The sequence below is a fragment of the Equus asinus genome, chromosome 26 (assembly GCF_041296235.1).
Source record: "Equus asinus isolate D_3611 breed Donkey chromosome 26, EquAss-T2T_v2, whole genome shotgun sequence".
Lineage (NCBI taxonomy): Eukaryota > Metazoa > Chordata > Mammalia > Perissodactyla > Equidae > Equus > Equus asinus.
Genome location: NC_091815.1, coordinates 36,691,222 through 36,835,400, shown reverse-complemented (window position 1 = coordinate 36,835,400; position 144,179 = coordinate 36,691,222). Strand labels below are relative to the sequence as shown.

The 144,179-nt window shown below is 39.5% G+C and overlaps 6 protein-coding genes and 2 pseudogenes across 12 annotated transcripts in view; 4 read left to right on the top strand and 4 right to left on the bottom strand.

Annotated features, from left to right (window-relative positions):
- The window catches only part of LOC123281156 (zinc finger protein 677-like), a 9,595-nt gene extending 1,883 nt beyond the window's left edge, over positions 1-7,712 (top strand). Inside the window, exons 2-4 of the mRNA XM_070499488.1 lie at positions 534-594; positions 2,414-2,563; positions 7,052-7,712. Of these exons, the coding sequence (XP_070355589.1) occupies positions 580-594; positions 2,414-2,563; positions 7,052-7,078 (192 nt within the window). The 5' untranslated portion in view covers positions 534-579 and the 3' untranslated portion in view covers positions 7,079-7,712. The remainder of the gene's footprint in view (positions 1-533; positions 595-2,413; positions 2,564-7,051) is intronic.
- LOC106822636 (zinc finger protein 665-like) overlaps positions 1-9,013 on the top strand; it is a 39,191-nt pseudogene extending 30,178 nt beyond the window's left edge.
- Positions 9,014-22,682: 13,669 nt separating this feature from the next.
- On the top strand, positions 22,683-45,995 carry LOC106822659 (zinc finger protein 677-like). 3 transcript variants are annotated; one of them, XM_070499474.1, is made up of 4 exons: positions 22,683-23,025; positions 25,738-25,801; positions 32,223-32,349; positions 39,585-45,995. In XM_070499474.1, the coding sequence occupies exons 2-4, from the start codon at positions 25,787-25,789 to the stop codon at positions 41,495-41,497; spliced, it is 2,055 nt and encodes a 684-aa protein (XP_070355575.1). In that variant the 5' UTR covers positions 22,683-23,025; positions 25,738-25,786; the 3' UTR covers positions 41,498-45,995. The 3 variants fall into 3 exon arrangements, with proteins under 3 accessions (XP_070355575.1, XP_014683424.2, XP_044615518.1); XM_014827938.3 differs by having other exon boundaries at positions 32,223-32,376; XM_044759583.2 differs by lacking the exon at positions 32,223-32,349 and having other exon boundaries at positions 22,976-23,025.
- Positions 45,996-54,430: 8,435 nt separating this feature from the next.
- On the bottom strand, positions 54,431-79,707 carry LOC106822651 (zinc finger protein 665-like). 3 transcript variants are annotated; one of them, XM_044759578.2, is made up of 5 exons: positions 79,638-79,702; positions 77,361-77,519; positions 69,831-70,066; positions 64,746-64,872; positions 54,431-59,564 (listed from the first exon to the last, which is right to left on the bottom strand). In XM_044759578.2, exons 3-5 carry the CDS (start codon positions 69,843-69,845, stop codon positions 57,241-57,243), a joined length of 2,466 nt encoding a protein of 821 aa, XP_044615513.2. In that variant the 5' UTR covers positions 69,846-70,066; positions 77,361-77,519; positions 79,638-79,702; the 3' UTR covers positions 54,431-57,240. The 3 variants fall into 3 exon arrangements, with proteins under 3 accessions (XP_044615513.2, XP_070355542.1, XP_070355543.1); XM_070499441.1 differs by lacking the exon at positions 77,361-77,519 and having other exon boundaries at positions 79,638-79,707; XM_070499442.1 differs by lacking the exon at positions 77,361-77,519 and having other exon boundaries at positions 69,831-69,917; positions 79,638-79,684.
- An 11,163-nt stretch (positions 79,708-90,870) lies between these two features.
- LOC106822668 (zinc finger protein 677-like) lies at positions 90,871-107,239 on the top strand. Of its 3 annotated transcripts, XM_070499451.1 has the most exons (6): positions 90,910-90,924; positions 91,330-91,536; positions 92,886-93,835; positions 94,156-94,246; positions 97,419-97,584; positions 103,900-107,239. In XM_070499451.1, the coding sequence occupies exons 4-6, from the start codon at positions 94,232-94,234 to the stop codon at positions 105,960-105,962; spliced, it is 2,244 nt and encodes a 747-aa protein (XP_070355552.1). In that variant the 5' UTR covers positions 90,910-90,924; positions 91,330-91,536; positions 92,886-93,835; positions 94,156-94,231; the 3' UTR covers positions 105,963-107,239. The 3 variants fall into 3 exon arrangements, with proteins under 3 accessions (XP_070355551.1, XP_070355552.1, XP_070355553.1); XM_070499450.1 differs by lacking the exons at positions 91,330-91,536; positions 92,886-93,835 and having other exon boundaries at positions 90,871-90,924; XM_070499452.1 differs by lacking the exons at positions 90,910-90,924; positions 91,330-91,536; positions 92,886-93,835 and adding an exon at positions 90,933-91,016.
- A 3,410-nt stretch (positions 107,240-110,649) lies between these two features.
- On the bottom strand, positions 110,650-111,633 carry LOC106822637 (vomeronasal type-1 receptor 4-like; annotated as a pseudogene).
- Positions 111,634-123,434: 11,801 nt separating this feature from the next.
- On the bottom strand, positions 123,435-124,421 carry LOC106822649 (vomeronasal type-1 receptor 4-like). Its single transcript, XM_014827930.3, has one exon. The coding sequence runs from the start codon at positions 124,419-124,421 to the stop codon at positions 123,435-123,437; it is 987 nt and encodes a 328-aa protein (XP_014683416.3).
- A 5,293-nt stretch (positions 124,422-129,714) lies between these two features.
- LOC106822650 (vomeronasal type-1 receptor 4-like) lies at positions 129,715-141,975 on the bottom strand. The gene is given in 2 exon segments (XM_014827931.3): positions 129,715-129,800; positions 140,904-141,975. Coding segments are annotated over 2 exon segments (1,158 nt in total).
- Positions 141,976-144,179: the final 2,204 nt, after the last annotated feature.

Here is a 144,179-nt window from a genome sequence, read left to right as displayed (position 1 = left end):
CTTCACTCTCTGCCTCTCTGTGTTTCATGGGTAAATCTTAAGTTTGATTGTGTCATCTCTTGGCAGTAAACCTTCTCATGGTTCTCATCCCCCTCAGGACAAAAATCTGAACTTCTCATTATGGCTACAGAAGGGAGCTCTGGAGCTGGGTGGCCTTTCAGACTTGGTTCAAATTGAGGGAAGAGAGAGGTTTCCGTATCCTGCATCAACCAGGCGTTGGATGCTCGCTGCCTAGGGAGGTACAAGGATTTGGATGAGGCAGCTTCCTTAAGCTTCGTGCCGAGTGGACAAAGGACAGTGCAGCTGCAGCAGAGTCTGTGGGTTTCAGCAGGAGGGGAGGCTTTCTGAAGAAATGGATGAAAACCTCACTTATTGATCTCTCTATGGAGTTTGTTTTGCCTGCATCCCTCCTGTTGCAGTGGGCCTCAGGGCCATCTTTCTCCTGTGTCAAGGTTCTCCCTCTGTGTGTACTTGTGGCAGAGGAAGGGGGTGTGTTGATTCTAAGCATTGAACAACATGTTTTTGTCATACAGAATAATCTAACCTGAGAATCCCAGAGGAAGAGGAAAGAAAGGTGGAATGGCTCCTTCCAAGGTAAAAAGTCATATTCTTAGTTGCTTGTCTGTTTCCTTCTTCAGAAAATGCCACGTTTTAGCCTTGTTAATCTTCTCTTCCTCTGATGAGTCTTTGTAAAATTTTCACTTAGTGTTGTTTAGGTGACAATACTCCCAGAAGGACTGTCAAGGTTCGATGCAAAGCCCATCAAAATTGCAACAGCCTTTTTTGCACAAATAGGAAACCTAATTTTAAATTTTATATTGAATTGGTAATGACCCCAAATGACCAAAATAAGCATGAAAAAGAACTAAAAAGTTGGAAGACTTAGAATTCCTAGTGTCAAACCTTACTACAAACCTAGAGTAATCAAAACTGTGGTTCCAGCATAAGAATATAGATATAAATCAAAGCGATAGACCTGAGAGTCCGCAAGTAAACCCATACATCTATAGTCAATTCCTTTTCTAAAAGGGTGCCAGAAACATTCAGTGGAGAACAATAGACTCTTAAATGGTGCTGAGACAGCTGAGAGAGAATGACATTGAACCTCTGCCTTTTCCAGTATAAAAAAATATTCATTCAAAAGGAACCAGAGTAAATGTAAGACCTAAAGCTATAAAACTGTTAGATAAAAACATGGGGGTAATCTCCCTGACCTTGGATTTTGTAGTAGATTTTTTAGATATGACACCAAAAACAGAGAGAAAGACAAATGAAATAAATTGATCTCCATCAAAATAAAAAACGTGGGTACATTGAAGGATACTGTCGCCTAAGTGAGAACATTCTCTACCACATGGGAGAAAATACTTGAAAATCAAATATTTGGTCAGTGTGTAGTATCCAGAATATATGAAGAACTCTTACAAGTCAACAACCAAAATACAAAGAACTGAATTAAAAAATCATCAAAAGACTTTAGTAGACATATCTCCATAGAAGATATATAATAGCCAAGAATGAAGAGATGGTCAACGAAATTAGTCCTCAGGAAAATGCAAAATCAGTATCGCTATGAGATGTGTCACACCCACTAGGATGAATACACTAAAATGGAAAATAAGGAACATTGGTGAGGATGTGGAGATATTAGAATCCTGGCACATTGGTGGAAAATGGAGTTACTACTGTGTGGCAGATCCTTAAAAAGTCAAACTATGTAACTGAGTAATTCGACTCCTGGCTATATAGTCGAAAGAACTGAAAACAGACACTCAAACACGTGTTCATAGCAGCAATATTAACATTAGCCAAAAGGTGGTGACAACTTAAATGTCCATGAAAGGATGAATGAATGGGTAAAATATGGTATAGTCATATAATGAAATTATCCAGCCATGAAGACAAGAATGTAGTACTCGTACATACTACAACATGGATGAACCAGAAACATTATTCTAGGTAGAAGAAGCCAGACACAAAAGGTCAGACATTTCATATCATTCCACTGATGTGAAAATACCCAAAATAGTTAAATCCGTGGAGACAGAAGGCATATTAGTGATTACCAGGAACTAGAGGAAAGAGGAAATGGGAAGCAATTGCTTAATGGGTAATGGATTTCCTTTGGGTTGATAAAGATGTCTTTGACCCAGATAGAGGTGATGTTTCTACAACATTTAAATGTACTAAATGCCACTGAATTGTACTTAAAATGGCTAACTTTATGTTATGTGAATTTCACCTCAGTTACCAGAAAATTAGAGAAATATAACCTGCTCAAAATTCTCTTACATGGATCTGTGAGAGCACTCACTGCAGCCAAGTCAGTCCTTGCACATCTCTGCTTCTCTCATTTTGTGTCACAATAAGAGCCCTCTCCCTGTCCACGTGGTGAAATGTGCTTTCCTTTCAGGGACAGTTGACGTTCAGGGACGTGGCCATCGAATTCTCTCAGGAGGAGTGGGAATGCCTGGACCCCGCTCAGAGGGCCTTGTACAGGGACGTGATGCTGGAGAACTACAGGAACCTGCTCTCCCTGGGTGAGGAGAGCTTCCCTTCTGAAGTTGGTAACTACTTTTCTGTGTCTATCTTTGAGTTTTCCCTTGTGAGTCTCGTGGGAGCCTGTGACTTGTCTGGCTGGGTTTCAAATCCCTATTCTTCAGGGAGTAATTGAAGCTCTTTTGACTAAGAGTAGAAAGGCTTCATAACGTGGCGTATGGACTTTACAGTTTTCCTTTCTTCAGAAGTTCTGCGCTCATGCTTCATAAGAGGTGGTTTCAGAACACTAGTAGTCAGAAAATCTTGTAGCAAATTTTTAAAAATCTCTGATTCTGTGGTTTTACCCTTGTGCATTTCACCCAGTTGTTCTTGGGAGAGAGCTGGATACCTGCGTACTGAAAATAACCCCTTAGCATTCAAAAGGAGGCAGTCCAGTTGATTGATTTTTGAAATACTTTTCTAGATCCATCTATAATGTCCTCTCAGCTGAACAAAGAGCTGGGAATGTGTTCTGGAAAAGCATAGCATAGCATATCCTGTTCTGTTTTTCCTTGTAAGTTGAAATCACTCTTGAGCAGAATATTGTCTGCATTTTGGAACAAGGGAAACAGCCCTGGACTGAGGAGAGTGAAGGGAAATAGGAAAAAATGCAGACATATGGGAATGTACAGAGATGTGAGCACAAGTAAGAGCTCAGATGGGCACAGTAAACTGCTCTGTTAAATCCAGTTTGGGAAACTCTCCTCAATTGGGAAAGATCTGTGGAAAAATAAAAGCTTATTTCTTATAAGCTCTCAAAAGAAATTTCCGCCCATCAACTGCACATACACACTTAGCCCTCTGTTATTCAAATAGATAAAAGTTTATGCTCACACTGTACCATTATGCAGCAGCTCTCGCAGAGGCGGGAAAAACCTTTCTCCTGCCCTCCAACGCTGTCTTCTCTGACCCCTCTGACCAATTTGGGCCCTTGTTTTGAGGGAGACTGCGATGCTTGTCTCAAAGGAGTCCTCTTTCTTGTGGTTCTCAGTCCATAGAATTCAGAATTGAGGCTTCTGTAGTCCTGACCCCAGGACCTACTCAGTTTCCATTCACATTTTATGTCCTTGTGAGAACTTCTCAGGAGATAGACAAACAAAATAGCTGCTCTTCCATTGTATCTGGGTTTCCATGAAACTCCCTGGGTCTGTGTCAAGTCCTGTCTGCCTGTTCAGGCCTTTCAGCCATCTGTTCTATTTTGGTTTTGCCACATGCGTGTAAAGAGGAATGGAATTTGAGATTGTTTAATAGTGTTACTGAGCAGTAATATAAAGACTAGACACTGAGATCCTCTCTTTGGTCCCTGTTGCTACAGGGGAGTGTATCTTAGTCTTTCAGGAGCTCATCCCACAGCCTGTAGGCACAGCACACAGCCCCTTCTCAAGGACCCCACAAAATCTGACTCTCTTATTTTAGTCCATATCTTGTATTTTCTCCCTCTTCCTGCTCCCCCTTTAACGGAGCATATGAAGACCTTGGTCTTCTTGATTTCTTATGTCCTAAGATTTTGACTCTGAAACTTGCTTTTGAAATGCACATTGCAGGAGTCTGAAGTTTCATCCTTTTTTTCTGTTGTGATAACTCATTTTTAGGTGATGGACAACTTCTCGTGGACTCTCCCATGGAGGGTGTTTACTGGGTAATAGAAAATTCTTGAAGGAGAACACTGATTAATAATGTTTTGGGAGTCATGGATACAGCTCCTATAAACTTTCACGTGCAAGTTTTCATATTCATATAAGTTTTCACCTCATTTGTGTATATACCAAGGAGTGTGATTGCTGCAGTGTGTTGAAAGAACACGTGCAGTTTTGTAGAAAACTGCAAACTGTCTTCCACTGTGACTACCATTTTGCATTCCTACCATTAACAAATGAGAGTTCTTCTTTCTTGACATTCTTGCCGACATTTGGTGGTGTCACTGTTGTTGATTTTGCTTATTCTCATATCTCGTTTTTACACATTTAAATCAATTAAATCTGTTGGGGTTTTTCCTGGGATTTTTGGCTATCTTGCAAACACTTTATTAAGTTGCTTAACTACAGAAATGCCATTCAATTGATTTGCCATAGGTTTTTATTTCTTTTAATATAAAATACATTGATTTTTACAGAGTGTAGTTTTCTAAAGATAACTTTTAGATTTGATTTTAATGTCACTTTTATTTTTTTGCTGCAGTTTATTCTAATAATTATTTTCCCTGTCTAGATTCATCATGCACATCTTCATATACTAACCTAATATTTAAATATCTCATTTTATTTAATAGAAAACGTAGGCAAGTTTTTATACTCCATGTTTCCCTTATTACTACTGCTTCTGAGACTTGCATTTCCCAGAAAATTTAAGTTCTTGGAATTACATATTTCAGTTAACCCATGAAGCCTGTTTTGTTCTCTGTCCCCCTGTTCAACTGAATTCCATAAGAAGTCACCTGGTCCTTGTTGAAACACATGCCATTAGTATCCTCTTGTTCTGGGTATTATTGGATGCTTACGTTGCTCACCACATCTCTGCACATAGCCCTCTGCCAGAGATCACCATGGAACTGCCAAGAATTGTTTCCATACTTAAGTGCTGCTACCAACAGTGGTTCTCCGTACCAGCCATTCTATGTTGCAGGTCATTTAGTAATGCCCCTTAAGGGTGCTCCTTTCTGATGATGTTTGTGAAGTGAGAATTCATTACTTTTGGATACGTGAATATTAATTTCTGTTAATTCATAATGATAAAAGCTATGTATCTACTAATACATACAGTAAGAGCACTTGTCACATGCTCTCTCTTATATGTCTGGGATTGTAATATTATCCCATAATTAAATTATGATTTCAAATAATTAAAATATTGCAGCAAAAGAGACATATTTTATATAACAAACAAGGACACTTGGATTAATAAATTTAATGTGTCGTAATTGATAAATTTCTATTTTTAAAAATATATGTTAGTTCACAGGTTATGTTTTACCAAATATAATCACATCCCTAAAGAGTTAAAACCTGAGCAAAAGCCTCCTGCTAACTTTGTTTCCACTATACCTCTGTGCCCCGTGTCAGAGACCATCATCCAGCACCCATGGTCACCCGCCATTGCTGGACCCTTGAGAGGGTTTTATTGCATCCATGTGAGTTTATACTGAGTGAATTCATCGTTTTTATCTTTTTGGCCATTTCCAAGTTTTTGCTTTTGGGTCTTACTAATAACATTCTTGTACATGTCTTCTGGAATACGTATATGACTTAAGTATATGCCTAGAAATGGAACTTGTGGGACATTCAGTTTGATCATTTTTAGAGCAAATACTGGAATAGATCAAAACCTACATTCTTACCATAACACCACACTGGTCTCCCTTTTAAATCTCTTTTGTTTGCCTTATCCCCATAATATAGTTCCTACAGAATAAGTCAGTATTACACCTCTTGCTAAATGACTTGCTCCCTTTTTCCAAGGTCAGGATTTTAACTGCCATGGCACAGACATAGTCCCATGGATTTTAAAGCACGAGTACTGCTCCCACATTGCCCGTTGCTCTCCTCCCTTCACTCTTACTATTATAATACCACTACTGGCCTTTCCTGAGATCTTTCATTGATCTAAATGAAATATACTAGTACCTCCATGTATATTAATTTTGAGCACCTAGGTACCCCCGTTTCTGTAAGACCCACTCCTCCTCACACTACATATACTGCATTATATTTTCTGTGTTCTCTTTTTGTAATTTTTTAATATATTAATGTTTTCTTTGACTTTAGATAATAAATTTTCAAAGCACATCCTGTATACTGTCCACATTTTTTGACCTTTTAACTGGATAATTAAATGATACTCCATAGTTAGAGAGTTGATCTGTGTAGTGGCTATTGTATAACTAAAGGCATGAAATCATAATTGAGATTTCCAATAGTCTTCCCCAATTCTTAATCTTTATAATAATGTTTGTTTACCTGAAATCAGTATTTCAAAATTCACTGATTCTCAAGGTATTTATCCTTTTTCCTATTGTGTGCTCCCTTTCGAATTTAAATTCTTTCTTTAGTTCTTTAGGAAGAATTCTTTAGAATTTCAGAGCCTGTTATTTTGTATGACTGTGGTTACTCATTACCTTACCTGCTGTATTTATTATGGGTTATGAAAAAGTTTTATTTATTATTATTCTGATACACAGTTTTTATTAGTATCTTTTTCTTGCATCATATCGACATAACTTCTTATAGAGATTAAAATTAGGGAAGACTCCCTGACTATGGAGTATCATTTATTTATCCAGTTATACAGCCAAACAATATGTATAGTATACAATGTGTGCTTTGAAATTTTACTGTCAAAGGTCAGAAAAAAATCTGGAAAAATTATAAAAAGAAGATTTTAAAAATTTCATATCACATATCACAGTGACGTTTGAAGAGTATGCTTCAGAAACTTCATAACTGTGTTCAGTATAAATAGTACTTTTGTACAGTTATGTCATTCTATATAAAATATTTATCTTTCAACTCTTTAATAGGAATCCTTTCTGCTGGCTTTGGAATAAAGGAATTATCAGCAAGGGAGGATGTTACGGAAGGAGAATTATACCATCTAGTGATTTTGGAAAGCAGTGAAAGCCATGGCATCAAGGATTTCAATCTCAGGGAAGTCTGGGAAGATATGCATGGGCATCAGAATGAATTGGGATATGATGCAAGAAATTACAAAGGAGTGCCTTTGACTCATAACAAAAATCTGACTCATAGAATAGATCGGCAACATAATAAATCCTCAATCAATTTTCCACAAAGGCAAAGTGTTTCTGTAAGAAATAATACATACCAATATTTGATGCATGATCAGCCATTTATAAGGAATTTGTTAAAACCGAAAAGTAATGTAAGTGATGTTGGAAACAAGTATTTAAGGAGTTTGGAAAATAGAACTGGGTTAAGTTGGCAGGCACACCTGGCTAAAATGCAGAGATTTCAGACTGAGGAGAAAATTTATGAATGCAGTCAAGTTGAGAAGTCGGTCAACCATGGTTCCTCACTTTCACCACTTCAAAGAATTCCTCCTAGTGTCAAAAACGTTTGTAATAGATATAGGAAAGTTTTAAAATATTCTTTGTTACCTGCACAATATGGGAGAACGAACAGAGAAAAATCTTACAAGTGTAGTGAGTGTGGAAAAGCTTTTAGCAAAAGTTCAAACCTCATGAATCATGAGAGAATTCATTCTGCACAGAGACCTTATAAATGTAATGAGTGTGGCAAAGCTTTTAATCGGTGTTCAAACATTAGTAGACATAAGAGAGTCCATATAGGAGAGAAACCATGCAAATGTGATGTAGGTGGCAAGGCCTTTCGTCAAAAGTCAAACCTTGCAAGTCATCAGAGAAGAGATACTGGAAAGAAACCTTACAAATGTAATGAATGCACCAAAGCCTTTGCTGAACACTCAGTCCTTACTCAACATAAGAGGATGCATACTGGAGAGAAACCATTTGAATGTAATCAGTGTGAGAAATCTTATACCCGATTTGCAAGTCTCAGAAGACATCAGAAAATCCATACTGGAGAGAAACCTTACAAATGTAATGAGTGTGGTAAAGCCTTTATGGAAGGTTCATATCTTACTCGACATCAGAAAATCCATACTGGAGAGAAGCCTTACAAATGTAATGAGTGTGGCAAGTTCTTTAGTCAAAAGTCAAATCTGGGAATTCATCAATTAATTCATACTGGTGAGAAACCTTACAAATGTGATGAATGTGGCAAAGCCTTTGCTGGGCATTCAAGCCTTACATGGCATAAGAGAATCCATACTGGAGGGAAACTGTACAAATGTAATGAGTGTGGCAAAGCATTTTTAGAGAGTTCATATCTTACTCGACATCAGAAAATCCATAGTGGAGAGAAACCTTTCAAATGTAATGAGTGTGGCAAAGCCTTTACAGAGGGTTCATGTCTTACCCGACACAAGAAAATCCATACTGGAGAGAAACCTTACAAATGCAATGAATGTGGCAAGGTCTTTATTCATAAGTCAAGCCTTGCAATTCATCAGAGAATTCATACTGGTGAGAAACCTTACAAATGTAATAAATGTGGAAAATCTTTTACCCGATTTGCAAGCGTTACAGAACATCAGAAAATCCATACTGGAGAGAAACCTTACAGATGTAATGAGTGTGGCAGAGCTTTTGCTCAATTTTCAAGCTTTACTAGGCATCAGAAAATACATACTGAAAAGAAACATAATTCTAATATATGTAGCAATGCTTTTATTCAAAGCTCAAGCTTTGGGGATCATCATAGAATATATCAGAGAAAGAAACCTTACAAATACAATGATTGAGACAAAACTTATGTAAGTGTTCAAGCCTTACTCAAACATCAGCATCTCCATTGTGGAGAGAACCTATATAATGGTAATATATGTGTCAAAGCTGGTAACCAGGGCTCACACCTTATTTGATAACAGAATATACATCTGAGAGAAACCACACAAATGTAGTATATGGCAAGGCTTATCCAACATTTAAGTCTTGTGGAACGTAACAGGATTCTTATTAGAAATCTTCTAAATGTAATGAGTGTGATCAGCTCTATCAAATGTACAACTTTGTGGTCATGAAAATGTCATTAGGAGGGAAACCATACAAATGTGTCAAGGCCTTTAAGCAATGACGTTATGATACACCAAAGAATTCATAACTGGTCAGAAATATTACAAATATAATGAAGGTGATAGATTCTTTAACCACTTCTCTTAATGAACTACACATAAGAAAATTCATCCTAGAGGGAACTAAGTCTTTTAATTTGATGATTAGCCAACCTCAGATGTTAACTTTCACTGAATTAATGATTTAAAATTCATCTGATGATGTGTGTCCCTGGAGCAAGGACATCTGTGGAAAAGTCTATCTTCAGTTTCTAAAATGGTTTTATTCAGTTACTTGAAGTTTCTTGAAAAGACTACATTACTATTGATAACTTACAACCTGAACTTTGAAATCTTTTGATCTCATAATGTCATTACATGCTTTTGTCATCACAATGGCCTCAGGGAAGGGAACTGTAAGATGAAAGGAACTGCTTCAGTAGGTAGGGTTTATTCATATCCATGGAACTTGAAAAACATATACACTAGTTTTAAAGTACACTGGTATAAATTTGAGGGCATAGAGAGGTAGAGAGTAGATGTAAAACTATTATCTAAATTATCATGCTTTCTGTGGTCACAGCCCCTTGTCTAGGTTTCCTGGTATGACTGGGCCTTCGATGATAATTTTAGGAAAGTATTACTCTACCAGATGATCACAGAACAGAATAGGCCAGGATATTGAGAGAATGACATTTTCACTGAGTAGAATGATTGGTTACTAGGGATGGCATGTGTGGTAGAAAAAATGGAGGGGGATTGATGGTCTCCCTTGCTTTTGAAAGGTAACAGGTGTTGTATATCATAGATTAATGAAAATTAGTCTTAGTTTTGGAAACTGAAGAGTTATAGAGGACAATTTCATCAAAAGAACCAGAGTAGAGTGCGCTTGTACAGGATGCAAATTGTGCCAGTGTTATTTCATTATCATACCACTTTATTTAGCATGTATTCTCCTGTCTAAATATGTAAAATATAAGCTTTTTTTATAACCCTGAATGAATCATGTGCCTTCTGTTAACGCAAGCATATCCCACCTCATAGGTGTGCTTCACGATAAACACTAATGATAAATCATTAGGCTCTCTAGTTGAGTGGCATCTCTAACAATTTCTTTTTGTGTTAGATTCAAACAACTTACAACTTTGGAAATATATATTCACAATTTGCATTTGACTTATGCAATCCATAGTGTATCCCAGATTATTTCTGTGGCTATAAAGAAAATACCATAGTACTACAACTTCAGAATCTCCGCCCCAAAACCTGCCTCCCTATTCATGAAGATACACCATATGATTATATTCCTACATGCTTTTTCTGTGCTGAAATTAGGTCCGTATGTTGCACCTTTGCACAATATGAAAATAGAAACACAGCATATGAAAAATAGTAGGAAATAAAAGGAGTTAGAAATAGGGATAAAATAATGCAATCTATTGCTTGTGCTTGGAGCACTCAAGAAAATAATCTGAACAGATAAATGTTCATGAGTTTCTTAAGAATGAAGGTGCACAATGGGAACTTCTTGATAAGTTATAAATTTCACATAGAGGCATATTTTGTAGATATTGTGGCTGTGGTTCCAGACTACTGCAACAAAGCGAATTTTTTTTTCATTTTTTTATTTTTTCCTTTTTCTCCCCAAAGCCCCCCAGTACATAGTTGTATATTCTTCATTGTGGGTCCTTCTAGTCATAGCATGTGGGACGCTGCCTCAGCGTGGCTTGATGAGCAGTGCCATGCCTGCACCCAGGATTCGAACCAACGAAACACTGGGCCGCCTGCAGCAGAGCACGGGAACTTAACCACTCGGCCACGGGGCCAGCCCCTAAAGCGAATATTGTAATAATGCAAATCACAAATTTTTAAGTTTCCCAGTGTATATATAAATTGTATTTACATTATAGTGTAGCCTATTAAGTGTGCAATAGCATTATGTTTACAAAAATAAAGTACATACCTTAATTAAAATATATTTTATTGCTAAAAAGTGCTAACCATCTGAGCCATTAGCAAATCATAATGTTATTGGTGGAGACTCTTGTAAAAATATATATATCTGAAAAGCACAATTAAACAGGGTATGCCTATATATATAAAACAAATACAAAGCAGGCTCTTGAGATACTTACATGCCCATGTTCACAGAAGCATTATTCACAATAGCCAAGCAGTAGAAACAACTCAAATGGCCAATGACTGATGAATGCACACATGAAATGTGGTATATACATACAGTGGAATATTATTCAGCCTTAAAAAAAAGACACGAATCCTGTCATTTGCCACGACATGGAAGAACCTTAATGATACCGTGCTAGGTGGAGCCAGTCAGAAAAAAGACTAATACTATATGATTCCATTTATGTGAAGTATCCAAAATAGTTGAATTCATAGAAATAGAATTGTGTCTGCTAGCTGCTGGGGAGTGTGGAAAATAGAAAACAGGTGAGTTTAAATATTCACAGTAATCAGCTGAGTCTATATGTAAACAATAAGAAAAATATGGCATATTTTAACTTTGCTAAGCTCAAATGATGTAAAATATTATGAAAGTTATTTGAGACAATAAAAAGAGAGACATGAGGTTAGGGCTGCTCCCACTGTATTTGTAGATACATAGTTATTATGAATCAGGCAGTATGCGCTTATTCAAATTTAATAAATTAGACTTTATAATATCAAAAGAACATAAGTAACTTTTCAGAGAAAATTAGTAAATGAACCATAGGGGGAAGCCCTTGTATTAAAGGGCACTATAAGAAGCAGCATACAGATGCAGAAACATTTCCTGACAGTGGCCTGGAGACCCATGGAGGAGGTTGATGTGCAGAGTTGGAGAGCAACATACACAGCAAATAAGAGCCAGAGAACAGGACCAGCACCAGCAAGTGGAACAATGGCCCAGGTGCGCTCTGCATGAAGTTCAGATGGAGAGAAAGCCAGGGAACAAGACTGTTGTCCTGTGTTCACTCAAGAATGTGAGTTCCAGAACTTGAGAAATTATGCAGAAAACACAGGTTTTATAGACAACAGTGGAGAGGAAGTCCATAAAGTGCATAAATGGGCTAAGTTTCCTGTGAAATAACAGTGAGATGTTTTAAGTATTCACTGTACCAACATGGACGTGATGAATCTAGACAGGTAATTATTAGGATATACCAGTTATACCAAGAAATAAAAACTCCCATGAAATGTACACAAAATTCAACAAATTATAGAAGACCAAAAACATACCATGAAAACCCAGTAAATCTTATATAACAAATTATGGCATGTCGCTTTAATGGTATTTCTAAGATTATGACAATATCAAAAATATATATTCTGAAGATATTGAAACTTTCCAATTTAAAAACTATAATTAATTGAGGAAAGTGTAGCTTAATATTAGGTACTAAGTCAGATGAAAACAGCTAGAAGGAATGATTAACGCTATCTCTTCAAAATAGTCTGGATTTCATGTAGAATTTAGGGAAACTGCTGCCGCGCCATACCCTCAACACTGGAGAAGGAAATAATGTAAAATAGATGAAATGATATCCCCCAATTCAACCATCTCACACCTTGCAAATGTAAAACAACACAAGAGCATCATCAAAAATATGGAACTGGTGATTAAATAACAGTAAAGTTCAAGTTCATTTGTAACATAGAATATGCAAAATTAAAGTAGCCATGGCTTTAAGTAAATTATGGTAGACTTCACTGAAGGCATCATTCAGCTTCATAAGCCCCCTCAATAAGATGCTTCACAGTTGTATTTGTTGAGGGAGAATGGACAATGGCACAGGGGATAGAAAATGTGGCATGAATAATGGTTTAGTCAGCAGCCTCAAAGATAATGAGGATGTGAATGTGGACGTGTGTTCTCCCATGAGAAATTCCTATACCAATTTATTGTGGCTCAAAGGGAATGAACCTTAGTATATGATCAACATGGTCACAGTGCCCTTGAGAGATGATTTTTTGATACTCTTCAAAATTGGAAAGAAAATTGGAAACAAAACTGAAGCTCTCATGATACTTCCTATCTTGGGACATGCTAACCACTCTACTGGGTAGTTTCAAGTGGTGCTTCTGTATGCAGTGGGGCAATATTGCGACATGTTAGTCAAAGTGTCCTCAAGAATTTTCTTACCAAGTAAACCCGTTCCATGGGGAGTCCACCAGAAGTTGTCCATCACCTAAAGTTGGATTATTAAAACAAAAAATAGGATGGAATTTCAGACCCTAAGAATGTGCATTTCAAAAGCAAGTTTAACAGGCAAAATCACGGAAACTTAAGAGAATATGAAATCAGGAAGACTCTACGTTCCCAGACTAGATAGAGGTGTGTAACAGAGAAAAATACAAGATATGAGGGGTCAGATGTTGTAGAATCTTAAGATGGGACCATGTGCTTTACCCACAAATTCCAAGCTGAAAGCCTGAAAGATTGATAAATGTTCCCCATGTAGGACTGGGGATCAAAGAGATGATCTCTCTCTGGTGTCTTTACAGTTTTCATAAGTAACTATTATAAAATATATAACCCACCTCCCCATTACACACACTCCTGAAGTGTGTGGCAAAAGCAGAAGAGAAGAAATGGCTGAGGAACCTGAACAGGCAGACAGGGCTTGAGAGCTCCGCGCAGTTTCTGGGTCGCCAGATGGAATGCAAGAGCAGCCAGGGTCACCCCATCTTCTGATTAGGTCTTCCCAGGACAACAAATGGGGATGGAACTGGGATGGGTCCAGGATTAGGTCTACAAAGGCGTCAACTCTGATCTATATGGACCGAGAACTGAGCATCTGATGGAAGGAGAGACCAAAGAGGGAAAGAAACCCTTTGTAACAGTGCACCTCATGCTCCTCAAAGTCAAGGAAGCAGAGTTCACAGGAGCCAGATAACAGTGTTGTAGATCCTGAGAAGGAATTTGCCTTTGTCTCTGTTGGAGCTGCTGTACCACTGCAGGGTGAAGGGATGAATTTTACATGTTGAAGGACAAGAGTGATAAATTGGGGAGAAGAAAAATTGACTTTGTGAGGTCACAAAAACTAAACTTCTGTTTTCCCATAGAACTCTCCCACTTGAGAGTTTCCCAAACACTATTAATGCTGCAGCTTCCTCTCTCCTTTGCTGAGCTATTACCTGTGTTCACACTTTGGTACGTTTCCACCCATTTGGTTTTTTGCTATTTTCACTTCACTCTCCACAGTCCAGGGCTCTTTCCCTTGCTCCAAAATGGAGATAATCTTCCGATCAGAAACAGAAATTCTTGTTTACAAGAAGAAAGGAACATGATGTTCTATGCTTATTCAGAATCCCAGCTCTTTGTTCAGCTGAGGAGACCATTACAGATGGCTCCAGAAAAATATTTTACCAATTCATCCACTGCTTCTCTTTTTTGGAATGCCTAGGGAACAGTATAACAGGCAGATACCGTGCCCTCTTCCAAGAACTACTGAATCAAAAGCATGGGTAGAAAACACGGAATGGGATATTTAAAAGTTTCCATAGGGCTTTAAAATACTTAGGCTCTGGGACAACCCCTGAGGTCTCATGAATTGGTCAGATCACCTGAAGAAAGGACAAGTTTAAACTCCTGATGCCGCATGATGAATCTTTTCATTTCTGAATCAACAGCGCTTTGATCTCAGTCAAGCAATGTAGGGGCTCCCAGGAGGCAAACGAGAAAATGCAAAAATACCCAAGGGCAGATCCTGAGTTCTGGAGGGAAATCATACTCACCCCGAGGGGGCAGGTTCCTGTAGTTCTCCAAAATCACATCCATGTACAATGTCCTCTGAGCAGGGTCCATGTATTCCTGCTCCTGAGAAAATTCAATGGCCACATCCTAGAATGTCAACTGTCCTTGCAAATGATAAAAACATTTTACCAAAAGGCTCACGGGGAGAGTTCTTAGTTTCACACAAAAAAAAAGGAGGAAAGAGGTGTAAGCATCAATTTAGTTGAAGTGTGTGTTCTGATAGATCCATGTATTTTGACAAGTTATGTGTCTCTAATTTTAGTTTCTTATATTTCTTCATAAGATGGTATCCTCCAAATCAATGCGGATATTTTAATTTTTGTCCACAATACATGAAACATACAAATAAAAATTCAACATGTTGTCTATACAAAAGTGTTAGATATGCTCTACACACTGAATGATATTCAATATCTTGAACAGGTTTAGCATGAGTGGTGTCTTCAGAGAAGACAAAGTCCACAGTGTCTTTAAAGAAAAGTCAGAATCTTAACTTGTGATAACAACAGGAATGACTGAAAGTTTTTCAACACTTCCTGTGTGCTAAGCATTACTCTAAATGCTTTATATGTGTTAACTTGTTATCAACATAAAAGCTTATTAGAGAAAGAGCTGTTCCCATCTTAAAAAGGAGAAAACTGTGTCACAGACACTCTAAGGAACTCACTTCAGATCAAATAGGTAAGAAATCACACAGCAATCACCTGACCTCAGGTGGTCAGGCTTTAGAACTGAACCGAAAGAATCAAACAGTTAAGTAACAGAGCATTAGAAGTACACTGACAGAGAGTTCTCTGAGAAATTTTGTAACAAGTTCAAGGTTAACCAAATGGAACTGCATAGAAGGTCATTATATATGCACACACACACAGACACAAGTTGTTACTATTCCTACTACTATTCAAATCATCATTTTGATAGTGTAGAAACAATTTAAGGCTGTGGAATACATTTAAGATATAATTTCAACTGCTAAAAAATATAAAACATACTTATGAAATGATGATGTCTTTTATAAAAACCATGGACTTGCACATCTATATACTCATGCACACAATATAAACACACAAATTAACTGAAATGAGAAGAGTTGTCTCAATGACATTTTTGGAAGTTTTTTTCATTATCATTTTTATTCATGTGTATTTCTGTATCTTTGGGAAAATGAAAATGTATCAATTGTACTTAATTTATTTTGTCAACATTATTCTATATTAGAGTCATAAAAAAGCACAGATATGAAAAAATATGGAATACTTTAACTCCAATATTGATAAAATAACTATATTAAAAAAATATACAGTTTTATCCATTTAAATTTAGATTTGCAGCCATTAACAAAAGTCAAACAGTTTATTCGTTTATTCCACTAATAAACAATGATTGGATACTAGAAAAGTTATTAGTGTTATACAGTAACAGGTTAATATAAAAATTTATCACAGTAGTAGATTCTTGCAAAAATTGGATAATTAAAAAATTATGACAAAAATGTAATTTGAGAAAAAATCTGGTATTATGCAAGAATATTTTACCAATCATCATGACCAGCAGAAAATGAGGAATGCATTTCCTCTGAAATTACAGTGGAGAAATTGGGCTGGCCAGGGCTCTTGCAATTCACCTCTGTACAGGATGCCTGAGTCCAACCAACAGATGAGAGAAAAGGAAGAAAAATACAGAGCAGGACTAAGAGAGAGTCAAAGAGCTGGAACTGTTAAAATTCACAAATCTAAGAACAAGAATAGGCTAAAAGTGAAAGAAGAGAAAAAGATATTCCATGCAAATGAGATCCTAAAGAGAGCAGGAGTGGCTATATTATATCATATAAACACATACTATAAGACAAAAGCTGTCACAAGAGCAAAGGACATAATGACAAGAGGGTCATTCAACACAGAGATATAACAATCATAAATATATGTGCATCAAACCTTAGAGCTCCCAAATATATGAAGCAAACCTTGATAGAAATGAATGGAGTAGACAGCAGCACAGTAATAGTATGAGACTTCATTACCCCAGTTTTAGTTATGGATAGAACCCCCAAGCAGAAGATCAATAAGGAAACAGAGGACTTGAACAACACTATAGACAGATTGGACCTAACAGACATATACAGAACACTCAACCAGTAACAGCAGGAAACACATTCTTAAGCACATGTGGAACATTCTCGAGGATAAACCACATGTCAGGCTATGAAACAAATCTTAATAAATTTAGAAAGGTTAAAATCATAAGAAGAAGTACCTTGTCTAACCACAATGAAATAAAATGTGAAACAAATAGTAGAAGGAAAACTGAAAATTTTACAAAATGTTGGATATCAAACTCATTCTTAAGCAACCAATGGGTCAGAGAAGAAATCAAAGGAAATTTTTAAAATATCTGGATGAAAATGAAAATAAAAATATACCAAAGTTTATGGAATGTAATGAAAGCAGCACTAAGAAGGAAATCTACAGTAGTAAATGCTTACATTAAAAAAGAGGAAAGATCTCAAATCAGGAATCTATTTTTATACCTAAAGAAAGTAGAAAAAGGACAACTAAACATGGGAGTGGAGCTAGCTCTTGAAGACACTGATTTCATTTCCTTTAAGTATGTAGCCAGATGTGAGCTTGCTAGATCATATGCATTTTCTATTTTTAATATTTTGAGGAAACTCTGTGCTGTTTTCTATATGGCTGTACCAATTTATATTCTGAACAGCAGTACACAAGGCTTCTCTTTTCCCCACACCCTTGCCACACTTTTTATCTCTTGTCTGTTTGCTAATAGTCATCCTAAAAGGTGAGACACCTCCTTATGGCTCTCCTCTCCTCTTGGGCCTTGTTGTCACCAGGATCCAGAGAGTGGAAGTGGAAGGAGCACAAAAAAACATGCAAAGCAGGCAATGTGAGGCAGAGGTGGAGCTGAGGGTGTGGCTGGCATGTTAAATGGGAGGAGAGTCAGAGAAGGTGATATCAGAACCAGGGCCTGGAGGAGGAAGGGGGTTTGCCACCTGCATCTGAGGGGCCAGATGGTTCTAGGTAGAGGGACAGACTCTGTCAGCACCCTGAGGCAGTAGTAGCCATGGCCCCAGGAAAAGGAAGGAGACTGTGTGGCCAGAGCAGGGTGAGGAGGAGGAGACAAGCAGGAGAAGAGGGCAGAGGGGCACTGGGGGAAGCTGATCAGGACGGGCCTTGGTCTTCAAATGTTTTTCTTCCATATCTCAAAAGAGTTTTAGAAACCATGTACTACCTCACTCATTTTACGTAAACATGTAATTTTTTCTCTATTTTATATATGAAAACACAAATAATATAATACCTTACATATTTTATATACATGTCCAAATGCTTATCCAAGCCCCAGGAAGTACAGGGTCGCTTTCACTGAGATGTGGGAGACTGCGGGGGGAACGCGATTGGGGGAGATCGAGAAGTCATTTCTGGACATATTAAGTTGGAGAGTCCTGTTAGATGTCCCAGCAGAAATGTCTAGAAACAGGATACTAGGCTTCAAGGGACAGATCTGGTCTTGAGAGGAAATTGGGAGACATGTAGGCAGTGCTGAAAGTCACGAGATGAGATGATGAGGGAAGGCAGTGGGTGTAGACAAAGAAGAGAAGTTGCTCAAGGACTAAGCCTCTGGATGCTCCCACATTCAGACACCAGGAAGTTCAGGAAAATCCATCAGAGGAAACTGAGAAGAGCACAGTGAGGCGAGAAGAAAATTGAAGCAAATAGATTCTTAAAGATTAATGGGATGTCCTTAAAGGCAAGAAAATCAGTCTTTCGAGGAAGAGGGAGCGATCGACTGTGCAACGTGCTGCTAGGAGGACAAGTCAGATGAGAAGACAAAATAGATTATTGGACGGAGAAATGAGGAGGTCATTGGTGACTGGAAAACAAAGTATAAGAGGAATGGTGGATGTGAAACCTTGATTGGACAGGATCCAAGTGAGAATTGGTGGCAAGAATTGAAGAAAAAGATTATAAAATAGTTTTTAGTATATTGCGCTCTGAAAGCATAGAAAAAGGGTATTTCATAGAGGAGGAAATTTAGTTAATTGGAAGGTTTTCTTTTAAAGATGGCAGAATGGAGTGCATAAAAAGATTTTGGGGGGTGTGTATGTATTTGTGTGTGATAGAAAATACCACCATTTGTGTGTAATACAAACACTACCATGTGTGTATGATGATCAAAATAAATCTCAAAAAGCAAAAATATACGACGCAGTGAAGGAAGGATTCCCTACCATCCTGACACCGTGAGTGGGGCTGGCAATCCCGGTCCAATCCCAGGGTCTGCAAGAGTCAGAAGCAGGGACAGACCCCTCCCAGTCAATACTGAGTAGAGAACACAGCCCCTGAGGCAGGGGGTGACCCAGCTGGAGAAGATGTCTTCCATTTGCTCAAGGGGCTCAGTGGAAGAAGAGGGTTTTTAGAAAAAAGATGGAAGAGGATGAATTGGACTTCTCAGGGGCTCTAGAGCACAGGTATGGATGGAAAAATAGGGAAATGCAAGAGGAGTAGGGCCAGGGATTAAGTGAGACCAGCCATTTTGGGTGTATGTTTTTCTCCAACTGTGATCAGCCACATGGAGACCGGCACAGAGGAAGCAGACTTGGATATGATCATGATGTCAGGGAGAAGCAAGGAAGTAGGGGGCCTGTGGGAGAATGACATCAGTCCTTTGATTTGGGGCATGTGACATTGGTCTATAGAACTTTTTAAGCCTCAATCCATCGTTTTGCTCTTATTTTGAGTAAACAACTAGCCCAGGAGGTTTAGGTCAATTACAGTTGTAATTTCCAAAACAAACATGAGAATCATCCTCAACACTTGCCCTAGCCTCTTGGTCTTCCCTGAGGAGTACTCAGCCCAAACGAGGCCAGTCGGCCAGAGTTCCTGAGGGAGGGTTTCCTCAGACCAGTTACATAACTGGGACTCGATTTCTGAAATCTCCTCTGAAAACCCCAAAAATGTACTACAATCCCAGCCCTGATGTCCAAAGGAATAAAACAAAAAGTTGCTAGATCCCCAGCCCTGATTCCAAAAGGAATCTGAAAACCAAAGAAAACCCCTGAGTTTTCAGCAAGACTGAGTGCCAAAAGGAACTGTGCTACCTTCAGAAAACAATGAAGTACTCACCAAGAATGACATCTTGAACTCAAGGACAGAACCTTGAACAAGGAGGACAAAGTCCCTTCCCCGAGAGGACAAAGCCTCCTGCCATCTCGAATAAAAGTCAGAGAGCTCCAAACACAAAGGAAGCGGAGCTTGAAATTCAAGAGGAGACTCAACAAGCCAAAGGTAGGCAGCGAATCACCAAGCAATGAGCTCAAGGGGCTTGGTGAGGGGACCTAGCTAGATTCCAAGGGTTCCAACTCTTGGGGGTTACCTCCTTCGGATCCCACTTTGGACACCATATGTCAACCTTAAAAATAACACAACCAGGGGCTGGCCCCGTGGCCAAGTGGTTAAGTTCATGCGCTCCGCTGCAGGCGGCCCAGTGTTTCATCGGTTCGAATCCTGGGCGCGGACATGGCACTGCTCGTCGGGCCACGCTGGGGCGGCATCCCACATGCCACAACTAGAGGGACCCACAACTAAAATATACAACTATGTACCGGGGGGCTTTGGGGAGAAAAAGGAAAAAAAATAAAATCTAAAAATAAATAAATAAATAAAACAACCAGTTATTTTACCAGGAAAACAAGTTTATTCAGGAATAGCCAAAGAATTCAGAATGTGCAGGCTGTGGTGAACCATGGGGAAATTCAGTAAATAAGAGAGAGTACTGTTATTTTACAGACAAAAAGGAGGAATTGGGAGGGATTGTTTTGAATGAAAGTCCATTGGAGAGAAGCAAGAGTTCAGGGTAGTGATGGTTTCTCATGGGCCCGGTTGCTGTATCACGAGTAGTAGATTTCTGTTTGGGATGCAATTAATTATTGATTAATGACTCTTTATTAATGATTCTTATGTAATTAATGATTCTTTCCTGTTGATTCTTCTGTTGGGGTCTGTAATTGACTGCCTTCCTGTTGATGACTTCTTTCTGTTGGGGTCTGTAATTGACTATCTTTCCTGCAATTGACCTCAAGCGGTACTGCATGGTAGCTTCCCTTCTGGTCTCCTGCTTCCACTTTAAATGAGGTTTCCCTTTATTATCACTATATTAATAAAAAATATATATAAAGGAAGCTATACTCAAATGTTCTCTCAGAGTTTTCACCCCTCACCTCTTATGGGATTTACTTCCCAGCCAATAAAAGAGAGCCAAGGAAGTGGTAGCTAGACCTTGGTTTACTCAGACACCATCTATGGGCTCAGCTTCTCTTGTGGAGCATGGGAGCCTCCAACCAATAAGTTTCCTGTCTGGGCCCAGGAGCAAGCACTTCAGCTGCAAAGGAAAATTACCAAGCACGTGTTATGTGTAAATATGGGAGGAGAATATTTGATAAAAAATTTAGATTAGGGGCTCCCATGTAAGGCAAGATGACTCAAGAAAATTTAGATGGGGCGTTCAGGTAGGACCTCTTGACCCCAAATGGTTCACAGTCCTGGCTCCTTAGCAGAGATTCACTTCAAAGTCTGTCTGCCTGCAGTGACCAGAGCTCAGGGGAAGTCAGCTCAGCCCAGGGAGCCTGGGGAGACAGGGACAAGAGAAAGGTCGCTTCTATTCTCTTGCTCAAGAGAAATTTATCTTCCAAAGTTTCAATCCATTTGAGTTCAGGCATTTAATTACTTAAAAAAAATAAAACCTCGGCAAAATAATATGAGAAAAAAACCTCTTAAAAGTTGGAGAAACGATTAGTTCTGAAGAACACAGAAGAGTGCTGTTTATTGAAACTAACCTTTCAGAAATTTCTGGAGCCTGTACAGGTGTGATCTGGTTGATCAAAATCCAGCCAGCGTCACCTTCAGAATTTCCACAGGGAACAGAAAAGGAGCTATTAACTCGCACACTTCAAGTTAAAAATTATTAAGGGTATAAGTGATGCTATTGCAAATGTGAAAAACTAGTTTTATTATTTGCATTTATGGTTCCCTAAGGGAACAGACATCATTATCTTATGTCTCTGGAAATATTTCAGACTTAATATTTCATTAGCTAAAAGCAGAGCCAAATATCTCCAAAAGAGCCCACCTTTTACAAGCCTCATTATGTGCACGTGACATAAAACATTCAGAAACAGAAAACAAAAAGATTGGTTAAAATATCTAATACAATTTTCAGGTTAAAAATACTCTTCCAGTTAACTGAGAATAAAATTTTAAAACTTGAAATTGCCATTATATTTAGTAATTAACGACTTCAGCAAAACAGGACGCCATCCAGCACGGCTCAAACGTATTTGGATTATTAATTCATCTCCAGAAGTCTGGATTAGTATAACACTTTAAATTTAAAGAGAGAGAAATTAATTTCTATCCATACAAGAAGAAATTTTTGTTCTTTTAAAGCACTGTCTCAGCGCTCTGCCCCCACAGCCCAGGGCCTGGCCCCATACAGTCCCTGGAACCCAGCGCAGGGCTGTGTCTCTGCCTCCCACGTGCAAAGGGAACAGAAAGAGAAATTCCGTTCTGGGGGGTTAGTATAAAATTGCACATTCCGCACAGGCTCAGTTTTGCATTTCATGTCACATTCTAGTTTCTGTCACCTACACAGACAACTCCGAATTTTGCCAAAAGCAGCAGCTGTTACTGTCTGGCGTCTCCGACCTTCCGGACCCCGCCCCCGCCCCGGGTCCCCTCTTCAGAGCCGCACTCATAGGACACGCGTCTCTCTCCGCTCGTCAAAAGGCGCTCACGGAAACCGTTTTCAATTTGGTAAGAGGAAATATCTCCGCTTCCAGGATAAACGGCTTACGACTGTCTAACTTTGGACCTACCCCGGCTGCAAAGGACACCAGATTCAAAGGAACTTAAAGAGCGACCCCTACACCCTCAGGGAAGGACAAGCGCCTCCGGAAACCTGAGCGCGAGGAGAGCAAGACCCCGCGCCCCCAGGCCCCGCCCCGACGCCCGCGCGCATGTGCAGTCTTCTGCAGACCCGGAAGCGGATTGCGCGGAACAATGGGCCCTATGGTGAGTGAGTCCGTTTTTCTGGTTCGTACCTGTGCTTGTCAGTCCTCAGGCCCCCATCCTCCAACCCGGGCTCGGGGGGTAGCCCCGTACGTTTGAATCTCTGAACCCGCTCGTCCCTGTCGCCGTGAGTTCGTCCCTCTCGCCTTTTGCGGCGTCGCCGTAAGACGCCCCGAGTCCTGTGGCTCCGCGAGTCGCGTCCGTTTCCGGTTAAAATCGCTCCGAGGCAGGTGCCGCCCGACCTTTCTGCCTTCGGTCCACGGAGACAGCGACCGGCTGCCGCGTCGTTTTGCTGCTCAAACTCTTTCTCTGACGCCCGACGCCCCCAACCGCGTGGTAAAGGCCTCGCTCAGGAGGTGGATGCGTGCCCTTCGTCCCTTCCAGGGAGAGCAGAGGGGGACAAGGATGGAGAGAAAGAGGCGGAAATATATGGGGTTAGAGGGTCACCAGAAAGTTTAGGGAGAAAGAACAGCAGGTGTTGAAATAGAGGTTCCAACAGAGTGGTCCCAACACTGTAGGAGGAGGAGGAACAGAGAGAGAGGGAAACAAGAGGATGCGGAGAAACAGGGAGAAACACGGAAATGGGCAAAGGAGAGAAGAGAACCAGGACAGAGACAAATACAGAGAACAAAACACACAGTGGTGGAGAAAGTGGGGGACCCAAACCCAGGGAGTATTGAGTTGATTGGATATGGGATATTAGGTTGTCAAGTAGTACTGATTTGTGGCTGTGTAACCTAATTAATTTCAGATTTGTTGAACTGGTTAAATTATGCAGAAGTGAGTGAGAGTTACAAAAGCAGGTATTATGAGATATTTGCATTTTGTACTTATTGCACCAGAAGAGGATTCCATTTGCAGCCCCTGTGCACCCTGAGGGCAGAGACTTAGCTCAGTCAATTCCAGGTCACCCTCTTCCCTGTCAAGAAATGGGGGAGGACTGTCACCTGTGGCTCATGTCATTCTTTTCTAAGTATGAAGTATCCTTAACCTTGTTTTAAGTTTAATCTCAGAATCTAATGGACTATTTTAGTTTCCAAATTATTTTCCCTTTTTTTTTTAAATATTGGCACCTGAGCTAACAACTGTTGCCAATCTTCTTCGTTTTTTTTTAATTCTTCTCCCCAAAGCCCCCCAGTACATAGTTGTAGATTCTAGTTGTGAGTGCCTCTGGTTGTGCTGTGTGGGACACTGCCTCAGTGTGACCTGATGAGCAGTGCCATATCAGTGCCCAGGATCTGAATTGGCGAAACCCTGGGCTGCTGAAGCAGAGCTTGGGAACTTAACCACTCGGCCATGGGGCTGGCCCCTCCCTCTTAATTTTATTGTTCAGAGTCTGAGATTTATATGCTTTCTACTCTGTTGTATGTTGGAACTCTTCTTTGATGTCTGTAAAGAACTTCACAGTATTCACTAGGCATCTGGTAAGGACGTTGATAATCTTTTAACACTCAAAACCTACTCACCCAGTTTAATAGTCAAGAGCTTCTTTCTTCCCTAAAGTGATCTGTTAAATTAGTGACCTCTGAGCTGATGTCTCCAACCAAGTAGATGTTCCCTCAAGTCCCCTGTGTGCTTTCTGTGCAGAGGCTGAAGGTGGGCTGGGTGGATGTAGAACTGTATGCCAGGAGATCCCATCTGTTCCATATGAAGTGATTGCTTAGAGCCCATCTCCAGGTGACCCTTGTTCATGTTTTCCAGGCCTAGTAACTGTTTGTAATTTCATATTTTTTTATATTTTTCTGGAAAAGAGGAATTAAGTGCTAGGGTTTTATTAAACCAATGAAAGAGAAGCTTCTCTTGCTCAAGAATATGAAAGGTAATCTGGAATTAGAACAAACTCTTAGTACCCTATCCAGGTGCCGTCTGCAGGCCACCACTTACACCTAGTTCTGCTCAGTGAACTCAGCCCTCTTCAGGGTACCTTCGTAAACTTACTCCCCCTCTGAGCCTCGGTGCACCCACCTGTAACATGGAGATGATAGAGCAGACCAGGAATTCTGGGTCTGAGCAAATGGTACCCCTGACATGATGTTCAAAAGTGGGCATGTTGTCTGCATTTGATAGTTTTCTGGGGGAGGGTGCCCAGGTAGAGTTAGAATTTGGAATGTGTCCCAATCCTCCAAAAAGAATGAAAACCATTAAGAAAGAGGCAGGAGCAGAGGTATGCCTCTCCTTCAGCTTCTCTTTCTTTCTGTATCATCTATAAATCTTAAGTTTGATGGTATCATCTCGTAGTATTAAAACCTCTTAGGGTTTCCCATCACCCTCATCACAAAAGTCTAAACTCCTCAGAGTAGTTACTTCAGGAAACCCTGGAGGTTGGTGAGCTGTCAGAGTTGGTCCAAAGTGACTGAAGGGAGAGGCTGCTATATCCTGCATCTACCAGGCACTGGATGCTGGCTGTCGAGGGAGGAGCTAAAAAAAGTTGGATGAGGCAGTTTCCTTTGGCTGAGTGCCAAGCGGACTAAGGACAATGCAGCTGCAGCAGAGTGTGTGGGTTTCAGCAGGAGGGGAGGGCTTTCTGAAGAAATGGGTGAAAAACTAACTTATTGGTCTCTGTATGGAGTTTATTTCCTTGCATCCGTTGGTTGCAGTGGGCAGCAGAGTGTCATCTTTCCCCTATATTAAGGTTCTCCCTATGTGTATACTTGTGGCAGAGGAAGTAGGAGTGTGTTGATTCTAAGCATTGAACAACATGTTTTTGTCAAACAGAATAACCTAAGCTGAAAATCCCAGAGGAAGAAGACAGACAGAGGAAGGAATGGCTCTTTGCCAGGTAAAAGTCATAATCTTAGTTGATTTTTCTGTTTTGTCCTTCCTAAAATGCCATGTCTTACACTTGTTGATTTTCTCTGTCTCTGAAGTGTCTTGCCTAAAATGTTGACTCACGTGCAGGCCCTTCCCTCAATCTCCTCTCAGCTCCATGCAGATTCCATCTCATTGTGACCCAGTGACATGGAACGTGGAAAGAGGCTTCTTTTAGGTGATCATCCTGTGAAGGGTGGTATACTCAGCATGGATTAGAGATGGGGAGTGGGCTCTGTGGTGTCAGTGAGGTTGGGCACTAAGGATTCTGTAGGGCTCCATCTGGATGCCCTTTGAGTTCTGTGTAAACCAGGATTAAAGAGACCACTTATGAAAGTGATGTATTAATGTGCATAAATACCTAGGAAACTCTGGAAAAGAAGACTGATGGGGGAAACGTGCTTTGTCTGATGTTATAAATGCATTTGAAGATAAACAGGTGAATCGGTGTGTTCCTGACTCCAAAATATTAATACTTTGGAATAGAATGTGAAGTTCAGAAATAGAAATAAGGAATAGAGAGGGTGTTTTATTACATAATTAATTTTAAAATGTAGCTAATAGTAAGCATTCTTTAAATTATTCACAGCACGTCCATGTCACAAAGACCCTAGTGTTCATTTAGGGACTTCCTGCAGTAGGTTTTTTAGATAAAAATGGTTATAATTTAGCCAAGACATAGGAGCAGAACTTCCTGTCATCAGAGAGACTGGAGCCTAAATCTGATTCCACTAATTGTTTTAAATGTTACGCTTTTTTGCATTAAATATCTTGTGTATGTTTTTGTGGTTCAGCTCAACGCAGTGATACAGTGTAGAAACCAGTCAAATAGCCCCTTCCCTGTCACGTGTTCCACTATGACTTACTGTCTCTGTCAGGAACAGAGTGCTCGTTTTCCTTAGTGCTAGTCTTATAAAAATGCATTTACATATCATAATGTGATTTTAGAAAATATCCTTTGGTAAATATTTTGTGCAGATTTTTATTCCGCAAATTTCAGTATTGAGATACCATATGTTTTGGAGTTGTTTTCATGTTAGTAAACATAAGGATAACGTGCTGTTTTCGATCTTCATTGGAGCATTCTGTTAATGAAGACACGTGTAATTTATGGTTTTTCAGTCTTGTAAAGGATGCCACAGTGGCTGCTTGTGAGCAGGCCAACTTAACTACCGATATCTGAAGATTTCTCCAGTTGGGCAATATGACCATGATTGGCTAGGTTAATGATGGGGTTCCTGAGGAAGCACAGACGTTACACTTACTAAAGAAAGATTTTAAATCAACTGTTTTAATCATGCTCAGAGAACTAAGGGAAAGTAGGAGAACAATGTTTCAACAAAGAGAAAATATCAATAAAGAGAAATTATAGAAGAGCGATGAAATAGAAATTCTGGAGCTGAAAGATACAATGACTGAAACTGAAAGTTCACTGAAAGATGTCAACAACAGATTGATAATCAGAATAAAGAATCAGTGAGCTTAAACATAGGTTAACTGGAATTATCCAGTCTGAGCAGAAGAAAGGGGAAAAAAGAAAAGTCAACAGAGACTTAGAAACATTTGGGACACTATCAAGCATGCTAACGTACACATAATAGGAGTCTGAGAAGGAAAGGAGAAACAGGAAAGGGCACAAAGAATATTTGAAGAAATAAGAGCTGAAGACCTCCCAAATTTATTTTAAAAATATGAATTTACAGGGGCTGGCCCCTTGGCTGAGTGGTTTGGGTTCATGCGCTCCGCTGCAGGCGGCCCAGTGTTTCGTTGGTTCGAATCCTGGGCGCGGACATGGCACTGCTCGTCAAACCACGCTGAGGCAGCGTCCCACATGCCACAACTAGAAGGACCCACAACCAAGAATATACAACTATGTACTGGGGGGCTTTGGGGAGAAAAAGGAAAAAAATAAAAAATCTTTAAAAAAAAATATGAATTTACACACCCAAGAAACAACAACTGATGATAAATGCATGGACACCCTTGGCAAGACACATAATCAACTGTTAAAAGACAGGAAGAGAATGTGGATAGTAGCAAGAGAGAAATAACTTCTCATGTACAGAGCTCCTCAATGAGATTCACAGCCTATTTCTCATCAGAAGCTATGGAGGCAGTGAGATGACATTTAAAGTTGGAAAGATAAAAATCTACCAGGAATTCAATATCAGGAAAACCGAGCTTAAAAATTGAGAGTGAGGGGCTGGCCCGGTGGCCGAGTGGTTAAGTTCACGTGCTTTGCTGCAGGCGGCCCAGTGTTTCGTTGGTTCGAATCCTGGGTGCGGACATGGCACTGCTCATCAAACCATGCTGAGGCAGCGTCCCACATGCCACAACTAGAAGGACCCACAACCAAAAGGACCCACAACCAAGAATATACAACTATGTACCGGGGGGCTTTGGGGAGAAAAAGGAAATAATAAAAAAAAATCTTTAAAAAAAAAAAGTTGAGAGTGAAATTAAGAGACTCCTAGAGAAACAAAAGCTGAAGGAGTTTATGCTGCTGCTTATCCTACATGAAATACTAAATGGAGTTCTTTAGGCTGAAAGGAAAAGACACGAACAGTAACTCAAAACCGTAGGAACAAATAAAGGACACTGGTAAAGGTAACTGCATAGGTAAATATAAAAGCCAGTATTGTATTTTTTGGTTTTCAACTCTTTTTTTCTTATATGGCTTAAAAGGTAAATGTGTAGTGCAATAATTATAAATCTCTTATGAGTGCAAAATGTATAAAGAAGTAATTTTTGACAACAGTATAAGGGAGACATTATAGGAGCTATTCTTGTATTAAAACTAAATATCAACTGAAACTCAAGTATTATTAGTTTCATATGTGCAGGCATCCCTCAGAGATACTGGAGGTTCAGTTCCAGACCATGGTAATAAAGTGAATATTGCAATAAAGGGAATCACACAAAGTTTTTGGTTTCCCAGTGCATATAACAGCTGTTTATGCTAAACTGTAGTCTCTTAAGTGTGCAGTAGCATTATGTCTAAAAAAACAATGTACATACCATAATTTAAAAATCCTTTATTGCTAAAAAATGCTAAATGACGTCTGAGCCTTCAGCGAGTTGTAATTTTTTTTGCTGATGGAGAGTCTGGTAAACAGCACAGTATCTGCAAAGTACAATAAAGTGGGGCACAATAAAATGAGGTGTGCCTCTAAACTGCAATCCCCCAGGTAGCTACCAAGAAAATAACTAAAAACTGTACAGAATAGTAAATATGAAGGGAATCAAAGTGGTAGGCACACCCTGACATACACACACAAAGAAGGAAGTTAGGGAGGAATTAGAAAACAAAGAAGACATTAGACATAGAAAACAATAGCTAAGTGGCGGTGGTAATTCCTCCTTTATCAGTCATTACTTTCGATGCAAATAAACTCTTCATTCAAAGGCAAAGATTGGAAGAATTAATTTTTAAAAAAACATGATTCCGTTGTATCTGTCTACGAAAGGCTCATTTTAGATATAGAAATAGATCGAAAGTAAAAGGATAGAAAAAGATATTCCATGCAGATAGCAAGCAGACCTAGCTGGGTAGCTACACAAATATAAGACTGCATAGACTTGTCATAAAATTGTTAACAGAAATGTTAAAGAAGGTTGTATATCAATAAAAGGGTCAACCCATCAGAAGATAAAACTATGAACCATATACATATAATGAGAAAGCCCCGCATTTTTTGAAGCAAAAATTGAAGATAGGTAGACAGTTCTGCTGTAATATTTAGAGACCTCAGTAGTCCCCTTTCAATAATAGATAGAATAACCAGACAGAAGATCAGTAAGGAAATAAAGGACTGAGCAACACTGTAAATCCACTGGACCTAACAGACGTATACAGAGCATCCATCCCAGAATAAACAGAGAGCATTCAAAAAGGAATGAAAGAGAACGGTCTCACTGTGAAAAAGGATATTTATTAAAATCCAACAGCTAACATCATTCTCATTGGTGACAGACAGCAATCTTTCCCCTGATATGAATAAGGCAAGAGTGTCCACTTTTGCCACTACATTTGAAAATTGTACTGGAAGTTCTAGCCAGAGGAAATAGACAAGAACTAGAAATAAAAAGCATCAGAATTGGAAAATAAATCAAACTATCTCTATTCACAGTATACATAATCTCATATTTAGAAGTACATAAAGAATCTTCAAAAAAAACTTTAGGGATAATAAGCAAGTTCACTGAAGTTGTAGAATACAATATCGACACTCAAAATTCAGTTGAATTTCTGTACAGTGGCAATCAACAAATTGAAACTAAGTAAACAATTCCATTTACAATAGCATCACAAAGAATAGGAATACATGTAACCAAAGCAATGGAAGATTTATACACTGTAAATCAGAAGGTAGTGCTGAACAAAATTTAAGAAAACTTTAATAAATGTCAGGATGTCCAACATTCATGAATTGGAAGATGTGGTATTGTTAAGATGGCAGTACTCCCCTAAGTGATATAAAAGTTCAATGTAATCCCCAGCAAAATCTCAACACCCTTTTTTGCACAAATGGGAAACCTGCTCCTGAAATTCATATTAAATTGATAAGGACCCCAAAAGATCAGAATAAACATGAAAAAGGACACAGCTGGAGGATTTACAGTTCTTGACATCATATCTTACTACAAACCTAGAGTAATCAAATTGTAGTTCTAGCATGAGGATAAAAATATACATCAGGGTGATAGAACTGAGATTCCACAAGTAAACCCATACATCTATAGTCAATTCCTTTTTTACAAAGGTGCCAAAAATACTCAGTGGAAAAAGAATAGTTTCTTAAATGGTGCTGGGAGAACTGCATATCCACATGAAAGAGAATGAAGTTGAACCTCTGCCTTTCACCATGTAAGTAAATCAATTCAAAAGGAATCAAAGACTAAATATAAGAGCTAAAACTGTAAAACTCTTAGATGGAAACATAGGGGTAAATCTTAGTGACCTTGGGTTTGGTGCTGGATTTTTAGATATGACACCAAAAGCAAAGAGAGAAAGACAAAACAGATAAAATAGTCTCCATCAAAATAAAAAAATGTTGGTGCAGGGGCTGGCCTGGTGGCGCAGTGGTTAAGTTCACACACACTGCTTTGGCAACCTAGGGTTAGCCGGTTCACATCCTGGGTATGGACCTAGCAGTGCTCATCAAGCCATGCTGTGGCAGGTGTCTCACATGTAAAGTAGAGGAAGATGGGCACAGTTGTTAGCTCAGGGCTAATCTTCCTCAAAAAAGTAAAAATAAAAAAAAAAATGTTGGTGCATTCAAGGACACCGTCACCTAAATGAGAACATAATCTACCATATGGGAGAAAATATTTGAAAATCACATATCTGGTCAGTGTCTAGTATCCAGAATATGTGAAGAACTCCTACAAGTCAACAACCAAAATTCAAAGAACCCAATTAAAAAATGGTCAAAGAACTTTAATAGACATTTCTCCAAAGAAGATATACAATGACCAACAAGCACAGGAAAAGATATTCACTGAAATAAGTCATCAGGAAAATGCAAAATCGAAACCACAATGAGGTATCATTTACACTCACTAGGATGAATATACTACAGCAGAAAATAGCAAGTGTTGGTAAAGATGTGGAGAAATTAGAATCCTGGTTCATTGCTGGAAAATGGTGTCACTACTGTGGCATACAATGTGCAGATCCTTAAAAAATTAAAGCATGTGACCCAGTAATTCCACTCCCCTGTAATACCCGAAATAATTGAAAACAGGTATTCAAACACATACTTGTACATTAAAGTTCATAGCACTATTAACATTAGCCAAAAGGTGGAAATAACCCAGATGTCCGTCAATGGATGCGTGAATAAATATAATGTGGCATAATCATGAAATGCAGTATTATTTTGCCCTAAAAAAGAATGTAATACCGATACGTACTACACCATGGACGACTCCAAAACATTATTCTAAGTGAAAGTAGCCAGACACAAAAGGTCAGACATTTCGTACCATTCCATTGATATGAAAATATCCAGAATAGGTAAATCCATCGAGACAGAAAGCACATTAGTGATTACCAGAGACTGGCGAGAGGGGAATGGGAAGCAACTGCTTAATGGGTAATGGATTTCCTTTGGGATGATAAAGATGTTTTTGAACTAGATACAGGTGATGTTCGTACAACATTGTGAATGTACTAAATGCCACTGAATTGTACCTTAAAATGGCTGACTTTATGTTATGTGAATTTCACCTCAGTTAAAAATAATAAACATGCTCAAAATTCTCTTACATGGATCCGTGAGAGCACTCGCTGCAGCCAAGTCAGTCCTTGCACATCTCTGCTTCTCTCATTTTGTGTCACAATAAGAGCCCTCTCCCTGTTCACGTGGTGAAACGTGCCTTCCTTTCAGGGACAGTTGACATTCAAGGACGTGGCCGTAGAGTTCTCTCAGGAGGAGTGGGAAAGCCTGGACCCCGCTCAGAGGGCCTTGTACAGGGACGTGATGCTGGAGAACTGCAGGAACCTGCTCTCCCTGGGTGAGGAGAACTTCCCTCCCGAAATTGGTATCTACTATTGTATATCCTTGCGTTTTCCCTTGTGAGTCTCCTCGGAGCCCCTGACTTGCTTGTCTGAGTTTCAGATCCCTGTTCTTAAGAGAGTGATTGAAGCTGTTTTGACTCAGAAAGGAAAGGCTTCATAATGTGGCGTATGGACTCTTAACTAGCCCTTTCTTTGGAACTTCTGCCCATTTCATGCTTGATTAGTGCTGGTGTAAAACAGTAGTAGTCAGAAAATCTTATAGCAAATTTTTAAAAATATCTGATTCTGTGGTTTTACCTTTGTGCTTTTGATTCAGTAGTTCTTGGGAGAGAGCTGGATACCTGTATACTTAAAATAACCCCATAGCATTCAGAAGGAGGCAGTCAGCTGACTGATTTTTGAAATACTTTTCTAGACCCATCTATAACGTCCTCTCAGCTGAAAAAGAGCTGGGAATGTGTTCTGGAAAAGCATAGCATATCCTGTTCTGTTTTTCCTTGTAAGTTGAAATCCCTCTTGAGCAGAATATTGTCTCCATTTTGGAGCAAGGGAAACAGCCCTGGACTAAGGAGAGTGAAGTGAAATAGGAAAAAATGCAGGCATATGGGAATGTACAGAGATGTGAGCACAAGTAAGAGCTCAGATGGGCACAGAGTAAGCTGCTCTGTTAAATATTGTTTGGGAAACTCTCAACTGGGAAAGATCTGTGAGAAAATTACAGTTTATTTCTTGTAAACTCTCAAACGAAATCTCTCCCTTGCCAGCCACACACACGCACTTACCACTCTGTTATTCAAACATGTAAAAGTTTAAAATGACATTCTACCATGATGCTCCATCTCATGCTGAGGCAGGCAAAGGATTTATCATGACATACGCCACTCTGATATCTGGGCCCTCTGACCACATTGATCCCTTGGTTTGAGAGGGACCGAGATGGCTGTCTCTAAGGAGCCCTCTTCCCCCTGATCTCTCTGGGTTCTCAGTCCGTATAGATCAGAGCTGAGGCCTCTGTAGTCCTGACCCCAGGACCTCTTCAGTTTCCATTCGCATTTCGTGTCCTTGGGAGGACTTCTCGGGAGATAGACAAGCAAAATAGCTGCTCTTCCATTGTATCTGGGTTTCCATGAAACTCCCTGGGCCTGTGTCAAGCCCTGTCTGCCTATTCAGGCCCCTCAGCCATCTCTTCCATTCTCTTTTATCCACATGTGTGGGAAGAGGAATGGGATTTGAGATTGTTAAAGGGATTTTAAGATCTGAGATTGGTTGAGTTTGTTACTGGAAAGTAATATAAAGACTAGAAATTGAGATCTTCTCCTGGGTCCCCATTGCTGTGTAGGAGTATATGCTCACCCCATAGCCTGTAGGCATAACCCACAGCTTGTTCTCAAGAAACCCCCAAAATCTGACGCTCTTATTTTACTCCCATATCTTGTATTTTTCTATCTCTTCCTGCTCTCCCTGTCAGGGAACATAGAAAGACCTTGGTCTCCTTGATTTCTCATTCTCCTAAGATTTTGCCTCTGAAACTTGCTTTTGAAATACACCATTCTAAGGGTGTGACGTTTCATCCTCTTTTTCTGCTATGATAACCCACCTTTAGGTGATAAACAACTTGTGGATTCTCCTATGGAGAGTTTTTACTGGGTAACAGAAAATTCTTGGAGAACACTGATTAATATGTTACAGTATTATCCTGCTACGTAAAGAAGTGCGTCTTGAACCCTTTGGGAAGAGTGGTCAGCATCTCCCAGGATACTGACATAGAAAGTATCAGGAGAGCCTAATGATAAGTGCCTCCAGTTGTTCTGGTTTTTCTGGAATTTAACAGTGCCTCTGTAAGGCAGTGTTGATCAGATAATATGATTATCTGCTGTGAATCGGCAATAAAAGGTGTAGGAACTTAACCTAAGGAGAACACTGTCCAAGTACACAACCTAATTTCTGAGACATTGACTGAACTACTCTTTACGCCACGTTGTTTATCCCCTGTTGTGCTCTTGTTTATTCACCTCAACAAATATGTTTTTGACACGCCTTTTCAGGGAGTTTATAACGTGGAATAATGGCTACATTTCTTTGTGTGTGTGTGTGTGTGAGGAAGATTGGCACTGAGCTAATATCTGTTGCCAATCTTCCTCTTGCTTTTTTTTCCTTCTCCCCAAAGCCCTAGCACATAGTTGTATATGCTAGTTGTGCATCATTCTAGTCCTCCTATGTGGGATACAGCCACAGCATGGCTTGATGAGCAGTGTGTAGGTCTGTGCCCAGGATCCGAACTGGTTAACCCTGGGCCACCAAAGCAGAGCATATGAACTGGGTCATGGGGCCGGCCCCAATGCCTACATTTTTTTTTTAAGATTTTATTCTTCCTTTTTCTCCTCAAAGCCCCCCAGGACATAGTTGTGTATCTTTCATAGTTGTAGGTCCTTCCAGTTGTGGCATGCGGGATGCCACCTCAGCATGGCTTGATGAGTGGTGCCATGTCCATGCCCAGGATTCCAACTGGCAACACCCTGGGCCGCTGAAGCAGAGTGCACGAACTCAACCACTTGGCCATGGGGCTGGCCCCTAATGCCTACATTTTTTAAGACTACTGTAATTTGTTTTGTTTAAGCCACTTTCATCTTGCTAATTTCACTGTTATAAAGAACATTATTTATTTATTTATTGGTTTCATATTTTTGATGATATCCATGTGTTCTTTGTTTTATATTTACAATTTGTGGCTGTGGGGTCATGGAATGAATATTGTCTTATATGTTTTGCAGAATTTCTTCCTCGAGTGTTTATGACTCTGTATTTCCCCAAATCCTGTGTAACCTCCAGAATTTTTTGAAAAGATAGTCTTAGTTGTTACTTTTACTTCTGTTTCATATTACTTCATATCTACTGTTTACATACATTTGTTTTTTAGTAGACTATTTTCTCAAGCATTTTCAATGTCACACAAAAATTAAGTGGAAGGTACAGAGATTTCCCATGTATTTCCTACCCTGACACATGCAGACCTTGCCCATTATCAACATCCTCCACCAGTGTGGTTAATTTGTTACCATTGATGAACCTACACTGACACATCATTATCATCCAAAGTCCATCTTTACCTTAGAGTTCACTCTTGGTGTTGTACATTGGCTGGCCCAATGTTTAATGACACATCTACCATAATATCATCATACAGAGAAATTTCACTCACCTAAAAATCCTCTGTTCCACCTCTTCATCTCTCCGCGCCTCCTAACCCCTGCAACCATGGGTTTCTTTATTGTCTCCATATTTTTGCCTTTTCCAAATTGTCATATACTTGGAATCAAATAGTATATAGCCTTTTCAGATTATCTTCTTTCACCTAGTAACGTGCATTTAAGTTTCCTCCATTTCTTTTCATGGCTTGATAGCTCATTTCTTTTTAGTCTTGAGTAATATTTCCATTATCTGCATGTACCATAGTTTATTTATCCATTCACCTCCTGAAGGACATCTTGATTGCTTCCACGGTTTGGCACTTATGGTTAAAGTTGCTGTAAACATTCATGTGCACCTTTTTGTGTGGACATAAGGTTCCATCTCATTTGAATAAATACCAAGGAGCATGATTACTAGATTGTGTTCTAAGAGTATGTTTAATTTTGGAAGAAACTGCTAACTGCCTTCCAATGTGGCTCTACCATTTTGCATTCCCGCCAGCAATGAATGAGAGTTCTTTCTCCACATCCTTGCCAGTGTTTGGTGTGGTCAGTGTTCTGGATTTTGGCCTCTCTGTTAGATGTATAGTTGCATCTCGGTTTTACACTTTTAACTTAAATCTATTCCTTTTGTTAAACTGAGAATTTTTGATATCTTGAAAACAGACTTTTTTTTATTACATTACCATCTTAGTCACAGAAATACCACTCAATTGATTTCCCATGTTTTTTTTTATATGACACTTTGCTTCTTCCATATATTTAGTACTTTTCTAAAAATAACTTTTGAATTTTATCTTAAATTCACTGAATTTTTTGTTTTTGCTACAAATAGTTTATTCTAATAATTATTCTCCGTGTCAAGACTCATCCTGCATTATCTTTGTGTACTAACCTAATACTTAAATATCTCATTTCATTTAATACAAATCTTAGGCAATTTTTTCCACTTTTTGGATTCCTTATTAGTACTGTTTCTGACACTTGTGTTTCCAGGCAATTTCTTAAGTTCTTGGAATTATGTATTTCAGTTAACCCATCAACCCTGTTTTGTTCCCTGTCCTCCTTTTCAACGAATTCCATAAAAAGTCACCTGGTCCTTATTGACACACATCCCATTGCTGTCCTGATAGTTGACCTACTATTGGCTGCTTATGTTGCTGACCACATCTCTGCACATAGACCTCTGCCATGGATTATGACAGCACTGCCAAAAATTTGTTTCTACACTTAAATGCTGCTACTTACACTGCCCTTCATACCAACCATTCTGTGCTCTAGGTCATTTAGTAATGTCCCTTAAGGCTATTATTTTCTGATGATGTTTGTGAAATCAGAAATCATTCACTTTTAACCAATATTAATTTCTATAGATGCTTAATGATAGCTATAAATCTACTAATGCACATAGTAAGCGGCGTTTCAGCTGATATATTTTATATGTCTTGGATTGTAATGTCAAAAGATCCAAGGATATGATTTCAAATAATTAAAAAATTATAGCAAAAGAGACTCTTAATTTTTTATTTTTTTTGAGGAAGATTAGCCCTGAGCTAACTACTGCCAATCGTCCTCTTTTTGCTGAGGAGGACTGGCCCTGAGCTAACATCTGTGCCCATCTTCCTCTACTTTATATGTGGGATGCCTACCACAGCATGGATGCCAAGCCGTGCCATGTCTGCACCTGGGATCCAAACCGGCGTACCCTGTGCTGCCGAGAAGTGGAACGTGCAAACTTAACCGCTGTGCCACTGGCCTGGCCCCAAGATTCTTATTTTTATATAACAAACAAGGACACTGGACTAACAAATTTGCTGTGTTAAAATTGATAAATTTCTAATTTGAAAAGTATACAATACAGTTCATAAGTTATGTTTTACCAAATATAATCGCATCCCCAAAGAGTTCAAACCTTGGGGAAAGCCTTCTGCTAACTTTGTTTCCACCATACAACCTCTGTGCCCCCCAGTCAGAGATCATCAGAACCCACTGTCACACTCTTTTGCTGGACCCTTGAGAGAGTTTTATTGCTTCTATGCTATGTTTGTACAGAGTGAATTCATCCATTCTCCTCTTGATGGCCATTTCCAGCTTTTTGCTTTTGGATCTTACTGAGAACAATCTTGTACATGTCTTCTGAAACATATATGACTCTCTTAAGTATATGCCTAGAAACTTATTTCATGGGATATTTAGTTTGATCATTTTTAGAGCAAATACTGGAATAGAGGTAAACCTACATTCTTCCTATAACACCACACTGTCTCCCTTTTTAATCTCTTCCTTGTTTGCCTCATGCCCATAGGACAGTTCCTACAGAAGGAGTCAGTATTATGCCTCTTGCTAAATGACTTCCTGTCTTTTTTGCAAGGTGAGGATTTTCACTGCCATAGCACAGTCATATTCCCCTAGATTTGCACACACAGGCACTGCTCTCATATTGCTCATGACTCCCTTCCCTTCACTCTTGCTGTTCTAATTCCCAGTCCTGGCCTTTCCCTACATTTTTCATTGATCTGAAAGAACTATAGTGGTACCTCTGTGATACTAATTTTGAGCACCTAGGCGCCCCAGTATCCACGGGGCTGGCTCCTCCCCACACTGCGTACACTGAGAAGGAAAGACCCCCACTCCAACACAGTACAGCTTGTTCAGGACAGCAGCACACTCTAGTCACTGTCTGCGTCAACATGTGTAGTACATGATTCATGCTGTTATCAGGCACTAGGGGGCACAGTCATACTGTAAGTGATGCAACTCGGGTCCTTAGCTCCCTTGAAACGTTTCTTCCTAAGCTCTTGGCGTTTGTTGTGACCTGTTGTAATCTCTATGCCTGGATGGCACTGGTGCTTAAAGCTTATGAACGTTCCATCTTAGTCTGCACACCCAGGCTGAAATCCTGGCTCTTGAATTTGCTTTCTGTGTGAACTAGGGATAGATATATAAACCTCATGGGCCATTTTTTTATGTGAAAAATTATAATGATTTACCTCAAGAATACTTAAATAAGTTAATGCTATTAGGGGGCTTAAAATATTGTATGGCATGTAGTAAGGACTGAAGAGTTACCTTTCATTAATAAAATATGTCAGTTTTCTGTCTTATTTATTATGACATTGACCTTTACCTGCATTATGTCTTGTATGTTTTCTTATTGTAATTTTTTCCATATTAATATTTTCTCTGACCTTAGATAATAAGTTTTGAAAGCACATACTATTTACTATACATGTATTTGACCTTATAACTGGATAATTAAGTGATGTTCCATAGTTACAGAGTTGATCTGTATACTGGCTGTTATCTAACTGCAGGCATGAAATCATAATTGAGATTTCAGACAATCTACCCTGATTCTTAAACTTTCTAATAATATGTGTTTTCCTGAAACCAATATTCCAAAAATCACTGATTCTTTACATATTTTTCATTTTTCCTATTATGTGCTCCTTCTGGAATGTAAATTCTTTCCTTAGCTCTTTAGGAAGAATTCTTTAGAATTACAGAGACTATTATTTTGTATAACAGTGGTTACTTATTAATGTACCTGCTAGAATTATCATGGTTTACTAAAATGTTATTAACATAATACTATCAAAAGTCTTTATATCACAATCATAATTGTGATATGCAAATTTTTTTAGTGTCTTTTTTCTTGCATCCTATCAACACACATTATTAAACACACATTATAAGGACTAAGGATTAGGGAAGACAGTCTGAAATCTCAATTATAATTTCATTCCTGCAGTTATACAATAGCAAGTACGTAGATCAGTTCCCTATCTATAGAGTATCATTTAATTATCCAGTTATATGGCCAAAAATATAGTATATAATATGTGCTTTGAAAATTTAGGATCAAGTTCAGACAAAACATTAATATGGGATGAATTATTAAATAATTTTAAAAATCTGTATATCACAATAGTGTTTGAAGACTGTGCTTCAGAAACTTTATAACTATGTTCATTGTAAGTATTATTTTTTGTATAATTATGTAATTCAATATAAAATCTTTATTTTCCACCTCTGTTTAATAGGAAGCCATTCTGCTGGATTTCTTATAAAAGAATTATCACCAAGTGAGGACGTTAATAAAGGAGAATTAGACCATCTAGTGACATTGGAAAGAAATGAAAGCCATAGCGTTAAGGATTTTGACCTTGAGGAAATCGTGGAAGACATATGTGAGCGTAAGAACGATTGGGGATATGATGTGAGAAATTACAAAGGAGCGCCTTTGACTCATAACAAAAATCTTACTCATAGAGTAGATCGAAAACATAATAAATCCTTGATTAACTTTCCTCAAAAGCAGAGTATTTCTATAAGAAATAATACATACCAATATTTCATGCATGACAAGACGTTTATAAGGAATATGTTAAAACTGAAAAATAACGTAAGTGATGCTGGAAACAAGTATATGAAGTGTTTGGAAAACAGAACTGGATTAAGTTGGCAGGCACACCTGGCTGAACTGCAGAGTTTTCAAACTGAGGAGAAAATTTATGAATGCAGTCAAGTTGAGAAGTCCATCAACAATGGTTCCTCAGTTTCACCATTTCAAAGAATTCCTCCTAGTGTCAGAAGCATTTGTAATAAATATAGGAAGATTTTAAAATATTCTGTGTTACCTGCACAATATGGAAGAACAAACACTAGAGAAAAGTCTTACAAATGTAGTGAGTGTGGGAAGGCTTTTAGTAAAAGCTCAAACCTCACAAATCATGAAAGAATTCATTCTGGACAGAGACCTTACAAATGTAATGAGTGTGGCAAAGCTTTCAATCAGTGCTCAAACTTTAATAGACATCAGAGAGTGCATACAGGAGAGAAACCATATAAATGTAAGGTATGTGGCAAGGTGTGTAGTCAAAATTCAAACCTTGCAAGTCATCAGAGAATGCATACTGGAGAGAAACCTTACAAATGCAGTGAATGTAGCAAAGCTTTTAACCAGTCTTCAAAACTTATTCAACATCAGAGAATTCATACTGGTGAGAAACCTTACAAATGCGATGCATGTAGCAAAGCCTTTGCTGAGCGTTCAAGCCTTACTCAGCATAGGAGAATCCATACTGGAGAGAAACCTTACATATGTATTGAGTGTGGCAAAGCTTTCAAGCAGTGCTCACACCTCACTAGACATCAGAATATACATCCTGGAGAGAAACCACACAAATGTAATGTGTGTGGTAAGGCTTTTTTCCAAAGCTCAAGCCTTATGGAACATCAGAGAATTCATACCGGAGAAAAACGTTACAAATGTAATAAATGTGATAAGGCTTTTATCAAACATTCACACCTTTGGTGTCATGAGAGAACTCATACTGGAGAGAAACCTTACAAATGTAATGAGTGTGGCAAAGCCTTTACAGCACGTTCAAATCTTACTCAACACAAGAAAATCCATACTGGAGAGAAACCTTACAAATGCAGTGAGTGTGGCAAAGCCTTTAATCAGTGCTCAAACCTTACTAGACATCAGAGGGTCCATACAGGAGAGAAACCATATAAATGTGACGTATGTGGCAAGGTTTGTAGTCAAAATTCAAACCTTACAAGTCATCAGAGAATGCATACTGGAGAGAAACTGTACAAATGTAATGAGTGTGGCAAGGCCTTTACAGAGCATTCAAATCTTACTCAACATAAGAAAATCCATACCGGAGAGAAACCTTACAAATGTAATGAATGTGGCAAGGCCTTTACGGAGCGTTCAAATCTTACTCAACATAAGAAAATCCATACCGGAGAGAAACCTTACAAATGCAATGAGTGTGGCAAAGCTTTTATTCAATTTGCAAATCTTACAAGGCATGAGAAAATACATACTAAAAAGAAACATTATAAACCTAATATATGTGGCACTGCTTTTATTCAGAGGTTAAGCTTTGGGGATCATCAGAGAATTCATAGCAGAAGGAAACCTTACAAATATAATGATTGAGACAAAACTTATGCAAGTGTTCAAGCCTTACTCAACGTCAGAGACTCCATCCTGGAGAGAAACCATATAAAAGTAATGGATGTGGGAAAGCCAGTACCCAGGGCTCTCACCTCACTTGATATCAGACTATACATCTTTGAGAGAACCCACACAAATGTAACATATGGTAAGGTGTACCCAAAGTTTAAGCTTTGTGGAACATAATTCTTACTAGAGAGAAACCTTACAAATGTAATGAGTATGATCAGCTTTATCAAAAATGTACGAGTTTGTGGTCATGAAGGAATTCATATAAGATGGAAACCGTACAAAGGTATCAAGGTCTTTAAGCAATGACCCCATGATACACCTAAGAATTCAGACAGAAATATTCGGACGGAAATATTACCAACATAAGGAAAGTGATGAATTGTTTAACCAATTCTCTCAGTGGACTGCACATAAGAAAATTCATGCTAGAGACAACTGAGTCTGTTACTTTTGAAGATTAACCAACCTCAGATGTTAAATTCCACAGACAATTAAAAGTTAAAATTATTTAAAACTCTTGTGTCCATGGAGCAAGGACATCTGTGGAAAGGTCTGATTACCTTTAGTTTATAAAATATTTTCAGTTTTTTGAGGTTTCTTGAAAGGCTACATTATTATTGATGACTTACAACCTTAAGTTTGAAACCTGTTGATGTTATACTTTCATACATGCTTTTCATTTCTCACCATGATGGTCTCAGGGAAGGGATCAGTAAGATGAAAGGAGCTCCTTCATTAGATGGTATTTATTCATATCCATGGAACCTGGAAAAACTAGGACACTAATTTTAAGTACAACATGGTGTAAATTTGAGAGCATGGAGAGTGGCAGAGAATATGTGTAAAACTGTTATCTAAATTATCATGCTTTCTCTGGTCACAGCCCCTTCTCTAGATTTGTTGGTATGACAGTGGGCCTCTGTTGATGATTGTAGGAAAGTGTGGCTCTACCAGATGATCATGAAACAGAGAAGGCCAAGACATTGAAAATGACATTTCCATGTGAATAGAATGACGGTTTACTAAGGATGGCATATATAGTAGAAAGAATGGAGGAGGAATGGTGGTCTCCTCTTTTTAAACTTAATTCTTGTGTATCATAAATGAATGAAAATTAGTCTTATTTTTGGAAACTGAACAGAGTTACAGAGGACGGTTTAATCAAAAGAGCCATAGTATAGTAGAAAGTGCTTTTGAAGGATGCAAATTTGGCCACTGAAAGTGCATTTTGATACCATTTTATTTAGAATGTATCATAGTTCTCATGTCTCAATAAGTAAAAGTGTAAACTTTTTTGGGTAACCTTGAATGAATCGTGTGCCTTCTATTAACCGAGGCATATTACACTTCATTGGAGCACTTCATAATGAACACTAATGATACATCATTTGGCTTTCTGGGTTGAATGGGATCTATAGCAATTACTTTCCTCTGTAGATTAAAAAAACTTTCAATTTTGGAAATATATAGTCCTAATTTGCATTTGAGTTATTCGCTCCATACTGTATCCCAGATTATTTCTGTCACTGTGATGATAAAACTATAGTAGTAATTTCAGACTCTCCCTCCCTAAAACCTGCCTCCCCCTTCATGAATATGTACCATATGATTATATTTCTACATGTTTTTTTTGTTCTGAAATAAGAACCATGGATTACACCTTTACATGAATTAAAATTAAAAATAAAAGCATAGTAAAGATATGAAAAATATTAGGAAATAAAATTCAGAAATAAGGATAAGAATAATGCAATCTTTTTTGTGCTTGGAGTATTTAGGGAAATAATTTGAAAAGATCAGTGTTCATGACTTTCTTCTTAAGAATGAAAATACACAATGGATTTTTTTGTGATAGATAAATTAGAAATTTCATATGTTCACCCTTCAACACGTTTTTTGTTAGTTTGCACTTGGGCTTACTCTACTGGAACAGGACGGAACCCCACTCGAGTTTAGTTTGGATGTCAAGACTGATGACTCCATAAACTAAAGTGTTTGAGAATGTTTTTTTTACATAGTAAGGCTTTCTTAGGAGAGCAGGGTAGACTTCACATGTTCCAAAAATGGCTAGACAGAGCAGGGAATGGTGACCGACTTGTGTTATGGCAGATACCACGGGGCTGGGGTGATGGTACTCATGTGTGGTGTGAACCTACAGCTTGTGCTAAGGGAAGGGGCACTCGGGCTTTATTATCAGCTTGTCCTGCCCAGGTAGGCAGAATAGGAAGAGGGTGTAGTGAGGCTTAGAGAGTAGTCAGATGTCAAAAATGGAATTAGACTCTTTAATATAAAACTGAAATTTTACTCTTGAAACTTCTTACTGGTTGGCAAAAACTAATGTTCCTCATGCTAATGACATTCTACATTGCTTTTCCTGATGCAGACATAGATCCCATTGAACAATAGGAGTCTTGAAAATGTTTCTGAATACTGTTTAGATAAATTGCCTAAGATATTTTTACACTTGCTTCATGAAAATGTGTGGAGGTGTTTATCAGACAATAATATGATTTGGTAATTTTTCAGAAGAGCCATTTTGAAAGGATATAAAAATCTCTATGAAGTTATGGTAATAAGCATTATATTCCTTGATTTCTTGACCATAGTAAAGTTCCATTTTGTTAATCATATTTTTATTATAATTAGTTTTTGAAATGCCTTTTAGCCCAGTTTATATATTATATTGCATTTCTTTTTACTTCTCTGCAAAACCTGGAGGATACATAAATCAAGGGTTTGTTTTCAGATTCGTGTGGCATGAAAATGTACATAGAGCAATGACATGCAAAGTGTGTTTCATAAGCGTAAAGAAAGAGGGTCCTCACGTTTTAAGTTCAGTGAGAGTTGGAATGTCTCATAATGTGGGATCAAGAGATGCCTTGCTAATGTGTAAGTGTATCACCGGGATTTGGGAAACATGTTTTTACCTTAAAATGTGTTTCTCCAGTTCTTCCCCTTCTTGGCATTACCATTGCCATCATCATAGAATAGGAACTGGAACTTGTCTCTCCAGTGCCTTGCAGGCTGTGGTTAGTAGAACTGTCTTCTGAATTTAATATGGAGATATTAGACCATGGTTCTTTTATTGAGATATAAGTTACATACAACAAAATTCACACTTAAGTGTGCAAAACGGAGGGATTTAGTATACAGTCATGCTCCACAGGATGATGTTTTGGTCCATGACGGACCACACATACGATGGTGGTCCCATAAGATTAGTACCATGTAGCCTAGGTGTGCAGTAGACTATACCATCTAGGTTTGTGTAAGTGCAGTGTATGATGTTTACAGGATGGAACTGCCTAGTGGCACATGTCTTAGAATGTATCCCTATCATTAAGTAATGCATGACTGTATTTACAATGTTCCCCAACCACAGTATTTTTATTTTTTATCACTGCCCCCCCAAAATAACCCATACCCTTTAGCAGTTATTCCCTACTCCAGCCCCCCAACCCCCTGCCACAAGCACACAGTAAGCTCCTTTCGCTATGGATGGGGCTATTCTAGACATTTCATATAAATTAAGTTATACAATATGTGGCCTTATTGCTCCCTTCTTTCAGTTAGCATAGTGTTTTCAAGAGTTATTATGTTGGAACATTTATTAGTGCCTCATAACTTTTTATTGCTGAGTAATATTCCACAGCTTGTTTATCTCCTCATCATTTGCTGGAGCTTTGGGTTCTTTCCACATTTTGGCTATTATGGAAAGTGATTCTGTGGAAAATGTTTTTGGGGATATATGCTTTCGCTTCTCTTGGGTATATATGTAAAAGTGAAATTGCTGGGTGTGATATTGTGATTTATGAGAAATATATATTTGGTCATTCAGATGAGTAATGCATGACTTCCACTCACAGCCTATATGGCACAACAGGCCTTTGGTATGCTTTATATCCCACATTTTATAGTAATTCAGATACATGATGAAAATGAGACTGAGGAATCGGCAAACTTTTTATGTAAAGGGGCAGATGGTAAATATTTTGTTGCTGTTGCAACTACTCTGCTTCACCTTTACTGGATCAACAGTACTTAAACATGGGTGTGGCTGTATTCCAATTAAAGATCATAACAAAAAAGATGGTGGGGTGTATGTGGCTCATGTTCTGTAGGTTGCAGAACACTCATCTACACAGGAATTTAGAGCACCAGAAACAGTAACTACATTGGTAAGTTTAAAATGTCTTTAAAATATAATTGTTTAAATAATAGCCTACAGTCATGCATCACTTAACATTGGGAATACATTCTGAGAGATGTGTCGTTAGGCAATTGTATCTTTGTGCAAACATCACGGAGTGTACTTAACAAACCTAGATAGTATAGGCTACTACACACCTGGGCTACATGGTAGAGCCTGCTGCTCTTATGCTGCAAGCCTGTACAGCGTAGTAATATACTGAATACTGTAGGCAATTGTAACACAATGGTAAATATTTGTGTATCTAAACATATCTTCACATAGAAAAGATACAATAAAAATATGATACAAAAGATAAAAAATGGTACACCTGTATAGGGCACTTAACATGAATGGAGCTTGTAGGAGTGAAAGTTGCTCTGGATGAGTCAATGAATGAGTGGTGAGTCAATGTGAAGGCCTAGGACATTACACTGATGTAGATTTTATAAACACTGAACACTTTTATACATTATAAAAAAATTTTTTTGTTCAGTAATTAACCTTAGTTTACTGTAACCTTTTTAATTTATGTTTTTTGATTTTTAAAACTTTTTAACTCTTTAGTAAAAACACTTAAAACACTAATACATCGTATAGCTGTACAAAAATATTTTCTTTCTCTGTATCATTATTCTATATGACTGGCAGTGTAGTAGGTTTGTTTACACTAGCATCACCACAAACACGTGAGCATTGCCTTGTGTTATGAGGACTATGACATCACTAGGCAAGAGGAATTTTTCAGCTCCTTTATAATCTTCGGGGCCGCCATCACATATGTGGTCTGTTGTTGACTGAAATGTCATTATGCTGTCTGTGACTTGAGTATGGGGTTATAGCATATGTAAAAATAAAATCTATGATGATAGCACAAAGAGCCAGAGTGGAGAAATGGAAGCAGACACGTGCAAGGGTCTGATGCTCTATACAGAGTATAAAATCACTTAAAGGTAGGCTGTGATTAGTTGTGTAGGATAACCCCTAAAGCAAACACTGAAAAAATAGTTATAGCTAACACTAATAAACCAAAAAGGGAGATAAACCCGTAGAAAATATCAGGTATTCCAAAGAAGACAGAAAAGAGGGAAAAAGGAAGAATAAAGGAGACAATATAAAACCAGTAGCAAGATAATTTAAATCTAACATAAAGTAATGTCTTTAAAAGGAAATGGTTTAAAGACCTCAATTGAAAAGTTAAAATTGTCAATTGGATTTTTTTAAAGACAGACAACAGTCTCTTTTGTACATGTTCTTTAAAAAATAAGGAGACAAAGTAAAAACATGGGAAAAAAACTATTCAAAATACAGTGGCTATATTAAGGTCAAAGTAGATTAAAGAGCAAATAATATGATCAGGGGTAATGAAATCTATTTCATAATTACAAAAGGGCAAATGCATCAAAATGACATTACAATAAAAAACTATGCACCTAGCAGCAGAACTTAAAAACCCCTGAAAAAGACTGACAGGACTGCAGTGAAAGATAAATCCACACTTAGGGTCAGAAATTTCCATGCCTCCTCTCTCAATAATAGAGCAAGTAGACAGAAAAATCAGTAAGTACTTAGAATACTGTAACAATACTATCAAGGAATGAAATTGACCTGACATTTACAGAACTCTGAGATAATAGAAAATATATATGTGTGTGTCTGCCCCAGCTCCTGGCACAGAGCTCTGAAACCCTTGTAATTTCCTAAGTGCTAAGAGCACTAGGAGCATCTTTTGTTCTATTGAAGCGACTCCAGGTGGGCTCCTGGGTGCCTCCTTGATGGGGCTGGTCACCAGAATGGCTAAGCTGTGATTAGAAGCTTGGAATTTTGAGCCTTAACCTTATCCTCCAGAGAAGAGAGGGGCTAGAAACAGAGTTAATAACTGATCGTGCCTATGTGAGGAAGCCTTCATAAAATCCCAATTGTAGGGGGTTCAACAAGCTTCTAGGCTAGTGAACAAATATGCACACCGGGAGGGTGATGCATCCCAACTCCATGGGGACAGAAACTCCTGGGCTTGGGACCCTCCCAGACCTCACCTTATGTATTTCTTCATCTGGCTGTTCATCTGTATCCTTTATTATGTCCTTTAATAAACTGGTCAATGTAAGTGTTTCCCAGAGTTCTGCAAGCCACTCTAGCAAATTAATCGACCCCAAAGGGGGAGGCTGTTGGAACCTCTAATCTATAGCCAGTTGGTCAGAAGCACAGGCAATAACCTGAACTTGTGACTGGCATCTGAAGTGTGTTCGCAGAGGGAAGTCTTGTGGGGCTGAGCCCTTAAGCTGTGAGATCTGACACTATCTCTAGGTAGATAGTGTCAGAATTGGGTTAAATTTATAGGACACTCAGCTGGTGTTGGAAAGAATTGCTTGGGGTGGGGAAAAATCTCCACACATTTGGTGACCAGAAGTGTCAGAAGTGAAGTGTTCCGTGTGATTGTTGTACGAGTGTGTGAGTAAAGGAGACACACAGGGAAGAAACACAGAGTAGGAAGGAACTGGATTTTTCCCTACAAAAGAGGAGGAAAACTGAGTTTTTCATTTGTAAGAACACTCCACCTAACAAAAGAATTATACACAATCTTTGAAAGTGCACACAGTACTTTATCAAGATAAGCCATATTCTGGCCATGAAACAAGATAAATTTTAAAAGAATTCAAGTCACACAAAATATGTCTATGGCCACACTGGAATTAAGATAGAATCAATAACAGAAAAATTTCTGTCAAACAGAAAAATATTTTCCAAATATTTGGAAAATAATAACCTACTTGTGACTAACTGGACAAAAAAGAAATTAGAAAGGAAATCAGAATGCATTCTGAATTGAATAAAATTACTAAGGAAAAAGAGGAAAATTACATAATGATAAAAGGGTCAATCTACCAAGATGACTTAGGAATCCCAAGTGTATGTGCACCAAAGAACAGAGCTGCAAAATATGTGAAGCAACAACTGAGAGAACGAAAAAGAGAAATACACAAATCCACAATTAGAGTCTGAGACTTCAATACATCTCTCTCAATAATTGAACAACAACATAGAAAATCAACAGGACATGGATGAATTCAACACCACCATCGAATCACAGGATCTAATCAACATTTTTAGAACACCATCCAAAACCAGCAGATTACACATTTTTCTCAAGAAGATATGCCAAGGGGCCAGACCAGTGGCCCAGCAGTTAAGTTTGCATGTTCTGCTTTGGTGGCCCAGGGTTTGCCAGTGCAGATCTACGCACTGTTTGTCAAGCCATGCTGTGGTCGGCATCCCACATATAAAGTAGAGGAAGATGGGCATGGATGTTAGCTCAAGGCCAGTCTTCCTCAGCAAAAAAGAGGAAGATTGGTGGCAGATGTTAACTCAGGGCTAATCTTCCTCAAAAAAAAAAAAATTTTTTTTAATTTAAATAACATATGCCAATATGGATCACATTGTGGGCCATAAAACACCCTTGAATGAATTTAGAAGAATGGAAATCATACACAATATGTTCTCTGCCTACAGTGGAATCCAATTACAAATCACAAACAGAAAGTTAACAGGGAAATCTCCAAACACCTGGAAACTGAACAACATACCTTTAAATAATCCATGAATTAAAGAGGAAGACTCAAGGGAAACACATAGGCTGAAAGAAAATGAAAATACAACATGTCCCAATTTGTGAGGTATAACTAAAGCAGTACTGAGAGGAAAATTTATAGCATTCAATGTTTACACTAGAAAAGGGGGGAAAGTATTCAAGAATAGTCTAAATTGCAGTTAAGAAATCTGAAAAAAACAAAATAAACACAAACCAAGCAGTAGCAGTAGGAAGGAAATAATAAAAGCAAGAAGAAAAAGAATTAAATTGGAAACAAAAATAGAGGAAATAAGAGAAATAACTGATTCATTGAAAAGATCAATAAAATTGACAACCCACTCCCTAAACCATCAAAGAAAATAAGAGAAAACACAAATAACTAATATCAAATGAAACAGGTAAAATTACTAATATCAAATGAAACATAACCTGCAGACATGGAAAGGATAATAAGGGACTATTACAAAACTCTACACATATATACTTGACAACTTAGATGAAATAGGCCCATTCCTCTAAATGTACAACCTACTGCAAATCACCCAGATAATTAGAATAAACTCTGAATTACAAAGTGAATTTGTAATTTTAAAATTCCCCTCCCCACCAAGAAAAGATTCTGCAGAGACAGATGGCGATTGTTGAGAGTTTAGCTAAAGTACTCCATAATATCGCTTCCTTGGCATCCATTTTGTGTGGCCAAGTGGTCTACAGGGGCCTTGAACTGACACTAGTCCCTCTGTTGAGCACATGCTCTAGATAACAGCCCACAGAGTCACAAGTGTATGTAAGTTCCTGATATTACTACCTCAACCACCCTTGTGAAAAGCATTCTCCCCTGCCTCCCAGGGCCTCCCCCTTATGTGCCCTTTAGATAAGACTGCCCCCCACCCCCAACAAAACTTACCAAAGCCTTGGTCTTTTTGGTTTGAATTGACCAATCTGGACAGCCCAGTAACCCCAAACCACCCCATTCTTGGACCCTAATAAAAACATGTGCCCCAGGTCCTGCCCCAAGCACCCTGGATTGACTTCCCTACATGGCCCCTTTAGGTGTGCCCTGTAGCTCCTCCAGGACCTGTGAGTAATAAATGTCAGTCTTTCACGTTCTCTTCCAGTCTTTTACTGAACCCCAGCTCACTATCTGACATCTGGGGGCTCTTCTTAACAAAAGTTGATTTAACAGAGTCATAACAGTGACACTAGACAATTCTATCAAATGTATAAAGAATGAATAGCAATTCTACACAATTTCTTTCAGAAAATAGAAGAGGAGGGGATACCCTGCAACTCAATTTATGAAGCCAGTATTACCATGATACGAAAACTACACAAAGGTTTTAGGAAAGAAAAAAGTAAACAAAAGGAAGATAACTACAACTAAATCCCACATGAAGATGCAAACATTCTTAACAAAATGTTAGCAATAAAAATCAATACACAGAAACATGGTACACCATGACCAAATGGATTTTACCTGGGATAGACAGCTGTTTGAATAGTCAAAAATGAATCAATCTAATCCACAATGTTAACAGGCTGAAGGAAAAAAAACACAGGATTCTCTCAATTCATGGAGAGGAAGCATTTGACAAAATTCAATATCCATTTATGATATAAACTTTCAGAAAACTAAGAATAGAGGGAAACTTCCTCAGCTCAATAAAGACACTTACAAAAACTTACAGCAAACATCATAATTAATGGTGAAAGACTGAATCGTTTTCCCCTGAGATTGGGAACAAGCCAAGGATGTCCACTCTTACCACTGTTATTTGACATTGTGTTAGAAGATATAGCCAGTGAAATAAGGGAAGAAGAGTAATTTTATTCAGAAGACATGGCTGGGGTAGGCTGAACAATGCACCCTCAAAGGATATCCGTGACCTGCTACTTACACAGTGTTACTTTAAATGCCAAAAGAAGTTTGGAAATGTGATCTAGTTATGATCGTGAGATGGGAACTTGTCCTGGGTGATCTGGTAAATGTGATATAATCCCAAAGGTCCTTCTAAATAAGAGGGGTGCAGGTAGAGTTAGAGTCATGTAGGAGTTAATGATACGATGGAAGCAGAGGGACTGAGATAAAGAGTTTTTAAGATGCTACTTTGCCAGCTTGAATGCGGAGGAAGGGGACGGTAAGGCAAAGGATGTATGTGGCCTCTGAAAGCCAGGAGAGGCAAGGAAATGGATACTAACGTGGAGTATCCAGAAGGAGCACAGTGCTGTGATCCATTTTACACTCTATTCTCCAAAACTGTAAAAGAATAATTTTTTGTTTATTTAAGCCACCCAGTTTGGGGTAGTTTGTTGCCACAGCAAAAGAAAAATAATAAAATGATGTAGAAAATCCAAAGGAATCTACTAAAATTTCTAGAAAAAGTAAAAGTTGCAAAGTGTCAAGATATAAGAACAACATACAAACATCTATGGCATTTCTATATACTAGCAATTTACACATGGAAGCTGAAATTTAAAATGCAATACCATGTATGATTGCTCAAAAAAGAAAAAGTAGAAGAAATATGTGTAATTCTAACAAAACATGGATGGGACTTTAAGGCTGAAAACTACAAAATGCTGATGAGAGAAGTCAAAGATGACCTAAGTAAACATATTCATATACCATATTCATTGCTTTGAAGACACGACATAGAAATGATGTCAATTCACCCCAAATTGACATATAGGTTAAATGCATTTCCTATCAAGATTTTTTGTAGACAAATGAGATTATTCTAAAATTGAAATGGAAAGGCAAAGGAACTAGAAGAGCTAAAATATCTGAAAAATAAGGTGTTTGGAATCACTACACATGATCTCAAGATTTCTAATATAGTAACAGCGATCAAGACTGCATGGTATTGGCAGAGTGACAGACAAATAGATCAATGGAACAGAATAGAGAAACCAGAAATAGTTCCACATTTTAAAAGATGGAGTACAATAGTCTAGTTATGTAAGAAACTATGTGTCCTAGTGAAAATGGGTAGAATATTGTGTCTTTTCTCTAATGCTGCACATATGATGTGCTTAATGGGGATAGTAATTGTATCTAGAAAGAAAACACTGATGGTATGTTGACTATGATGAAACTAATTCCCCTCTTGAGTTTAAATGAACTTTTTAGGAAGTGTTAATGTCATCAATGTGGGTTTCAAACCAAGGCAGGGGTGGGGGTGGGGCAGGTATTTCAGCAGTTTCCACCTTTCAAATATATCGTGATTTTTTTTTTTTTTTTTTGGTAAAAAGTATTTGGGGGGGAGGCTGATAGAAATATTCTAAATTTAGATTGTAGGAATGATTTCACAACTTTGTAAATGTACTAAAAAATACTGAATTATATTCTTAAAATGAAACCATTTTATGGCATGTAAATCATATCCCGGTGAATTTGTTTTTTAAATTCATGTTCATTCCTAGGCTCACTGCAAATCTATCTACTATTTCAATTTACTGTGCCTGTTTTCATGGCTCTTAGATGCAGTTTTACATGTATGTCTTTTGAGCCTATTTCAATCATTATTACATTATTTCTAATCGTTTCTCTTGTAGCCCTATATTAATAATTATATGATCTGTAATCAAGAATTTAGTCTCTACACTAAAAAGTTTTATCGCTTACTCATGTTTTGTTTCTAAACCTTAACTAGCCACAATATTGTTGCAATTATTTCAGTAGTTGGTATCATTTTACTCTTGTTCCTGACTAAAAGGAAACATGTCTTCTGTATCCATCATAATGGTGAACCACTCTTGTCTCAATAAATCCAGCCTTATCTTGGATAATCTTTCTTGTAGGATTATGTGGTAATCAGTGTACTGACATTTTATTTAAATATCCATTCACTGCTAATATTGGCCTATGAAATAAAAGTATAGACATAATAGAAAGTTACCATAACCACAATTATATATGAAGATAACCCCTTTAAAACTGACGAGAGACTCATAAAATTAAGTACAGATGTTGAATGGTTGAAGGACAGAAATAATTTGCCTTGTTAGGGTAGCACCATGTTTAAGAGATTTGTCTTTGCAGCAGACAACATGGATTCAAATCCTGATTCAGCCACTTGCTGGGATGTGATTGAATGAGTCTTTAAACCTGTCTTTATCCTAAGCTTCATCTGTGAAATGAGGATATCATCAGTACTTACTTCAGAGAGCTGAAAGTTCAACCAGTTATTACACATATTGCATTAACAGTGGCTCTTACTCAGTGTGATAGAAAAGATCATATCAAAATTAAGATCACCTACTAAACAAAAATATATTATTTTGGGGTGGGAACAGATTCTAAATGGAAGATATTGGGTGTCAGTTCCCATGACAAAAGTAGCACAAACCTCATTTTCCCTGTAAGATCCTCTGGCTCTGAATGTGAACACCAGTCATTGGGAAATGGCAGAATGGCCTCCAGGCATTTGGCAATGGAGGTTATCTCCTTGTCACAAACCATAGTTGGAATCTTGGGGACTTTCTATCCTACTCATTATATTTTCATTTACTTTACTGCATGCTTGTTAACCTCCACACACTTGATTTTCAAGTACCTGACCATAGCCATCTCCCACATTAAGAGATTTCATGCTGTATGTCAATTATATCTCAACAAAACTGGAAAAATTCAAAGTCACCCAGAACTTAAATAAACAGTAAAGTGATAAAAAGATTTTAAAGAGATTTCAGTTCATCTTGTGTCCTTCTAGTTCCTCCATTGGACTAAAGACTTAAAGGAACTCTTCATATTTATAGAACACCTACTTTATACCTGGCATTGCCTTGTATGCATTTTAATGTCACAAGAGTCTCAATACAGGGCCAGCCACAGTGGCCTAGTGGTTAAGTTTGGCGCATTCCACTTTGTCAGCCCAGCTTCAGTTCTGGGGCACAGACCTACACCACTCATCTGTTAGTGGCCAGCTGTGGGACTGACTCACATAAAAAAAAGAAAAAATGAGGGAGATTGGCAATGGATGTTAGCTCAGGGCAAATCTTCTTCAGGGGGAAGAAAAATGTCTCAAAACTCACTGATTTCTGTATCCCTTGGTGTAAAATGGGGAAAATGTGTAAATTAAACATATATTCTGGGTCACAATGTGTGGAAGGAAAAAATGCTAATAAGAAAATTTTATTTAAAAAACAAACGATATTTTAATACATTTGAAAATGAACTATGTTACATATTGGTTAATACCATCATTTGAAATTGACATTTTAATATCCTTTGAAAAAATGCTCTTCTAGTAATATTATCTAGTAAACATTTCCTAATATTGCTTCAGTAGTGTAAAAACATCTTAGGCAATTTATCTAAATAGTATCTTAAAGCACCTTTAACAAGCATATATTACGATGAAACCTATATGGGCAGCAGCAAAAGGAATATAATAAATTATCAGCATGAAAAAAATTGATGTTTCCCAACCAAGAAATCAGGAATTTCAAGAGTAAACATCCAGTGTTTTATTAAAGAGTCTGACTCCATTTTTTGATGTTTGACTACTGACACCTTTTAAACCTCACTATAACCTCTTCCTATTCTCCTTATCTGGGCAAGCTAATAAGAAAGGCTGAGTGCTCCCTCCTTTGCTATGTTGGAAGTTCAAACCATAAGTGGGTACCAATACCCCAGCCCCACCCAGTAACTACCTAACATACCAAGCCAGTCACCATTTTCTGTTCTGTCAAGCCATTTTTTGACAAGCTTGGAAGTCTACCCTGTTCTCCTTAAAAGCTTTATTAAATAACAGACATTCTCATAACACTTTAGTGTATGGCATCAGTCTTGATATCCAAACCAAATTTTGGGTAGGTTTCCATCCTGTTCCAGTGGATGGCCAGAAGTGCAAATTAGCAACAACAAAATGTTTTGGGAGTGAATATATGAAATTTCCAGTTTATCACACAAAAAATGTCCCTATTGTATATTGTTCATTCTTATGAGGAAACTCATGAACATTGATCTTTTTAAATTATTTCATGAGCACTCCAAGCACAAAAAAATTATGTTCTTTTTATCCTTATTTCTGAAATTTTCTTTCATTTCCTAGTATTTGTCATATGCTTACTATATTTTATTTTCACTTCATGTGAAGAAAGGTGGATGTCATGGGTTTTATTTGGGCACAAAAAAGGACACGAAGAAATATAACCATATGGTGTATGTTCATCAATGGGGGGCAGGTTTTAGGGGATCAGAGTCTGAAATTGCATTGCTATGGTATTTTCCTTATAGCCACGTAAATATCCCCGACAGAGTGTTGAGAGAATAACTCAAGTGCAAATTAGAGTATATAATGTCAAAATTGCATGTTGTTTGATTCCATCATGGAAAGAAATTGTTATAGATCCCTTCACCCTTGAGAACCTAATGGTACAAGGTTAGTTTACGTTACAAAGTATTCTACTGAGGTGGAATAAAACTGTGTTGGTAGAAGGAACAATTCATTCAGGATTATGAAAAAAAAAAAGGATTAAATTTTATTAATTAAAACACGAGACCTATGATACTGCCAATAGTTAAATGTGAATCATACACAGGCACATACTATTCTGGTTCTTTTGATTCAACTTCCCTCTCAGATAACTGTTCTCTCTTTAATTTCCAAGACTAAATTTTATTAATCATTGATATACAATAGCTATTGCCATTCAATGGAGAAAGTGACTACAATTTCCCCTGCATTATTTCTACTGCAGAATCAGTCCCTAGTAACCCACCACTCTCCTCCCATGAAAAGTCCAGTCCCTTAATGTCCTGGCCTTCTCTGTTTCATGGTCAGTTGGCAGAGCATTCATTCCTATAACCCACGGTGGCCTGACTAGAGAAGTGTGCCCTGAACATAATAAGCATGATGACATATTGTAGTTTTACATTATTCTCTGCACCTCCCTGATGTTAATTCATACAATATTGAATTTGACAATTCAGTGTCCTTGTTTTTCCATGGGACATGGCTATGAAGGAAGCACACCTAATGAAGCAGGCCCTTTCATCATATTGATTCCTCAAGACCATCATGAAAGGCCTCTAAAGAAGGGATAAGATCAAGGGACTTCAAATTTCACCTTGAAGGTCATAAACAGAAATGTAACCTCTTCAAGAAAACTCAAGTAATTAACTAAAATACTCTATACACTGAAGATAATGGGCCATTTCCACACGTCCTTGTCTCCGTGATATACATCATGTCTTATGTTTTAATGTATTTTGACTTGTAATTATTCTGCAGTATGTAATATCTCAGGTTAATCTCAGAGAACTAGAGACTTATTATTCCCAGTATTCATTCTTGGATGTATGGTCCATTGTGAGAATTGGTCAAAAATTCTACCAATTTATTACATTTCTAAGGATTCTCCCCAATATGAATTCTTTGGTGAGTGCTGAGGAGATATTGTTTCTTAAAGGTATTTCCATGTTCAGTATACTTGAATAGTTTCCGTCCTGCATGAATTCTCTCATTACTTAAAAGGTGTGGACATTTGATGAAAAGCCTTACAACACTCACTACATTTGTAAGGTTGCTCTCCAGTATAAAGCCCTGATGTTCTAGTTTTGATCTTTGGGTAAAAGCTTTAGCACACACATCACAATTGAGTGGTTTCTGTTAAAGATGTATATTCTGATGCCTACTGTCCATTGGGAGGCCTGGACAGAGGCTCAGCCATATACATTTACATGGTTTCTCTTCAGTATGGACTCGTTGCATAATACTTGAACTCAAGGTAAAGATTTTTCCACACTCATTGCATTTGTAAGGTATTGCTCCAAGATGTACCCCAACTTTTGATTCTTTGGGTAAAATCCTTACCACATACCTTACATTTGTATGGTTTCTCTACAGGATATATATTCTTATATCTATTAAAGAGTGAGCACTCATTAAAAACTTTGTCAAATTCATTGCGTTTGTAAGTATGAATGACCTATTTGGTGAACCCTGAGTTTAATGCAATACCTAAAAGCCTTGCCACATTCAGTACATTTGTAAGGTTCTCTCCAGTGTGGATTATCTGATGATTGGTGAGGTGAGAGCTCCGAGTAAAGGCTTTGCCACACTCATGGCATTTGTAAGGTTTCTCTCCAGAATGAATTCTTTGGTGAATCCTAAGGTCAGACCATTGTCTAAAGGCCTTGCCACATTCAATACATTTATATGGCTTCTCTCCAGTATGAATTTTCTCATGAAGCCTAAGGTGTGAACACCTGCTAAAAGCCTTGCCACATTCATTACATTTGTAAGGTCTCTCACCAGTATGGATTACCTCATGTTTACTTAGGCTTGAATACACACTGAAGGATTTACCACATTCATTACATTTGTAAGGTTTCTCTCCAGTATGAATTCTCCGGTGATTTACAAGGTGTGAATTTTGACTGAAGACTCTGCCACATTCATTACATTTGTAAGGTTTCTCTCCAGTATGAATTCTATGATGACTTGCAAGGTGTGAATTTTGACTGAAGACCTTGCCACATACATCACATTTATATGGTTTCTCTCCAGTATGGATCATCTGATGTGTAGTGAGGTGTGAGCCCTGAGTAAAAGCTTTGCCACACTCATTACATTTAAAAGGTTTCTCTCCCACATGAATTCTTTGGTGAATACTGATGTCAGACCATTGCCTAAAGGTCTTGCCACATTCAGTACATTTATATGGCTTCTCTCCAGTATGAATTCTCTCATGATGCCTAAGGTGTGAACGCTTGATAAAAGCCTTGCCACATTCATTGCATTTATAAGGTTTCTCTCCAGTGTGGATTATCTGATGGTAAGTTAGGCTTGAACGCACACTAAAGGTTTTCCCACATTCATTACATTTGTATGGTTTCTCCCCAGTATGAATTCTATGATGACTTGCAAGGTGTGAATTTTGACTGAAGACCTTCCCACATATATCACATTTATATGGTTTCTCTCCAGTATGGATTATCTGATGTTTAGTGAGGTGGGAGCGCTGAGTAAAGGCTTTGCCACACTCACTACACTTGAAAGGTTTCTCTCCAGCATGAATTCTTTGGTGAATCCTAATGTCACACCATTGCCTAAAGGCCTTGCCACATTCAGTACATTTATATGGCTTCTCTCCAGTATGAATTCTCTCATGATGCCTAAGGTGTGAACGCTTGATAAAAGCCTTACCACATTCATTGCATTGGTTAGATTTCTCTCCAGTGTGGATTATCTGATGGTTAGTTAGGCTTGAACGTAAAACAAAAGCTTTGCCACATTCATTACATTTGTACGGTTTCTCTCCAGTGTGACTCTTCTGATGGTCAGCCAGGCTTGAACTTTGGATAAAAGCTTTACCACATTCATTACATTTGTGTGGTTTCTCTCCACTATGAATTCTGTAATGTTTTATAAGTTTGGAACTTTGGAAAAAACTCTTGTTGCATTCATCACATTGGTAAGGTTTCTCTCCAGTATGAATTGCTTGATGGTTCATTAGGCTTGAACGCACTCTAAAGGCTTTGCCACACACATTACACTTGTAAGGTTTCTCTCCAGTATGTATTCTCCGATGATTTGCAAGGTGTGAATTTTGACTAAAGACCTTGCCACACTCATTACATCTGTAAGGTTTCTCTCCTGTATGAATTCTCTGATGACTTGCAAGGTTTGAATTTTGACTAAAGACCTTGCCACATACATCACATTTATACGGTTTCTCTCCTGTATGGATTATCTGATGTCTAGTAAGGTGTGAGCCCTGATTAAAGGTTTTGCCACACTCATTACATTTGTAAAGTTTTTCCCTATAAGCTTTCTGGTTTTGTGTAAGTATTGAAGGATGCATAAAATCATCCCCACAGTTATCAGAAATGTTGGTTTGGACACTAGGAGGAGTTATTTGAAGCGGTGAAACTGAGCGGCTATTGTTGACAGACTTCTTAACTTGATTACATTCATAAATTTTTCCTGCTGTTTGAAATACCTGCAGTTCATCCTGAAGGCTTAATCCAAGCCTATTCTCAAAAAGCTTGTTTCCCGCATCTGTTCTACCATGTTGATCTCTTCTGTTAGTGAGATTTTTTTTATGGGTTACAGGCACTCCTTTGTAATTTCTTTCATCATTTTTCCATTGACACTCAAAGGCATGCATGTTTTCCTGGATTTTCCTGAAGTAAAGATCTTTGATTTCATGGCTTTCATGTCTTCCCAACATCAATGTATGGAATACTTCTCCTGTATTACTGTTCTCCTTTGATTGTAATTTCTTGGTCGCATGTATAGGAGAGACACCTACAAGATATAAAGAAACAGAGATATTGTATTAATTACTGTCCATAAATCTATGTTTCATGTGGAAAACATACCAAAAGTAATACTTATATTGAACAGAGTTATGAAACTTCCCAACCATCATCTTCAAATTTTTAGGAACACCAAAGGAATTGATTCTTTACTAAAGAAAGAGTGATCATACACAATTCAAATTAATTTTATGGAAGCCTAGTTTCAAACATCCTATGACAGAAACACTTATCTTGTGCAACCTTATGTTAGCTCTCAAAAACAGAGAGTATTTTTCCACCATGACCCTAAGGCACATATCGATGGGCAGTAAACATATTGCTATGTCATAAGGTAGGAGAAAGAAATATTATAGTGTGCATACTTATTGTACATAAAAAAAGCTAAAGAATAAACAATTTATTGCAATGATAAATAATCCAAATGAATGATCTAGATAAATGATCTAATGAATGATCTAAATGTCAATTTTGAATTGCAAACAAATACAGCATTGAAAAATTAAGAATTTAACAAAACAATGTTTAAAAATAAAATACTTTTCTAAATATTTTTTATAAAGCTACCCATGAAGAATACGCATTTTACAACATTAATTTCTGTTGCTAATAACTCACTCAGTCTATGGAACTTTGGTATAGAAGCTGAACTAAGACATCATATAATCCAGCAATTCCGCTTCTGGGCATACATACAAAAAAACTGAAGGCAGGATCTCAAAGATATATTTCCATACCCATGTCCACAGAAGCATCATTCATACCAGCCAAGAGGCAGAAGCAACTGAATGTCCACTGATGGATGAATGCACAAACAAAATGTAATATACATGCACAATGGAATTTATTCAGCCTTAAAAAAAGACACAAATCCTGTCATTTGCTACAACATGGATGAACTTTGAAGACATTATACTAAATGAAATTAGCCAGTCACAAAAAAGACAAATGCTGTATGATACTACTTATGTGAGGCATCTAAAATAGTAAAATTCCTAGAAATGGAAAGTAGAATGGAGCATGCCAGAAGCTGGGGAGAGGGAAAAATAGGGAGAAATCAAGTGAGTTTAAATACTCATGGTAATCAATGGAATCTATCTTCAAACAATAAAAAAATATGGTAGAAATTAATTTGCTAAGCTCAAATGATGGAAAATGTTATGAAAGTTATTTGACAGAATACAATTCCATACCTTTGAGTAAAACATGCTAATTCAAAATAAGACTGCTTGATTTCCAAGCCTACTTCTCCTGATAAAGATTACTTAGTCTCTAATTAGCCCAGAACTACATCAGACTCTAAAGATTTTCTGGACTAAACAAGCCCTTTTTCCAAACTAATCTCATCTGGAACTACAAGTCTCCTGGAAGAATAAGATAAACAATGTCTAGAGAAATCTGTGAGTTTCCAATATTTCTCAAAATATTAGAACATTCACTATGCTATGGTTGATCCATATGATCTGTGAGGACAGCAGCCTTATCTTTGGTACAATGCGATAGTAAGTACGTATACTCCAAATAGATACTTCTTGATTGAATCAATTTTCAAAGTAGATTTAGAATTATCTTTTTGTGTGATGAGGGGTCATAGATTTTTAAATTCATAAACAAATGTGACATATTAAAAATGATCCACTTTTGTTTTCATAACCTGCAATAAATTTTATAGGAAATTAAAAATAAAAAAAGAGACATGAGGTGACGGGTGCTCCTACTGTATGTATTAGTAGATATATAGTTGTTATTATGAATCAATGAAACAATGCTCACTTATCCAAAATTAATAAATTAAGACTTCATAAATATGAGAAGAACATAGGTAACCTTTTGAAAATAATACGCGACACACGGTAGGGAAGGACTTGTAATAGAGGGCACCGTAAGTAGCAGCAGGTATGTGCAGAAACATTTTCTGGCAGTGGCATGGAGACCCATGGAGGAGGGATACGCAGAGAGGTGGTGAGCAACCCAGACAGCAAACAAGAGCTAGAGAACAGGACAACACACGTAACTGGGACAACAGGGACCAGGTGCACTCTATATGAAGTTCAGATAGAAAGAAAGCCAGGGAACAAGACTGTTGTCCTGTGTTCACTCAAAAATGCAATTTCCAGAACTTTAGAAATTCTGCAGAAAATACAGGTGTCAGAGACAACAGTGGAGACAAACCCCATAAAGTGCAAGAAATGGCCTAAGTTTCCTGTAAAATGCGATGAGATATTTAAGTATTCATTCAGTGTACCAACATAGACACGATAATTTAGACAGGGAAAGTAATTATTAGAATATAATGGTTATACCAGAAATAAATCTCAGTGAAATTTACACAAAACTCAACAAGTTATGTATAGAAAACTGAAAACGTACTATAGAAGAAGCAATGAATCTTATATAACACATGGCAAGTCAATTTAATGGTATTTTGGGGAAGAGACAACAATAATAAAAATATATATATTCTCAACATACCAAAAATTCTCAATTTAAAAACTGTTTCTTAAATTTAAATTTAAATTAATAAATTTAACTGAGAAAAAGGTAACTTAATATTAGGTGCTAAGTGAAGTGAAAAGAAGTAGAAGGAATGATTACAGCTATCTTTTCAAAACAGTCCGGACTTTGTATAGGATTTAGGGAAACTGCTGCTGAGCCATACCCTCAACACTAGAGGAGGAAATAACGTAAAACATATGAAATGATATCTATTCCCCAATTCAAACCTTCCACATGCTGCAAATGTAAAACAAAGAATACTAAGACATCATCAAAAATATGGAACTGATAAATACATAAAAATCAAGTTCCTTTATAATGCATAGAAATACACAAAATGAAAGTAGCAGTGGCTTAAACAAAATAAATTACAGTAGACTTTACTGAAGGCATCGTGCAACTTCATAAGCTCCGTCAATAAGATGCTTCCAAGTTGTACTTGTTGAAGTAGGATGAACAATGGCACTCACGGGATGGAAAATGTGGCATGAATAATAGTTTAGTCGACAGCCTCAGAGATACGAGGATGTGAACTTGGCCAATGTTTTCCCAGGAGAAATTCCTATACCATTTATTGTAGCTCAAAGGGGATGATCATTAGTGTATGTGATCAAGAGTGTCACAATGCCCTTGAGAAATGCTTTTGTGACACTCCTCAAAAGCAGAAAGACAAGTGGAAACACTTATCACTTAGGCCCTCATGACACATTCTATCTTGGTTCCAGGGACATGCTGACCACTCTGAGCGGCTTCAAGTGGTGCTTCTGTATGCAGCAGGATAATATTGCAACATATTAGTCAGTGTTCTCCTTCAAGAATTTTCTGTTACCAAGTAAACCCATTCCATGAGAGTCCACCAGAAGTTGCCCAGCACCTAAAGTTGGATTAACACAACAAAAAATAGCAAGACAGGGCTGGCCCCATGGCCAAGTGGTTAAGTTCGCACGCTCCACTGCAGGCGGCCCAGTGTTTCATTGGTTCGAATCCTAGGCGGACATGGCACTGCTCATGAAACCACACTGAGGCAGCGTCCCACATGCCACAACTAGAAGGACCCACAACGAAGAATATACAACTATGTACTGGGGGGCTTTGGGGAGAAAAAGGTAAAAAATAAAATCTTTAAAGAAAAAAAACAGCAAGACATTTCAGACCCTAGAAACGTGTATTTCATACAAACTTAAGAGAACATAAAATCAGGAAGAGTCTATATTCCCAGACTAGGTAGAGAGGTGCAAGAGAAAGAAAATACAAGTTATGGGGTCAGATACTGTAGTACAAGTTATGGGGTCAGATATTGTAGCATCTTAAGATGGGAACCTGTGCTCTACCCACAGATGACAAGCTAAGAGCCTGAGAGATTGATAAACGCTACCTGTGTAGGACTGGGGATCAAACAGAGGATCTCTGTTTACTGTCTTTATAGTTTTCCTAAGTAACAATTACAGGAGATCCAATTTACCTCCCTATTACATACACCCCTGAAGTGTGTGGCAAAAGCACAACAGAAGAAATCGCTGAGGGATGTGAATAGGCAGACAGGGCTTGAGAAGCTCCATGTAGTTTCTGGGGCATCAGATGGAATGGTAGAGCAGCCAGGGTTATCCCATCCTCTAATTAGGTCTTCCCAGCATAGCAAATGGGGATGGAACTGGGATAGGTCCAAGGATTAGGCTTACAGAGGCCTCAGCTCTGATCTATATGGACCAAGAACTGAGCATCTGATAGAATCAAGTGCAGAAGGAGGAGACCAAAGGGCAGAGAGACCCCTTTAAAACAGCCCACTCCATGCTTCTCAAAGTCAAGGAACCAAGGAATTCACAGGAGCCAGATCAGTGTTACAGATCATGATGAAGACTTTGCCTTTGTCTCTATTGGATCTGCTACACCACTAGGGGGTGAAACGATAAATTTTACACATTGAAGGACAGAGTGATAAGCTGGGGAGAAGAAAAAGTTTCTTTGGGAGTTCACAAAAACTAAACTTCTGTTTTCCCATAGAACTCTCCCACTTGAGGAGAGTTTCCCAAACACTATTAATGGTGCAGCTTCCTCTCCCCCTTTCTGAGCTCTTAGCTGTATTCACACCTTTGGTACATTCCCACTCATTTGGTTTTTTGCTATTTTCACTTCACTCTCCACAGTCCAGGGCTCTTTCCCTTGCTCCAAATGGAGATAATAATCAGACCATAAACAGAAATTCCTGCTCATAAGAAGAAAGGCACACGATATGCTGCGGCTTCCAGAAGCCCAGCTCCCTGTTCTGCTGAAGAGGACATTACAGATGGGTTTAGAAAATATTTCACAATCTTATCCACTCTTGAATCCATATGAATATAGGGAAGAGTATAATATGCAGATATCTAGCTCTCTTCCAAGAATTACTGAATCAATAGCAAAGGGGTAAAAAAGAGGGAATTGTATATTTTAAGTTTGTCATAGGTTTTATGCCTACTTAAGCTCTGGAACCACCCCCGATGTTTCATAAAGTGGCAGATCACCTGAAGAAAGGGCAAGTTTAAAGTCCAGATGCTGTAGCGTGAAGCTTTTCATTTCTGAGTAAACAGGGCTTTGATCTCAGTCAACTAAGGCAGGGGCTCCCAAGAGGCATACAAAAGACAACGAAAAGATATCCAGGGATAGATCCTAACTTCTGGAGGGAAGTTCTCCTCACCCAGGGAGAGCAGGTTCCTGTAGTTCTCCAGCATCACGTCCCTGTACAAGGCCCTCTGAGTGGGGTCCAGGCATTCCCACTCCTCCTGCGAGAATTCGATGGCCACGTCCCTGAATGTCAACCGTCTCTGAAATGAAAAACACATTTCACCAAAGTGGTCATGAAGAGAGTTCTTATCTTCACACAAAATGAGAAGAGGAGAGAGGTGTGAAGATGAATTCAGTTAAATGTGTTTTGACAGATCCACATAAAGCTATTTTAAGCAAGTTATCTGTCTCTAATTTTAATTTCTCATGCTTTTCTGTAAGATATTATGATATACTCCAAGTCAGTGTGAATTTCTCATTTTTGTTGACAATACATGAAATACACAAATAAAAATTCAATACTGGGTTGTCTATACAGAAGTGTTAGATATTATCATCTACGCACTGAATGACATTCAATATCTAGATCATTTAGAGCATGAGTGGTGTCTTCAGAGACGACAAAGTCCATAGTGGCACTAAAGAAAGGTGAGAATCTAAAAATTGTGATGATAATAACAAGAGAAATGACACTTTCTATATACTAAGCATTACTCTAAATGCTTTACATGTATTAACCGGTTATCAATGTAATAGCTCATTAGAGAAAAACTTGTTTCCATCTTACAGAGGAGAAAATTCTGTCACAGACATTCTAAGAAACTTGCCTCAGGTCAAACAGCTAAAAAATAACACAACGAACACCTGGCCTCAGGAGGTCAGGCTTTAGAATTGAACCTAAAGAATCAAACAGTTAAGTAACAGCTGAACATTAAAAGCACATTCATAGAGGGCTCCCTCCCTGAGAAATCTGAAGTAAGTTCAAGGTTAGAAACAAAAAGCTGCATAAAAGGTTATTATATACATACAGACACACACATTCATGCACATAATACACTACGATTATTACTATTTAAATCATTAATGTGATAGTGTAGGAAAAATTTAACATCACAGAATATATTTAAAATACAATTTCAACTGCTAAAAAATATAAAACTCACTTATGAAATGATGATGTCTTTTCTAATAACTACAGACTTGCACATACGTAAACAAGAAAATTAACTGAAATGAGAAGAGCTGTCTCTGGATGACATATGTTTGGATGACTTATTATCATTTTTATTCATGTGTATTTCAGCATGGTTGGGACAATAAAAATGTATCAATTGTACTTAATTTAGCTTGTCACCATTACAGCAGGCTAGTAAAAAAATTGTACAAACGTGAAAAAAATAGAATACTTTCCTTCAATCTCTAAAAACTACCTATATTCAAAAATATAAATACAATTTTATCCATTTAAATGCAGATATTTAGGCATTAACAAAAGCTAAAGAGTTTACTCCATAATAAAACAATGATTCAAGATTAGAAAAGTTATTAGTGTTATATATTAATTTAACAGAATAAGATAAAAAAAATTATCACAGTAGTAGATACCTGAAAAAGTTCTTGGATAATTAAAAATCATGAAAAAAGGAAAATGGAGAAAAAAACTGTTATTAAACAAGAACATTTCACCAAATGTCATGATTAGTATAAAACATTGGGTGCATTTCAACTGAAATTACAGTGAAGAAAAGGGGGCTGCCCAGGGACTCTGCTATTCACTTCTGTACAGGATGCCTGAGCCCAACCAGTAGAAGAGGGAAAAGGAAGAAAAATACAGAGCAGGAGTGAGAAAGCGTCAAAGAGCTGGAACTGTTAAAATTAAAAAATCTAAGGGCAAGAAAAGGCTAAAGTGAAAGAAGGAGGAAAGATAGTCCATGCAAAAGAGATCCTAAAGAGAGCAGGGGTGGCTATATTATATCAGACTAAACAGATTATATGACATAAACCATCACAAGAGACAAAGAACATTATATGATAAAATGTCCAACTCACCTGGAAGATATAATAATTATAAATCTATACGCATCAAACACTAGAGCTCCCAAACATACAAAGCAAACATTGACAGAAATGAGGGAGAAGTTGACAGCAGCATAGTAATAGTACACAATTTCAACACCCCAGTTTTTGTTATGGATAAAAGAACCAAACAGAAGATCAATAAGAAACAAAGGACTTGAACAACACTATAGACCAACTGATCTAACAGACATATGCAGAACACTCACCCAGCAACAGCAGAAAACACATTCTTCTCAATCACACATGGAACAGTCTCCATGATACACCACATGTCAGGTCACAAAACAAATCTTAACAAATTTAAGAAGATTGGTATCATAAAAAATACATTCTCTAAACATAATGAAATAAAATGAGAAACAAATAGCAGAAGGAAAAGAGAAAAATCCACAAAATGTGGATATTCAGCAACTCATTCTTAAACATCCAATGGGTCAAAGAAGAAATCACAAGGGAATTCAAAAAGTATCTGGATAAAAATGAAAATGAAAATAAAACATAGCAAAACTCATATGCAGTGATAGCAGCACTAAGAGGGAAGTGTATATTGGTAAATGCTTACATTAAAAGAAAGGAAAGATCTCAAATCAGAAACATCATTTCACACCTCAAGGAAGTAGGAAGGGAAGAACTAAACCCAAGTTTTGCAGAAATAAATAAATAAATAAGAAAGATTAGAGCAGAAAGAAGTGAAATAGAAAACAGAAAAACAATATAAAATGAACAAACCAAGATTTAGTCTTTTGAAAAGATTAACAAACTGACAACCCCTTAGCTAGATTAACTAATAAAAAGAGTGAAAACTCAAATAAGGAAAATCAGATATGAAAGAGGGGATACTGCAACTGATGTTACAGAAATTTTATAAACTATAGTAGAGTACTATGATGTTACAGAAATTTTTAAAAACGATTTTAAGAGCTTACTATGCCAACAAATTACATAACATAGAAGATACTGGTAAATTCCTAGAAACACACAACATACTAAGACCTAATCATGAAGAAATAAAATATGTGAACAGAATTATAACTAGAGAGGAGAGTCTAGCAGTAATCAGAAATCTGCAACAAAGAAAAATCCAGGACCAGATGACTTCACTGCACAATTCTACCAAACATTTACAGGATTAATACTAATCCTGCTAAAAATCTTCCAAAACTTGCAAACTCTTTCTATGGAGCTTGCATGATTCTGATACCAAACTCAGAGAAAGAGACAAGAAGGAAAGACGAATATCCCTGAAAAATACTGATGAAAAAATCCTTAACAAAATACTAGCAAATGAAATTCAACAGCATATTAAAATTATTATACATCATGACTAAGTGGAATATATTCCTGTGAGGCAAGGCTGATTCAATATACAAAAATCAATCAATGTAATACACCACATTAATAGAATGGAAGAAAAAAATGATCATCTAAATTGATGCATAAAAGGCATTTGACAAAATTCAACTACCTTTCAAAATACAAACACCCAAAAAACTAGGAATAGTAAACCACCTCAACATAATAAAAGCCACATATGAAAACCACACAGCTAACATCATACTTAGTGGTGAAAGACTGAAAACTTTTCCTCTAAGAAGGAAAGAAAGAAGGCAAGTATGCACACTCTCAGAACTACCATTCAGTAAAGTATTGGAAATCCTAGCCCAAGCAATTAGACAAGAAATAGAAATAAAAGTCATCCAAATTGGAGAAGTAAAATGATCTTTTCTTAAGATGACAAGATCTTATATATAGAAACACAAAAGTGTTACAACAAAAACACAATTTTAGAAAAGTGGCAGGATACAAAATTAGGACACAAAAATCAGTTGCATTTCTATGCACTAACAATGAACAGTCTGAAAAGGAAATTAAGAAAATAATCCTGTTTAACATAGCATCAAAAGGAATGAAATACTTAAGAATGAACTTAGCCAAGGGGGTGAAAGACTTGTACACTGAAAACCACAAAATGCTGCTAAAAGAAATTAAAAAAGACACAAATAACTAATACGACATCCCATCCTCATGGACTGGAAGACTTAACATTGTTAAAATGTCCATACTATCAAAGTGTTCTACAGATTCAATGGAATCCCTAATAAAATCTCAAAGGCAATTTTTGCAGAAATAGAAAAAAAATGCTAAATTTATATGGAATCTGAACGGGACCCCAAATAGCCAAAACACCCGATAAAGAAGAAGAAAGTTGGAGGCCTCCCTTTTTTAGATTTCAAAACATATTACAAAGCAAGAGTGATCAAGATGGTGTGGTACTGGCATAAACACATATATAAACCAACAGAACAGAATAGAACGCTAAGATATAAACCCCTGCACATATGCCAAATGATTTTTGACAAGGCTGCCAAGACGACACAATGGGGAAAGGACAGTCAGCAAATGGTGCTGAGAAAACTGGGTATCTACACACAAAGGAATGAATCTGGAACCTGACCTGCATCCAATGTAAAAACTTCTGCGTGTCAAAGGATACAATCAACAGAGTGAAAAAACACCCCACCCCCCCAGGAACAGATGTGATGAAAATAAAGAGTCTCCAAATGTTAGACATTTAGGTTGATTTTGTATTTTAAAATTGATGATGGAATAAAAGACCTTCTATCATGCATGTCTGTTTCAGAACTTTGCATTCCTAATCATTAAGATTTTGAAGTCAGTGACTCATTCATTTAGCTTCAAATGTATTCTAAAAACAGGCAGAACAGGTTTCCCCTTATTGATCTCCCTTTCCAGAATTTACCAGATATTTGTGCACATTAATACATGACTTCCATGTGCAACTTCTTTCATCCTGGTCTACAGAGAGCTGTCAGTGCATCCAGATGTGACCCTTAAACAAGCCCTGCTGCCCAACTGCACTGACACTGCAGGGCCCACACCCATCTCCAATCCATGGATGTGAAGCCCTGCCCCGGATGATGCCCACTGGAGCCTCTTCCTAAGTTCCATGTCACTGGGTCAAGGTGAGATGAAATCTGAGTGGAGATGAGAGGACTGACGGAAGGCCCTGGGTGACTGTGAAGGAACATGTCAGGCAGGACACTTCAGAGTCAGAGATTAGCAAATCCAAAGGACATTTCAGGAAGGACGGAATAATCAAGCAAGAACATGATTTTACCTGAGAAGGATCCATTTCTGACTCCTTTTTCTTTCCTCTTCCTCCTTTTACAGGCTTCTTCCTCAGGCAACATGAGTCTTTAGAGCTCTTGAAAGTTGAAAATATGCTGTTGAATGGTTAGAATCAACATACCCTCTTCCTGTGCCACAACCACACAAACAGGGAAGACGTCATCATGTGGAAAAACAGGTCCTCTGCTGCCACTGCCACAGGAGGGATTCAGGGACAGTAAACTCCTACACAGAGACCAACAAGTGAGTTTTTCTACCACTTTCTTCAGAACTCACTCCCCTCCTGGTGAATCCCACACATAAGCTGCAGCAGTGGGAACCTCAGCTGGACCAGACACCCCCCTTCAGGTCACAGACCTGGCCCTGATCAAACGCCATGCAGAGCAGAGCCCCCTCACCCTCAGCCCAGATCTCAGCCCTCAGGAAGGGAGGACTCAGAGCCTTGGTGCTCGACACTGGATACAGGTTAGGATGACATGGGGCACTTTAAATATGAGTGAGGCTGGGCCTCACTCCAACTATTTGCAGGAGAATCTCTGGTCAGAAGGCATAAGAGATGTATTTGCAAAATGCCTCAGCAGTCTAATGTGAGGCCAGGATGAGCACCACTCAGAGGAGGCAAGCCCAGCACACGTCCCACTTTCTTTTTCTTTTCCAGCTTTATTGAGGTAAGTGACAAATGACAATTGTGTATATTTCAGGTGTACAATGTAATCATTTGAAATACATATACAATGTGAAATAGCAATTACCATGAAGTTAATATATTCATCACCTCACAATTACCATTTTTTGTATCTGTGTGGTGACAGATTTATCCTCAGCAAATTTTGAGTATATAATACAGTATTATTAACTATAGTCACGGTGCTGTACATCAGATCCCCAAAACTTCATCATTTTACAACTGAAAATTTGTACCCTTTGGCCTACATCTCCCTATTTTTCCCTACTTCCCAGTCCCTATTCCCAACCACTCTACTCTGTTTCTATAAGTTTGACATTTTTAGATTCCACATATAAGTGAGATCATACAGTATTTGTGTTTCCCTATCTGGCTTATTTCATTTAGCCTAAAGTCCTTCAAGTTCATCCATGGCATCACAAAGGGCAAGACTTCCTTCTTTTTCATGGCTGAATAATATTTCACTGTATATATGTACCACATTTTCCTTATGCTTTCATCTGTCAAAGGACATTTAGGTTTTTCCATATCTTGGTTGTAGTGAATAATGCAATAGAGACATGGGAGTGCAGACATCTCTTCAAGATACTAATTTCATCTCCTTTGGATATATAGCCAGAAGCGGGACTGCTGGATCATAAGATAGTTCTATTTTTAACTTTTTGAGGAACCTCTTTACTGTTTTCCATAATGGCTGTACCAATTTACATTCCCAGCAATAGTACACAAGGGTTCCCGTTTCTACACATCTTCATCAACTCTTGTTATTTCTTGGTCATTTTGCTAATAGCTATCCTAATAGGTGTGACATCTCCTACCTTCTGTCACTGTTCTCCCTTTGAAGCTTTGTCTCCAGTAGCCACACAGTGGAAAGAGAAGGAAAAGAAAGAAACATGCAAAGCAGGCAATATGGACCAGAAGTGGGGGTAAGGGTGTGCCTGACATGTTAAATGGGAGGGGGGTCAGAGAAGGCTCCAATGAGGTGATATCAGAACAAGGACTTGGAGGAGAGAGGATGTTTGCCACCTGCATCTGAGGAGCCAGACAGTTCTAGGTAGAGGGACAGACTCTGTCAGCACGCCGAGGCAGTAGCAACCTTGGCCCCAGGAAAAGGAAGGAGACCTGTATGGCAGGAGCAGGGTGAGGAGGAGGAGACAAGCAGGAGAGGAGGGCAGAGGGGTACTGGGGGAAGCTGATGAGGAAGGGCCTTGGTCTTCAAACATTTTTCTTCTGTATCTCAAAAGAATTTTAGAAACCATGTATTACTTCACTCATTTTAAGTAAACATCTAACTTTTTCTTTATCTAATTATTAAAACACATACAAATAATGTAATATCTTACATATTTTATATACATGCTAAAATGGTCATCTAAGCCCAGGAAGTACAGGGTCGCTTTCACTGAGATGTGGGAGACTGCAGGGGGAACATGATTGCGGGAGGTCAAGAAGCCAGTTCTAGACATATTAAGGTGGAGAGGCCTGTTAGATGTCCCAGCCGAAATGTCTAGAAACAGGACACTAGACTTCACAGGAGAGATCTCGTCCTGAGAGGAGAAAAGGGGAGACATGTAGCTGGTGTTGAAAGTCACGTGATGAGATGATGAGGAAAGGCAGTGGGTGTAGACAAAGAGAAGTTGTTCAAGGACTAAGCCTTCACTCCCACATTCAGAGACCAGGGATTTCAGGAAAATCCATCAGAGGAAACTGAGAAGAGAACAGGGAGGCGAGAAGAAAATTGAAGCAAATAGATTTTTAAAGGTTAATGGGATGTCCTCAAAGTCAAAAAAATCTTTCAAGGAAGAGGGAGCGATCAACTGGGCAACAGGCTGCTAGTACGACAAGTCGGATGAGAAGAGGAAATAAATTATTGGATTGAGAAATGAGGGGGTCGTTGGTGACTCTAGGAAAGAAAGTGTCAAGAGGAATGGTGGATGTGAAAGCTTAATTGGATGGGGTTCAAATGAGAATTGGAGGCAAGAATTGAAGACAGAGTATACGCAAATTTTTAGTGTATTGTGCTCTGAAATGAAGCATAAAAAAGGGTATTTGGGGAGAAATGTAGTTAATTGAGAAGGTTTTCTTTTAAAGATGGTAGAGTGCATAGAAAGGTTTTGGGGTGTGTGTATCTGTGTGTGATAGAAAATACCAATGTTTATGTGTAAGACAGACAATACTACCATGTGTGTATGATGATAAAAATAAATCTCAAAAAGTAAAAATATGCAATGCAGTGGAGGAAGGATGCCATGCCGTCCTGACACTGTGAGTGGGGCTGGCAACCAGGGCCCAACTGCAGGGTCAGCAATGGCCAGGAGCAGGGACAGACCATTCCTGGTCAATACTGAGTGGAGAGCCCACATTCTGAGGCAGGGGGATGAGCATGTTGGAGAAGATCTCTGCCCTTTGCTCCAGGGGCTCAATGAAGAAGAAACAAGGTCTTTGAGAAAAAAGATGGAAGAAGATGAGTTGGACTTCTGAGGGGCTCCAGAGGAGAGAGATGGATAGACCAATAGAGAAATGCAAGAGGAGCAGGGCCAGGAATTTGAAGTGACACCAGTCATTTAGGGTGTATGTTTTCTCCTGCTATGATCAGCCACATGGGGAGAGGCGCAGAGGAGGCAGAGTCGGATGTGATGATGATGTCAGGGAACAGCAAGGAAGTAGGGGGCCTGTGGAAGAATGAACATCAGTCCTTTGCTTTGGGGCATTTGAATTGCACGGCTGTAAGTAACTGAAAGGGTTTGTCTCCATCATTTAAAAACAACCTGGATGAGGCAGGGGAGCATATTCCGTTGGTTTATCATTTTATCCCCGGTGAAGACAAAAAAAAGCCTGGAATATAGTATATATTCCATATGCAGTGAATAAATGAATGAACAAGAAGGACACAAAGTTTAACTAGCACACCTTCTCGCAAAGTCTTCACTTTGGGGGACTGATGCGTGCAGGGGTCCTTTGCCCTGGAACGAGTGAGAAGGGAGGTGACCAGAAGCAGCAGCAGAGAGTAGAGCCAAGGGTCCTTCACCCAGACCATTGTCCTTGCCCTCAACAGGTCTGAAGGGAAAGAGTAAGTTCAACTAGAAGCATGGTGAGCTGACCCATGGGGTAGCTGCCTGAGGCTGAGCGCCCCTACTTCGGCAATAAAAGAGCCTAAATTCAGCAGAAAGAGAAGAGGCTTCCTGGCTGCCTAGACCCATTGATGGAGACAAGTTCCTATTGTCTAAGATTTCTCACTTTTCAATGACAATGACTTAAAAATTCATAGCCTCAAATCCTGACTTGACTGGGTGTTGGGATTGTGCAAAGCAGCCGTGAAAGAACAACAGGAAGTGTCTGTCTGAACAAACAGTAGAGGGGAAGCTGGAAGGTGAGGGAGAGGACACAGGAGAGGCACCAACAGACAAACCACTTTTCCTACTCAAGTCACCTACCTGGGGCAGCACCAACACTGCCATTCTAGAGAAGACAATGGACAAAGGGAGAAGTGTTTACATAGGGTGAGAGTGTGTTGGTCAGAAAGACAAGATCCTTTCTCTGAATGTGACCCCATTAGTTCGTCCCATTCTATTCTAATAATTGCTGAGCATGGGCCCACCCAGGGAGGATGATCCAGTTCCTGAGTCTCCTTGCCATTACTAGGGCTCTAAGTCTCCAAACAGTGATCCCCTTCTTGTCCCCAAATTCCCATTCTAGAACATAGTAGCTCTCCTATTAGGGACACATCCTTGTTCCACCTTTAGTTTAAAACATCTTGCCCCTCAGCTCACCAGCTACCTTGCACTGTGAGTGTGTGTATGCACCTGCACATGTGTGTGTTTTGGGACAGGCAGGGAGAGGACAGTAGAGTAACCATGGCAGGCCTAGCAGTAAGAAAGTGGCAGCTGCATCTTCCCAAAGACAAGCTATGGTGCTGTAGGTCCCTGTGGTGCTGATGGCTCTCTGATTCTTGGAACAACCTTTCCCTAAGTCACAGGCCCCTGTAGCCCCTCTCAAGTTGTACCCATAAACCCACCCCCAGCAGCCCCTCCCTAATGAAAACCTTCTGCCATCTGAGGCTTAGGACCCACTGTTTCCCATCTGGACTCAAACAAACCCAGGGGTTCAATACATTCCCCAGACACTCCTTAATGATCCCCCCATACTGCTATGAAATCCCAGAAAACATTCCAAACCCTAATAACTCATGCATTCATGATGGAATAATCCACATGAAGACATCCAAGGACCCATCAGATCCAAGACACTATATTTTCATTCACAATGACCCCAGCCCAACATGGTCACCTCCAAAATCTACTAATAAAAGAGAGATGTCCGCGGTGATGCAAATGTTCCAACGATACCCCAACATCTTCCAAGGAAACACTCCAAATTCTCTTTTGTATTTTCCAAAATGTATCTGAAACTTTCTTCACTTGAAACTCAAAATACTCCAAAATACCAAAGGTAACCTATAAAAGGATCCCTGATTTTCCCTACAGTTACTCTGTGGGTTGCACGATGATTCTTGCTCTCCCCAAAGACCCCAGAGAAGTCACCCTGTGGAGTAGATGCTGTGGGGCACCCCCTGGATCCACCCCTCAGGACCAAGGAACCCATTCTCTTGCAGCCAGAGCTCCGTGTGGGCTCAGCTCAGGCCTTGGTTCTAACTACAATGCAGGATAATATTTCTCTCTGCCTAATTCCACTGCCTTCATTCCTTCTCAGGTGTGATCATGAGTTTCCCAATTAAACCCATGCATGCAAACCTCAGTCTCAGCATCCTTGTCCCAGGGAACCTGAGCTAAGATACTGTGGCACCCCAAACCGATCCATTCAGCCCCACAACTACCCATAAACCCACTTCCAGGTGTTCCAGCCTGGCCTGAGACGTCCCTTTCCAACTGTTCCCCATACCCCTTGATCACACAACTATGCTTGGGACAGGTGCACACACCATTCACTGGGCTCATCTAGAGGCCCACACTTGCTTCCACAACCCTCCTGCTCCTGTCCAGTGTTCCCCATTTTTCTACTTCTTCTCCATGCATGCATGAGCAAATGGGGCTAAAAGGCAAAGGGACAGAGGCACCAGGCATTGCAAGAGGAATGGACACAAGCTGCAAATGGAACGACACTGGGCCTTCAGTGTGGAGATCAAGAAGTTGGCCTTCCTGTAAAACTTGCCAGCAAATGGGGAGATTGTGGAGTCCAGTTTTAAAGGCATTTGTGGACTAGTTGGATTGACTTCAGTGAGGACGCCACAAATAAAGCGAGGCCCCAGATCTCACTGTTTCCTGTTCTCCCCACTCACAGCAAATTTCAAGACAACCTAGCTCTTTAATGGGGGCCTCTTTGACACCCCCTTAGGCTCCTGACCTTCTCCCCATCCTTACCAAAGTGAAATCATTATCCCTTATTCAGAGCAGATGAATTGCTGGAAGGTAAAGCTCCTGCCCAAGACGGCAACTGGTGCCTGGATGTGCAGAGCCTGGAAGACCTGGGAGGTACAGGGGAGCAGGACACAGCAGGCTAAATATGGAGACATCTCAGCCGACTGTGTGAGGACACCAGTTCTGGAGAGCTTTTCAGGCTTCAGTACATCTTTTTGCTCTTATTTTGAGCAAATACGTAGCCACAGGAGGTTTATATCAATTAGAGATGCAATTTCCAGAACAAATAAGGGAATCATCCTCATCACCTGCCCTAGCCTCGAGGTCTTCCTGAGGCGGACTCAGCCCAAACCACAGCCCCTGTTGTGTAAACACAACCCAAAAGTAAAGTGCCACAGCCGTCCTGGGAAGGAGACAGAGACTGTGGGCCCTCCAATGGAGGGAAAACAGGAAAGACTCAAAATAATCTATAGAGAAGGACAGTTTAGATGTAGGTGATTGATATGGAGGCAGGAAAACTTGAGTAAGGTGACAGAGATTGACTGGTCAACGGAGCTTTAGATGGTGGGTGGGAGGGGGTGGGGAAACACCTCTGAGCCTAGACCTGAAGGGGGAGAAAGGGTCAGAGCCAAGACGATTCAGGGACAGAGGGTAAGAGCAGGAACGAAGATCTGAGACAGAAAAGGTGTGGTGTTAGGGAACAGAGAAATGGCAAACGTGACTGGGGCAGAGTGAGCCATGAGAAGACGGTAAGCTCCCAGGATGAGGCTGGAGACCCTAGCAGGCGTCCTGGTGATACAGGGCTGTGTAGCCACAGTGAGGAGCCAGCAGACGCCAAGGAGTGACAATCTCCCTTCAAGTTTACCCTTAATGCTGAGAAAGACAGGTCACAATGGTCTCCCTAATTCTGAGCCTATGTCCCGGACTTCATGCTGGTGTTTTGGTTTTTCATTTTTGGAGGAGTAGGACCTATTTACAATTCTAATTACAACTGGGCACTCTCTCCAAGAAGAACGGCCACACACTCAATTTGCCCAATCATTTCAGAGATGAGTGTTGCTCAGACTCAGAGCTTCTGGTCTAGTCTCTCATCTTCATGTTACACATGGGTTCACTGAGGTCCAGAGAGGGAGACGTTTCCAAGGTCTGAGTTGAGTGAACAGAAGTAGCTGTACCTGAATTCTGAAATGGTGGCTGGATGGACCAGTGGGCAGGTTGTCCTTATCATCTTTCCATTTAAAATACCAGGGCCATCTTTCACATGCCTGAGCTAAGGAAACTTCTCTTTCAAGGTCTGATCACACTGATACCAAGCTCTTAATTCCTCTGTTCCAGAAAATCACACTAAAATATTTTTAAAATACAGAATTGCAAAAACATAACTATTAGTGCGGAAAACGCTGAAAAAGGGTCAGGTGTAGAAATAAGCTCTGAGCAATTCTTTTAATTTTAATTTCACCTTTATTGAGGGTTTTGTTTTTTTGAGCAACTTTCTTCATCACAAATAGATACGCTCTTTTGGAAAAAGGTTCCAACTCAATCCAGCCATCCTTCAACATTTGCAGAGAGCAGACAAGAGGCACTTGAGGGGAACATCTACTTGGTAGCTCACAGCTCACTATGATCACATAAAGGGAAGAAAACTGAATATTAGACTGGTTAAACTAGGTTTTGACCGTTAAGATAAAAGATCATTGACATCATTACCAAGTCCTCATTGAAATAGTCTAAAATTATTCACTAGTTACCAAAGAACATTTCCAATATAGAAGATAAAGAGGAGAAATTTAAACCAGGAAAAATTTAAAAGGGAAACAATTTTTAATTTTTTTAAAGCTAAATAATTCTAGTGTCAAAGTAAAAAATATTGAGAATCTATCATATTTAGAAAAGAATGATGAGTTGATTACAGGAGGCCACCAAAGCTTATTTCAGAAGTTATTTGTAGGAAAGCAGAAATGGAACGAACTAAGATTTATCTCAAGCTACAAAAAGACTAATGAATTAAATGTATATGTCACCAAATAGTGACAGAGTCTTTTCTTGTTCCACTCCCCTCCACCAAACACACACACCCTCCCCCATCCCAGGCAAACGGTAGAGGGTGACCCGCAGCTGACTCAGTTAAGTCACTGCCCTCTGGCTGAATAGGGATTGCAAAGGGAAGTTATCTTCTGATACTAATAACTATAAAATACGCAAGCCTTACAGAGAGGAATTGTGCAACTCTCATCCTCATTTACATAATTTAGGCAAAATTTTAAATACTTAGATTATAAAGTCATGAACCAATATATCACAAGTTAATCAATCATATCTAATCAACTCATCTGGATATGGGTCCCATCTCTTCACTACGATGTGTTTTCCTCTCTCATTCTGTATATCTATTTCCTCATTTCTTTCTCTTCACTCTCTTTCTGTCTTTTTTTATTCTCTACTCTCCTGCTCTTTCTGCTCTTCTCTGTATTCCTTCTCTCACATCTGGTCCGCCCCACTCTGCAACCTGTTTCCCCTCTTCTTGCTCTTTCTCCCAAACTTTTCTGATTGTTTTAAATCTCCATGTATTTCTGCCTGTTTCTTCCCCCATCCCTGCTCCCTCTCTGCTCTCCCAGTTCTTTCCCTGTTACTCTCCTTTGGTCTTCACTCTCTGGCACCCCCAGGTGGCTATACTTTCTGCTCTGCTATTCTGCTCTCCTTGTCACCTCTGGTCCTTTCTGTCCTAGCACCAGGTGGCTCTGTCAGCCATAGCTCCAACTCTTTTATCATCTCTTCCTGGCCCTCTGTCTGAAGTACCTCACCCCTGTTGTCCCCGCGCCTACCGCTCATCAAGGGTCCCTCTCCTATCTTCCTCACCTTCATCACCCTGGTGATCCGCTTTTCTCTAACTTCTCTATTTTATCCACCTGCTACTTTCTCCGTTTACTCTCTTTCACTCTTTACTGTCCTTTTGCAAGGCCCTCACCCATCCTCTAGCTGACATCTCTTCTCACTCATTCTTTTCTCCTTCTCAGTTCTATTTCTGTCTCAGCCCCTCTCTGTCTCGGTTTCTCCAGATGTCCCTCGCCCAGAAATTCACAGGGATGGCGAAGGAATATGACGCCCGCCTCCCAGAAGAGCACGTTTTCCATTGGAGTGGAATTTAGGACGGAAGAACACTGGGTGTCAAACAGCAGGCCCAGGTCACCTTCCCCAACGCGGGGTCAGGGGAAGGGGTGACTAGGAAGAAGAGGCCTGGGGAGCAGACGGACCGGCTGGAGGAGGAAACGAGGAGGGGACGGGGAGGGTGTCTCAAGAGAAGCGTGGGGTCTCCAGAATCCCAGGACCCGGGACAGGGCGGGGCCTCTCCCGGAGCTGGGCGGCCAGCGCTGCCCCCAGGGGCCGAGAAGGACGAGGCTTGGGGGACGCGAAGGGAATACACGCACCTCGCGAAAGAGCACTGTACAGGGCGCGGGGCGGGGGGACAGGTCAGAACAGGGATTTAAAAGCAGGAAAACGACACGAAAGGCAGTGTCTACGTGGACCGAGGGCAGAAAGGACGGACGAGCCTCAGGGGCTTTAAACCGAAAGAGAAGAGCTCCCCGCCTCCCCCCAGCCTCTCACGGCGACGTCTGAATTTACTTGAGGTGGAGAGGCGGGTGTAGAGATTTTAAGGTCCGCAGCGACCCCGAGACCCCAGGTGTGGAGGAGAGGGGACTGCGAAACCCAGGGTTAAACTGGAAAGACAGAAACTCACGCTCCACAGAGTGACCTTCGCTCCGCTCTCCCGCTTCCGGGTCTGCGGGAAACTGCGCGCGCGCGGAAGAAGCGGGGCGGGCCGGGGGCGGGGCCTGGGCGGGGCGCGACCGTCGGGGGCGGGGCGCGGAGAGAGGCGCGGCCTGCGCCGCGAGCGGGAGTGGGTGAGGCGGGGCCTTGTGGGCGGAGCACGCGGGGCTTCAGGGGCGGGGCCTGTGCGTCCCCCGCCTCGTTCCCAAATCGTCTCTTCCGGGTTTGGAAACGCTGGAGCGTGGTTCGTGGCCTGTGGAGCCGCTTTGCTTCCTGGTTATTTTTAGTTACTAACACTAACAGTTTTAAGGTAAAAGCTTAGAGTTGTGTTGGCCAGTTATGTTGGAAACTAAGACGTTTTCCTCTTAAGTTGAAAACGGTTTTTAAGTCAAAAGCTGTTTTGCCAGCGGTTGCCCGGGAGTCCTACTAGCCAGGCTGAAGCAGTTCAATGGTCTGGGAACTGGGATCTCGGTGGAGGGTCGATGGTTGGATCCAGGAACTTTCCTGCAATTAGAATCAATTTAAGGAGTTTAATTAAAGAAGAACTGGAGTTGTTAGGGTTAGGGTTAGGGTTAGGGTTAGGGTTTGTAAGGATTACAAACTAAAATGTGAAATAGAAAATTTTCCCTGGTAGAATGGGCAATTTCCTACTGACACCCAACAGAATTCTATTTCCCATTCAATAAGGCTGCCAAACTCAACACTGTGCTCAGTTCCAGAAACTTTCATAGGGACAAGACCTGGGGTATGAGGCATGAAGGACTAAGGCATGTGATTGTTTAGGTCACTAACAATTGCATTAAAAAGAGCAATAACTTTAAAAGAATTGTTATAAATTGCAAGTTTTTTATAATTGTTATTCTCTTCCACACTTGAGATGAATTGCCTTCAAATACCTTTGAGATAAACTTGTTTACATCACAATATCCTTAAATCAATGTCTAAATATAACGTAATTTCAGGTTCACCCTACGCTCATTCTGAAAGTAATTAGAAGTTTATTTTTTATTTAAAAGTTGTAATATATTTTAGCTCTTTTATTTGTTATCTATTTTTGAATGTTCTGTCAGGTGTGGATAACAAAGCCTGTGAAATATATAGTCTTTAGAAGACATTGGGATATATTTTCACCTAAAGAATAATCAATTTTGTAATATTTCTAAGGGCATTTAGTAAGGAGGTATTTTCTCTTTAATACGAACCATAAAAGAAAGTAAAACTAGATTATCAAATATCCAGTAACTTCACTGTGTGAAAATAAAGGAAAACCCTATATTAAATGCGTCAGGAAGCCCTGAGAGGGGAGCTTTCAACCATGTATTACTCTTGCAGCCTACATAACCAGCAAGAAGGAAGACAAGTATTTTTACAAGGTCTGTTTGTATAGAAGTTTTGTATAAAATGTTTTCATGTCAACTTCTTATCCGTGATGATAAGCATGTTACTTTTCTTCTGGTAAAGGGGAGGACATTTTTCACATGGGAATTTCATCTCCCCTGCTTTTAGGGAAGGAAGATCCTTTCCTGCCCCCAAGACAATGCACTAGCCACTGCTTGCAGCCAGTAAGAAACCATCACAACCTCTAACTCTGGTTCTTCTCCGATGAACTTTTATTCAAAACAACCCTTCCCAATTTCTTCCTAAACACCTTGTAAAAGTTGACCTTCCCTTTGTCTCTTTGGACTTACCTCTTTGGTTCACCCATAGTTTGCTTGTCCTGAAATGCAATTCCTCTGCTATTCCTGAATAAACTCAACTTTGCTTTTATACGTTGTTAATTATATTAATTAAGGTTGATAATTTCTACCACTGATAATTTTTATTGAAGTATAATTGACATACAACATTATATTAGTTTCATGTGTACAAAAAAGCAATCCTGAGAAAAAAGAACAAAGCTGGAGGCATCACAATCCCTGACTTCAAAATATACTGCAAAGCTATAGTAATCAAAACAGCCTGGTACTGGTACAAAAACAGGCACATAGATCAATGGAACAGAATTGGAAACCCAGAAATAAAACCACACATCCATGGACAGTTAATCTTTGACAAAAAAGCTAAGAACATACAATGGAGAAAGGAAAGTCTCTTCAGTAAATGGTGTTGGGAAAACTGGACAGCCACATGCAAAGGATAAAAATAGACCATTATCTTTCGCCATTCACGAAAATTAACTCAAAATGGATCAAAGACTTGAAGGTAAGACCTGAAACCATAAAACTCCTAGAGGAATATATAGGCAGTACATTCTTTGACATTGGTCTTAGAAGGATCTTTTTGAATACCATGTCTACTCAGACAAGGGAAACAAAAGAAAAAATAAACAAGTGGGACTTCATCAGACTAAAGAGCTTCTGCAAGGCAAAGGAAACCAGGATCAAAACAAAAAGACAACCCACCAACTGGGAGAAAATATTTGCAAATCATATATCTGACAAGGGGTTAATCTCCAAAGTCTATAAAGAGCTCACACAACTGAACAAGAAAAAAAGAAACAACTCAACCAAAACATGGGCAGAGGATATGAACAGACATTTTTACAAAGAAGCTATACAGATGGCCAACAGGGACATGCAAAAATGTTCAACATGACTAATCATCAGGGAAATGCAAATCAAAACTATACTTAGATACCACCTTACACCCATTAGAATCACTATAATCACCAAAATAAAAAATAACAAATGCTGGAGAGGTTGTGGAAAAAAGGGAACGCTTATATACTGCTGGTGGGAATGCAAACTGGTGCAGCCACTATGGAAAACAGTATGGAGATTTCTCAAAAAATTAAAAATAGAAATACTATATGATCCAGCTATCTCGCTACTGGGTATTTATCCAGAAAACCTGAAGTCAACAATTCAAAGATACTTATGCACCCCTATGTTCACTGCAGCACTATTCGTAATACCCAAGATGTGGAAGCAATGCAAATGCCCATAAACTGAAGATTGGATAAAGAAGATGTGGTATATATGTACAATAGAATACTAGTTAGCCAGAAAAAAGATAAAATCGTCCCATTTGCAACAACATGGATGGACCTTGAGGGTATTACGTTAAGCAAAATTAGCCAGACAGAGAAAGACAAACAGTATATGATTTCCCTCATATGTGGAAGATAAATTAACACATGGACAAAGAGAACAGATTAGTAGTTACCAGAGGTTAAGGGGGTTGGGGGTGGGCCTAAGGGGTAAAAGGGCACATTTATATGGTGACTGACAAATAATAATGTACAACTGAAATGTCACAATGTTATAAACTATCATGACCTCAGTAAAAAAAAGTGGTATTCAAATCATTGAGATAAGGTTTTAATAAAGGCTTTTGGATAAATTATATAGCTATTTGGAAGAAGATAAAGTTAGATCTATTCCTCACACCATATATAAGAATAAACTTGGTGATATAAATATTAAAAGAAAAAAAACCTTTAGGTAAATTACCACTATTTTTCCAATAAGGACAGTAGACCCACAGGGTTTATGTATCTAATCCCAATTTACACAGAATGTGAGTGAGAAAAACAGAATTTAACCCCAGACCTGCAAACTCAGACACCACGTTCTTAAGCACAACTTCCCAACTACTTAGTACAAATAACAACTGGTCACAGCAAATACCAGGAGCTTAGAAAGAAATACTTCAAAAGAGATACAAGAGCTGAGTTGTGTTGCTAATAATGTTACTGTATTAGAAAAACTCAGTTGGGTCTTTCTTTCCTGTGTAGGGAAAACCCAGTTCTTCCTCACCGTGTGTCTTCCTTACTGTGTCTCCTACTGTGTATCTCCATATGTAAAAGTAACATAGAACACTTCACTTCTGACACTTCTGATCACCAAATGTGTAGTGGTTTTATTCTGTACATCCACCAAGCAATTCTCCATGACATCAGCTGGGTGTCCTACAATTTAACTCAATTCTAACATCATCTACATGGAGATAGCATCAGATCCCACAGGTTAAGGTCTCAGTCCCAAAAGACTGTTCTCACCCCACTTCAGATGCCAAGCACAAGAAGTAGTACCCCAGGTTACCCACAACTTCTGTCCAACTTGGCTACAAATTGGAGGTTCCCATGATCTCCTCCTTGGGTTCAATTAATTTGCCAGAGCAGCTCACAGAACTGAGAAACACTTACATTTACCGGCTTATTAAAAGATATGATAAAAGATACAAATGAAAAACCAAGTGAAGAGATGCATAGGGTGAGGTCTGGGGGGGGTCCCAAGCAGAAGAGCTTCTGTCCCTGTGGAGTTGGGGTGCTTCACTCTTCCAGTGTGGATGTGTTCGCCAACCTGGAAGCTCTCTGAACTCCCTACTATTGAGACATTATGGAGGCATTTTCATGTAGGAATGATTGACTATTAACTTCATTTCCAGCCCCTCTCCCCTCTCTGGAAGATGGGGGGGGGGTGGAGCTAAAAATTCCAAGCTTCTAATCATACCTTGATCTTTCTGGTGACCAGCTCCCATGCAGGAGCCATTCAGGAATCTACCCAGAGTTGCCTCAATAGGACAAAAGATGCTCCTAGTGCTCTTATCACTTAGGAAATTAGAAGGAGCTCTGTGATGGGAACTGGGACAGAGATTAATATATATATATATATATTTCTTATTATTTCACAGTTACTCAGCCATCCCTCATGGATAACACTATCTGAGTCATCACTCCATACGTACTGATTTAGGCAGTGTCCTGAGAAAGCTGGCCAGTGGACGAGTAGTGGTCTTTCCTTACACAGTGAGAGTAGAGTGGGGATTGAGGGATCCCTGTGAAATTTGAGGTGTTCAGGAGTACAAAATTAATATACTAAAAAGAAACAGTGTATTCAATGTGAATTCAAGTAACGGTATTTCAGTGTGTTTTATTGAAACTGTGCTTACGATTTGCATGCTATCTCAAAAATCCAACCTGGAAACACTAGTTATTTTTACATGTAATAATTATAGTAACCTACATAGGAAACAATAACTTCAGCTGTTCTGTAATTTTTCAGAGTGAAATATATGTCTGACGTCATTCTACTTTTTTCTTATTCTCTTGTTGTTTTTCTTTTTGGTAAGGAAGATTGGCCCTGAGCTAACACCTATTACCAATATCCCCTCTTTTTTGCTTGAGGAAGATTGTCCCTGAACTAACCTCTGTGCCCATCTTCCTCTATTTTGTATGTGGGTTGCCACCACAGCATGGCTTGATGAGCGATGTATGTCTGGGCCCAGGATCCAAACCTGCAAACCCGGGCTGCCAACGTGGAGCACGCTGAACTTAATGACTATGCCACTGAGCAGGCCCCTCAATCTACTTTTTAAAATATGTTCATATGAAATAAATGAGCTTTGTTTACAGCTCTTCTCTGCTCCATTTTTCCTAAAGGCTACCACTACTATTTTGTTCATGAGGGATTTTGTTGCTTGTAAAATTGTAAGAGCAAAATAGATACATTCACAAGAAATGAAAAAGGATCTTTCCTCAATTCCAGGAGTATTTTGACACATGTCTCCTTGTAATATCATGAAGAAACAGATGCCAATTATTAAAAATTCAAAAATATGAAAAACACAGGGAACTAATTGGACCTAAGGAATAGATCTTAAAACCTGTGACACAAAAATAGAGAATATACATTTTCTAGAACAAATGAAAAACTAAAATATTTACCACTGCCAAATCAAGAACAAATATGAACTTAGATAAAGAAAGGTTTTATTTGAAAGGGTTGTTAACAATAGGGAGAATGCTCCAACCACATGATCTGCAAATGTCTCAAAAGTCAGACAGAAAAGAGCTTTTCTTTTATAAAGAGGGGTAAGCAAGGCTAGGAAAAAAAGGTATCGGAGAGTAGATGAGCATGTGGCATGACCTATAATTGATCAGGGAATGTTTCACCCTGAAGTTGCCTGCTGGTGAGAGGGGCTGTTATGATGGAGAGGTTGTTCTGAATTACAGTGTTCCAGAGGAGGCTAAAACTCAGGGACGTTTGGGAAGGAGAGAAGCTTAAGTAAAGTTTGATTAAGTCATATTAATAAGCATTGTTCTGTAAGGGAAGAAAAATTCTCCTCTACCTTCTTCGGGTCTCTGGCTGGGCCTAAGAATTAAACTGACATAAGACAAGTTAACAGGGGAAAAGCATACACGTTTTATTAAATTTTTACATGTACATAGGAGCCTTCACAAGAGAATAAAGGCCTGAGGAAGTAGTCAGAGCAGGAAGCTTTTATACTGTTTAGACAAAAAACAATAAATTTGTGAAGAATTGAGAAGAGAAAGGGGTTTGGGTTAGAGGTAGTAAGATAAGGGTTAGTTTAACAAGGTTTGTTTGTACAGATTTCTCAGCCCCAAATCCCCTGTCTCGGGTGATAAGAATGTCTTCTTTCCTCCTGGTACAAGGAAGGTAACTTTCACATGAGAGATTGATCTCCTGCTTTCAGGAAGACAATAGAGGGTCAGTGTCTTTCTTGCATTGGCTGTTTCTTAAGTGCCTTTAATTCAAAATAATCAATATGCTTAAGTGGCATATTTTGGAGTGACATACTATTCTGGTTTTCTTCAGTTTGTATTCATCAATGTGGACAAACAATTGATGAGACAACATTAATGAGACAAAGGATGGGGTTCTGGAGCATCTGTATCTGTCTTGTTCCTAGGTAAACAAGGGGCCTATCATGAGTCCTATTGAAGTCACTTAGGAAGTGTGGTTCCTCGCAATAGGCTATTTCCTGCAACATGTGGGTGAAGGTGAGGGGTTCTTTAGCCTTTGCTATTTTCCAGAATTAGAGAGTTGGAGTACAGTTCAACACTGTCATTACATATTATGACACCAAGTAAAGTTCAAAAAATAATAAATACACATTATATTTAAACAATGGAACATTAGAAACTTTAATGATAAAAAATTTGCCGAAGAACCTTGGTATGCTCTTTGAATGGTGTTGAAGGGTCCTGTGTCTTCATTGTGGCTCTGTTGTGTCCCTGTCTGAGTTGGAAAAACACATTCCTGTGTTTCTCTTTTACTCACACGCATAATACTTCTGACACTTCTGATTATCAAATGTGTGGTAGTGTTTCTCCCACCAAACAATCCTCTTTGACACCCGCTGGGTGGTCTATGATTCAAGTCAAATTGGACACTATCCACCTGGAGATAGCTTCAGATCCCACAGGTTAAGAGCTCAGTCACACAAGACTCTCCCCTCCTCCACTTCAGATGCTAATCGCAAGTCTGGGTTGTCAGCAGCTATAAATTCATAAGACTCCCTCTGGTTCAATTAATTTGCTAGAGTGGCTCAGAGAACTCAGGAAAACAGTTTAGTAACTAGATTACTAGTTTATTATAAAAGGATATAACTCAGGTACAGCCGTTTGAAAGAATGCCTGGGGCAAGGTATGTGGGAAGGGGTTTGGAGCTTCCATGTCCTCTCTGGGCGCACCACTCTTCCAGCACTTTCATGTGTTCACCAACCCAAAAGCTCTCTGAACCCCATACTTTTGAGATTTTTATGGAGGCCTCATCACATAGGCATGATGGATCACTAACTCCATTTTCAGCCCTACTCCTCTACCAGGAGGATTGGGGATGGGGTGGAGGATGGGAGCAGAAAGTTTCAAGCTTCTAATCATGGCCTGGTCTTTCTGGTGACCATCTCCCATCTAGGAGCCAACCAAGATTCAACTCACTAGAAAAAAAGACAAAAGACACTATCATCCACAAAATTCCAAGGAATTTTGGAGCTTAGTGCCAGGAATCAGGGTAAGACCAAATAGAACAAAAGATGCTCCTAGTGCTCTCATCACTTAGGAGATTACAAGGGTTTTAAGGGCTCTGTGCTAGGGGCCAGGCAGGGACAGAGACCAATAAATATATTTTCTATTATCTCACTTTGTCATACATGAGCCATCATTAACTGCTGGAAGACGTTCTAAGTCACCAAACTCAGAGGTCTCTGTGACTGTTAAATTGAACAAGAACCTAGAAGCTGTATTAATAAATATATTTTCCCCTTTGCCATTTTTTCACTGATCATGGAAAAAAACCTGATAACAGCATCATAAATTTTATGGTCACAATTAGACAATACAAGCACTATAACAAAATCAGGGTCACTGGGAGAGGGCAAGACCTCATCTGAGCACAGGTCTTTGGGATGCATCTTCTCCAGGGAATTTAGGGAGGGAGGATCCTTGGGTACCTAACTTGAATGCCAAGCCACCACACAGCACTTTGTGCCTATGCCCACGCATGTGCACAGGACCTTGGTGTGGCTCTGTCCCTCTTGGGACCAAACTCTGCCCATGGGAGCCCCACTGTGCTACTATAGGTTTCTGCCCAAGTTGCTGCACTTCTGCTCTGAAGTCTTATGTCATATGCACCCCTTTCTCAGGATCCAAACATGCAGCAAATTGGTCCATCTACCTGATTTAGGGCTCTGATCATCCAACCAGAATCCAGTCTGAACCCAAGCCCATAGGAAGAAGCTGCAGAGCTCAGCCCTGCCTGGACATGAATCTGTAGCACAAACCAGTTCCACCACCATCCCACACTGTCCCCCAGGGTACTTGATTTCCTCTGCTCTCCCCCTTTCTGCGTCTTCCTTCCTGCCCAAATCCTCTGGCATGCACACATAGGAAAGTGGGCAGCCCCTCAGGGCATCCTACAATACATGTCCCTAAGGCTGCACAGGGGCTGGGACTGGCTGCCCAGAATTATCCTGTGCTATGTAACATATAACTAGCCCATAAGTCCTGGCTAAAACTACTCCTCCCAAAACTTCCTGAATTTCTACTCCATACTTCTGGCCTTCCACAATTGTGTGCACAGAGCTCAGCTGCCTCCAGAATCTGCACCCAAGAGGTGATCTTCTTTGCTTAGCTGGGGTCGCTAGGGTCTAGCATGGCCTGTTGAGCATGTATTGTCCATCAGTCCAGGAATCATCAGTGCAGGTCCCCTCTAAAATAACCTCTTAGATGCCAAATTTGCCTTTCACACCCCTCCCATCCATCCCATCCCCCTCAGGTCTTCCCTTCTCAGAACTGTTTAGAGCAGAACCTAGTTCAAGATGGCTCCTCCTGCTGCCCACCTGGAACTGGGACTCAGAATTTCCAGACACCCAGATGAACATGAAGGGGAGTGTCAACAGGAATAATCCCTAATCAATCTATAAATCAAAATTGGGGTGAGTTTATTATGAGCCAGGTCTGAGGACTATAGCCCGGGGCCTTCCTTCCCAAAGGAAGGAGGGGCACCAAAGAACTGGAGTGTACAGAGTGGTTATATACTGTCTAGGAACAAAGAGCATGCATCACCTATGACAGGAATATCTCTTTTACTACTGTCATGAGATACTCAGTTGGCACAGCAGGTCAGTGGTCAGCTGGCTAGTGGTCAACAGGTGAGCACAGCAGGCTAGTAATAAATCCTTAGTTTCTAGGAAGAGATGCTTATCCTTAAAGAAATGCTAATATGGGTGGAAGCTACATCTCTATCTTTAAGGGCATCATTCTTGTCTTTGGGACATAGCAAATGTTTAAAGCAGATGTATAATGCATGCTCGACAGGCCACGTCAGGTTCTTTTGGAAAAACAAGATCAGGTCAAATTATTTTTACAACAAATGGCTTCCTCATATACTCCAATATATCCCATTGCTTTTCATTTATGTGTCAGGAGCAAAGGACTTAAAATTTGATAACAGAATTTGCTTCTTTGGTTATAACCTATGAGTAGAGAATTCCTGGAAGCACCATGTCTCCAACTCCTGGGGGCCCATTGGTCACTCTACATGTTAAAAACAAACAAAACACATGAAGACAAATGGACAAACCATCAAAAAATCCCTCAGAACCACTAACCCCACCATTCCTTTCTGCCTTCTCTCTTCCACGTGTACTGAGCTACCATCACATGTAAGACCATTTTAATGATCAGTGATAAGAAAACAGAAGAGACATAGAGAATTTCTACCCCTAGAAAGGCAAAGCCCAGCACCTAATCCTCCTGGGGAGGATGGACACATAATACTGAATTCCCAAGGTATTTACAAGGATTAACTCAATTTATGTGAGGTTCCGAGCACAGTTCCCGAGGCAGAGCGCACACTACTATTCTTGTGAGCATATAGTAGATGTTCAAAAAGTATTGCCTTAATGAATGAATGCATGTTGTTTCTATAAGGACAAATACAAATCAAAAATAAGAGGGGGAAAAAAAGACAATTCTCTGTTGAAAGAAAGGGAAGAGACTTCTCCGCCTCCCTTTTCTTAGAGCATTTCCTTTAGAAAACTTGTAATTCTTTCTCTGCCTCTTTGAAATGTGTGTCTTTTAAAAAGCTAAATAAGGCCCTTTCCAATTTTGTAACCCAGGAATGTTTCTTTAAGGACCTGGGAGGCATCTCTTCGAAATGTAAATCAAGGGAGATAGCACACTAATCTGGTTTCCGGTGGGAGGGTAGGTGCTTAACTCAGCAGGTGCCTTGCGAGATGTGAGACGTTTGTTTTTCCTTTGGATAAAGCCAATTAACTGACACAGATGGTCACCCCAATTACCTGATGAAGTTAGGATGAAGCATGTTTGACAAATGGTGCTGTCACGTCTTCTTACATGAGGACTAGTTATTTTTTTTTATCTTGAGAACATGTATGTAAAAAGTAATGGGTTGTATCTGCTTGGCTTATACGACACTGTGAGAGTTTTCTCTTTGCAATCTCTTAGCAGACTGCCTGTGATCCCCATCACAGTCTGGTTTAATGCTTATTCAATAATGAAACTGTTTTCTTTTTCTGCTAGCTTTGTGGAGAGGATTTCTGGGTTGGGAAATGATTTTATTTTTAACTATATGCTCCACCACTACCCGCTGGCAAAAAGAACTTTGACTTCAACAGTTTTCAGTTAACAAGAAAACATCTTAGCTTCTAATATAAGCAACCCTCACAACTCTAATCTTTTACCTTAAATAGGTTTTGACATTGCCTTAAAATAGCGAGGAAGAGCCTCGGTCCGCGGGACGACAAAGAGATTCATGAACGCTTAAAAGCTGAGAAGCAGGTACAGCTCCGGGAAGGTGCGAGGGCGGGCGTAAGCCCACATCCCTCTGCCTCCAGTCCCCGCCCCTACTTCGGCCCGCGCCCGTCTCGCAGCGTACTTTGTCTCTTCCGGGCCACTGTCCACGCCCCGCACCTCACCGGCCCCGCCCCCTGTAACGCCGCGCACGCGCAGTTTCCTCCAGACCCGGAAGAGGAGCGAGGGGCAAGATTGGGTGAGTCAGTCTCTGTTTTCTGCTTCAACCCTGATCTTTGCGGCGCCCTCAGACTCAAGGAACCGTAACACCCGAGGTTTGGGGGTCGCCGCGTACGTTAAAACCCCTTCATGCCCTCTTTCCGCGCTCGATGAGTCCCGGCAGCACCGCGAGACGTTCCAGGCCCTTGTAGCTCCGCTGCGGGTCCGGAGGTCCCCGTCTGCTTCGGTTTAAAATCGCTGTGAGGCGGGTCCCCGACCCTGGCCTTCCCGCCTTGGGTGCAGTAGACACCGCGTGCTGCGTCGTTTTCCTGCTCAGAACCTTTCGGTGACTCCCGCAGGCTCCCGTCCCCTTCCCCTCTCAGCCGCGCTGTGTGAAGTCCTTACTTCTCAGGTGGATTCTTTTTCTCCCTCCCTTGTTCCCCAGCCTCGCCCCTCTCTGCCCCTCCAAGGCAGAGATGGCAGTGCATACATGGACGCCACATCTCCTTGGCCTTGGGATTCCGCAAACCCCACCGCTTTCCTGACACTTGCTCCATCTCTTTGTCTTCCGGAGTCGGGCTCCTTCCGTCCTTAGTCCTCCACTTTGCTGTCACCGCCTTAGGGGAGATGTCTGATTCTTTCGCTGGGGGAGGTGAGCTGCACCCGTTCGGTGACACTGTGTTTCTCCTGCACAAATCGCATCCCCCTGGCTGTGCTTGCTGTGGTGTGTTTACATTCCTGAAGCTCTTCTGGAAAGCTCTGTTCCCGGGCAAGGGACGTCTTTATTCCATATCTGTGAATGTGCACGGTAGGGGGCGGAGTAGAGACAGTCTGAGGGAGAATGGGAAAAACCGTGAATGAAAAAGCGAGGGTAAAATAGAGGCCAAGCATTACTGAGGGTGTCACATGTGTTTTGTGGGATACAGATGACATTTTGGGGTGTTTCATTAGACGATATTGGAGTCTTGTTGGAAAATGTGGGTCGTTGGAGACAGTAATCTTGTATTTTGACATTATGGCAGTGCCTGACTTTAGGGTAGTCTCCAAGAAGGAACGTATGGGATCCTGGATTGGTGGGTGTTTTCCTGCCAGAACAAAAGATTGATGTTAGGAATGTGGTGTGGGATTCTATGGGAAAGTGTATAGATGATCACAGGGCTCTTTCCTGTAATATTTTGGGGTGTCCACTGGGAGTATAGAACACCATGGGAGCTTGTAGGAGTGTCTTGGTCAAGAAGAGAAACAGTGGGTGATGGGTGGCTGGGGTTTTCATTGGGATGGGCTTGCTGGAGGTGGGTCTCTGAGCACAACTGTGGAGGGGTTATAAGGGCTGGCAGTACTGCAGTCTCAGGACAGTATAGCATCCTTTGGCCACTGCCACTATGTCATCAATTTTTACCTCTAGGCCATTGTTATGTTCAGCATATACAGATGGCGATGTTGTCCCATTTTCAAAAAAAAAAGGAGGAGGCTTTTACTACATTCTCCCATTTTTAAAACAAAAAATCCTCTGTTAGCTACATTTGTCACTCTAATAAGTGCTCTTTCTTGTGCTCCATTTCAGAGCAAAATACACTAAAACCTTGTTTATACTCTCTGCCTCAATTCTTGCTTTCAGCTCTCGTGTTCACATCCACATTCCACTATTACTTTCCTTATCAGAGTCATAGTGAGCTCCCCATTTCTAAATCAGTAGTTTATTCTTAGCATCTCGTCCTCTCACCAGCATGCCGCACTCTCTCTTCTTGAAGCACTTTTTTCTTGGCTTTCGCATCACACTGTTTTTAGAAAATGAATCTATCTACCAGTCACCAGTGTTAATTTTTTTCTCCCTGTTTATGTCTCAGCTTCCTGTGCCTGTTTCTCCTAACCCCCTAGTCTCGGTGAGAGCATTTCTGCACTTAGTCCTTGAACCTCTTCTCTTCTCTGTCCACACCCACTGCTTTTCCATCGCATCTCTTGACTTTAAACACTAATGTCTGTTTTCACCTCTCCACCCAGACTTTTCCTCTGAAGCCAGAGTTCTGTATCCAGCTGTCTCCTCAACATCTCTGCTGGGATACTGACTGGCGTTTTCATCTTCATATGTTCAAAAATGGTCCCCTGAACTCCGCCAGATGTGTTCTTCTGCAGTCCTCCCGCTACATCTCAGCAGAGGGCGACCCTGTACTTCCTGGGATTTAGATGAGTGTCTCAGCATGTTTTCAGAATATATAAGATGTTATTTTATTAGTATTTTAACTTAGGACAAAACAAATAAAAAAATGGTTAAGGGAATACTTGGTTTTCAAAAATCTTGGGGACAGGGAAGAATGTTTGAAGACCACAGCCCTTTCTGATCTTAGCTCTTACTTGGCTCCTCTTCACTCAGTCTACTCCAGCCACACAGGCTGCTTTTCCCTTCCTGGAGCCAGGAACACCACCGCCTCAGGGCATTCACTTTGGTGTCCCTCTGCCTAGAAGTCACTGACCCCTCACTTGCAGGTGACAAAATCCCTTCTTTCCTCAGGTCTTTGTTCTGATATCACCTCTCAGAGGCACCTTCTCTGATTTCTCTCTCCTCTCCCTGCCTCCTTTTAACATCCAGCCACCCCCTCACCCCCACGTCTGGTCCGTATTGCCTACTCTGCTTGTTTCTCTCTGTTCCTTCCCTTTCCTCTGGCTGGATCCACATGACAACAGTGCCCAAGGGGAGAGCAGAGCCACAAGCTGGGAGGTGTGCTGGGCTTGCCTCCTCTGAGGGGTGCTCAACCCTGGCTTTGTGTTGGATTGTTGAGGCGTTTTGCAAGTATATCTCTTGTGCCGAGTCCCCAGAGAATCCACTTCAGATGGTCAAGTGGGATGGGATGTTTTAAGTGTCCCAGGTGATTCTGATCTGCGTGCAGCATCGAGCAGCGAGGCTCTGGGTCCTCCATTTCTGAGGATGGGATCAGCCTGTGGTCCAAGGACAGGTGAGGGGGCTCTGCTGTGATTAGGGTTTGATTAAGACCAGGTCTGCGACCTGAAGGGGAGGGACAGTCCATCTCATGTCCCTGCTGCGGCAGTGTATTGAGGGCTTCACCAGGAGGGGAGCGAGTTCTGAAGAAAGGGGTCAAACCCCTCACTTGTTGGTCTCTGTATAGGAGCTTGTTTTCCCTGAATCCCTCCTGTGGCTATGGGCAGCACAGGGCTGTCTTTGCTACGTGGTGAGGTCTTCCCTGTGTGTGTGGTTGTGGCACAGGAAGGAGGCATGTTGATTCAAAACATTAAACAGCATATTTTTGACACTCAGGGTTGACTTCTCAAGAGCAATCTTGCCCAAGGAAGAAGCCTGGAAGAGGAGGAAGAGGAAAGAAGAGGAGTCAAGAATGGCTCTTTCCCAGGTGAAGTCATATTCTCTGTTGATTAATCTGTCTCTCCTTCCTGAAATGTCCTTCTTTGGACTTGCTAATCTCTGACTCTGAAGTGTCCTGCCTGACATGTTCCTTCCACTCACTCGGGGCCTTCCCTCAGTCCCTCTCGTCTCCACTTAGATTCCATCTCACCGCGACCCAGTGACATGGAACTTGTGAGGAGCCTCCACTGGGCGTTGTCCCGGGCAGGGCTTCACATCTGTGGATTGGGGATGGAGTGTGAGCCACGTGGTGTCTGTGAGGTTGGGCCATGTCTCGGTGAAAGAAGCTGCATGTGGGAAGTCATGTATTAATATCTAGGAATAGTTGGACAATTCTGGAAAAGAAGAGTGATAAGAGGAGACCAGCTGTTCCTGACTTTATAATGCCTTCAGAGCTACACAAATGAATCATGGTGTTTCTGGTTCCAAAATGTTAATGATAGAGAATAAAGTTCAGAAACAGACATGAGTGATAGAGGATGTTTTATTCCATTATTGGTTTTAAAATATAGAATCAACCTAAATATCTAACAATAAGAGGTTTTACAAAAATCATGCTTAGCACGTCCATCCCACAGAAACCGTGGTCTTCCTGCAGGGTCTCTCGTGCAGCAGGTGTTTTAGGTAAAAATGGTTATAATTCAGCCAAGACGTGGAGCACAGAACTTTGTCTTTGTCATCAAAAAGGCTGAATCCAAATTCTTGCTCCATCATTATTATTAACTATTATATGTCTTTCATTTTAAACATTACATGATATATGTATTTTTGTGTGTGTGTGTGTGTGTGTGGTCAAACTCTGAAAAAAGAAGCAACTTAGGCACTAAGATATAATGTATCTCCTTCCCTGTTACTTCTTCACCATCCCTCATGTCTCAGTGAGGGACCACTGTTGTCAGTTCTGTGGCAAGAGTCAGCTAAATCTTGTAAAAATGAATTTACATGTTCTAATGAGGTTTTGGAAAAAATTCTTCAATGAAGTTTGTTAGAGTAACATTTTATTCTGCAAATATGAAAAATTTACATAATGGATGTCTAGAAGCTATTTTCATGTTAGTAAACACAGATATAGCTTGCTCTTTTGTAGATGGTTATTGGAGCATTCTCTTTATTGAAGCCACATGAGACCTTTGCAATTTTTCGCTAGTGTGAAGAATGCCACAGTGGCTGTGTCTGAGCAGGCTGACCTCTCTGCAGATGTCTGAGGATTTCTCTAGGTTGGGAAACTTGACATGTGATTACTGGGTCAAGGATGGTGTGTTTGGTATTTTGATAGAGTCTGTCAGATTCCCTCCCCTAAAGCTGCAAAGGTACCCTCTCCCACCAACAGCACATGAGATTTCCCCGGATATAAGCAAAACTTGGTGCCATTATCTTTTTGTATTTTGAAAATTTAGAGGAAAATGATAATCCTTTGTTTGTGTTTCCATTTTCCAACTACTTGTGAGTAACTTTCATTGTTTTGTGGAAATAAAACATGGATTTTCATACTTTGCTGAGTTTTCCTTTGATTTATTTTAGGAGCTATTCTGTATTTTGTACTTTAATTCTTTATATGTGCCCTGGTGTCTTTCTTAGTTTATCATTGTTTTGCAGTGAAACATACATCTCTTTCCTTCTTGTCTTCTGCTTTCTGATGTTGCTTGAAGGCCTCACCCAGCATAATTTCAAAATACTGTGTTCTCTTTAGTCCTAATCTTTCTTTGTTTAAAATTCTCTCTTTAATTTGGATTTACTGAAATCTTTTTAATTTGGCCTTTTTGTGGATATCTTGTAGCCATTTTATTTCATTGATTTCAAAGTTTCGTGTAATCCACACTCGTGCACACACACGTGTACACGTATACTAACAGGTTCACATATTATTTGCCAGGGCCCTCCATTTTATTTTTCTTTTCAAAATTATTTATCTCTCAACGAAGTGGAGACTTTTTATTTGAAATTCCACATTTCTTTTATATTTGAATTGCGCCGAATTTCTAAATGACTGACGTCTGTATGTCACCACATCTTCCAGTAAGAATTAGGTCTGTCAGTCTTTGATTATGTTTTTGTTATCTCCTTCAATAAAGTCTCCTCATTTCTTCACATAGCTTGGGAAATCTCTTCTAATTAGGTGTCATGATAAAATTCCTAACTGGCATTTGCTTTTCCCTCTTCTGGTTCTGGCTCAGGCATCCTGTGCAGTGGCGAATGGCAGGCGCCTGGCTGGCCCACTTACCTCAGCCTTACCTGTAGTGGAAATTCTTCTAGTGCTTACTGCAGATTATGATGCCTGGTGAAATTGTCTTGCCTGATAACAGTTCTTTTAATTTTTTGCCTGGCGTAGTTTTTTTTTTGAGGAAGGTTAGCCCTGAGCTAACATCTGCTGCCAATCCTCCTCTTTTTCCTGAGGAAGACTGGCCCTAAGCTAACATCCGTGCCCATCTTCCTCTGCTTTGTATATGGGACGCCTGCCACAGCATGGCTTGGCAAGCAGTGCATAGGTCTGCACCCGGGATCCGAACCGGCGAACCGTGGGCCACCGAAGTGGAACCTGCGAACTTAACTGCTTCGCCACCAGACTGGCCCCGGCATGATTTTTAATCATCGAGTATTTCTTCAAAGATCTACTGCGGTGATGAATCTTTGTTCTATTTAATCTGCTACTTTAACATACAACATTAGTGCATTTTTTCATTTTGAATCATTTTTTTATTAGTGGATTAAACTCCATTAGGCTGATAAACTCCATAATGGCTAAATATCTCACTTTAAATGGAAAGGTCTATTTATATTTGTGCATGTATGTGGACTTTGTCATCCCTGAAGGTACCACTCATGCATTAGCTTGTCTAGATATTGAATATCACTCAGTGTGTAGAACATAATATGTACCATGTCCGTGTAAACAACCCTGTGTTGAATATTTTTCATTTATGTGTCTCTTTTATTGTCCGCAAAAATGTGAAATCTACAGTGATTTCGTGGATTTGATATCCTCTGATGGAAAAATATAATAAAGCAAAATTAGGGCTATATAACTTGCTCACAATTATCTTGCTCAAAATGATCTGTTCACTTCAATTGAATCAATCCTTACACCTCTCTCCTGCTCTCATATTGTTTGAAGAGAAGAATGATTCCCATTGTACCTTAGTGAAATGTGTTTTTCCTTTCAGGAACTGCTGACGTTCAAGGACGTGGCCATAGAGTTCTCTCAGGAGGAGTGGGAAAGCCTGGACCCCGCTCAGAGGGCCTTGTACAGGGACGTGATGCTGGAGAACTGCAGGAACCTGCTCTCCCTGGGTGAGGAGAGCTGCCCTCCAGAAGTCAGGATCTGCCCTGGTAAGTCTCTCGGGAGACCCTGCCATGCTCACTTGCGATTGATGCTGGGTTGACTCTGAAATGAAAAGCTTCATGATGTAGCATCTAGACTTGCACCTTCCTTTTTCTTCAGATGATCTGCCCACTCCACATTAGATTAACGGTGGTTCCCAAAGTCAAGTAATCACAAAACCTTATGGCAAACGTTTAAAAATATCTGATTCTGGTTCTGCTTTTACCCCTGTCCTTTTGATTCAGTAGTTCTTGGAGGGGAGCTAGACATCTATATTTTAAAAATATTCCTTAAGCATTCAGAAAGAGATAGTCAGTGAACAAATCTGTGAAATATTTTTCTAGACGTGTCTGTAATGTCCTCTCTCCTCAGCTGAACAAAGGGATGAAATTGTATTCTGGAAAAGCCACAGCATATCATGTTCCTTTCTTATAAGCAGAAATGTCTCTTTTTGGCCTGAGTATTATCTCCATTTTGGAGCATGGGAAAGAGCCCTGGACTGTGCAAAGCCAGGTGAAAATAGTGAAAAAACTAAGTGGGTGGGAATGTATCAAAGGTGTGAACAGAGGAAAGAGTTTAGCTCGACGGAAAGGAAGCCGCACCGTTAATCATGTTTGGGAAACTCTCCACAAGTGGGAGAGTTCTGTGGGAAAACAAAAGTTTATTTCTTGTGGGCTCTCAAAGGAAAGTTTTCTTCCCTTCCATTTATCACTGTTTTCTTCAGATGAGTAAAAGTTCCTCCTCCCACCCACCAGCTCATGCAAAGACCAAGGCAAAATCTTTATCATGACATAGAACCTTCTCTTACCTGCCCCCGAGGATCTCTTTGCTAGCTTGACCTTGAGGTGCACCAGGAGGGCTGGTTATAAGGGGTCCTCTTTCTTCCTTGTTCTCATACACAGTTCTCAGTCCACACAGATCAGAACTGAAGCCTTCACAGTCTGGGCCCCAGGCCTTCTCCAGCTTCTGTTCCCATTTCATGTACTTGGGAGACCTTCTCGCAGGATGGAAAAATGTCAGCATCTGGGGCCCCAGGAAAGTGCACGGGGCTATTTCAAGCCCTCACTGCCTCTTCAGATGCCCCAGCCATTTCTTCAGTTCTGCTTTTGCCTCACATCAAGGAGTGTGTGTAGGGGTCGGCCTGGTGGTACAGTGGTTAAGTGCGCATGTTCCGCTTCAGCGGCCTGGGATCCGCCAGTTGGGATCCTGAGTGTGGACATGGCACTGCTTGGCAAGCCATGCTGTGACAGGCGTCCCACATATAAAGTGGAGGAAGATGGGCATGGATGTTAGCTCAGGGCCAGTCTTCCTCAGCAAAAAGAGAAGGATTGGCAGCAGATGTTAGCTCAGGGCTTATCTTCCTCAAAAAACAAAAGGAGCGTGTGTAACAGGAGAGTGGGGTGGATCTTTTGATCCAGCAGTAAAACTGCTTTTACTCAGCAGGAGTATAAGCAGTGCCATGCTATACCGTATCATAAGTTTTGGTACATTGTGTTTTTGTTTCTTTCCTCTAAAATTATATTCTAGTTTCTCTCGTGAGATCTTCTTTTATCCACTGGTTTTTCTAAGAGTGTTTTTAAAATTTCCATATATTTATGAACTTTTCAGTTTCCCTGCAGTTACTTCTTTCTTCTTTCTTTCTATTATGGTTGGAAAAAATATTTTACATAGTTTCAGCCTTTTTCAGTTTATTGAGACTTGCTTCATGGTTTACTGTATGGTCTATCCTGGGGAATGTTCCATGTGCATCTAGAGAAGAATGTGTATTTTGCTGTCATTGGCTGGCGTGCTCTGTATGTGTCTGTCAGAGCTAGGTGCTTTATAGTCTTGCTCAAGTGTTCGTGTCCTCATTGAAATTCTCTCTGGCTCTCCTCTCGCTTATTGAAAGTGGGGTCTGGAAGTCTCCAAATATTCTCAAACTATTTTTATTTCTCTCTTTAGTTTTGTCGATGTTTGCTTCGTATATTTTAGGGCTTTTTTGTTTAGGTCTATATAAGTTCATATTTGTTGTAATTCTTTGATGAGTTATCTTTTTTTAATTTTTATTTTATTTTGTTTTTTTCCTTTTTCTCCCCAAAGCCCCCCGGTACATAGTTGTATATTCTTCGTTGTGGGTCCTTCTAGTTGTGGCATGTGGGACGCTGCCTCAGTGTGGTTTCATGAGCAGTGCCATGTCCGCATCCAGGATTAGAACCAACGAAACACTGGGCCGCCTGCAGTGAAGCACGCGAACTTAACCACTCGGCCACAGGGCCAGCCCCGAGTTATCTTTGTTTAAATATACAATTTTCTTTGTCTCATAGAAATTTTTGACTTAGATTCCGTTATTAGTAGAGCCACTCCAGGTCTCTTCTGGTTGCCTTTTGCATGGAATCTGTAATAGTTTGCTAGGGATGTAATAACGAAGTACCACAGGCTTAAACAACAGGGTGGCTTAAACGACAGAAATTTGCTTTCTCATAGTTTTGGAAGTTAGAAGGCCAAGATCAGGGTGTCAGCAGGGTTTTCTTCTCAGGCTGCTCTCCTTAGCTTGTAGTTGGCTGTCTTTCCTCCCTGCTTTTTCACATGGTCTTTCCTGTGTGTGTGGGTCTCTGTCTTAATCTCTTCTTATAAAGAGGCCAAGCGTTGGATTAGGGCCCACTCCAATGACCTCATTTAACCCTAATTACCCGTTTAAATACCTTATCTCCAAATACAGTCACATTTTGAGGTACTGGAGGTTAGGACTTCAACATATCAATTTCTTGGGGGAGGACACAATTCAGCCCTTAACAGTTTTTTTTTTTGAGGAAGATCAGACCTGAGCTAACATCCATGTCCGTCTTCCTCCACTTTTATATGTGATACACCTACCACAGCATGGCTTGCCAAGCCGTGCCATGTCCACACTCAGGATCTGAACCGGCGAAGCCTGGGCCACTGAAGTGGAACGTGCACACTTAACCGCTGCGCCACTTAGCCGACCCCTTGGCCCGTAACAGAATCATTTGCCGTCCTTTCACTTTCAGCATATTTGTGTCTCTGTATCTAAAGGGAATCTCCTACATACAGAATATAGTTAGATCCTTTTTTCTTTATCCATGCTGCCAACCTCTCCCTTTTAATTAAGAGTTTAATCCATTTACACTTAATTTAAATAGTGATAAAGAATAACCTCTGCCCTCTAGCTATTTGTTTTCAGTGTGTCTTATATCTTTTTTTTCTCCTCAGTTCTTCCATTACTGCCTTCTTTTGTGTTAGGTGTGTTCTAATGTACCATTTCGATTTACTTCTTGTTTCCTTTACTATATATTTTTTAATTGTTTTGTTAATGGTCGTCCTGGGCATTACAAATAAAATATTAGTTTATAAAAATCTAGTTCAAATAATACCAACTTAATTTAAATAGTATATAAAAACTTTGATGTACTATATATACACACACATACATCTCCTGCCTCTCCTTCCTCTATTGTTTTTGTCACAAATTGCAGTCTGTACATTGTCCATCAATGTAGATTTAGAATTACTGTTTTATGTTGTTGTCTTTTAAATTGATAGGGAAAAAAGGAATTACAGACCAAAAATATGTTAATACTGACCTTGTATTTACCTATGTAGTGTCTTTATTACTTTTCCTTATTTCTTTATGTGGATTTAAGTTACTGTTTCTTCTTTTATTGTAGCCTGAAGCATTCCCTTAAGTGTTTTTTGTAGGACTAGTCTGCTTACAAGGGACTTTCTCAGTTTTTGTTTTTCTGACAATGTCCTAAGTTTTCCTTTATTTAAAGGATAATTTTGACGTACATAGAATTCTTGGTAGATAGTTATTTCTCTTTAACGCTTTGAAAATTTCGTTTCCTTGCCTTCTAGCCTTCATGGTTTCTGATGTGAAATCAATGGTTAATCTTATTGAGGATCTCTTTCACCTGAGAAATTGCCTCTTACTGCTTTCAAGATTGTCGTTGAACAGATTGATTATAACGTGTCTTACTGGGGATCTTTTTCAGTTTATCTCACCTGGGATTTGTTGAACTCCTTGGATATATAGATTTGTGAATTTCATAAACTTCTGGAATGTTTTTGCCTTGTTGCTTCAAATATTTTTCCTGCTCATTTCTTTCTCTTATTTCTTTCTGGAACTCCCATTATCTATGTTGGTACACTTGAAGGTGTCCCGCAGTTCTCTGTTCATTTTTCTTCATTCTTTTTTCTTTATGCGCTGAGATTAGGTAATCTCAATTGATTTATCTTCAAGTTTGCTAATTCTTTCTTCTGCTTGTTCCATTCTGTGTTGAAACCCTTTAGCTTTTTTTTATTTCAGTTTTTGTACTTCTGCAGAATTTCTATTTGGTTTCTTTTTATAATTTCTCTTTATTGATATTCTCTATTTGGGGAAATAGTGTTCTCATTGTTTCCTTTAGTTCTTTGCACTTGGTTTCTTTTAGCTCTTTGAGGATATTTAATATAGTGATATAAATTGTTTTGTCTAGTAAAGTCCAATATCAGGGCTTCCTTGGGGATAGTTTCTGTTAAATTTCACTTTTTCCTGTGTATGGACCATACATCATTGTTGGTTTCATGCCTTGTAATTTTTTTTTAAACTGAATATTTTGAATTTTATTATATGGCAACTTTGGAAGTCACATTGCTCCCCACCCCAGCATTGGTTTGCTGCTATTCCTTATTCTTTGTCATGTGTGGCTACTCAAGTCTCTGTTTAGTTAGCTTAGTGGTTAGGTAGTGGTTCAACATGGAATTTCTCAAACACCTGGAACCACAAAAACCCCCGAACAAATCAAAACAAAAAACCAAAAAAGTCAACTCTCAGTCTTTGGTGACAGACTCTGTGTGTTTGGGAATACCTGTAAAACTCAGGTTGACAATTTACAATGCTGCCTTCACCTTTACCTCCTGCTTTTGCTGAGACTGAAGATTAGCTGGAGGTAAGACCTCAGGGCCTTCTCATATGTTTTCTGAACATTCACCCAGCCCTGGGCATGTCTATGACTTAGATTTCTATGAATATGTGGCAGTTTTTAAAAGCCCTTATTCCCCAAAGCATGTTACTGTCCAGCCTTTTTTTGTTTTGATTTGTTTTGGGGTTTTTTTTGATGATGTTCTTGTTTTTACGTAGGTAAAATGCCCATACTTCCTAAAGCAATCTGTAGATTCAATGTAATCCCAATCAAAGTTCCAACAACATTTTTCACAGAAATAGAACAAAGAATCCTAAAATTTATATGGAACAGCAAAAGATCCCGATAGCCAAAGAAACCCTGAGAAAAAAGAACAAAGCTGGAGGTATCACACTCCTTGATTTCAAAATATACTACAAGACACTAGTAACCAAAACAGCATGGTACTGGCACAAAAACAGACACACAGATCCATGGAACAGAATCGAGAGCCCAGAAATAAACCCACGTGTATATGGACAACCAATTTTCAACAAGGGAGCCAACAACATACAATGGAGAAAGGAAAGTCTCTTCAATAAATGGTCTTGAGAAAACTGGACAGCAACATGCAAAAGAATGAAAGTAGACCATTATCTTACACCATGCACAAAAGACAACTCAAAATGGATTAAAGACTTGAATGTAAGATCTGAAACAATTAAACTTCTAGAAGAAAATGTAGGCAGTACACTCTTTGACATCCGTCTTAGCAACACTTTTTTAAATACAATGCCTGACTGGGCAAGGGAAACAATAGAAAAAAATAAACAAATGGGACTACATCAAACTAAATAGCCTCTGCACAGCAAAGGAAACCATCAACAAAATGAAAAGACAACCTAACAATTGGGAGAAGATATTTGCAAACCACATGTCAGATGAGGGGTTAATATCCAAAATATACAAAGAACTCATAGAGCTCAACCACAAAAAAACTCCCCAGCCTTTCTTCCCAGGCTTTTCAGTGTGTCTGCTGTTTTTAATGGATTATTTATCATAACCTCATATAATGCTGTACTTTACCATTTTTTTGTGCAATAATTATGTAAATATGCATTTGTATAATATCTTTTTCTCTTGAAATGTGAGACACCCGTTTGTCTGTTGCCACTCTGTGTTTTTGTGTGGTAGTGAAATAATACACTTTCTTTCAGAGCTTATTTGTTTACATAGTGTGAGCAATTTGGTTATAACATGTTTGAAAGTAGGCTTCTCTTAAAAATAATTTAAAATACAGGTAATCATTTATTAACGTGTTCTGTTATTAAACATTTGTAGACCTATGTTGAGAAGTTTTTTTCTATTCTATGTAAATATTACTTTTAGTGTAGTATTCATCTGCCAACTCTAGTTAATATGAAGATTTTTTTCCCTATCTTTCAGATATCTCTGCTAGATCTATGATCAAGGAATTGTTACTAAAGGAAGACATTAATATTGGAGAATTATACCAACCAGTGGTCTTGGGAAGACATAAAAGCCATGACATTGAGGATCTTGACTTTGGGGAAGTCTGGAGAAATATGTATGACTTTGAGAGTACGTGTGGATATGAAGAAAGAAATTCTGAAGAAGTGCTTATGACAGATAATGTAAATCTCAGTAGTAAAAAAGAGAAAGAAGGCAACAAATCTTGCATTAATTTACCTTTAAAGCAGAATGTTTCTTTAAGAAAAAGTGCATATCAACATTTCAAACATGCGAAGTCATTTATAAAGAATTTGTTAAAGATAAAAAACATAGTCTCCTCAGGAAACAAGTATATGAAATGTTTTGAAAATAGACTTGGGTTAAGCTTTCAGTCACATCTGGCTGAATTGCAGAGATTTCAAACTAAAGAGAAAATTTATGAATGTAATCAAGTTGAGAAGTCTATCAAAATGTATTCCTTAATTTCACCACTTCAAAGATTTCCTCCTCCTACTATCAAAACCAACATGTGTAATAAATATAGAAAAGTTTTCATGTATCCTTCATTGCTTACACACCATCAGAAAATAAACAGAGAAAAGCCACACAGATGTAATGAATGTGGAAAGACTTTTAGCCATTATTCAGTCCTTACTAGTCATCAGAGAATTCATTCTGAGCAGAGACCTTACAGATGTAATGAGTGTGGTAAAGCCTTTAAGCAGTTCTCAAACCTCACAAGACATCAGAGAATCCATACTGGAGAGAAACCATATAAATGTAATATATGTGACAAGGTCTTTAATCAAAATTCCCATCTTACCAATCACTGGAGAATTCACACTGGAGAGAAACCACACAAATGTAATGAATGTGGTAAGGCTTTTATCAAATGTTCAGACCTCTGGCGTCATGAAAGAATTCATACTGGAGAGAAACCTTATAAATGTAATGAGTGTGGTAAGGGATTTTCCAAACATTCGTATCTTTGGGATCATAAGAGAATTCATACTGGAGAGAAACCATACAAATGTGTTGAATGTGGCAAGGTTTTTAGGCAGTGGTCTACGCTCAGGATTCACCGAAGAATTCATACTGGTGAGAAACCTTATAAGTGTAATGAATGTGGCAAAGCTTTTAAGCAGTGCTCACACCTCACTAAGCATCAAAATATACATCCTGGAGAGAAGCCACACAAATGTAGTTTATGTGGCAAGACTTTCATCCACATTTCAAGCCTTGTGAAACATCAGAAAATTCATACTGGAGAAAAACCATACAAATGTAATGAATGTGGTAAGGCTTTTATCCAAAGACCAAGTCTTGTAGAACATCAGAGGATTCATACTGGTGAGAAACCTCACAAATGTAATGAATGTGGCAAAGCCTTTACTGTGCGTTCAAGTCTAACTAAACATAAGAGACATCATACTGGAGAGAAACCCTACAAATGTAATGAATGTGGTAAAGCCTATACACAATTTGTACACCTTACTAGACATCAGAAAATACATACTGAAAAGAAACATTATGAATCAGCTGTACGTGATAATGCTTTTATTCAAAGCTCAAGCTTGGGGGATTATCAGGGAATTCATGGTAGAGAGAAATCTTACACCTGTAATGAGTGTGGCAAATCCTTTAACTGGTGTTCACGCCTTACTCGACATCAGAGAATCCATACTGGAGAGAAACCATATAAATGTGATGTGTGTGGCAAGGCCTTTAGTCAAAATTCAAACCTTACAATTCATCAGAGAATTCATACTGGAGAGAAACCTTACAAATGTAATGAATGTGGCAAGGCCTTTAAACAGTACTCAAGCCTCACTAGACATCAGAATATACATCCTGGAGAGAAACCACACAAATGTAATGTGTGTGGTAAGGCTTTTATCAAACGGTCACACCTTTGGGGTCATGAGAGAATGCATGCTGGAGAGAAGCCATTCAAGTGTATTGAATGTGGCGAGGCCTTTAGACAATGGTCTGACTTCAGGATTCACAAAAGAATTCATACTGGAGAGAAATCTTAGAAATGTAATGAATGGTGTAAATCATTTAACCATTTTTTACAATAGACTATACTGCAGAGAATTTATGCTAGGGAGGACTAAGTCTGTAGTCCTAGAAGATTAATCATCCTCAGCTATTAAGTTCTTCACTGTAATTAAAAGTCAAAGTCATTTGAAACTCATGAAATGACGAGTATTGTGGAGCAAGGAGATCTTTGAAAGTGTACCATTTCTTCATGTTTAAGATACTTTTATTATTTGAGGTTTCTTGAAGAGGCTACGTTACTGTTGATGTCTTCCGACCTGAAGTTTGAAGTTTGTTGACCTTATGCCGTCATCACATATTTTTCCTGTGTTGCCATGATGGTCTGTTGGAGGAGATCAATGAGATAGATAAACGGGTGTACTTTATTAGATGAGGATCAATAATATCCACGTTTCCTGGGAGAATGAGGACTCTGAATTTTAACTTACAATAATATGTGGTTTTGAATGAGAGCCTAAGCTTTGGCTGAGAATATATGCAAAATGTTGTAAATCACATGTTCAGGACCCTCTTCTACAAATTTGTTGGTACAACAGAGGGCCCCTGGATTATCAGAAGTCATTGCTCTACTAGATAAGCACGAAACAGCAGGCCTTAAGATTGAGAGACTGAGATTTTGATGAGAATAGCATGATAGGTTAGTAGGGACTGCTTCTGTGGTAGAAATAATGGCAAAGAAATGATGGTCATCCTTTCTTTGTAAAGAAAATAGCTGTTGTATGTATCAAAAAATGAGTGAAAAATTAATCTTATTCTTGGAAGCCAAAGAGAGCAATTATCAGAGAGGAGAATGTAATCAAAAAACCAGAATATGGTGTACATGTGTAGGATTCGCCTTTAAGCACTATATCACTGATACCATTTTACATACAGTATATCATAGTTGTAATGTTTAATAAAATTTAATCATTTTTCCAAAACTTGAAATGAATCATATTTTTTCTATCAAATCAAATATATCCCACATCATCGTGTTACTTCATAACAAGCACTAACAATATGTCTTTAGGTTCTCACGGTTGAAAGGCATATGCAACAGTTTCTTTTCGTGGTGGAATCAAACAACATGCAGGCATACTTTGTTTTATTGTGCTTTGCTTTATTGTGTTTAAAAGGTACTGTGTGGTTTCTTTTGCAAATTGAGGGTGTAGTGGAAGATGTGACTGAATTGCTGCAATGTCATGATAAAACTTTAATAGGTGAGGAGTTGCTTCCTATTTATGAGCAAATAAAGTGGTTTTTTGAGATAAAATCTACTCCTGGAGAAGATTCTGTGAAGACTATTGAAATGACAACAAAGGATTTAGAATGTTACATGAATTTAGTTGATAAAGCAGTACAGGGTTTTAGAGTATTGACTCTGATTTTGAAAGGAGTTCTACTGAGGATAATATGCTATCAAACAGCATCACATGCTACAGAGAAAGTGTATGAAAGGAAGAGTCAATGAAAGTGGCAAACTTCATTGTTGTCTTATTTTCAGAAATTGCCACAGCCACTCCAATCAGTCAGCTACCATCAACGTTGAGGCAAGACTTTTCACCAAGCAAAAGATTATGACTCCCTGAAGGCTCAGATGATGGTTAACTTTTTTTTTTTTAGCAATAAAGTATCTTTAAATTAAGGTGTGTACACTTTTTTAGAGGTAATGTTGCACACTTAATAGACTACAGTATAGTGTAAACATAACTTTTATATGCACTAGGACACAAAAAAATTTATGTGACTCACTTTATTCTGATATTTGTTTTATTGCAGTGGTCTGGAGCCAAACCCACAATATCTTTGGGTTATGCCTGTACAATTTTGTCAATATGTACTCATAAGTTAGTTGAGTTACTGTCTCCACACACTGCCCCTTGGATATTTATGTGGCTATGATTGAAATACCATAGAGGTGCAACTTTAGACTGCCCTCAACATCTGAAGTACTATTCATGAGTGTGGACCATATGATTATATTTCCACACACCCTTTTTTGTGCATACTTAAGACCCATGGCTTGCATTGGCCTTGATTTACATGAGGTAAAAAATAAAAATATGTTAAGTATATGAAAAAGTGTTAGAAAATTTAAAAAATTCAGAAATATATAAACAAAGTTTTTTTCTGCATGGAGCTCTCACTGGAGTAATTTGAACAGATCACTGATCATGAGCTTCCCCTTAAGAATGAATAGACTCACTTAAGGGGGAAAGATTGATTTTGTTTTGTTTTGTTTTGTCTCTAGGCTGACTAGGAACTTCACATATTGACTCCCTCAAAAATAGTTAATTTGCACTTGCGTATATCATGCAGACACAGGATGGACCCCTATCCAAAATTTAGTTTAGATTTCAAGATTGATAATGTCAGATGCCAAATGGGGATGAGAATGTTTAATACCTAATGAGACTTTCCAAGGAAAGCAGGGCAGCCTTCTGAATTAGAACAAAAAATGGCTTGGGAGCAAGGAAAGTAGATTTGTTTTGGGTTTATATAGAGTTTATGAGTTGGCCCTGGGGTCAGGATCCCGCAGGTCGTTTGATCTTCCTGTGGGCACCAAACAAAGGAGCAACTGGGCTTATAAGCTTGCACACCTATAGAGTAGAAGAAGAGGGAGGATGCATTAAATATGAGCAGGGTTGTTTTTTTTTTAAATGTAGCAATTACACCTCAATAAGCTGTACCAAAAGTGGGGAGGGGAGTTGAGAGAGGGTTGAGGCTTAAAAGCTGTCCATAGTCAGATATCAAAAAATGGAGTAAGACTTTAACACAACACTGAATATTTTACTGTCAAACCTCTTGATTCCTTAGTTAGGAAAGAGCACAGTTTTCCTCATGTTAATAACTTCTTATATGTCTTTCCTGCTGCCTACATAGAACCCTTTGCCCAATATAGTTGTCAACAGTGCTTCTGAAATACTGTTAGATAAACTGCCTAAGATATTTTTTACAGTAGTTTCATAATAATTAATGGAAGTGTTTATAAAACAATAAATATGATTCAATAATTTTACCAGGAGAGTTTTTCAAAGGCTATAAAACTCTCAATTTGTGATTATAGTGTTATTACATGATTCTTTTCAACTCTATTAGAAATCCTTTTTGCTCCTTTAGAATTTTTTCTTACTATTTTTTCTTCCACAACTAACACATTTTTTATATTTAACTTATATTTTTCCCCCTGTTACTTCCATTAGAAAATTTGAAGATACATAAACTAAAAATTGTTTTAAGGCTGTGTAACATGAAAATGTACCTAGGACAATAACAGGTGCAAAGTAAGTGCTCTATGATATAAAGAGGGAGACTTCCTTTACATCTTTAGTTCAATTAAAGAAGTGGGACAATACAAAATGGTGAACTGGAATCTAAATCTGGTAAGGTGGAGTCAGGAAACCTTTTGGTACCCCACAAATCTAATAGTTGGATTTGGGGAAAACAATATATTCGTTTTACCTTAAAATAATCTCCAGTTCCTCTCATTTCATTCTCATTGCCATAATCATTATCATCTCTGGCCTCCCTTATTGTAATGGATGCTGGACCTTGTATCTCCAAGGCTTTGTAGGACAGGGTCAGCACGTTTTTTCTAAGTCCAACGTAAAGCTAGTAGATGTTTCTGCTTGATTGTTTAAATGAAGTATATGTCACATACCACAAAATTCACTCTCAAAGTGTACGATTCAGTGACAAGAATGTCTTCTCTCACCATTCTTTTTCAACATTCTAGTGGGAGTCCTAGCTAGTGCAATAAGAAAAGGAAATGGAAAATATGCATCTTGGGAAGGAAGAAGTAAAACTATCTTTGACATTGATATGTAGAAACTCAGGAATCAACAGAAAAGTTTTGGAACTTTTAAGTCATTATAGCATGATTGAAGGATACATGGTTAATACAATGGACAGAATGTTTGTGTCTCCCACCCAAAATTTATATGTTGAAGTTATTACCCATGGTGTGATGGTATGTGCAGGTGGGACCTTTGGGAGGTAATTAGTTCATCAGAGTGGAGCCATTGTGAATGAGATTAGAGCCCTTATAAAAGGGGGCTCAGAGACTCTCCTACTCTCTGCCGTATGAGGATACAACAAGAAGACAGCCATCTGCAACCAGAAAGAGGACTCACCAGACAGAAAATCAGCCAGCACCTTGATCTTGGATTTCTCAGCTTCCAGATTAGTAAGACACATCTGTTGTTTATAAATCACCTAATCTCTGATACTTTGTTATAGCAGCCCAAACTGACTAAGAGGTTTAATATATAAAAGTCAATAATTTTCTTATAAATTAGCAATGAAGAAGTGGAATTTGAAATTAAAAGCAAAATAACATTTACATTAGCACCAAAAAGGGTAATATACTTAGACATAAATCTAACATAGTATGTACAAGATCTACATGAGGGGAGCTATATAAGTGATGGGCAAAATCAAAGAAGAACTAAATAAATGGAGAGACATTTCATGTTCATGGATAGGAAGACTCAATATTGTCAAGATGTCAGTTCTTCCCTACTTACCTACAGATTCAATGCAATCCCAATCAAAATACCAACAGGTTATTCTGTGGATATCAATGAACTTTGATATCCTAGTATCCTATATCCTAAAGTTTATATGGAGAGTCAGAAGACCCGTAATAGCAAGAAGACTGAGACTACTTGGCTTCAAGGCTTACTATACATATACAGTGTTTGTTATCCATACAAAGAACCTGGTTATAGTGGAGTCATAACTTATAAGCAGAAAGGGGCTGACAGTTGAAATACACACATATTAGGGAAGCAGCATTCATCAACCACCAATTGGGATTGTAAATAAGAGCATTGCAAATATGAAAGATGGAGAAGAGGGAATAAAAAGACACAAAGGTGCTCACCAGGACAAGAATGCTTTGGGTGGCTCTGGACACAGTGGGGAGGATCTGGGAGAATCATTTGTCCTGTGAATGTGTTGAGCCCGCTGCTTATGCCTGTACAGGACAAAATCCATGGAGCCACTGGCCCAGCCAGTCAGCATAGAAAATGAAACTTCAGAAAATACTATCAATGCTGATGTACTGAGCCTGTGATTTTCTCATGATCTATAGCAGAACAGTATCCCAAATCTCTTTTCTTAGTGAGGTTTTTGGTGCTCCATTTGCCAAACATATACATAGGAAATATTCATTAAATTTAAAAACATGAATTGGCTCCTGAAGAGGAAAATGGAAAAGCCTCTGTGCTTTGGAGCTTTGACTCTAAGATCCTTCCAACGGGAGTTCATGGGGTTGATCATGATTGGCACACACTCAAGAGGCAAGAGCTGCCAAAGGATACACCCCTGCCAACTCTGTGAACATAAAAAGAAGTTTGCATGAAACATCACTAAAAAATATTTAAACCCAAAAGCTGCCATTGTCTGGGAGATCCCTGTAAAGAGAATGATCAAGGAGTTGGACATAGTCAGGTGCTTCAGAATCAAATCTGTGGCCCTCAACCTGCATTCAGTGTCGTAAAAGTATACGTAATGGTAAAGAAGAGAGATGTTGTCCAGAATTCCAACTATAGTCTGTGACCAGAAGATAGTTGCTACCGTGATGTCCCTGGAGGCTATTTTCTCACTCAACATGTTTTCCTTTAAATTACGGAAACAGTCATTTCTCTGAGCCAAAAGGCTCATTGAAGATTTTTTTTTTTTTTTTTGAGGAAGATTAGCCCTGAGCTAACATCTGCTGCCAATCCTCCTCTTCTTGCTGAGGAAGACTGGCCCTGAGCTAACATCCATGCCCATCTTCCTCCACTTTATATGTGGGAGGCCTACCACAGCGTGGCTTGGTGAACAGTGCCATGTCCACACCCGGGATCCAAACCAGGAACCCTGGGGCTGCTGAAGCAGAACGTGCGAACTTAACCGCTGCACCACTGGGCTGGCCCCCATTGAATATTTTTGACACCAAGAGTAACTTGCATTGCGTGCTTCTGTTTGATTGCCAAGACATCATGAGACAAGAAGAGAGAGAGAGATAACCAGTACTTTTCAAGGGAAAGTCGGCACTAAGGATGAAGCCCTGTTAACCTGAGGGAAGTAATGACAAGTGAGACATATCAAAAGAAAGCATAATACAACATTTTCAGAATAAGCTGAAATTTGCTAGCCATGTTGGAAAAAAGAAAAACCTTGATCATTACCCACTTCATAAAACCAGTCAACTCTGAATGTATTGCTGTTCTAAATTTTAAAGATAAATCGTATTTTTTTAGACAAAAAAAAAAATTTCCCTATGGTCCTAGAACAAGGAAATATATCCTAAACAGTGCAGAACATATTAACCATATGGAAATATTAACCATATGAAATGGCTTCAGATTTTATTAAAATTCAGAGATGGTTCTCAATAAAACACACACATACACACACACAAACACACACAGACAAAGACATATGACTTATAAGCAGCACAAAGAATTCTTAAGGACCAGACAGTAGAATAAAAAAATGGGCAAATCATTTCAGCTGAAACATCTGTTGATGAAAATAATCCACAACCAATTAATAGATGAGAGCTATGTAATGAGTTAATTAGAGGACTAGCCTAAGAGTGTTGTTTTTCCCAGAGAAGAAAGCACGCCAGAGAAGCATGGCTTATAGCATGATCATATACCCTGTCAGAACAAAGAACATACATCAAGCACAACAGGAGTACAATTTTTTTCCCCAAAGTCACAAGGAGATGTTTTGCCCTAATTTAGCACATACACAGCAGGTCAACTTGAACTTGGTTCTCTCAGAAGAAAAGCTTATCTTCAAAGAAGTGCTGGTATTAGCCTCAGAGAAAGGGAAATATTACATTCCTATCTTTAAAGAGTGCATTCTTTGGGAAAATGTTTGAAGTAGATGTACACTGCCTGTTTGGTGGGCCATAAGTCAGGCTTCTCTGCGAAAACCAAGTTTTAGACTGAATCACATTTAAACCAGAATGGCTTTCCCATAGACCTCAATATGTAAAAATGCTTTCTTATTATTATTTTCATCATTTTCCCCCTTTTGATTGATAATCTTTTGATAGAAAGCATTGATGATCAATGTATTGTCCCTCAGTGCCAAGGTGGTTGCTGCCTGCCCTGGGTCCATCATGTTCCTTGAAACTTGGCTTTTATTTTATTGATTTACCCAGTTATCCATGTTGGGGGGAAATAGCTGAGTTTAGTGAGCCGCCAGGTATATTATGAAAGAGGAATCATCCCATAGGTCAGTAATTCTGGATTGTCACATAAACATTGTACATGTGCTTCAGAAAAGTTTTGTAATCATCACTTATAACAGTAATATTTAGAGAGCAGATATAGTAATAATGTTAATAAAACATTTAGTTCAAAAGAATAAGTCTTAAGTATAATCCTTACCAGAAAAAGAGGGTCATTCGGAATTATAAGAATGATCAACCATCTCAAGTGGTTAAGTGATCATTACTCTATCTTGCTTATCAGTTTTACAACATTGAGTAAAGAAAACCATAATTAGCTTGAATATTATGATTAATACAAGAATTCCAAGAAGTAACAAAAATTAGAATTGTAATCTGGATCACAGAAGGGACCTAGTACCTGAAGTGAGCCAACTTAACAAATTGAAATTTGGTGAGGGATTGCTTAGGTCATTCACATTTTTTTTTATGTGTTTAAAGAGATATGACGCATTGCAAGATTCATCAGGTATAAAAACACAACATTCAGTTTCAATTATAGCACATGTACCACCTTGAGATGTAGTCAAAATATCTAAGGCCATTCTGTTTTGAAGGACGGCCTTTCTCATTAAGGACATCTCAGAATTCCATAAAGCTATTCCTGTTTGGCTATCATTAAAGGTCTGCTGAGTAAATTTAGTCAGGACTTCTATAGGTGATGACATTTTCTACTCCTATGGAGGGAAAAAATATAGTGCTAGATGGTCATACCAATGGAAGCCCGAATGAGTCCATCTGGCCCTAAGGAAAGAAAGATTGCCAACAGTTGTTAATTTAGAATGAATTCTTCCCTGCCTCCAAGGGAACCCCAGGGTGCAGCAACCTAGCCATTCAGGTGGGAGCAAAGGCCAAAAATCTGTTCTACATAATTACTGAGTTCCATTGGGTACCAGCCAGTAAATACTTGGCCTTTAAGACCAATCTGTTCCAAACCAACCACTTTCTTTAAGAATGACAGTATTTGGACATTATTCTGGATGTATCCATACCATATTTCAGGTACAGTTAGATAAGTTTTATTTCCAGTGGTTTCTCTGTTCCCAACATAAAGGTGTTGATGTCCTTAGAGATCCGTAACTAGGAGTGAGCCAAATGATCTGTCACAGATTTGGGTGAAACCTCCATAGTTCTTGTTGTGGAATCCAATTTCTCTTGTTTAGTGGGCAGATTGTTAGGACAATTGAATGGTTTGAGCAACATAAAAGGAATAAACATGTATTGACTATTGGCCAGGTTTCAGGATCATAATTAGTAATATCACGTGAACTGTGAACACTGGAACTAGATCTCTCTATCATAATAAATTACTTTAGAACTTTGCAATCTGTACCTTGAAAAGGAGAAACCCATCAAGGTAACTCAGCTGTACTAGAAAGAGGAAGTTGGCGACATATCCAACAATTGGACTGATTATAATGTGAAACAAGAGAATGAGGCCATTTTAAGAAGGTATTACCATTAGGTCCATTCAGATGTGGGGTGAATAAACAACCTTAGTTGTTTATAGTGTCAGAAAAACCTGAAATGATATTCTGGTAATTAATGAAAAGATTTTGTACTTAAGCTTTGATCTATTTTAGTCTAGCAGGATAGAAAGTATTAGAGTTATAGGAACAATAATTAAAAGGTACCAAATAGGCAACCTGAAACACAAGAAAGGTGACTAGCATGACATAAAAGTGTTAAAATTGCTAATATACTCAAGAGTATGATTACTATAGCAATCATAAATGGGCATCCAGTGTACAAATTACAAGGGTTAAAAGGAGATGGAAGGTTGGGAATACAAGCCTGGTCCAGGATCTTGGGACAGCTTTCCAAAACTGATGTTGGCTTCTTCTCATTCGGGTTTTGTAGTACTTGTCATAGTCCATCGAAGCTGGGTGTCAGTAACTGGAGTTGAAATCCACTCAGGAGGAAGGGTCTTTTTAAAATGAGAAATGTAAATCCATGAGTTTATGTCTTTTAATTTTTCAGAGCACGGATTGGGTAAAAGTACCTAGGATGGTCCTTTCCAATGAGGCTGCAAACAGGCTTTAATTTGGTGTCTCTTTCAATAAACAAAATCTCCAGGCTGTAGTCCATGATCCTCAAGGTGTCTGTCTCCCAGGAGTTTGCTGTGAAAAGAATCTGTTATGAGTGTTTAATTTCTTTTTAGTGGCTCAATAAGAACTTGACGATATTGCAAGATATCTCTTTTGAGCAAAGTTGGTTCATACATTTCTTCATCTAATTGCATAGGCTGTCCTATTATTATTTCAAAAGGAGACAGCCAAAGTGCACCAAAGGGTATAGATCCAAGATTGAAGAGCACTAGTGGAAGAGCTGTTGACTATGAGAGATTAAATGCTGCTGAAAGTTTTGCCACTTGAATTTTGACTGTGCCCTTAGTTCTTTCCATCGATCTTGAGGATTTGGGATGATAAGTGCAGTAAAAGTGATGCATTTTTGGCGAAATGTCACAAATAGATTTAAGTATTTGTCTGGTGAAATGAGTTCCCCAGTCACCGTGTAACTCTATAGAATTCCCTAAGCTTGAATTATTCTTCCTAGTAACAACTTACCTAGTGTTAATGTGGTTGCTCTCCTGCAAGGGAAAGCCTCAACCTCTGGGAAAAACACACAAATAATTACAAAGAGATATTTATGTCCTTGAGTGGTGACATTTGAACAAAGTCCAATAGCCATACCTCAAAGGGTCCCTTAGGAAGGGGAAAGTGATCTTATGACCCATGAGGTGGTTTTCTGGGATTATATTTAGGCCATACGGTACAATGATCATAGGCTTTATGAGCCACTGTAGGAGAAAGTTTCCAAAAATATCAATTCCCCACAAAATGATCTTTTCAGGTGCCCAATGAGTTACTTGATGTATATGCTTCAGCAGTGGAATTGTGCTTCAGTAGGCACTATGAGTTTTTTAATTGGCCGAAACCACATTTGTGTGGTGGGGTCAAAAGTTCTCCCCGTTTTGTCGCCATATTTGTTTCTCTTCTTCTATAGCAATTTCTAAAGCCTGTATAAGGAAACCTTTCTTTGGCTTAGCAGGGTTAACAGAGAGCAGTGGGCATTCTGGAGGCTGAATAGAATAAATTTTTAAAGCTGCCTGCTTAGCACCTACATTTGAAAGCTGATTTCCTTTAGGTTCCAAATGTCAGATTTGGAACAGCCAGGTATTTTAATAATTGCCAATTGTTTTGGTAGTGGCATAGAATTTAGTAATTCTGAAACCTGCTTTCCATTTTTATGGGTCTCCCTGAAGGTATTAAAACCCCTGGATGTTTCCAGAGCATTCTAAAATCGTATGCCACTTCAAAAGCATAATGGCTGTCAGTATAAATATTTGTCAGTATAAATAAATAAATAGTCTGTAGCAGATTGACAAGCCCTAGTTAAAGCAATTAATTCAGATTGCTGTGCTGACTTTATTTCTGGTAAGTAAGTGCTCTCACTTATGTCCAGGATGTTATTGCATTTCCAGCCCAGTAATGTCTTTGCTAATCCTTTGCAAGTAAGACCTATCTGTAAACCAAATTAGGTCAGCATTATCAATAGAAGTTTCTTGAAGATCATTCCTAGGAGCAAGCAGGTAATCTGTTATTAAAATGCAGCTGTGGTCACTTTCCTTCTGTGGTGTTGGAATCAAAGTACAGGGTTAAGATTACTACATTGGGCTAAGGTAATATTAACTGTAGAAAGCAAAAAAGAGGTTAATTGGCTCATAGAGTAATGCTGAGTGTGCAAGAATTTAGAAGAAATTCAATTGGAGTTGTCCCCAGTTTTCTGGTACTGGACCTGGAGCAATGTGTGTGTGTTCCTAGTAGTCCAGTGTGTGAGAACCCAATTAGGGAAATGTTTTGGTTTGGATTTAATCACCTTCTCAAGAAGGGAAAGTGACTTCCCTGTAGCAAGGGCTGCAAAAGTGGGTCAAGATAGCATCAAAAAACAAAACAACGCAAATATATTGCAGTGCATTCTTGGTGTATGGATGCCCTGCGAGTAGTTAGTGTTTCAAGGCAGAGACAGGGGGTGAGAAGGTAAGCTGGAGCCTTGCGGGGGGGTGATGGGCACAGGGAGACAAAACGGTTTTAGGAGATGAAGTCAGCTGAGGGAGGACTAGGCTTGAGGGCAGCTGGAACACCCAGAGCAAGGGCAAATATGGGGTCATGAATTGGGGACATGGGGAGCTGATAGCACCCAATATTTGAGGGCTGGGATTTTGAGGGAGGGGCCAAGAGGCCAAGAGAATTGAGCTGAGTTCACTGAAATTGGGGCAAATATAATTCAAGGGGGAAGAAGGATGGGGAGGTGATGGAAGGCAGGAGTGATGGGAGGAAGTTCCTGGGTGCAAAGGGGATGGAGTTGACAAAGGGATGGAATGCAAAGTGGCTGCAGGGTAGAGGTGGTGTGTGGATGTGTAGAAGTCAGGTGGAGGTGGGAGGGGACAGGTGCAGGTCCAGGGATTGGACAGTGATGGTGCTGGATCAAGGAATTAATGACCTAAGTGGGGGTGGAATGGAAGTGGGGGGTGGTCATGGTTGGTGGAGGTGGAGAGAGAGGCAGTATCTATTATAAGTGGATGAAGGTGGCAAGAATAGATGATTGAAGGTTATTAATTCATTCTTCCATTCAAAAATGCCTTCATTTACATTGGACTCACAACTTAACCACAGTTTGTTTCTACATTCAGCCCATGCTGCAAAAATCTTGCTCATATAAAATATGCCTGCAAACATTTATATTTTACATACTGTAGGACCACAGGGAGAACTTTGAGTGAAAAACACCACCACTATTTCTCTCTTTTATTGGAATTCCTGGTAGAAGTTGTGACCACCGTGTGTCTGGTAGGAAGGCTGGTTTGCTAGCACTGGACATTCATTGTTGGCATAAGATATGTCACTTTCCAAATGCTTATGTCTTAAAGAACTTTTTAAACCCAATACCGAATTGATGAAAGTCCTTCTATTTCTTGTAGTATTTCCAAAAGGTAACACATGCTTTGTGTAAGAAATAAAATATAACAAAAGAGAACTGAAATACTGTAAGTAATGTTTTCCTTTGTATGAAACAATCCAAAGAGATAACTTCTGGTAATAGTTTGTCTGTATGACAATAATAAAAAGAAAATCTTTTAATGGCAAAAACTGGACTGGTCTCATACTGAAATAGGCTGATCTCCATTCCCTGGTGTTAGTACATCGGTCATATTACATTACGTGGCAAGAGGGACTTTGAAGTTGTAATTAAGGTTACTAATCATCAGATTATGTTGTGGACCAAATGTTTGTGTCCCCCCAAAATTCATACATTGAAATTTTAACCCCTAATGTGATTGTATGATGAGGCAGGGCCTTTGGAGTTAATTGTGTCACGTGGTGGAGCCCCCTGAATGGAATTAGTGCTCTTACGAGGCTACAGGAGAAAACTTGCTTTCTGTCTCTCTCACCACATAAGGATATGAGAAATCAAGGGCCATTAGCAAACCACAATGAGTTAGATGATTTATCTCACCAGATCCCAAATCTGCCTGCACCTTGAGCTTGAAATTTCCCAGCCTCTGGAAAGTCAGGAAATCAATGTTTGTTTTTTAATCCACTCAGTCTGTGATGTTCTTGTTGTAGCAGCCCTGACTGACTAAAACAGGAGATTGTCCTGCATCATCAAGGTGAGTCCAATGTAACCACATGATCCTTAAACAATGGAACTCAAGTAGAACAGAAAGCAAGAAGAGATTCAAAACAGGAGGGGCGTTCAATTTGCTAATGAAGGCTTTCAAGATGGAGGGAAGCACATGGAAGTCCCCAAAGGAAATTTATTCTGCCAACAATGTGAATCAGCCTGGAAACAACGCTCCCCCAGGTTCCAGTGAAGAGACTGGGATGGTCGACACCTTGATTTCAGCTTTCTCACCTACCAACCTGTGAGAAGACAAGCTTCTGGTGTTTACAACTGCTAAATTCACAGAACTTTATTTCAGCAACAGTAGAAATCTAAAAACATAGAAACACATTTAATGAAAAATATTAACACAACTGATTCCATTTTGACCTCTCGTCGTAACAATTTTCCTGTTTTAGGTTTATCCTCCTTTTTATGTAGTTGAGGAGTATAGCTGATATTTTTCATGCAAATGCACATGAAGGGGAAAACAGTTTTTCTCTACTGTGTGCTTCTTTCTTGTGAGTCTACTTTTACACAGAACACAACTTCTGACACTTTCGGTCACCAAATGTGAGGAGATTTTTCCCCACAACAAGCAATTATCTGGTCATCAGTAGGATGTTGTGCAATTTGATTCAATTTTAACACTTCTTGAAAATAGAGTCAAATCCCATGGCTGTAGGGCTTTTCCCAGAAACTACTACAACACCATTTCAGATGCCAATTAGTAGTGGGTCCACATGTTAGCCACAACCTCTGTCTGACTTGACTACAAATGTAAGTTTCCAATGACCTCCTCCTTGCGTTCAATTAATTTGCTAGAATGGCTCATAGGTTTCAGAGAAACACTTAGGTTGCCAGGTTATTAAAGGCTGTAATAAAGGATACAGATGAAGAGACACAGATGGCAAGATCTGGAAGGGTCACGAGAGTAGGACCTTCTGTCCCAATGATGCAATGTGCTTTGCTCCTGGCCACATCTCCCTCTCCCAGGCAACACTTGGGTCTTCACCAAGACAGTTGCCCAGCTGTGCCATTCACATAACCAAACTGCAACACAGAATCTCTCCTAAAGTGTCTGTTCTATTACATGTGCCCTTTCCCCAAACCTGCACCTGTGTCCAAAATTGTGGAACATTCTGGGCCCTCCCAGCCCAGAATCAGCAGCAGCAACCTGTTCTCTCCACCAACCTGGGACCCTGAACCACTCACTGAGAATCCTAATGCTACCCAAGTGCAAATTTCAGCCCTACCTGGAAGCAGGATCATAGTACAACCTGTCCTCCTGCTAACGTGGGAATGCCCTGGTGGAGTCCTGGTTCACCCTCATTGCAATCTCTTAATTTCAGTCCAAACTTTTGCACCTGAACACACACAGGGTATCTGGGGCATCACCTAATGAACCTGAATGCAGGGCCTCGTACAATCTAGATGTCCTCAAGGGCAGCATGAGAGTCTTGGGACTGAACTTTGAATAGAAACAAATAACATAAGGCCTCAGCATAACTTACTCCAATACAGTATCCCGTGCATGACAATGAGACTCCCACTTCATGGGGGTAGCCAGACAGGAAAGTGTGACCACATCTCAGCTGCACCCATAATCTGCACCCAGTGCACAGTCCTCTACCTTTTTGGGGTCTGGAGGCTGTGAAAGAGCATCATCATCTGAGATTTTTTCAGAAGTAACCACCAAATTGTACAATCTGCTGATCTAATCAATCCTCTCATCCAAGATGGCAACCTTAGATATGTAACTACTGCGGAGAAAGCAAGAGACCACCTTATCCACAACCAAACGTACATGCAGTGCAAATGCAGGCAGTCAAGCCCCTTCCCACCAGCCCAGATGCCTGTCCCAGGCCATGTTACTAAATGCCCCTGCTTGTACTTAATAATGCACCGCCCTTCCTAGCATCTGCACTGGCAATGCCAAAGATTGCATCTTCTTTTGGTGTCCTCAGACTTTTGCTATAGCAGCCCTCTCGTGCTCCACAGGGGTTATCGGTCTAGGTTTCATTCCTTCCCCATCATATGAAAAAAGAAGGGAACCAATAGTATTTCCATTGAGATGTAATGGTAGTGTGTAAGGGGGTCAGATGTGCTGTGCTAGCTTTCTCTAGCTTAGTGCTACTGAAAGGGGGATGGGAGTGAGTACTTTGAATCAGGGATCTGGGGAGCGAAGCATCAGCACCACCTGGGATTATATTACAGATGCAGATTCATGGTCCCCACCTCAGAAGGAAGGCTGTTGGATTACTAGGATTCTACAGAATGGGATGACAGAACTATCTGGCTGCAAACATGTGTTGTTCTTCAAATAAAGGGAAGTATGAATTTGAAAGTGATTCAGAGAACAGCACGATGCCACTGCTACAGAGGCCAGGCTTTGGGTACATGGTTTTTGCTCAGGGTGTTGGGGGCATTTCTGATGCTCCATTGGGCCCAAAATGAGGGCTGCCACCCCTGTGGGCCCAGAGGACAAACATCCAGCCAAACAGCATAAAAGATCAGCCTCAAAATGTAATGGAATTTATCTTATAGTTTTAGACTTCCTTGGAAACCATGACTTTGTTCTTCTTTCCAATTTTTCCATTTGGAATAGGAATGACTATCATATACCTCTCAGATAATTGTATTTTAGATGCAGACAACTTCTCTGATTTCACAGGTTCACAGCTGGAGTGGAATTTTGCCTTGGGATGAATCATATCGGGAGTCTTACCCTAGATTTAGATGATTTTTAGGTGAGATTTGAGCCTTACAGTTGATGCTAGAATGAGTTAAGCCTTTTGGGCTTTCAGGATTGGGGAATACGTAGTTTGCATGTAAGAAGGACATGAATTTTGGGGATTGAAAGGGCTGAATGTTATGGGATGAATTGTGCCTACCCACAAATTTATGTGTGTTGAAGCTTTAACCCCAGTATTTCAGAATGTGACTGTCTTTGGAGATACAGCCTTTAAAAAGGTGAATAATTTAAAATTAAGTCAATAGGGTGAGTTTTAACCAACACGACTGGTGTTTTTATTATAAGCTGAAATTTGAACACATACAGAGATACTAGACCTGTGTGGGAAAGACCATGAAGGACGTAGCAGGAAGGCGCCATCTCCAAGCCAAGGAGAGAGACCTCAGAAGAAACCAAACCTGTCCACACTTTGATCTTGGACTTCTAGCCACCGGAAATGAAACAAAATAAATTCTGTTGTTTAACCCACCCAATCTGTGGTGTTTTGTTACAGCAGCTCTGGCAAGGTAATAGAAGAGGTAAGGATCTGCCTGGTCAAAACTTGGACTTTCAAGGGTTACACTCCTTTCTGTGGGGTTCCAGGTCCCTGGTCTCTGAGGATGTCAGCTGTGGGATCCTGATCCTTCAGCTAGCCAAGCCCTTGGAGGGAGGTCATAGAAGAAAGGAGAATCTGGGGCATTTCTCCTATCATATAGTCAGCCCATCCATGGGAATAAAAGGATAATAGAGTCAGCAAAGGGCTTTCTTCTGTAGGGGATATGTTAAGATGTAGTGGGAGGATTGTTGGTTGTTTTTGGAAACAGGAGTATCTGGTCCTGATTTTGGACACAGTGGTAACTTCCCTCACTCTCAGAATCTTGTGGTAAATGGTATGTTTCCTGTGTTCCTCACAGGAATATTGTAAGTCTCTTCAGTGAAAGCACTTGGTAAATATAAAGCACTGCACATGTGTGAGCCTTTATATTATAGTCTTAGACCTTTTGTCCTTGTATCCTTCTTCCTCATGGTTTCAGAATCTACAATTACTTGTCTCTTTGCAAAAAGGGCATTCTTCTCACCCTCCTATAAAATCCCTTTGCTTCTGTTTTTACCATATGTAAACCAGATTCCTATTTGCTGTCTTGGAGAGAGTTTTGTGACTGGGTCTTAATTTATAAAGGTGATTGAATGAGATAGCAGAGAGACAAATGCCACTGAAAGATGATGTTTATTACTTATATTTTCCCAAGAGGAGGGTCACATCTGGCCATGCAGGGACACACTGAAAGCATCATGTATTTGTCAGGATGTAGAAGCAGGAGTGATGGGAAAGTCTCGGCCAGAGCCTTTATTGAGGTTTACTGGGTAAAGGCAGGACAGGACAAACAGCTTCCAATTGGTCTGTCTGAATATTTCCGATGTCCCAAATGACCAGGATGTACAACTCGGAATACAGCATGCCCAGTATTCTTAATGGTGCGGCATGCCTACGTGCATATATTTTGGAAAACGATGGAGTTTTGCCTTCCAACAATATGCAACACTCATTTCCTAACTGTTTTCTCTCTGCCTAATATTCCCACAAGTATACCACTTGTTCAACCACTCTGATTCATTTCATTCAGAGGCTAGGCCCAAATTCATTCAATTTGCCTCAAGCAGAATTGGAGTAAGACTACACTCTTTAGGATACTAGTCATCAAAATGACGCAAAGCTGCTTTATTCACTGTAACTATCCTCGTGTATCTCTCATATTCAACAAGCTGAGGAAACATCAATCTTCATTAAGGTCTTCCTTAGAAGGACATGTGTCTTCTCCTTAGACTCTATTTAACTTTTCAAGTAGGATTAGTGAATAAATAACGGAACATGGTGCCAAAATCTACCATTTCCATTTTTCTGATTACATTAGCAAATTTTGTATTTCTTCTCCGTGCAAAGCTGAGCCTAGATACAGTGGAGTTACGGCTCATGAGCAGAAAGGGGCTGACAGTTGGAAAACACACAGAAATTAGGCGAGCAGTGTTCACCAACCACCAATTGGGATGATCAATGAGAGCAATACAAAGGTGAACAGTGGAGGAGAGGGTTTGAAAAGATACAAAGGTGATCATCAGAATGAAGATGCTTTGCGAGGCTGTAGACTCAGGGGAGGATCTGTGGGAAACATGATTCCTGTGAATGTGTTGGACCCGCTGCTTGTGCCTGTGCAGGGTGAAAACCATGGAACCACTCGTCCAGATTATGACCACAGTAAAGGAAACTTCAGGGAATACTATTAATGCTACATATACTGAGCCACTGATTTTCCCCTGGTCAGTAGCAAAACAGTATCCAAAATCTCTTTTCTTTACAATGTTTTTCCTGCTCCATTTGCTAGACATGTACAACTCTGACACCAGAAAAATTAAATTTACAACCATGTAAATGATCCAGCAAAGGGAGATGGAAAAGCCAATGTACTTTGGGGCTTTGATTTTAAGATCCTTCCAACAGGAGCTCATGGGGCTGATCATGATGGTCTGGAACACACTCAAGAGGCAAGTGGTGCCAATGGATACACTCCTGCCCACTCTCTCAACATACAAAAGAAATCTGCATCCAAAATAATTTAAAAAATGTTTCAGCCCAAAAGCTGCCGCTGTGTGGGGGACTCCTGCAGAGAAAATGATCAAGGAGTTAGATATAGTCAGGTGCTTGAGAATCAGATCTGTGGCCCTCAACCTGCTTTCATTGTGGCCGTGGAGGAGGTAATGGCAAAGCAGACAGAAGTTGCCCAGTGTTCCAATTACAGTCTGTGACAAGGCGATTATTGCTATTGTCATCTTACTGGATTCTATTGTGTCATTCTGCATGTTTTCCTTTAAGTTGTGGGAACAGTCATTCCTCGGAGCCCAAAGATTCATTGAAGATTTTTGACACCAAGAGTAACTTGCCTTGTGTGCTCCTGTTTGAGTGTCAAGCCTTCATAATTCACAAAAAGATGGAGAGGTAACAGATATACTTCATGGAAAAGTCAGCACTAAAGAAGTGGTCTGATCCTGGGGGAAGTAATGAGAAGTGAGAGTATATGGAAGGAAAGCATGAAACCACACTTTGAGAATAAGCTGAACTTTGCTAGCTATATTGGAAAAAAGAAAAATCTTGATCATTAACATCATTACAAAACAAATTAACTCTGAATGCCTTGCTGATCTAAAATTTGATAAAATTTATTAAGAAAATATTATTATATCCTAAACAGCACAGAACATATTAACCATATGGGTGCAATATCATTCTTTTATAATAAAAATAGCAGCTGATTCTCATCAACACACACACACACACACACACACACACACACACACAAACACATACTTTTAAGAAGCACAAAGAACTCCTAAAGACCTCCAGTAGAATAAACAATGGGCATATCATTAAGACAGAAACTTCAGTAAGAGGATAGTCAAAGGATAAAACATGTCTAAAATATATTCAACTTCCTAAGTAATCAGAAAAATACAAACATATCTCTACCTGGTATGATCAAATATCACCTAGAAATCTAGAATGAAACAACACAACACCAAGTTTTGTGAAGGATGAAAATAAAGCAAGAATCTGGTACACTGCGGATGAGTGTTAAAATTGGTCCAAATATTTTGGGAAACTGTATGGTACCTACCTTAGTGGACCAAAAGTAATCGTCTGTTCCCAGCAAATTCCCCTCATATGAATATACTCAACAGAAATTTCTAGTCATATCATGAAAAACGTAATCACAGAATTTATGAATCAGCACTCATTATTACTCAAAATATCCCCAAATGCAAAGCAACCAACTTGTCTATTAAAAGTAAATTGAATCAATTAATTGTTTGATATTCACACAAATGAGCCCCAAGTAGAAATGCTAACGAATGCAAACAATAATATGGAACAATACAGATAAATTCATAATAATCATGTGGAACGGAAAAAGCGTCATCATTAACCATTTCATGCTGTATGATTCCATTTATATAAAGTACAACACAGACAAATGTGATCTAATCTTTCAAATGTTAAGATGGTAGTAAACCTGTTCCCAGGTCCTCTAACTATACCCACCAGAACTACACCCTTGGGAAGAGTGACTTAGATGGGGCACAACAGGGTTTAGGAGGACTGACAACATTCTGTTTCTTTATCTAGGTATTGTGAACAGAGGAATGGTCGTTGGTGAAATTCCACAGAGCTGCGCACTAATGACCAGTAGATGTGTCTTTAATTTTTAAAAAATACATTTCTTCCCCCCAAACTTGGGATTTGTTGGGGGAAAGGTTATTTTCACGAATGTGTGTGGCCTGTTGACTGTGTCCAAACAGGATGAACTTTATGGATCTATGGGTCCAGACTGTGAGGCCAACCATGAAAGGGGATCAGGACAATGCTGCTTAGAGTGAATCTGTGATTTTCTCTTGAAATTCAGCACAGCTTATCCTAAATCTTTGTCCTTTGTGATGACTTATTGCTAAATTTGGCAATCATTTACATAGGGAAAATGATATTTATTTACCATTTATACGCTGCTATTTATATGCTGGATGTTTATCCATCATGTACAGCGTCCAGCAAAGGAAAATGGAAACCTCAATCCTCTCTGGAGCTTTTACTTAAGTTTCACCCACCTGGAGTTCATGGAGTTGATCTCAATGGCAGGAGATGCATAAGAGGCAGGTGGTGCCACTGGACACACCCTTCCAGGTTTGTGAGGATAGAAAACAATTTGCTTTCAAAAATCACCAAAGAAAAGCTTCAACAAAAGGCTGCCATTGTCTTGGAGACACTGTAAAGGAAATGATCAAGAAGTGACTATAGACAGGTGCTTGAGGATCAAATCTATGAACCTCCAACCACATTCATTGTAGTAAAGGAAGAGATAATGGTAAATCAAAGAGAAAACACCCACAATGCTGACAATAGCCTGAGATATGCAGACCGTTCTTGTCAAATCCCTGGAGGCCTATCTGTCAGTTCTCAGTGACTGATACTTGTCTTCAGAGCCAGAAGATCCTGCAGTTTAACCTGTTGTGTGTATTACATGCATCATATGAGCTCAAATCCAATACACTTTCTGAGAAATATATACCTAAGTTCTGTTCAGAAGCTTCTCAGAGTGGAATGTATAACTTTTCAGTCACACTTACAATGTCTGAGTCACTGCTACAATGCCCTACGTGTGGTACTTTGTTTGATTTTCCTAACTGCATTACATAAGCACTGGCATTATTTTCATTGTAACGATAAGAAGTCTTAGATACAGGGTGGTCAAATATGTTTAAATTCACATGCTGCTTAAGGGCTGAATGGAGATATGAACGTGGCTATTCTTGTGGCCACGCAGTAGCCTAACTGCTCTGTCACAATAACAAACCACGTTAGCTGTGTCTTCAAATAATCCATACCTGTGTATAGCTTTCAATTTCATACTTTTCCATTTTATTTCATATGGTTGTTTTTTTTTGTAATTTTAATTATAAAAAGTTTCAAATTTTGTTTAAAAATTTTTTCTCTAGGTCAAAATCAAAAATGAATGAAATGTTAGAGATGATAAAAATTTGGAGATGCAGTAATTACAGGTTAATCGTGAAGGAATGTTTCAGTTGTCCATATTAGATTTAAATAATGCAAGATTTACTCAATATTAGTTTGGGAGCAGAAAGACTCATTTGCTATCATGGCAGGATAAAAACCAAAGTGGCATCTATCAAAAAACTTAGTGAAAAATATCACCTTGTTCCATAAACTATGATGCAGGAAATGCTATTATGTGATACGTCAGTGTAGAATAGACACCATGTTATTAAGAGGCTGGTTCAGATGCTTAGGTATTTCTTAATACCTAGGTTATGGAAAACTATTAGGAATAAGGCAAGATTTTCAAGTGATATGCTGATACCAGAGACGTGCAATAGGGAATTTTAAGACTATGGACTCTTGTGAACTGTGTAAATTACAATCTTAAGGAAATGAGTTGTGACCTTGGGATTGATGTTAAATCTTATTAAAGCAGAGAAAATAAGACAAGATAGATTTGGTCCTGTAAACTGTTGTCTGAAACTCATAATTATAAAGTTACTTTTTCCTCATCATCCTTCTCGCACTTCAAGAGGGAAAGCAATGCTGCCATGGTCATCAGACCTCAGGTGTTTTCACTAGAGACACAGTGACTGTCTCCAGTAGGTTATGGACTCACGTGCTCAGTGTCAGATAAAATATAGTTTTTTGATTCCAGAGAAATTCATGTACATGATTTCTGTAGAGGATTAGAAAAATTGTGACAGTCCTATGCTACTCTGTGTTGCAGGCATGAAGACATTATAAGCACGCCCCTAATAATACTGAAAATTTAATCTATGATTCCTCTAATGCAATGTGAACAGCAGAATGATTTCCTAACTACAGTCCTTAAGCACCTTGAAATGATTCTTCATTATCACTGGGATTATTCGTCCCTAATCATCCTCAAGAGGATTTTATTAATTCCCTTGCAGGACATCAGGGATCGGCGTAGGGCCTTGAATCCTACTCACTCTTTAAAATCTCAGCTCATTGCTAAGGAATTACTCTGCCTCCCTGTCTAGCTTTGCCACTGGATCTCTTTCTAACCCCAGAAGCCCATTTCCAGACAGGAACGCTTACTTAGACTTCCTTCCTTACAGACTGTGCCCTCAGGCTGATGTCAAAATACTCACCCGACTCCTTTCTGCTGGGAGGACAGTTGGTTCAGTGTGATGGTCATGATGGAAAGCACATGTGTGGGAGGGAGGCAGGCAGACCCTGAGATATGGCTGTGTGACTCTGTGACCTCACCTCCTGTGAGAATGGCAATTTTCATTTCACCTGTGGCAGCAGTGGCATTGCAGTCATGAGGAGTGGAGAACACTTCTGAAAAACTTTTTTCCGGTTGCTAATTACCAAAACCAATTACAAGTTTTTGTAATTATCTCCAAAGAGACTGTTGACGCATTTGGAGACACCTTACTCTTTTGTGATCTATGAGTGAAACAGAGTCTCATGTGGAAGGAGCAGTAAAAATTGATGTCTGCCTCATCGGAGACTATCAATGAGGTATGTGTGTCTCAGAGGAGTCCTTGAGAAGTTCTTCCACTAAAAATCATGTTCATTCTTCATCTTTAGACTCTGAATCTGCATCATTATTAAGGTATTCTGCAGATGCCTGGAATCAGACAGAATCCAGGAAGAATTTCTAATGAGATAAGAGCAAAAGAAAGAATATGTCAATAGTTGACATTAGAAATCATTGGCCTTGTTTGTTTAAGTAAATGCAAATTAACTTGGAGATGATAAGATGGAAACTTTTCGAATATTGTACTTCACCAATATTGACCCAGCGGTGGTATGAAGTGCAAAGAAAGAAATATCCCCAGAAGAACCCATAGTGTTTATAAAATGTCCTTCAGAAATAAAAGCATCGGGATCAGATGGTTTAACAGACAGTTTCGACAATTCTTTTAAGTATCAGTTAAGCCAACACCACTTTCTCAATTCAACTGCATTGAATGGTTATTAGAGATCTTTTCATTTATCTTTGGTGCATTTTCATTAAGGAGCATTCATTGGCTATGCAATTAATGAAGTCAGACATTTAAGAGCCAAATTAACTACTTTGGATTTTCTAACAGAGAAATCGACCGTTTGAACAAGGTCCATTATCCATTCCTCCTGGGAGAATTTTCAGTCCAACTGAGAAGTTAGAGGGAACACACTTCGCTGGAAACCACACTCACTTTTCACACCAACTTCAAGTGTGGAGGTTCCAAAAACCACCCTTAGTGTCAATCATTCTCTAAAGGGACTGACAGCACTCTCTGAGGCCAGTTCTACTCTCTGGTATGGTTTATTACAGGGAAAGGATACAAGTTAATATCAGACAAGGAAGAGATGTATGAGGCAAATCCAGGATAGTGCCAAAAGCAGAGCTCCAGTTGTCCCAGTCCAGTGATGATGTGTTACTGTCCTGACATTGTTCTGGACAACTCCCAGAGTATTGCCACTAGGGACATTCACCCAAGTGTTTACGTCCAAAATTTTTACTGGAGCTTGATTACATACATTCTGGGTAGCTGACTTTTATTCTCCAGTTGCAGTGAAGGTTGCACTGATCACTTTTGTCTCCAGCTCCTTCAGAGGCACACCTGATCCTGCAAGACCCAAAGCTGCCAAGCAAACAAAGACAGTCATTTCCAGCATGACTTTCTAAGGGTCTGGAGATCATCTTCCAGTAGTGGAGGGCAAAAACCAGACCACACTTTGAGTAGGTTATTTCTTCTCTATTCACACCTTCTATTTCCAAGTCATGGAATGGAGCCATGTGGTTGACAACACATACTCCAAGCTCATAATACATGCAAAGAGTTTTATACACTCAGACATACCTGCAGGCACAGAATATCCACACTCACATATTGAAAAACACTGCCGTATCCAACTACACAGTCATTCTGTTATTGATGCCCTCAGTCATACACTCAGCTTATGCACACACATGACTCACATTCACATTCTTACACACGCACAATGCACACTTGCACACAAGTGACACAGTCCAACTCACTGTCGTACAATCATTCACACAGTCAACAGGTGAATCAGTATTTCATTATGTGCTCCAACATGGATAAGGGTGCATCTCTCCTAGTGCAGGAATACCAGGAAAGGAGCAGAAATGTCAGCCCTTTATACTCTTTCCAACTTGTCAGTGCCCACGGGAAAATGTTTCAAATGCACAGCATTCAAAAACTGCTAAGAGCTTTGCCTTTGGAGGTGGGGTGTGTTGAGACAGTCGGAGTGTGTGGGGATGACTGAGAATGAGTGTGATAGAGAGGGTGGGATGAGGGGGGCAAAGGGGAAGGAGTCCAGGGTAAGGTGTGGGCACAGAGAGAATGAGGACTTGGGGAAATAGAGTGCAGGAGGAGAGAGGGTTCAGAGGGGGTAAAATGCACATGGGGGTTAAATGGTGTAGTGTTTTTAGAGCACACTGTTGGGTTTAAGGGCACACAGAAATAAGTGTGCAAAGAAGTGAAGGATGTTGCACATGTTTGTCTCCATTGGAATGAGGTGTACAGAGATCATGGGAATAAAGGGGATAATGGGATGTAGGGACAGTGGGCAGATGTGAGTCTAGGGCAGAGGTGGGTAAAAGGCACAAAAGAGTTCATGTATACAAGGGGTAAATTAATATAGTAGGAGGTGGCATATGTGTTTTGTAAGATGTAAAGATTCCTTTGATGGTGGGACACAGCACACTAACACTTTAATACAGGAAATGAAGAACTCTATTAGTTAGAGTTCCAGGCAGATCATGCAGGAGGTATAACTGGGACAGAGTAATACAATAGGAAGCCATAGGTGTAGCATATGTAGGGCAAGTGGGGTGGGGTTAGCTGGAGTTCTTCGGCACTCTGAGAATTGGATAATCTGAATAATTTCATGGGCTCTGGGATACAGGGTTTGTCCACAGTTTTCCGGTACCTAGACCAGTGAAATGTGCGTGTGTTCTTAGTAGTCCATTGTGTGAGAACCCAATTAGGAAAGTGCTTTGGTTTTGAGTTTAATCACCTTCTCAAGAAGGGGAAGTGACCACCCTGTAGCAAGGAGCTAAAAAGTGGGTCAAGATAGCATCAAAAAATGAAAACAATGTACATATATGGCAGTGCATGGTTGGTGCATGGATATCCTGCCAGTAGTTAGTGTGTTGAGGCAGAGGCAGAGGGCATGAAGGTGAGCTGGAGTCTTGCAGGGGGGTGATGGGCACAGGGAGACAAAACAGTTTTAGGAGATGAAGTCAGCTGAGGGAGGACTTAAGGGCAGCTGGAACACCCAGAGCAAAGGCTAATATGGGGTCATGAATTGGGGACATGGGGAGCTGATAGCACCCAATATTTGAGGGCTGGGATTTTTGAGGGAGGGGTCAAAAGGACATGGGAATTGAACTGAGTTCACTGAAATGGGGGCAAGTACAATTCAAGGTGAACGGAGGATGTGGAGGTGATGGAAGGCAGGAGTGATGGGAGAAAGTTCCTGGGAGCAAAGGGGATGGAGTTAACAAAGGGATGGAATGCAGGTGGGTGCAGGATAGAGGTGGTGTGTGGATGTATAGAAGTCAGGTGGCAGTGCGAGGGGACAGGTGCAGGCCCAGGGATTGGAGGGTGATGATGCTGGATCAAAGAATTGTTAAGGACCTAAGTGGGGATGGAATGGAGGTCATGGTCAGTAGAGGTGGAGTGAGAGGCGGTATCTATTATAAGTGGATGAAGGTGGCAAGAGCAGATTGGAGGTCATTAATTCATTCTTCCATTCAATAATGCCCTCATTTACATTGGACTCACAACTTAACCATAGTTTGTTTCTACATTCAGCCACACTGCAAAAATCTTGCTCATATAAAATATCCCTGCAAACATTTATATTTTACATACTGTAGGACCACAGGGAAAACTTTGAGTGAAAAACACACCACCACTATTTCTCTCCTTTGTTGGGATTCCAGGTGGAATGTGTGACCACAGTGATGTTTGGAAGGAGGGCTTGTTTCATAGCACTGGGCATTCATTGTTGGCAAAAGACATGTCCCTTTCCAAATGCTTATGTCTTAAAGAACTTGTTGTTGTTGTTGAGTTCATAATCCTTTACATCAGTGTGAGGTTTCAATTGTACATTATTCCCTGACTGTCACCAGCTAAGTGCTCCCCTTCACCCCCTGTGTCCCGCTGCCACTGCCTTTCCCCTGGTAGCCACTGAACTGTTTTCTTTGTCCAAGTACTTGTTTATATTCCACATACGAATGAAATCATCTGGTGTTTGTCTTTCTCATACTGGCTTATTTTGCTTAGCATAATTCCCTCTAATTCCTTCCATGCTACTGCAAATGGGATGAATTTGTCTTTTTTTTCTGGCTGAGTAGTATTCCGTGTGTGTGTGTGTGTATATCTAGATACACACACACACACACACACACACACACAACGTCTTCTTTATCCAATCATCGTTCGGTGGGCACTTAGGTTGCTTCCATGCCTTGGCTATTGTGAATAGTGCTGCAATGAACAGAGGGGTGCATATGTTAGTTTGAATAGTTGATTTCAAGTTGTTTGGGTCAATACCCAGTAGTGGGATAGCTGGGTCATATGGTAGTTCTATTTTTAGTTTATTGAGGAATCTCCCTACTGTTTTCCATAGTGGCTGCACCAGTTTGCATTCTCACCAGCAGTGTCTGAGGGTTCCCTTCTCTCCATACCCTGTCCAACATTTGTTATTTTTAGTCCTACTGATTATAGGCGTGTTCACAGGCATAAGGTGGTATCTTAGGGTAGTTTTGGTTTGCATTTCCCTGATGATTAGTTATGTTGGGCATCTTTTCATGTGTTTATTGGGCATCTGTATATCTTCTTTGGAAAAATGTCTGTTCATATCCTCTGCCCGTTTTTTGATCGGGTTGTTTGCTTTCTTACTGTTCAGCTGTGTGTGTTCCTTATATATTATGGAGATTAACCCCTTGTCAGATATATGATCTGCAAATATTTTCTCCCACTTGGTGCGTTGTCTCTTTGCTCTGATCCTAGTTTCTTTTGCATTGCAGAAGCTCTTTAGTCTGATGAATTCCCATTTGTTTGATTTTTTCTTTTGTTCCTCTTGTCTGAGAGGACATGGTATTTGAAAAGATCCTTTTTAGTTCAGTGTCAAAGAGTGTACTCCCTGTATTATCTTCCAGGAGTTTTATAGTTTCTGGTCGTATCTTCAAGTCTTTGATCCATTTTGAGTTTATTTTTGTGTATGGTGTGAGATAGTGGTCTACCTTCATTCTTTTGCATGTGGCTGTCTAGTTTTCCCAACACCTCTTATTGAAGAGACTATCTTTTCTCCATTGTATGTTTTTGGCACCTTTGTCAAAGATTAGCTGTCTGTAGATGTATGCTTGTATTTCTGGGCTTTCAGTTCTGTCCCATTGATCTGTGTGCCTGTTTTTGTACCAGTGCCATGCTGTTTTGGTCACTGTGGCTTTGTAGCACATTTTGAATTCAGGGATTGTGATAACTCCAGTGTTCTCTTTTTCTCACGATTGCCTTAGCAATTCAGGGTCTTTCATTGCCTTATATGAATTTTAATATTCTTTGCTCTATTTCCATGAAGAATGTCATTGGGATTCTGATAGGGATTGCATTGAATCTGTAGATTGCTTTGGGTAGTGTGAACATTTTAACTACGTTTATTCTTCCAGTCCATGAGCAAGTAATCTCTTTCCATCTCCTTCAGTCATTAACAATTTCTCTCAGTAATGTCTTATAGTTTTCATTGTATAAGTCCTTCACCACCTTAGTTAAATTTATTCCGAGGTTCTTTATTTTTTAGTAGCGATTGCAAATGGAGTTATATTCTTGAGTTCTCTTTCTTTAAGTTCATTATTGTAGTATAGAAAAGCAACTGATTTTTGTAAGTTGAGTCTGTACCCTGCAACTTTACTGTAGTTGTTAATTATTTCTATTAGCTTTCCAATGGATTTTTTGGGGTTTTCTATATATAAGATCATGTCGTCTGCAAACAGTGAGAGTTGCACTTTTTCACTCCCTATTTGGATTCCTTTTATTCATTTCTCTTGCCTAATTGCTCTGGCCAAAGCCTTCAGTATTATGTTGAATCAGAGTGGTGATAGAGGGCATCCTTGTCTTGTTCCTGTTGTCAGGTAGATGGCGCCCAGTTTTTGCGCACTGAGTATGATGTTGGCTGCAGGTTTGTCATATATGGCCCTTATTGTGTTGAGGTAATTTCCTTCTATCCCCATTTTGTTCAGAGGTTTTATCGTAAATGGCTGTTTGATCTTGTCAAATGCTTTCTCTGCATCTATTGAGATGATCATGTGGTTTTTACTCCTAAATTTGTCAATGTGGTGTATCACGTTGATTGATTAGCAGATGTGGAACCATCCCTGTGTCCCTGGTATGAATCCCACTTGATCATGATGTATGATCCTTTTGATGTATTGCTGAACTGAAGTTGCCAAAATTTTGTTGAGAATTTTTGCATCTATGTTCATCAGCGATTTTGGCCTGTAGTTCTCTTTGTTTGTGCTGTCCTTGTCAGGCTTTGGTATCAGAGTGGTGTTGGCCTCGTAGAATGTGTTAGGAAGAGTTCCATCCTCCCTAATTTTTTGGTATAGCTTGAAAAGGATAGATATTAAATCCTCTCTGAAAGCTTGGTAGAATTACCCAGGAAAGTCGTCTGGTCCTGGGGTTTTATTCTTTGGGATGCTTTTGATTGCTGTTTCAATCTCTTTCCTTGTGATTGGTCTGTTCAGTTTGTCCATTTCTTCTTGACTCAGCTTTGGGAGGTTGTAAGAGTCTCAGAATCTATCCATTTCCTCTTGGTTATCCATTTTGTTGGCATAGAGTTTTTCATAATATTCTCTTATAATCCGTTGTATTTCTGTGGAGTCTGTTGTTATCTCTCCTGTTTCATTTCTGATTTTGTTTATTTGAGCTTTTTCTCTTTTTTTCTTTGTAAGTCTGGCTAGGGGTTTGTCAATTTTATTTATCTTCTCAAAGAACCACCTCTTGAAGATCTTTTTTGACTCAACACTGAATTGATGAAAGTCCTTCTATTTCTTGTAGTACTCCCAAAAAGTAACACTTGCTCTGTGTAAGAAATAAAACATAACAAAACAGAACTGAAATAGTGTAAGTAATGTTTTTCCTTTGTATGAAACAATCCTGAGATAACCCCTGGTAATAGTTTGTCTATATAATAACAATAAAAAAATCTTTTATTCCCCAAAATTGACTGGTCTCATACCGAAATAGGCTGATCTCCATTCCCTGGTGTTACTACCTTGGTCATAATACACTACGTGGCAAAAGTGACTTTGAAGTTGTAATTAAGGTTACTAGTCATCAGATTATGTTGTGGGCCAAATTTTTGTATCCCCCCAAAATGCAGACATTGAAATTCTAACCCCTAATGTGATTGTATTATGAGGCAGGGCCTTTGGAGCTAATTATGTTACATGTAGGAACCCTCATCAATGGGATTAGTGCTTTTCTAAGAGACTACAGGAGAAAACTTGCTTTCTGTCTCTCTCACCACATAAGGATATGAGTAATCAAGGGCCATTAGCAAACCAGGATGAGTTATCTCACCAGACCCCAGATCTACCTGCTCCTTGCCCTTGAAATTTCCCAGCCTCTAGAAAGGTGAGAAGTCAATGTCTGTGAGGTTTCTGTTGTAGCAGCCCTAAGTGACTAAAACAGAAGATTGTCCTGGATCATTAATGTGGGTCCAATGTAACCACATGATCCTTAAAGAGCAAAAGTCAAGTACAACGGAAAGAAAGAAGAGATTCAAAACAGGAGGGGCGTTCAATTTGCTAGTGAAGGCTTTGGAGATGGAGGGAACCACATGGGAGTCCCAAATGAAATGAATTCTGCCCACAACATGAATCAGCCTGGAAACAATTCTCCCCCAGGTTCCAGTTAAGAGACTAGGACAGTCCACACCTTTATTTCAGCTTTCTCATCTACCGACCTGTGAGGCGACAGACTTGTGGTGTTTTCAGCTGCTAAATTCATGGAACACTATTTCAGCAACAGTACAATTCTAAAGACATAGAAACACATTTAGTGCAAAATATTCATGCAATGAGTTACTCCGAAACGAATTCCATTTTGATCTCTGGCAGTAACAATTTTCCTAGGGTTCAAGTTTAACCTCCTTTGTATGTTGTTGCACAGTGTATCTGATATTTTAACATGCAATTCAACAACAATGAAATAAACATCAGCATATAGGAAGAAGTCAGTTTTTCCTTCTGTGTTCCTTCAGTTTTTGTCTGCTGTGTGTTTCTTCCTGTGAGTCTTCTTTACTTTTACACAGAACACTTAACTTCTGACACTTTTGGTCACCAAGCATGAGGAGATTTTCCCCACAGCAAGCAATTATCCAGTCATTAGTAGGATGTTGTGCAATTTGATTCAATTTAACACTTCCTAAAAATAGTGTCAAATCCCACGGGTTTAGGGCTTTTCCCAGAAACTGCTCAAAGCCCACTCCAGGTGCTAATTAGGCATAGTGGGTCCACATGTTGGCCACAACGTCTGTTTGACTCGACTACAAATCTAAGGTTCCAATGACCTTCTCCTTGTGTTCAATTAATTTGCTAAAGTGGCTCACAGATTTCAGAGAAACACTTTGGCTTGTCAGTTTATTAAAGGCGGTGATAAAGGATACTGATGTACAGACAGATGCAGAGACACAAAGGGCCAAGCCTGGGAGGGTCTCCAGAGTAGGAGCTTCTGTCCCTTTTGAGTAGGGGTGCATCGCCTTACTGGTGTGGATGTGTTTGCCAACCTGGATACTCTCTGAGCAGCATACTATTGGGATTTTTATGAAGGCTTCATCATGTAGTCATTATCAGTCATTAACTCTGTTTTTAGCTTTTCTCCCTTTTCAGGAAAATGAGGAGGCTGGCCTGAAAATTCCAAGCTTCTAATCATGGTTTAGTCTTTCTGGTGACCAGTCTTCATCTTGATGCCATTCAGGGGCCCACCAAGAGTCACTTTATCAGAACAAAAGATAATCATAGCACCCTGGAAATTACATGTGTTTCAGGAACCCTGTGCTTGGGTCAAAAACCAAATATAGAACAAAAGATGCTCTTCGTGTTCTTATCACACAGAAAGTTACAAGGTTTCCAAAGGCCATTTGTCAGGAACTGGGAGCAAAGACCAATATATATTTCTTATTATCTCTTAATCACAAGAACGGTCTATTAATATTATTCTTTTCTGATTCAAGTTGGTTACAAAATATTATCATAGTGGACTGTCACTCCAACGAAACTGCTTTCCTCAATCAGTGGTCTATGATGTAAATATTTTATTGTTGGTAGAAATAGGTCTATCTTATTTACTGAAATACCACAAATCATCCCACAGCCATCATTAATGAATCATCTTTATTGAAACACTCCCTGTATATATGTTTAAAGAGTTGAATGCCCTCTATCATAAACATCATGGAATGTGGATCAGTGCTCATGTTGACTTGTGCACTTGTGGAATATCTTGCTCATGTGAGGTAGGGGACTGCAGCCCAACCATGATGGCATTCTCACTGTGGATGCACGTTTCCTGCTATGGACTGAATAGCTGTGTCCTCCAAATTCATATGTTTAATCTCTAATGCCCATTATGATGGAAATTGGAATTAGGGCCTTTGGGAGGTGATCCGGTTTAAATGAGTTCATGAGAGTCTAGCTCTCAGGTTAGGATTAGCACCCTTAGAAGAGAGTGGAGCTCTCTCTCCCTGCCAAGTGAGGAACAGGGTGATGTTGGCTGTCTGCAAAAGAGGAAGAGGATCCTCACAAGAAATCAAATATGCCGACAATTTGATCTTGGATCCCCTAATGTTTGGGTCATTTTGTTATCGAACACAATATAACCATCACAATTGACAAATCATCAATAGGCAGTCGATTTAATAGAGTCCATGTACAGATACCCAGAGTGATACAACAATGTCTTCATAAATCTAGGATTCAGTCATGGTACAGGGATTGCATTTGGTTTTCTGGGCTCTTTAGTTTCTTTAATCTAGATCAGTTGCCGCTGCTTTGTCTTCAGTGATCCTGACAATTTTGAAGAATGCAAAAGAGTTGTTTGCAGAGTGTCCTTCAGTGTGGATTTCTGTCATTTTGGCTCTTATCCTTAGACTCAGTTACAATATTTGAGTAGAATGTCTACACACAAGCGATGTTGGGACCTTCTTGTTACATCAACTCAGAGGGACAGATAATGATTATTTTTTATTATTAGTGGAGGCTAGGACATGCACCAGGTATATCTGGCCTAGGGGAAGGATGGCACATTCAGGAATTTGCGTACCTGCTGTCTGACCAGATGCCCCACTGTTATTGGCTGGACCTTAGGACTCTAGATGTCTACATGTATGTTTTGTCCTGAAAGCAATGTGCTTTACACCTGGCCACTTGTCAAGGAAAGCATCACCTTTTCATCAGGAGGCAGAAGCAGGAGAGAGGGGAAAGCCTAGGTCAGGGCCTTTATTGAGGTTTCCTGGGAAAGGATAGGATGAATAGCTTACAAGTGACTAGGATGAATATTTCCCATGGGCCTTGGACTACAGCGGCTTGCCAAAATGTCTGTTACTTGGTCCTGTGTTGATTTAGAACAGTGAAAATATTGGCTTGTTGTGGGAGAATTGAATCAGAAGATGGATTGAGGTGTGAGCCCTATGTTGGTTACTGTGCATATGAAAGCAGTGCCTGGTTTCGCCCTTTTCTCTTCCTAAAATTGGCTTGTCTTGAGAGAGGCAGTCTCTCCCTTCTCAGCAATTCACAAATGGCACTGTACCAGGAAAACAGAAAATAAGAAAATATAGTAAAAACAATTGGCCATGTGATGAATAGATGCCGTGTAGAAAAGTGCAGCGTCTAATAAAACAATAAGGGCAGAGAGTTTGTCTGAAAGAAAGAAAACAGAGTTCCTGTGCGACCCACTTTCTCTTTGTCAGAATGACTTCACCTCTTTCTCTCTTTCTGCATCTCTATTACTACACTGGCCTAGGCAATTCCACGTCCCCAGTGAGGCTTTTGTGGTGACATTAACATGAGAGAGAGAGAACTTACAGGGAAATGAAAGGTCTGGCTCTCTGAGGTGGCGTTTTGGATGTTGAATGTATCACTCATCACTACCTAATGCTCACAATACGACGGAGGCTTCTAGTCACTATCACATCCATTCCTGGCCTCTCTCTGGGTCTGGAGCCACTTCTTGAACTGGCCTTCCTCCCATGTTTGCAAAGATACCTAAACTCCACTTTCTTCCTAGGATTGGTCCAGTGACTGTCTTGGTCTCCTGAGTTTCAGTATCTCTACTGTTCCTGAAGAAAGTTCTGGTTTTAAGTGGATTTGGACTATGTCAGAGAATAAATATGGCTAGGATTTTTGTAAAGGAATTTGCAGTTATTTCTTTTCTGTGGCAAAGTTTCTGATACATATGTCTGACCATTTCTCACTGTTTAAGTTCTGGAAGACCTTGCCCCCTTGCCCTTTCCATGGGAGGGATGGATTATTTGCTCACAAAGTTTTCCACTATACATTTGAATGAGGCAGGGGGAATCTTCTCTCTGGAAGAGCAGATCCTAGTTCTGTATTCTGCCCTTAATATGCTCTCGATTTCAGTTTTCTAGGATAATGTCTCCCTTCAGTAGTGCTTGAATTCCTATCCTGGATGTTTGGAGTTTGCATTTTTGGGGTAGAGTGATCCAAGGACACCTGGCCTTTCCTTCTACCCTAAAATTGGCCACACATCACCTGGTAGCTATGATATTTAGACCAAACACAGTCTGGAGATGTGGCAGTGAGACATTAAAAGCAAAGGTTTCTGAGGCAGGGGCATTGCAGTGGGAACCTTTGAAGCTAGCTCTGGGGCTCTACCTGCAACTTTAGCTTCCACTCACCAGCAAGACCTATTTCAAGGAATGACTGTCCTAGTACACAGGCAACCAGCATTCATGGTGCCAGACATCATAGTGTGGTTACTGGAGCCCTGGTAGGTCCTGATCCTCATTTAACTTTTGGATCTTTTCCACTATGTCTCAGCACTCATCTTAATGTTGGTTGAGAACTAGGGGACTTCTCAAGCTTAAGTTTCTTTTTGAGTCTCCAAAATTTTTGTCACCTTGAGCATTGTTATTCCTTGATTGGCGTCTTTCATTTTCCTGTGCAGCAAAAAATCTGTTCTCTGCCAAAAAGGTGACACTACCCCCATATTCCTGTGTTTTTCTTTTAGACAAACATCTGTGAACTACAATTCATATTAAAAGCTGCTCATGCTACTTACAATGAGACATTTACACGCATTGGAAACCCATGGAGTATTGTCTTCGAACAATTTCCAACACTCATTTCCTAACTTTATGTGCTCTGCCTAAAATTCCCATAACTACCTCACTTGGTCAACCACTCTGATTCATCCCATTGAGAGGCTAGGCCCAAATTCGTTCAATTTGTGTCATGTAGAATTGGATTAAGACTACTCTCATCAGGATATTAGTCATCAAAATGAGACAAAGCTGCTTTATTCCCCATCGCTATGCCCACATATGTCCCATATTCAACCAGCTGATGAAACACGGATACCCATAAAGGTATTCCTTAGAAATACAAGTAGCTTCTCTTTAGATTCTGAGTTGACATTTCAAGTGTGTGAATGCATAAAAAACTGAACATTGTGCCAAAATAGTCAATTTACATTTTTTGATAAGATTAGATTTTCTATTCCTTATCCACACAGGGCAGAGCCAGGATACACTGGAGTTACGGCTCATGAGCAGAAAGGGGCTGACAGAGGGAAAACACACAGAAATTAAGGAAGCAGTGTCCACCAACCACGAAGTGGGATTATAAATTAGAGAAATACAAAGTTGAAAGATGGAAGAGATGGATTGAAAAGATAGAAAAGTGCTCACCAGGACAATGATGCTTAGGGTGGCTCTGAACTCAGGGGAGGATCTGGGGGTACTATTTTTCCTGTGAATGTGTTGGACACGCTGCTTGTGCCTGTACAGGGTGAAAATGATGGAACCACTTGTCCAGATTATGATCACAGAAAAGGAAACTTCAGGGAATACTATTAATGTTACATATAATGAGCCTGTGACTATCTTATGATCATTAGCAAAACAGAACTCAAAATCTCTTGTCCTTGTGATGTTCCTCATGCTCCATTGGCTAGACACATACGACGCATACATAGGAAAAATTAAATTCACAAACAAGTAGAGGATCCAGCAGAGGGAAATGGAGTAGCCAACATATTCTGGAGCTCTGACTTTAAGAACCTTCCAATAGGAATTCATGGGGCTGATCATGATGATCTGGAACACACTCAAGAGTCAAGTGGTGCCAATGGATACACCCCTGCCCACTCTGGAAACATACAAAAGAAGACTGCATCCAAAATCAGTGAAAAAGTGTTTCAGCCCAAAAGCTGCCATTGTCTGGGAGACTCCTTCAGAGAGAATTATCAACGAGTTGGCCATAGTCAGGTGCTTGAGAATCAAATCTGTAGCCCTCCACTTGCATTCTGTGTGGGAAAGAAACAGGTAATGGTAAAGAAGAGAGAAATTGCCCAGAATTCCTACCATAGTCTGTGACCAGAAGATAATTGCTATTGCCCACTTCCTGGAGGATATTTCATCTTTCAACATGTTTTCCTTTAAATTATGGCAACAGTTATTCCTCTGAGCCGAAAGGTCATTGATGATTTTTGTCACCAGCAGTAAGTTGCATTGTGTGTTCCTGTTCGATTGCCAAGTCTTCATAGGCAGGAAGAGATGGAGAGATAACCGGTATATTTCTCAGGAAGGTCAGCACTAAAGATGAAAGGGTGTTAAAGGGGAAGTAATGAGAAGTGAGCCATATGGAAAGAAAGCATAACACAATATTTTCAGAATAAGGTGGATTTTGCTAGCAATAATGGAAAAAGGAAAAACCTTGAACACTATCCACATCATAAAACCAGTCAATGCTGAATAGATTGCTCACCTAAATTTTAAAGATATAATGTAACTTTATTAAAATAAATATTTCTATGATCTACTATAAACAACACAGAACATAATAATCATACAGGTGAAATGACTTCGGATTATATTGACATTAATGGCCGATTTTCATCAAACCACACACACACATGCAAACATACACACAAACAAAGAAATGTAACTTGTAACAATCACAATGAACTCCTAAGGACCATAAAATAGAATAAACAATGGGAAAATTCTCCCAACAGAAACAACTGCTGATCCAAATATTCAATTTATAGATAAGAGAGATGTTTAATGAAGTATTGTGAGGACTAGCCTGCAAATGTTCTCTTTCCCAGGAAAGAAAGCACTCCAGAGAAGCTTCGATTACAGCATGGGTATATACTCTTTCAGGACAAAGAGCATAAAACAGGGATGACAGGCATACAATTTATTTTTCCAAGTCACAAGGAAACATTTTGACACAGTTTAGTACATATGCAGCAGGTCAACTTGACCTTGCTTCTCTGGGAAGAAAAGCTTACTTTCAAAGAAGAACTGGTATTAGCGTCAGAGAAAGGGAGCTATTACATCCCTATCTTTAAAGAGTGCATTCTTTGACATGGGAAAATGCGAGAAGCAGATGTACACTGCATGTTTTCTGGGCCAGAAGTCAGGCTGCTCTGGGAAAAACAAATTTGAGGCAGAATCAGATTTAAATAAAAATGGCTTCCCCATATATCTCAACATGTGAAAACATGTTATTCTTATTCCTTGTCACTTGAATGATAGGTTGTTCAATGGACGATACATGTGTAAGAAATATGCAATGTCCTCAGTAATCAGTGAAATTCAAATATAACTCTACAATTTTTCTAATTCTCTAGAGAAACCAAATATGTGATTTTTTGTGGAGTTGAAACATGTTTTTTATCTGTCTGAATTTGTGAGTATATAACTTACTGGAGATAGTCATCGAATGTATTGAAAACGTCCGGTGACTAGTGTAGGACTACTTTCCCTCCTGAAGTCAGAGAAGCAGCACTTAAGGACAAAGTATCTTTATGGGTTTCAGAAATCAGTTGTCAGGACCAAATGGATCTTGTCTTATTTTCTCTGGTTTAATAATATTTCATCATTTTTCAGACATGAATACTTAGACCTCCTATTACAGACTCTGGTTTCAGGCTGATATAGAAACTACTCACCTGACTCCTTTCTGTTTCCAGGACAGTTGGCTCGGTGTGATGGTCATGATGGGGCAGTATATGTGTGGGAGGGAGGCAAGAAGACCCTGAGATATGGCTTTGTGACTCTGTGACCTCACCTCCCCTGAGAACTGCAATTATCATTTCACTCGTGGTGGCAGTGGCAGTGCAGTCTTGAGGAGCTGAAACTACTTCTGAAAAACTTTTCCCGAGTTGCTAATTACCAAAACCAATTACAAGTTTTGTGAGCATCTCCAAAGAGACTGTTGATGCACTTGGAGAGACTTTCACTCTGTTATGATCCATGGTGGTGACATGGTCTCATATGGAGGGAGCAGTAAATATTGATGTGTGACTATGTGGGACTGGCAGCTGGGTGTGTGTGTCTCACAAGATTCCCTGATTCTCCAAGAACTTCTTCCACTAAATATCAAGTTCATTCTTAATATTCAGACTCCTAAGCTGCATCATGATTTAAGTATTTAGTAGATACCTGGAATCAGAAAAAGTCTAGGCAGAATTTCTAATGAGATAAGAGTAAAGAAAGAACATGCTAATAGTTGACATTAGAAATCATTGAACTCATTTATATAACTCCATGCAAATTAAATTGGACATGATGAGATGGAAATTTTCTAGGAAAGTATACTTCAGCAATGTTGACCCAACAGTGATATGAAGTGCAAACATTGAATTGTCCATAGGAGGAAGCGTGGTGTTTATGAATTGTCCCTCAGAAATGAGGCATCGGGATCAGATGGTTTAGGAGAGAGTTTCTCCCTTTCTTTG

Coding starts and splice junctions, on each gene's coding strand:
- LOC106822659 (XM_014827938.3), top strand. Junction 32,377..39,584: donor GAACTTCCCTCCCGAAATTG/GTATCTACTATT, acceptor TCTGTTTAATAG/GAAGCCATTCTGCTGGATTT.
- LOC106822649 (XM_014827930.3), bottom strand. CDS start 124,421: ATGACAATAGCAATAATCGCCTTGTCACAGACTGTAATTGGAACACTG.
- LOC106822668 (XM_070499450.1), top strand. Junction 97,585..103,899: donor AGAAGTCAGGATCTGCCCTG/GTAAGTCTCTCG, acceptor CCTATCTTTCAG/ATATCTCTGCTAGATCTATG.
- LOC106822651 (XM_070499441.1), bottom strand. Junction 59,565..64,745: donor CAGGAACCTGCTCTCCCTGG/GTGAGGAGAACT, acceptor TATATCTTGTAG/GTGTCTCTCCTATACATGCG.